The sequence below is a fragment of the Tachypleus tridentatus genome, chromosome 10, assembly GCF_004210375.1.
Source record: "Tachypleus tridentatus isolate NWPU-2018 chromosome 10, ASM421037v1, whole genome shotgun sequence".
In the NCBI taxonomy this organism is placed as follows: Eukaryota; Metazoa; Arthropoda; class Merostomata; order Xiphosura; family Limulidae; genus Tachypleus; species Tachypleus tridentatus.
Window position 1 is genome coordinate 17945413 of NC_134834.1, and position 144179 is coordinate 18089591.

The window sequence follows — 144179 nt, forward strand, 5'->3', positions numbered from 1 at the left end:
ATGTATTATTTGAAGTAAAATCATTGATTATAACCATGGATTCGAGTCAAACTACTCTATTTTAACATTGTTGTACTTTGAAGTGAATGGAACTTTAGATAGATTTATTTTTCTTAACAGTAGGAATAACAAAAATAAATGAAAAATATTTTTATAATTATTAAAATATTCCAGAATAGATGTTTATAAAATAAAATATTTTGTTGTTGATACATGAAACCTTGTGTATTATATTCTTGTAATTTTTGTATTAGCAAGAGAGAAGTTTCTCTGTAACCACGGATCGTATAGCGGAAGAAAGCTAGTTCACTCTTTGTTTTGGAATTTCGCGCGAAGCTACACGAGGGCTATCTGCGCTAGCCGTCCCTAATTTAGCAGTGTAAGACTAGAGGGAAGGCAGCTAGTCATCACCACCCACTGCCAACTCTTGAGTTACTCTTTTACCAACGAATAGTGGGATTGATCGTAACATATAACTCCTTCACGGCTGATCCTTCCCGGCTGAAAGGGCGAGCATGTTTAGTGCGACTCGAACCCGCGACCCTCGGGCTACGAGTAGAACGCCTTAACCCACCTGGCCAGGCCGGACCCCTCTCGTTTTTAATACAATTATGTTCCTAACCCACGGGCATGGTATTTATTTTTTTGCAATGACCCTGGCGTTCTTTCAATTGTTACTCAAGTGCGTACATCGTTTTGCCAATCCTTTCATTTTATGAACCAGGCAGCTCGATATTTTAATTCGAAGAAAGGTTTGAAACCTAGAGACTACATGTAGGATGTGACTTTGAGGTTCTGCAGGCAATGTATCTTTTTCTCTAGGAGAGTGGTAGAAGAAACTTGAATGGTGGAGCGTGAGTGTAAGTTCTATTAGTTTTCTTTTTGTACCAGTTTCGTAATTTCCATGACTATTGTTTGTTGTCATACATATAAAACGTAATTTTCCCCCTTATTTAATACGTTGAAGGCTCGGCATGTCCAGGTGTGTTAAGGCGTTCGACTCGTAATCTGAGGGTTACGGGCTCGAATCCCGTCGCACCAAATATACTTGCCCTTTCAGCCGTGGAGACGTTATAACGTGACGATCAATCCCACTATTCGTTGGTAAAAGAGTAGCCCAAGAGTTGGCGGTGGGTGGTGATGACTAGTTGCCTTTCTTCTAGTCTTACACTGCAAAATTAGGGAGGGCTGGCGCAGATAGCCCTCGTGTACCTTTGTGCGAAATTAAAAAAAAAACACAAAACTAATACGTTGTACCTACGAAATAGACAAGAAGCAAAGTTTGATAAAAATTAACCTTTGTTTAGGTTAACTTCTAATATTTCTATAAATGTCTGTGTCACTGGAAGTTTCCTTTCGACTTCGATAAACCAAATTAACTTAATTGTATTTAAGTTTTTTAGACTACAGCTTTTACACTAAATCTGCGATGGGCCCCAACTGACAGGTTTTTCACTTTGTTAGTTAAAAAAATAAACGAGTGTTTGCGAATCAAACACTCGACAACAAAACCACAAAACAATGCCATCTAGTAATAAATATTTTAAACAATACTTTTAAAATTACACTATTGTTAAAGTTTTTATTAAAAGAATACAATATTCAAAGAACTTGTAGATAAAATGTTATTATTTGTGACTTTGATAGATTAAGTTTACTATACGAAATTTCAACTTTCGAAAGTTAAACACATACGACACTCACAATTATTTACAATTTTTCTGGATATTTACGTAATTATTAGCACTTACAAAAAACAGTTGAAAAATTTGCTTTTTATTGCAATATAGAAATGGACTTTCAAGTTATACAAAACATTTTAATTTTGTGAACTTAAAACCGTATTATTTATATAAACTAAGCTTGGTACGTCGTAAACAGGAAAGTAACGTCAGTTATCATTTTTTGTTATATCATGCAAAAAATTTACCAACTTTAAGTAAGACACTGTATCACCAGTTCTTGTTTTTACAAATTTCAATTACCATGGTAGCAATTGTATTATTTGTTACTAACGAATAATTCGTTATATGAAAATATATTGTAATCTCGTCATTAATAATATTTGCGATAAGTCGGACTTTCGGTCATTCATTATTTAAATGCAATGAAAATTTGTATATTAAAAAACATCTGTAGCATTTCATAAAACTACAAATACTTAAAAAGGTCTAAGAAAAACAAGATGTTTGACATCAAAATGTATTTATTAACACACTTTAGTGATTTTTTTGTTTGATTGGCTTAAACAGTTGAATATTGAGCTACCTGTGCTGTGCCTACTGCAGGAATCAAATCTTGAATTTCAACTATTATACACCAGACGACTATCACGAAACAACTGAGATAGGGGGCAGTTTTGTGGGAAAACAATGTGTTTGTTTGTTTTTTGGAATTTCGCACAAAGCTACTCGAGGGCGATTTGTGCTAGCCGTCCCTAATTTAGCAGTGTAAGACTAGAGGGAAGGCAGCTAGTCATCACCACCCACCGCCAACTCTTGGGCTACTCTTTTACCAACGAATAGTGGGATTGACCGTCACATTATAACGCCCCCACGGCCAAAAGGCCGAGCATAGTTGGTGTAATGGGGATTCGAACTCGCGACCCTCAGATTACGAGTTGACCAGAGACTGTGTTTTAATTAACAACTGATTAAATAGTGCTTAATATAAAATTTTATTCACCAAAAGTTCGTTTGCTTCTTGTTTAATGTATTTGGTTTCGTTTTGAGCAGCTACTCGAGAGCTTTCTGTCCCTAATTAAGCAGTGATAAACAAGAGGGAAGGCAGCCAGTGGAATTGATAGTCACATCATAATGTCCCCAATACCGAAAGGGCGAGCATATTCAGTGACAAGGATTAGAACTCGTAACTCACATGCTACGACTTGAGTACCCTAATCACCAGGCCACGTCACGTGTAACGTATGACAATGTGTTATTACAATATACTTTCTACAGGTGAATTTAAGTTATATCATGATGTAAAAAGTACATTTTTGGAAAAAAATTCTTCCCAATTTAATGTTGTATCATTGTGTCACAAGGTATATCAATTTTTCTGAAAGTTGTTTTATATGTCTGTGTTTTCTTATAGCAAAGCTATATAGGGCTATCTGTTGCGTTCACCAAGGAGAATCGAACTTACCGCTGTCTCAGAGGACATTCTTTTTGCATCTTATTAAGTACAAATAATTAAGTGTCGGCTTTAGAAGTAACGTAACAACATTCCTCAAAATGAATTTGTTGAATATAAATTTTTCATTGAATTTGAAGTACGTATATTAATGCAGAGACAAAAGTAATGAAACTAGTTCACACAGACGAAACAACTCTAGCTCCACCTGTCAGTGGGACAGAGAACTGCAAAAAGGTATGTAATACATAAAAAAATGACGTTAAGTAAACAAAGCTGGCTTATTAGAAAACTCTACAGTCTTGAACTTTCTATCATATGTGCAGTTTGATGTTTATGAATATAAGGTCTTGTTTTCAATGGCGATTTAAAAAAAAATCTTTAGAGGGACAGGTCCCCCTAAAACACTTTTAAGTGAATTGAAAGTGACACCCTGTCTCAAACTTATCAGTGTCGGTATGTAGTTTTTAACTACATAACACATTTGCAAAACATAAGACTAATATGTTTTTACACTCCACTGATAAAATTTTCTGAAATAACAGACTGCTTCCCTTTCCAATCAAAAAGTGTCATTTCGCACCAACAAAAAAGGGTTTATCTTTATTACTTTTCTAAGCAAGAGGTTTTTTTTTCTTGATAAATTACAGTTGTAGTGACTTTGGTTTTAATATTTACTTTTATTTCCTAACAAAAGGGCTGAAGTTATGTGACTGTGTTCAATTAGAGCTTACAGACACACCTACACATTACATAAATGCATACCACACGTCTTTGAAAGACCATTCATACAAATTGTAAATACTTACCATGCTTGAGCCACTAGCTTGCAGAAAAAAAACATTACATTAGTCAGTTGAAAGCTTTATTCTACCTCCCTTAATACTGTTCTTCAGTTAGTTCAATTACTTTAAAATAATCTATTCCTTTTTTAACTTAGCATTTTTTTTAAATAGATGGCACTACAATAATTGTTTTGTCTGCTTGTTTTTATAGGACACACTCTACACACAAGTATTTTAAATTTTTTTTCCCACTGCCTTCACCTATATTCACATAAGTTCTTACATCTTGTTTTTTCAACCTGATGGTATTGTTTCTTGAACCATAAAATATACAGTCACTGATTACATAAATGTTCTTTACATGATGAAAATGCTGACCCTCATCCCCACATTTTTCAATAGAGGTTAGAGCTTAAACTGGAACTATTCTGCAAATTACGGTTAAGAAACTACAATAGTTTATAACACTAATGTTTAATCTGCTGTCCATTCATCTTAAAGTTCGAAACTCTCTTTAGTTTCAGTTTCTTTTTCTGACATGGATTTCTTAATGCCTGCTTTTCCTGAGTTTCTTGAGTAATTAGTTTTGAAGTTGCACTGAGGGCAGCTTTGTAGTTCTCTTTGTACGGTTCCAGATCAGTCTGGCTCACTTTTAGTTCCGATACTTTCTCTTTTCCAGCAGACGTCAGCATCTTTTGAAATTTTCTCACTCCTTTTCTCTGCAACAGTGTTATTGCTATACCTTCTCTGCCAGCTCTTGCAGTGCGTCCCACCCTGTGGATGTACGTCTTAACAAACGTGGGAGGGTCATAAGAAATAACATAGTCTACATTCGCAACATCAATCCCCCGGGCCATGGCATCAGAGCAAACCAAAATATCTATCTTACCACTTGAAAACTGTCTTAAACATTTTTTTCTTTTGACTAAATGTAGACTGGAAGAAAATTCTTGGACTGTTACACCACCTAGACTTTTCAGCAACGTACAAAGGCGATGAGTGCTTTCCACTGAACCAGTAAAACAGAGAACATTTTTGAAACCTTTGTCTTTTAAGAAATACCAAACAACAAGAGGTTTCATTGATAACTCACAAATGGTATAATGTTCCTTAAGTTCTTCTGGTGTGGTATATTTACCAATAAATTTTCCTGTTTTCTCAGACTGGTTTGTAGAGACATCCAGTCCAAGTGTTCTTGTGATTGATGTGAAGAGTTTTGGCTGAAATAGAGTTAGCTGTTGAAGTTTTTCAGGATCTTGAGACAATGTTGCCGAGTAAAGAAGCTTTTGCAGTGGTTCCAAAATATGAGAAAATGTGCAGGCTGTAAGAGGAAAAGATGACAAAGATCTCTTGCTGTTCTTGATTGTGCAGGGACAGTTCCTACTTGTCGTGGAATCCTTAAAAACAGCTTTCTCGACAGCAGCAAGCCAGCCATGAGTAATTTCTTCCATCATACGATCGGCTTCATCAATAATCAGATAGCGAAGACTCTCCAGGGAGAAACCAGGAGTTCTCTGGACATGATCAACAATTCTTCCTGGTGTTGCCACCACAATATCTACTAAACTCATAACATTTCGTACGCCCTGCTTGACTAATGTATTTTGTTCCTCAGTAAATGTTTTCTGTCCCACAGCGAGTCCAACTCGTAGAGATGTTCCTTTGCAATAGGAGTAAAAGACATTGTACACTTGAACGGCAAGGTCACGAACAGGCAAGACTGCCAGAGCCCGCACACGACAAACAACTCGACTTTTCAAAGCTTGAATAATTGGAAGAACAAAAGCAAGGGTTTTTCCACTACCAGTAGGAGCAGATACACAAATATCCTGGGGCCGATAACAGTCCTGTTGGATCGAGTTTCTCAACAACCACGGTATCACCACTTTCTGCACTGGGAAGAAGTGATGTATGCCAGAAAGTTTTAGGTTTTGTTTCAGGAGAGAATCAAGACCAGAAAAGCTATCAACTGTTGTTTCGGTATCTTTTAGATCAACAGTAACAACAGTTGGATTAGCCAGCCAATCAGGTAAAACACGTTGAACTTTTTCTTTCCGTTTCCTCTCAACCTCACCTAGAACGGGGAATGCTTCTGAAGGATTACTCTCATCTTTGATATTAGTCACCTCATTATTTGATTCATCAAGTATGACTGTTGATTCGTCTTGCTGAGGTTCAAAACCTTTTTCATTTTTCTGTTTCTCGTTAGTAATTTTCCGTTTTTTGGGGGTGAAGTATTCGTGTTTATTAATAGGAGATCTTTGGTGTTCATCACAAGTAATTAGATTTTTGGAAGATATTCTTTCTGGTTTACTTTCTTCAATAAAACTTTCTGAAATACGTTTTTCTGACACCTCCTCACCTATACTATTATCCTGCCTCTTTCTTTTCCTTTTTACCTTATCTTTTGCATCATTTGATTTTAAAGCATCTTTTGGCATTTCAAGGAAACCTTTTTGCTCATCTTTTGGTTCGGTTTGTTTTACTTCTGATGAAATATCCAACTCTTGTTCTGTTGAGTTTTGACACGTACTTGAAGATTCTTCGTAATGTTTCTTACGTAATTTGGCTTCAGTCAGAAGTTGAATTAGCAACTGGTCTCTCTTTTCATTAAACTCAGTCGTTCGTTCAGTATCTTCCCCATATCTAAAACACACGACATACAGAAATTATTTTAATGTATTTAACGGCAAATAAAACGTTATTACACGTAAAAAAAACGTTTCATAGTCAGTTAATGTAACTACGTTATTTCACATGCATTCTTCAATACTTGCTATTCTAAAACCTTTCTGTACGTATGTTGAGAGTAACAAGTACACAGAAATACAAACACTATACTTATAATCTAATAAATAATTGGCTGCATGATACCAAATGTTACTTAAGTTATCTATTTGGTGTTCTCCAAAGATCTGTTGATTAATAAAAGTAAATGGAACGTATGTTTCAATTTAGAAACTAGATACGAAATATTTCCACTTGTTGAACTGGAAGCCACACGATTAGACAGTTGAGATAAAAAAATTGTACAATGAGAGTTGGGTTGCCATCAAGAAGAATAATGATGCATTAAATATTGGAAAATAATTTTCGATACACTGACTGGGTTGTAGCCAAATTATGTGAGAAAGATTACCAATGTGATTCATCCTGGTTTTCTTTACCAAACTGTCAGAAATCCAACCAGAAGGAATGCCATTTTAGATTTACTGCTAACCCTAATAAAGATACGATGGAGAGAGAGTAAAGGTTTTGATTTACTGCTAACCCTAATAAAGATACGATGGAGAGAGTTCAAGTAAAGGTTTAGATTTACTGCTAACCCTAATAAAGATACGATGGAGAGAGTTCAAGTAAAGGTTTAGATTTACTGCTAACCCTAATAAAGATACGATGGAGAGAGTTCAAGTAAAGGTTTAGATTTACTGCTAACCCTAATAAAGATACGATGGAGAGAGTTCAAGTAAAGGTTTAGATTTACTGCTAACCCTAATAAAGATACGATGGAGAGAGTTCAAGTAAAGGTTTAGATTTACTGCTAACCCTAATAAAGATACGATGGAGAGAGTTCAAGTAAAGGTTTAGATTTACTGCTAACCCTAATAAAGATAACGATGGAGAGAGTTCAAGTAAAGGTTTAGATTTACTGCTAACCCTAATAAAGATACGATGGAGAGAGTTCAAGTAAAGGTTTAGATTTACTGCTAACCCTAATAAAGATACGATGGAGAGAGTTCAAGTAAAGGTTTAGATTTACTGCTAACCCTAATAAAGATATGATGGAGAGAGTTCAAGTAAAGGAACAGTGGAAGAATGATAACTGCATAATTATGTTAAGGTTTGCCTGAAACATCAAACAAACACAATGAAAATTTGGTTTGTAGTTTTCAAAATTCCGAATGTAAACATTCAAAAATAAAAATTTGAATTCTCTACTGCACAACTGACGTGATGCATTGTGTTTCTCACAATAAACTACAATCCAAAATTAAAAGTGTTCATGTACTTTTCAGAGCTAATTGTAAACGGTTTCTCTGACATCTTGGACTTATTTAAACTAACACACACACACCACCACCACCATCAACATCTGGTTATCGATACTAAATGTTCAGTTATTACTAACTGTAGACAATGTGTACTAATGACTTGCTTATTATGACATAAAACAGTTACAAGGCATGCTCACTGTGTAAGCCAGCCAGAGATTCAGTACTATCTTATACTCAATCTCACCAATCAGAACATGGCACTGTTTAGTAACCATAATAACAAGAGAAAATAGCACAGTAATATTTTTGATAAAACTAAGCAGTCTTTAATGGTTAAAATGAACTTCAGACAAAATTATGTACTATCTCTGGGCTCTTAGAAATAAAAATAAACAAGTTTTTAAAGACCATAAGAATCCCATCACTGACCTCTTCTATGGGATTAAGTAACCTATAAATATTGTCATTTACAAAACTTTCTAATTTTAGAATCCCTGAATGTGACCCATACAGATTCAATCTCTTAACTATAATTTTTTTTTAATGTATTCAACCCTTACAGGATGCACTCATTCATTACATAAAAGTAAACCCACCCATCTTTAAGAAATCTTAAAATGCTGGAAATCAGGTTTTGACACCTGTGGTGGGTAAAACACATAATGCCCATTGTGTAGCTTTGTGCTGAACTTCAAATACCAACAACTTTAAGAAAATCTATCATTATGAAATAACTAACATAAAACATGACAACAATTCCCATCATCAACATTCCACATGTACAATCAAGTTTTAGTAACTCCTATTATACCAGTCGTCTATTTCAACTAAATCCCTTAACTCATGCATTGTCTCTCATTCTCACATAAAAATGATAGGCTTAGCTTATTCATTGGTTATACAGTCATCATTAAAGCCTGTGATTCAAAATAAAATAACAATGTGAAATACTTTATTGACTGTTATTTATAAATACTTGTTTTAAATAACTTCATATTTTAAATACTTATTACACCCATTCTGAGTTGTCACATTCAGTCAAATTATATTCTCTACTAGTACTAAAAATATTACAAGTTTCACAATATAATGCTTGCAAATATTTAATATACTGATGTTATAAACTTATTATTATTATGAAAGTCCCACTCTTGCACATTTTATGTACTATAAAATATCATAATTAGCTTAGCAATAATAACATTTCTATTGCTACTTAATGGTTTGATAATTTAACTACATGTCACATGCAACTACGAATACTTTGATAAATCAATTTCAAAGAAAACTTAACTGAAGCTTTAAATCCTTATTTAAGAATTACACCCGAGAAGCTTAGGTTAAAATAAAACCGAACAGTTGTTTTTAACCTTTTTGTTTATCGTTTAAATCGGCACCTTTTTATGGAGTGGTGCAATTTTCAAATTGCACATAAATAAGTCTTAAGTACGTTTGTTGTTATTATAGGAACTTCTGGTCAGCGGAAAATAAATAACCTATAACAGTACGTTATCCACACTACATCTACTTTATATAGTGCCGTCCAGACCTTTTACCTAATATCACAATTTATATTATCAGGTAATATTTTTATTCTCGTCAAAATATAATTAGGGTTGATGTTAATAACAATACCTGTACTTCCCATTTTTACACACATAAATGAAATAAAGTTAGTCATTGTAACATTTTTAGGTGTATAAATTTGCAAAAATAAACAATACACAAAACATAAATTTTGATTAAGAATCAAACCTTTAAATTTAAAGTGTGAAACTTACCTATTTATAACGAATAACTGATCCATGATAAAGTACTTGCAAAGAATGATACTGGAAAAACGAATGAATTTTCACACCTCGCCAAAAGTAATTCGTTTAGAAAATAGTATTAGCAACGATACCATCAGTAAACCTTCTATGTAGTGCACATGGCTACCGATTGACGAGCGCTACCTTGTGCTAGCTAATTAAATTAAATAAAAAATTAAAAAAATAGTATAAAATTAACAAATATATTTTATTGGTCAGTGATGACGAGAAACCCACTTGTTGAGAAATTTATATGCAAAAACGGCTCGTTTGGGCTGAGAAAACACTTTACATAGAAGAGCGAACAACGTTTCGACCTTCTATGTAAAGTGTTTTCTCAGCCCAAACGAGCCGTTTTTGCATATAAATATTTTATTGGATATTAAAATACTTCTCTAGAAAATTATATATTAAGTATTATAAAATATTGGAGACTCCATGACCTAAAAATCTTTCAAATAAACATTTTGAAGTATCGATGTAATTGTTTTAATAAAAAGCACTGATTTATTTTGAAACATTACAAAGCTTAATTTTTATATGCAAAAACGGCTCGTCTGGGTTGAGAAAATATTTTACATAGAAGAGCGAACAACGTTTCGACCTTCTTCGGTCATCGTCAGGTTCACATCCAGTCTTATTTGTTATTGTCACTTCGTATTACGTATCGACGTGAATTATCTGCTGTTATTATTTTACACCTGCTCAATAACAATTAAATACAAGCTACCTCATTTCAAGTTTCTTTGAAATATTTTTTTATTTTAGATTTGTATATGTTCTCGGAAAACTTAACTTTGGCACTGGAAATTATTTAGATGACTCTTTTATGGATGCTCTTTACCTAACTTACACAAAAGCCAGTGTGCGTCACATCACGCTTGATTTTTCGGAATAGAAAGTAATAAAAGCCCAAATCCATTTATTTGCATAAAATTGTTTGATTACTGTCTGCCCGTTACGATTTTATTGACAGGTAAGGACGCAAGGGGGGCCGTAAGGAGGTGCTATGAAACCATATAAGTGTAGTGATTGTTAGGATAATAAACCTAAAGTAAAAACGTAGTGTGGGATTATATAGAGTAGAGCCAATATAATTTATCACTAAAATAAAAACATCCATTCTTTTTTAAACTTAAACCGTTTCTGAATTAAGTTATTTTAAGATTGGTTCATAGAAAGAATTTACCGACATTTGACTGCACATATCTATCTCTTTATTAATCAAGCTTGATTTTATAAACTTTATTCACTTCAGGTTTGTTAGGTTAGGTTTTTGGAATTTCGCACAAAGCTACTCGAGGGCTATCTGTGCTAGCCGTCCCTAATTTAGCAGTGTAAGACTAGAGGGAAGGCAGCTAGTCATCACCACCCACCGTCAACTCTTGGGCTACTCTTTTACCAACGAATAGTGGGATTGACCGTAACATAATAACGCCCCCACGGCTGGGAGGACGAGCATGTTTTGGCGCGACTCGGGCGCGAACCCGCGACCCTCAGATTACGAAGCGCACGCCTTAACGCGCTAGGCCATGCCAGGCCCTATTCACTTCAGTTAGCTACGAAATGTGAAATTTGGGTATACTATGGAGTGTCATTGGTAGTACCTACCCCGTTATTTTTTACATTTTTTGTTTGTTTAGAGTTAAGCACAAAGTTATACAACAGGTTATCTGTGCTCTGCCAACCAAGGGTATTGGCACCCAGCTTCTAGCGATATGAGTCCACAGACATACCGCTGGGTCACTTGAGTTGGGACTTTTTTTTAACAGTTTATAATCTTGTGATTGAACAAATCGCATCTTGGTATTACAGATTACTGTAGAAAAAACTATTTTTCCCATAGTCGTTTACGTATTGACCCGGCGTGGCCAGGTGGTTAAGGCACTCGACTCGTAATCCGAGGGTCGCGGGTTCGAGTACCTGTCAAATCAAACATGCTCGCCATATAAGCCGTAGAAGCGTTATAATGTTAAGATCAATACCACTATTCGTTGGTAAAAGAGTAGCCTAAGAGTTGGCGGTGGGTGGTGATGACTAGCTGCTTTCCCTCTAGTCTTACACTGCTAAATTTGGGAAGGCTAGCACAGAGAGCCCTCGTGTAGCTTTGCACGAAATTCAAAAACAAAACAAACAAACGTTTACGTATTATTGGTTTTATGACATATATTACAATAAATCTGAATTATTGCACTCATATTTAAAATTGCGAAAAATATTATAATGTATTTATATATATATATATATAATGTCACGTCTTTAGTTTTGATACCCACTCCTTTCAGTACAGTCGTTTATCAAAGGAAGCTGAGCCCTTGACACTTTTTGTTGACGAACGCGAAAGTTGGGCGTTGACCTACCGGTTGCGGAAGTACATGTTTAAGTTGTTGTTGACAGTGCACTGTATAGTAAGTAAGTCTATGTTTTATTTTTAGAGATTTCATTTTAATACTCACAAATCCATATTTCTGATGTGCATATTCACTCAAAAGCCGCAAATACTTGCTTAAAAGTTATTAAATAATCATTTCGTATATCATATAAGTTCCATAACTCGAAATCTATGTTTTCAAAATGTAATGACTAAAGTAAATTAATACTAATTAAATAATTTACTGGTAATACTAGTAGTGTATTACTACATCTACTACTGTTACTAGTATTAGTACTAATTAAAATAGACTTGAAATAATTTTCTTACTGAATACGTTTACTTAGATAATAACATTATACAAAGTTTAATAACGTAATTATTAGCAGAAGTAATAAATTGTGTATAATTCTTGTTAGTATTGTATTGTTATACAATTATTACTTTCACACATATATCTGAACTGTATAGAATTTATTTGTCATACTATGATTTTGTAGTTGTGTTCAAAGAAATGAGCTTTAACTATTTATAGTCAGTTATATATATATATAACAGCTAATATAGTGAAATACAATATAGGATAAAGTTACATATATAATTTATGCATTGCAGTATGAAACCTCTAAGAAGCGGAATAAATTATGTCTATATACGTAGACATACACTTTTATTATGTGAGATGTTGATATTACGCAAAGTTTAGAAAGAACACATTAAAGTGGTTAATATGTTTATGTTTAGCAGGTTGAAAGAAACTGCTGAGATGTGAATATGTTGAGAAATTGAGCAACTTGAAGCTGACTGAATAAAGTAATGTTTGTAATAATTGAACGGTTATCCTGTTCATGTGAATAGAACGAGTTTATGGTATTACATATTGTAAGACTTACTAGTTTGCATCCAGTTAAATAAGCAAATTATTAACCAGTGAACCTTTTTTTAGCAAATAAAGAATAATAGATATTAATTAAGTAGTGGCGTTTTTAATTAATCTTAACATAAGTAACACTGTTTACACTGGAATCTTATAATAAACGTAAGCAATATATTACGTTAAAGCTACACTATTTTCCAGCGCAAAGAAGTCTGACGTAAGAAAAAAACAGTCATCAGTCTGACAATAGTTATGTGGCAAAATTTTAATTATTTGGATAATTGGAATAATCAGAATTTCTAAATTTGATTAGGTTATTATTTCCAAGACAGTAGTAGATTTAATTGTAATCTTGATAAATCATTTTTTCCCAATGATTCTAATTAGTGTAATCATTTAACCGAGTTAATAACCAAGTTAAAGTGAAAATATGATATTTAAATATGTCCTGTTACATATATTGTTGCTAATAAAAGTTTTTCTATGTTTTCATTTGCTTTAAACACTAATTCAAATATCTTTTGGTGTATATTAACTATTGGATGAATGATTTTTACATTAAGACACCAATACAAGGTTCCCCTAGTGATAACATATGGATACTAATTTATTGTGTAGCTGTATAAAGAATGTTAAGTGCTTAGTCATGTGATATATACACATTGTTATTACCTATGTGGCTGAATAAGGATAAAGGTTATGTTATCACTCCTTATAATCAGCAAGATTTCTCAAACAGCTTACTACATATGGCTGACAATTGGTATCAAGTTGGACTGTGGCCTAACGTAGAAGTTAGGGGTGAAGTTCTACTGGTACGCGGTACTGAGTTTGTTTTATATTTACGCATTCTTTTCAAATACAGGTCCATTTCACTAGGATGAATCCCTCTACTTTGTTTTGAGAATTTCACCCCTGTTAGAAGTGATTAATTTTGGAGGGTCAAGGTCACACACACACAAAAAAAAAAAAACAGCATATTTTTTAAGATGGAGACTGATTTTTTTTCACGTTATTTTTGCTCCATAACTTGGTCAAAAGGTGACTGGATTTTGATTAAACTTGTTGGACATAAGTAGAATTTCTCATTTTCATTCCAAAAATGGTTTATGTACATTGATAACGATAAACTTATTTTTTGTATCATTTGGAGCCGAATGTGATCGAAGCTGTATGGCAGAGATATGCACTCTACTGAATGGTCCCTCAAGTTTTACAAGTTACGGTAATAGTTCAACTACAAGTGGTAGAGTGAGTGTTCAGTGACCAGTAGAACTTAATTACAAAGACATATAATGACAATGTCAGATAATTTCACGAGCTTATAGTTAATTTTAAAACATTTTGGTGAACAAATTAGTATCTGCAACCCCCAAAACCCAAAATGTTTAGCTTTGTATTCTAACTCTTTTATTCTATCACTGAAGAATATCAGGTGTGGGGAGATTAACCAAACTCTTAATAGTTTTTATGCCCTATGGATTTTGAGTTGTTGTTTTTTACAAGATATGATGTGCAAACAGTTTCTGGTTGAAAAGATATTTAATCTATAAAAGAGAAATTCGAAAATATTCAACTTGTTTTTTTTTTAAATACAGAAGAAAGGAAAACAGAAAGGTTTTGGCTGTGAGGTTGTAATGGTGGAAAACAATTTTTCATTTACTAACATGTAGTATTACATTAATTTTTCACAAGTTAGAATAATGCTGTAGAATCTTTTAAAACTAATTTCTTGAATATACAACTTTATTAATGGTTTCTGTTTTGGAACTTCACAATTGATTCAGTACCAGTAATAAACGGACGTTTTATTCTGCTGAAGCCTGTTTGTCAAGGCATGTGGGTGTAATTTACATGTATGTGGTAGACATGTTCAGCCAAAACAAAAATAGCTATATGTATATATACATGTTTGAATGGGTGAGCTATTTATTAGTAGTAATAATACGAGGTTACTGTTACGTGTACTGATTTTCATAAATAATGACATATTAACAAGTGATGTAATTTATTCATATTAAACTATTTTAAAACGTACATTATATCTGCTATGCCCAACACAGTTGGCTTTAAATCTTAGTGTGCAGCTGTCACTTTCAGTTTAATTATAGTTGTATAATTTTTCTCTGTACTGCATGTCTGGGATGACTAGAATTGAATGGTATAGACCCATTCTGGAGTCTATACAGAAGTTTATTGTCACTTCATAGAAGACTGGTTTAGTTGATTTGATTTTGTCTGGAGTTACTTACTTGGTTTTTGGTTTTCTTATTATAACAACAACATCTATCTGTTGCAAAAGGTGTGGTTAAAGGTTGAATGAATCAAGATTTTATCTAACTTAGAAAAGCTGATTTACATGGACATGGTCAGATGGTTTAAACTGTTATTAACTAAAAAGCATTGTGGTTTGTTTAAATTGTCAGGGCCTGAATAAACTTCTTGTAAGATATATAATAAAAGAGTTAATGGTGACTTTGTGTTCAGAAGTCTTCTGACAATGGAGGAATTTCTTTTGCTTGGAAGATTGCAATGTTTTCTTTTCTTACCAGTTTATTTGATGAGGGATTTCCTGATAGAGATGGATTATTTAGTTGCATATTCATTGAATTGGTGAAAAGTTAAGCAGTATTTAGAAATTTGACTTGGTTTTTAAAAAAATGCTCACCCTTTCAGCTGTTGGGATATTATAATGTGATGGTCATTCCCACTATTTGTTGGTCAAAGAGAAGCCCAAGAGTTGGTGGTGGGTAGTGATGACTAGCTGCCTTCCCTCTAGTCTTACACTGCTAAATTAGGGAGGTCTTATGTAGCTTTGCATGAAATTCAGAAACAAACAAACAAACCCTGTTTGATAAAAGATTTCAGTGTGATTGTTTCATTTTTCATATATATTGCTATAATTATATACATGAATGAAGTTTAGGTCAAGAAGTAATAACAGTTGTTATTGGCTTATAGTATTTAAATTTTTTCTATTATTTGTACAGCTATTGGAGTACTTTCATATACTTTGTTACTAATAAGCTACTGTTTATTTATTACAGTATATTCTTTGAAGTTCTTGTTGAACATCAGGTAGAGATGGATGCTCAACCTCAGGATATTAAAGTTTTGGATAATGTGGAGGATATACAAATGAGAAGAGAGCAAGTTCTAAACTATTATACAAAGTTAAAATGGGAGACTCAGATTAGACGTGAAAAACTTGAAGATGCCAGACGCTTCCAGTATTTCAAGCGGGATGCAGATGAACTGGAATCCTGGATTATTGAAAAACTACAAGTTGCTTCTGATGAAAATTACAAAGATCCAACAAATCTTCAGGTGCTTAATAATTAATTAATTCAGTAATTAATATTTGTGAGAAATGATATGAAAAAGAAACAATATACAATAATAATTATTACACTGCTTAAAGCTTGATTGTATTAAATCTTCTTATCTGGCTGTCTGTTAAGGTGTTTAAGTTTAATTTATTTCTCAAAGTAAGTTTCTATTCTTGCTTTTGCTGATATGTTATTGGTGGAACCAAAACATAAAACTTTGTTGTGTCATGAGTTAAGACTGATTTTTTTCAGTTTGTTTGTCTTCATATATAATTGTTTATTGAAAGTTTGTAAGTAATTATTTCTTTTTTTCAGTAGCTATCTTACATTATAGAATCTCATTTTAACATGTCATCCATGCTGTATGGGTCTTTCCTTATATTCTGTAGTATGTTTTTAACACAGACATAGAAAAATTTGGTTTTTGAAAACCAGCCTCTTGTAACAAAATGTAATAATGCACTGTATACAGTGTTTTATGTTTATAATATTAGATTTTATTTAGAAAACTTGAAATTCTGCATTTTTTTATTATTATATTTATTGCTTTAAGTAGGTCTACATCATACAGTATGTGTTGCACACCACACTTATTTTGTACCAGCACAGTATTCTACCACCTATTTTATAATAGAGCAGTATTCTACCACCTATTTTATAATAGAGCAGTATTCTACCATCTGTTTTATAACAAAGCAGTATACTACCACCCAATTTATGACAGAGAAGAACAGTACCACCCAATTTATGACAGAGAAGAACAGTACCACCCAATTTATGACAGAGCAGTACAGTACCACCCATTTAATAACTGAGCAGTACAGTACCACCCATTTAATAACTGAGCAGTACACTACCACCTATTTTATAATAGAGCAGTATTCTACCATCTGTTTTATAACAAAGCAATATACTACCATCTGTTTTATGACAGAGCAGTACAGTACCACCCATTTAATAACTGAGCAGTACACTACCACCTATTTTATAATAGAGCAGTATTCTACCATCTGTTTTATAACAAAGCAATATACTACCATCTGTTTTATGACAGAGCAGAACAGTACCACCCAATTTATGACAGAGCAGTACAGTACCACCCATTTAGTAACTGAGCAGTACAGTACCACCCATTTAATAACTGAGCAGTACAGTACCACCCATTTAATAACTGAGCAGTACACTACCACCTATTACTTGACAGTACATCATACCAGTACCTATTTTGTGATGGTATAAAGTATAGGTATCTAGTTAATGTTTTTAATGTTTTGTTTTACAACAATGTCACTTGTGGTATGCTTACAATATGGTTTTCTTCCAAGCAATTAGTCAGGTCAATTAAATGAAGATTCACAGAATACTGAACTGTAGAATATACTGCTTTTCTGAAACTATTCAGGAGAAAGAGTCAGTGTCAATAATTTCATAAGATTATAAATGTTTATTTAAATTACACTGTCACAATACACGCAAGAAACTAAACAAAGTTAAGAGTCACTCTGGTGGTGGATGTTGAAATTAAAACTATGATCAGTAAACTGAACAAATAATTTCTTACTTTAACATAAGCTAAATCATAATACATATTGAAAAGAAGCAAAACCTATCTTACTGTTGAAAAACCAAGTTTAAAACAATCTGATGTTGGAGTTTAAGCAAAACTCTCAGCCCAAACTAATAATTTAAACTTCACAAAGTCTGAGTTAAATTATTAAGAAGACTCTGAAGTCACGTTGAGGTAAAAGGTGAATAGTTTGTCAAAGTTAAAACCAAAATTGAAGGTTAAAGCTGAAGAAAAGTTAACCAAACGTTTGACCTGAGAACACTGTCGTCCAATAATTTCTTACCTTTGTCCATAAATGAATCTTAAATCATCCAAATATTCTATTTTACAGGGCTTTAAATACAAAAACATCATATAAACAAAGCCAAATTTGCACATACAATGCTCCTCACATTTGAGACCTGAGTCTACTGACAGCTGAGCTTTAGATTGTGGCTGATTCTGACCCTGATGTGATTTGCTGAGAGGAAAGATAACTTCCTCTTTCTGGAGTCTCTCTCCAGTGGCACGTCTATGGACTTGTAGTGCTAGAAACTGGGTTTAGATACCCATGATGGGCAGAGCACAGATGACCCTTTGTGTTTAACAACAACAACTCTTTCTAGACATTGTATGCTATCTTTCCCGTGAGAAAGTTGATTAACTGTTAATTTGTGAAACCACATCTTCCCCTTTTTTCTTTTGAAAACAGGGAAAATTTATTGTTATATGAGCAAATCTGGTTATTTAGTTTAAAAACCCTGAAAGAGAACACTAATTTTGAAAACTTGACGTTTTAAGTAAGAGGTAGTAGGCGCATATATTAGTCACATATTATACACTTTATAAGGATTTTTATCCATTTTTGAATACTCAGGAGAAACATGGTTTTGACTCCATTTACGTATTGTACGAGTTGATTTCTCCTATCCTGTAAACAGGTTTGAATGTAATTCATGTGGATCATTGCTGATAAAACTGCAAAGCTTCTTTACTCAAAAGATTATGTTCAGAAACAGTTCTTGAATACCAGACATTGCAGTTAAGTAAAACAAAAATGAATAAACCTTTTGCAAACTGTTAATACTGTGACAACATCTGGTTACGTCATGTGCTGGCTACGTGTAGATTGTAGTGAAGCATTTCTGACCATTTCCTGGTTAACATATTTTAAGTTTTGTTGGATTTGTGTTTAAATGACATTGATATACGTTTAAGAACATAATAAATGTTTTGCTAATCACAAGTAGCAGCCTGGTATGACTAGGAAGTTAAGGCACTTGATGCGTAATCCGATTCGGGTTCGAATCTCGGTCACACCAAACATGCTCGCCCTTTCAGCCGTGGGAGCGTTATAATGTGATGGTCAATCCCACCATTCATTGGTAAAAGAGCAGCCCAAGAGTTGACGGTGGGTGGTGATGTCTAGCTGCCTTCCCTTAGTTTTACACTGCTAAATTAGGGACGGCTAGTGCAGATAGTCCTTGCGTAACTCTGCGTGAAATTCAAAATAAACCAAATCACAAGTAAAACTTTTTTACATTGTTATTGTTCTTTAATTGTTAAATTCAAACTGACACTTGTTGTAGGCAAAGATCCAAAAACACCAAGCTTTTGAAGCAGAAGTGGCTGCTCATGGGAATGCTATTTTAGTGTTGGACTCTAGTGGAATGGAAATGGTAAACAGAAACCACTTTGCTTCTGAAATAATCAAGGTAACCATGATATAGATTTATGAATTTTAAGTTTCAACTTAAAGGGAAATGAAATAAGAATTATATCTTACTGATACTTATGGCTGTAATTTTTTTTTTTTTCATTATATAGTTTTGTATTTATTGTAGTGGTAACTTAGACTTGGTATTGTGTTCTTTTTTTTTAATTTTTTGCAAAGATATAATATTTATTTAATATTTCACCATATTAACAAATGTTAGAAGTTTTTTTGGTGGGTAAAGAATTATGATTAAAGAAATTGTCTTTACAAACTAGCTAGGTTCATCTTGAAGTAGCTAAGCCTTATTGTTTCAGCATTTGTTTTGCTATTGATATTTCTTAGTAATGTTAACCCTTTTCAGACTTGTGGTGTAACTAAAGTCACTTCTTTATAGTCACCAAAATTAATAATGGAGAAAAGAAATTGTTTTGAAACACAAATACTTCAAATACAAAATCTTTGGACTTAAATTAATTTTTTTTTGTACGTTTACCATTAAAATAAAACAATAAACACAATGTGATATAACTGCATGGTATACTGTTATACGACATGCCATTAACCATTGATGTGAAAGCCATGTTTCACACATTTATTAGTAAAATACAATCACAGACCTAATGATATTAAATAATCTGTTGAAAGCAATGCTGTAATCCAATTCACTTTATCTCGTTAAAACTAGTAAAGATGTATATATGATATTTTGCTCACTATATTTATATATTAAAGTTGCCTCTGTAGTCCTTCCATAAATAATTTACAGCTGTTTCAAACAGACTATTTATAACTGTTAAGCTCATTCTGGAAGAAAGATTACTGTAAGATACTGTTAGTTTTAAGTTACAAGTGGGAGTTGTGTTTAACTTAAAAGGAACTGCAAAAGTAGTTATTTCAACAAAATAAACAAACAGGGGGAACTAGTAAATTCATTTCAAGTTGTTGATATGCTTGTGAAATATTGTTACTCATTTCTCTTCTGTCAACAACACCCTTTAGTTCTGTTTGTCCTCATTGTACTGCTTTATGTGCATCATCTAACCCAGAGTTTTCCTCTATCCTTCTTTCCCATGTGATTTGTGAAAGCACCATGGAAATTATACATGTTCTACTTTCCCATTAAAAGCCAGGTTTTTCTTGTTGACTGTTTGTTTTGTAAAGTTCCTGCCTTAACCTGTTGACTGCCAAGTATTTCAGCTGATACAATACAACTCTAATGTTTCTTCATTTTGTAACTTTTTTCGTGATGCCATTTTGGATCGAAAGTGAAACAATTTGTAAGTAGGTAAAATGCATGTATGGTGCTGACATCTAGTGTTAAAGTTAGGTATTATTGAGAACGAATTAACTCGTCAGTGGCACTGTGTTACCAATTGGTTTGGACGAGTTATCTCATCTATGGCACTGAGCAGGTTAATATATTCTAAACGCATTCTGAAGTTAACGTTTGGCTTGATGTTAACACTTTTGTTTCTGCCTAAAATTCTACAACTCCTTGAAATTTTCTGTAAGCTCTGTTCACACAGTTTTCTTCTAGTGTGCAGAAAGTTTCCATTAGCTGTATTGTTTCAAATTGTATTGTGAGCTCTCGTTTATCATTGTATTACAGCTTTTAATGCTGTATCGGCTGTTGACATACCAGTCGGGTCTCAGGATCGCATGGATGCTGGAATGATTGATAATCCATCTTTTTCTTCTCTCATTTTGGTGAAGAAGCCCAGTGTTTGCCTTGGCCTATTCACCATCTTTAACTGGAGCAAAATTTGTCTGCTATTCTTAATGTATCTGGTGGTCTAATTTAATATTTTTAAATATTGATTCAGTTCTTGTTATGCACGTGGCTGCTACGTTACATCAGATGATTAAGTTTTGAATTCTTGTGTTGTCTTACCTTTTCACTCTTGCTGCCACACACATAAATTAACAGAATGCTAATGACATTCATGTTCTTCATATTTCTCATGCAGGTGACCTGTTGGCAGGGTATTCTTTTATAATGTATCATTCTTGAAGTCTAGACCCCTCCTGGGTTGATGTTTGTTTTGATTTTTTTTGTAGGGGCTGCTATCTTTTTGTTTGTTTCTGTGGATGTATAATATTGAATATTACATTCTGTAACACTTACAATAGTTTAATACATACCACTGTTATATTTTATACAGGTTTTTTGATTGGAAGACATTTTGATTTTTTATGGATTGGCAAGAAATATTTGAAAAACAGAAAAGGTACAGTTGCCACTCTTATGGTATTCATGAAAACAGTCCTTATGATAATGTGTTAGATTAAGGACCAAACAGGAAAAAATCCCAAGGTAATAGTTTCACAGTAAATAGGTTTGTTTTGTAAAGATTCTTTCTTATATTTCACAACAATAGAAACGACTGGAAGAGCTACGTGCACTGTGGGAACTGTTGTTATCAAAACTTTCTGAGAAAAGCCTAAAGTTGAATCAAGTTTTACAGTTGGTTCAGTTCCTCAGACAGTCTGATGAAATGATGTTTTGGATCAGTGATAAAGTAAGTCAAACTGTTCTATAAAAACTAACAAACTTAAGTTACAAACTCTTGTATATATTTTGGAAACATCTTTAATAAAATGATCTCTTGATGCTCTACTTACTGTGTTTGTTTTTTTGGTTTGTTTTTTTTTTAGATACTGTTCACTACCAGTGGTATCTACATACCATATTGTTTTTGTTTTGTTTTTCGTTTGGTTGTTAAAATACTCAGTGTAAAGCATTTGTTAAAATCTTTGCATAAAAATTACTTATTTTCTATATAAAATACATTGGGTTCCTACAAGTAATTTGTAAAATGAATTATTGATGGTAGTTGTGTGTGAATTTTTTCAAGCATCTCAGTTTGGTGATACTACAACCAACAAAGCTGTAGTGGCCCCACGTGCTGTTTAGTTTGTTAATGGTTTATAAAAATGGGTTTAAAAAGCCTGTTAGAAGTTCATATTAATTTTAGGGTTAATAAACACCTGGAAGGATATTTAAAGAACTTGTTAACTTTTCCTTTGAAATATTATCTCTTACTGCCTCATCTGATGTTTGATTTTGTTAAGAATGTTTAGATGTATTTATTTGTATAAAAAAAATAATTCTGCGTAAAAATACCTCGTAAAATGCTAGTGAAACCATCGTTATGATCAACCTGTTAATAGTATTTATATGTGCTAATCTGTACGTATGAAATCGAGTCTCGTGCTCTGTGCTGAATCACAGCTGATTATTGTCCTGAGTTCACATTTTTTAAACTGAACACGTGTTACTTGCTAGCACTTCCTCGGGTCGGGCACCCAGAATTTGGGCTGTACGGCACTTCTTAACATTGTAAAATCATCCAAGACTGAGGTAAAACTCTATTTTTAGCATTTTTGGGTTAAACTAACATTCCATACAAAGTTTTGCAAAATAATTCACAGATTTAGTGACACTATTGCAAGTTTATGGCTCACATAGTACACGGTAGTAAACTAAGATGATATATATGCACATGTGGTGTTGTGTTGTTGATTTACCTGCTTGGCCTCTTAGCTGAGATCAAGCATAGTGTGTTGTGTTCTTGGCCTTTTTTTTGTTTTCATAGCAGGTACGAAGGCCTCAACTTTGCTGTTAGTGAGATAATTCTCACCACCCGGATCAATGGTACTCTATGGCTTTTGGTGTAGAACAGAGCGTACTGTAGGTTCTAGCTGAAACTCAAACTTCAGTCAACAGTGCCATCTGTCTGTTTCAAAAAGCTTATTCTTCAATCTTTCTTTCGTTTCTTTTGAATATCAACATCTAACGTAGCAGTGCAAGTACAATGTTCCTCAGAACATATTTCTCAGACAGAACATGATGCACATCATTGGCAAATGAGAATAAGTTTGTGTCATCAGATTCCTTATAAACGTTCTTTCCAATCACAATCACGAAACCATCTGTAATTCCCTGGAATCACATATTACATAGAATCCTTTTACACAGTCATGCAGAATGCAAGCAATCAGTTCTCGTTAAGAGCACTGGAACTTGATGTCATCCATCAAGTTTATTCACTTTGAAAGAATTGCCAAATTGAATAGAGTTCATTTCTGTACCTTGTTGGAGCTTTAAAACAATGCCTTGAACATCTTGCTTTCACACTTAAGATCTTGGACGATGTGGGTCATTTCTTGTGTCACAAAATCTAAGGAGTTTTCGGATGTTCTACTAGACATTTAACCTTCATCACTCTCTAATGGAGCAGCATAATAAGTCCTTTTTTTGCATCTTTAATTTGCTCTGCTGCTATTTCCCATCTTATTTTCATGCCATTTTGACCTCTAGGTCTAAACCGTTGCATTCACGATAACATCGAGGGCACTTTCCACAAATACCACACATGAAGACTTTGCACTTACAGGCACCCATTTTCTTCTTTTCTTGTATGTCAGTAGTATGTTCACACCTGTTTTGTGGCTGGCCATGGATCCATGGCCATCAAGAGCCATTATGGGCCCCAGGGTAGCAAGCATTAAGGCTTTCCCTCTACACCAAGTGGCAAGGCATTACATATAGGTTCTCCTCCTGGGCCCTGAGGCACTGGCTCCCATGATCCCCCCCCCTCTCATTGGGCCTGCATGGATCCAGTTTTAACAAAGAGTGCAGCAATCACCTGATTTTGTCCAATAAAGTTTTGTTAGAAGTGTTAGCCAATAAACATATGATTAGGAATGACTGGAAAAATTGTTTTGCAAAATCCTGAGCACCTGGTTCATGGAAGAACTGTTAAAAATTTTGATTAGTGTTTAGTCACATCCATTATCAGTTCAAAGCAAAATATTATAAAGCAGATACTGAAAAGTTAGTGAAGTATTATTGTATTTTATATGAAAAAAAAACATTTTTATTAAAGAAATTTTATTAAAGTTTTTTTTTTGACAAAAGTATTTGTGAAACAAAAGGTGAAGCAGATTTTCATATCTCTGTAATATATTTCTTTGTTAAACCAAATTTTTAGTATAGTTGAATGCAAACTACGAAATGTGATCATATTGTTTATCTAATCAAATTTTAATGTATATGTTAATATAATTTAATACAAAGTATGAGATGTGATCATATAGTTTGTATAAGGTCAAGAAATATAATTATTTCTGTTTTTGTAGGAAGCTTTTGTTACTACGGAAGAATTTGGTCTGGATCTTGAACACGTCCAACTATTGCAGCGAAAATTTGATGAGTTCCAGAAGGTAACTAAACGTTATGTAATTAGTGGTAAGCAATAAATAATTTTGTAAAACCCAAAAGTAAAATGTGGTGTTTTTAGGGTTAGAAGATTTGGGAAACTAAGTTGAAAAAAAAACCAAATAAAGTAGACAGGAAATGCTTGCTTTTGTTATTCAAATCTTGAAAACCAGAGTTTTATGAATTATGTTTTAGTCTCTAATATCTATTTCCAGAAAGAAGCAGTGTCATTTTAAACCTGAATATATTTAGTAATGTAGATTAGTGCATGTTTATGTCAACAGGACATGGCAAGCCAGGAGTTTCGAGTTAGTGAAGTGAATGAACTCGGGGACAATCTTATCAAGGAAGGTCATTCGGAACATGATGTGATCCAGAAAAAGAAGAAGGTAAGTATAATCTAAAATTAAATCGTTTTGCCTTCAGTTGAATACTAACACATTTTAATTTTGTAACGTATTCCACAACTTGTACAGCTTTAATCTTATAAGAGAGTGTTTTTTAAGCATAATTTTTTTTTTGTAAACTTCCAAAAAAAACTTTAAGGTTGGGGCAAAGGTTATTTCGTGCTTGTTGTTTTCTGCATGTATTGTTTTATTGTGTGTATTCAAATGTTTCTGTTATTTGATGTTAACAATTTGAAATACTAACTAAGCAAAACAAAAGAAACAATCCAAACTCAGATTAAAAAATCGTGAAAATAACAACAACCACCTCAGTTGGGAAAGTCTACTTTTCTTTAAAACTAAATTACTGCCACAGAATTTTTTTTAAATGTTAACCATTGCTTGTGTATATATGTGTGTGTGTGTGTATTTTATATTTAGTTTGACATTACACTCAGTGGAAACTTTGAATCCCATGAATGAAAATCTTCCTGTTTTCCATTGTATTATGAGCTATTTTAATTTTTTTTTACTGTTAGCGTAGCTGGGCCTGGCATGGCCAATTTGTTAGGGCACTTGGCTTCAATCTGAGGGTTGTGGGTACAAATCTGCAGTACACCAAACATGCTTGACCTTTTAGTTTCAGGTTGTTATAATGTGACAGTCAATGGCACTATTTGTTGGTAAAAAACTAGTCCAAGAATTAGTTCTGGGCAGTGATGACTAACTAACTACCTTTTCTCTAGTCTTTTACTGCTAATTTCTGGATGGTTAGTGCAGATAGCCTTTGTATGAAATTCAAAACAAGCCAAACCTTTCAAATATCATCCAACCCAAGAGGATAACAATAGATTATTATGTGAGCTGTTGTTGAACAGGAGAAAACTAACATCAGTGTTCAAAGTCTGAAGGGTTGTATAACACTAGAATGTTCAAAGGTATTTTTCAATTATTGGTCAGTGAAATGTTGTCATTTAATCAGGAATTGCATGATGCATGGCAGAGACTGAAAGCACTGGCACTTCTGCGTCAAGAAAAGTTGTTTGGAGCACATGAAATTCAACGCTTTAACAGGTAATTATCATTAAAAAAAACATAAATAATAATGTACTTCTGATCACAAAGATATCTCTGTTCTTTAGGAAAGTTCTGGTTGTGTTTCAGGAACTTTGTCTGTTATTCCAAAATGTAGAAATGTGGACAGTACATAAAGTATTGATAGACAGTCTTCCATCTGTAAGCTCAGGAATGATTTTAAATAACTCATATATTGCAGCAGTAAATCTGGTTGTAATTAAATTCTGGAATAAACAATGAAATGATTTTAAAAATGTCTAATTTTATGCATACACAGAATGGGATGACTAAATATTAAGTGCATATCACCCTTTTGAAATTGGTTACTGTTTTATGTATCGTAAGTATCTAAGTGTTGAAGGGTGAGTTTTATATAAAGTTCATTATGTTAAATCTAGGAACTTAGTTAATATCTTAATAACATCATGATAAGGGTTAGCGTTTATATTTTTCTATTTTAAATTTTTAAATATATTTAGTCGATATTTTAGTCCTGAGGACGAGACGTAATACAAGATGACCCAAGATACGTCTGTTGTTGTTCCTAAACATTCGTTTTTAGAGTTTCTCAAAATGGTTTTTTTCCAGACTGTTTTGTCTTCTGAATTGAATAACTTTAGACCAAAGTTAAAAAACAACAACTTTGATTTCAAGTTAATCTTGGTATTTGGGATTGATTTACAAAAAGAATCACTGAAATAATGCAATATGGTTTTCTGATGGGCTTTTATTGTCTATAGGAGTTAGTGTGTTTCATACAACCTGTTAAGTTGAAGTTGGTTGCGAAAGGTAACTGTGTGGTCTGTAGGGAATTTCTGTTAATTTATTGTTACTATCATTTAAGATTGAGCTAAAGATTATAATGTCTGTTAAAGTTTGGAGTTTAGAAGCATTAGAAAAGTACATTTGTTCAAATGAAATAAAATTATATTATCTGTTGCTTAAAAATGTACTTAAAATTTTACTATGAATATTTTAACCATTGTAAAGGTATTGTTCATATTAAAAATATAGTATGTCAATGCTTGCTACTCATCAGAGATGCAGATGAAACAATTGCTTGGATCACAGAGAAAGACTTGGTACTCTCTTCTGATGACTACGGTCAGGATCTGGTCAGCGTTCAAACTCTTCAACGAAAACATGAAGGGATTGAGAGAGATTTGGCAGCCTTGGAAGATAAGGTTTGTTCATCAGACTTTTTCATAGAACTTAGAATCTAGTTTCACTGGTTACTGACTTTAATCAACTTAAATTTCTGCACGTTAAAATTTTATGATATTAAAAATAGTTTGTTGTAAGTAAAGTATGCAACTATCCAAATTATATTAGGGCTTTGTGGCTATTTTCAGTTTACTCCAAAGAAGACAAGTCTACCTTTTGAAAGAAATTAGTTTATAGGTTTTTGTTTTTCATTTTGTATTCAGGCTTTCCATATTTTCAATCATTTATCTTTGTCTTATTTGGAGGAATTTGATTTCTCAAGATAAATTGATAATTATTCAATACTTATCTTGTCCAAGGTGGTGACTATTGGGCAAGAAGCTGAACAATTGTGTGCCAATCACGAAGACCATGCAGATCAGATACTATCCAAACACTCGGAAATTGTGTCCAACTGGGAGATGCTCAAGGCTAAGGTATCAGAAAATAATGTATTAATTAACTAAAGATAGAATTGTTGAAGTAATATTTCTATAGATACTTTAAAAGTCGTTTTATCAAAACATTTTTGGAAAAAATGGAGAATATCGTATTTGTTTTATTATGATGTAAAATATGTAGTTGTTGGATATTAACCTTAAAAATTATTTCAGGTAACTTAGCCGATTTTTATTTTAAGAACTAAAATTTCGTTTCACGTGCAGTTTATTAAGTTTTCCTTTTGAAACTGAATGACGTTCTTGTCAGAAAAAAAAATTGTGTTACTCACTTTAATGTAAGGGTTTCAAAATTGGTGATGTTGTGTGATGAATTTGTTATTGAGAAATTTGATTTCAGAAAATAATCTCTACAAAAACACTTATGAAATTTTTATTTCTCCCCCAACCCCCAAATGCAACATTAAAATACTTATACATAGGGTGAAGAACGACGTCAGCGACTGGATGAATCGTATTACTTGCATCATTTTCTGGCAGATTTCAGAGATCTTGTTTCTTGGACTAATGACATGAAAGGTATCATCCTGGCCGATGAACTTGCTAAAGATGTAGCTGGGGCTGAAGTACTACTGGAGAGACACCAAGAACACAGGGTAATTTAAAATATTGGTTTAACTTAGGCCTAAATGCATTTTCTGACACTAGCACCATTAAAATTTACTGATATCTTTTATTTGTTTATTTTATCTTGAAAAATGAGTTAACTAATAGGTTTTTTGGGAAAACATAAAGTATTCACTTTTGTATGCAAAAAATGGCTCGTTTGGGTTGAGAAAATATTTTACATAGAAGAGCGAACAACGTTTGACCTTCTTTGGTCATCGTCAGGTTCACAAAGAAAGAGGTAACTGACCGGAAGCTGACCACATGTTTGAAAGGGGTTGTGTAACTGTGTGTCGAAATGTAGAGGGCGGTATTAGATGTTTGAATATATAATTTTATTTATTATATTAATATAGGTTATAAAGGCGTTCCTTTATATTGGTTTATTTTGGGTTTAAGTTGTTGTATAAGTAAGGCTTCTTTAATTTTGCATTTGTTTATGTTTGTTTCTTTATTTAGTATTTGAGTGTTTTCTATGGTTATGTTGTTATTTCGACACACAGTTACACAACCCCTTTCAAACATGTGGTCAGCTTCCGGTCAGTTACCTCTTTCTTTGTGAACCTGACGATGACCGAAGAAGGTCAAACCTTGTACGCTCTTCTATGTAAAATATTTTCTCAACCCAAACGAGCTGTTTTTTGCATATAAATTTCTCAACAAGTGGGTTTCTCGACATCACTGATTATTCACTTTTGTGTTGATATCAGTATTTGTGTTTTCAGGTAAGAATTTGTGTTTTTTTCTGGAGAAGTTTAATATAATTACTTTGATTTTGCTAAGAATTTATCGCTTGAAATAATTTAGTTGTATCTTTTTATACTAAAAATGGCTATTAATCAGTGTTTAGTACAAAAATTTGTCGATGTTATTTTTAACACTCTGGCTTCCATATGTCCCACTGGTGGGCTGTGATAGTCTTCCAGTGAGACCCACATGACTCACTGGTAAATTGCACTCTGTTTTCTTTGTAAAGGGCCACTTACTGGCTGGGACACAATGGCTGAATAAACAGATGAGAGTGGAACATCAGGACAACATTTCTTTTCTAAGTCCACCTATTGTTTCTTAAGTTCTTTTTATGTTTTATTAACCTGTTTTATATAGTATATAAAAATAGATTAAACAAATAACTTTATTTAGACATAAATGGATCAACAGAAAAAAAAAGAATTTTGTAACAAAATTGTTATTTTGACATAGTGAACTTTTATTGTCTTTCTGTCTGCTTCTTTTGGAGTCATTGTCTTTCTTATTTCACTATTAGACCTTTTCACTGTAAGTCTTCATGATGTGTCATGTGTTGACTCTTCCTGCTGTTGTCCTTGGTGTTACTGCTGCTTAAACATTAACTTAACACACTAATTTATTGATTTTTGAAACTTCTGCTTTTGTATTTTTTTTGTGCACTTTATTGAATAATTCCAAAGCATTTACCACTGCTGCGTTTAGCAAAAACTCAAAAGTAATCTTATGTCACCATCTAATACTCTTCCTAAGTGGCATGAAATAAGTGGAAATTTGAACAGATATGTCTGTTCCTTGTGTTATGATATTGCAATTGAGAACAATTTCTGGTTTTCTGACATCCACATCACTGATTCTCTGTTCAGTTTCTTTGAAACTCAGATCATGCTTTGTCGACAACATAAAAATATTGTGTTTGTCCTGCTGTTTTGCAATCAAAATTCCATCATCTTGTTGGCGACCTACAATTTCTTCCTTCTTTAGTTTTGCATTTGTAATTTCTCATAATGTTCCCACAGGGTGGGTTTGATACTTTATCAGCTGGTTTGCTAAATCGATTGATGTACAGAAATTATCTTTAGCGATTGTTCTCCCTGCATCTAGATAGTCTTTAACAAGATCAAGGACTCTTTGAGTTACGTGGGTGAGTCCATCTAAGGGATGCCCTCACTTTTGCTGTTTATCATTTTTCCAGCAAAAACATTGTTGGTATAGATGTAACCTTTGAGATCACATACCTTATACACTTTCAAACCATATTTATGTGCCTTCCCATGGCTATATTGTCTATACACTAAGCGACCTCGCCATGGCACCACTGTTTCATCTACTGCAATGTATTCACCTGGAACATTAGCTTTTGTAAACTTTTTATCAAGAATCTCAAGTAACCTTCTAATTTTTCCTAAAAGATCTCTTCCAGTTATTTGATTATCTATGAAATGAACAAAACACATCCCTATCTACTACCTAGCAAAACCACTGCCAAGGGAACGGGCTTGGAGAAATCTGAAAATAGGGCTTCAAACCTATTTCTTGACATTATTTGTGGCATGTAAAAATTCCTGTAGAAGAGATCTTTCTGCCAGTAGTAGGTGACTTTTGGATATCTCGCAAGTCTTATGTACATTATAATTCCAAGAAACTTCATTTCATCACAGTTAGTGTCTTTCCACATGCTTACCTTTGTGTTACCAGCTGCCTTAGTTTGGTGATAATTGAGAAATTGTGAGCTATAAGATGACAAATATCATTATTGACCATAATCTCAGATGCATTGAAAGGTGTTACTACAGATGATCTGGAACCTGGAGCAATAAGTAGAAAAGTGTCTTGGATTGAACTGTTCACTGGGCATCATCCATTAGATGGAGTGTGCTGCTAGGCATTACCATTAGTTTCAGCTTCAGTTTCAGACTCTGTATCTTCACATTTGAGGGTTTGTTTCGTTTTTTGAGTCAAAAGTTTCGCTACTGGAAGGTTCATAATTTGAATCTTTGTAATAATTATTTTCAGTATCTGAATTTTCCTCAATTTACAGAGAATCTGATGATGATTTTTTTTTTAGAAGCATAAAAAATATTTACTGGCACATCAGATTGGTTAGAACTTGTATTTCAACATATCTTGTAGAAAAAAATATTAAAATATCTGAAAAAAATAATTATTATACATAGATTTAAATTTTATGTTTCTGAAATTCTAGCATGATCCACGGGTTGGTTGTGTGGGACAATGAGCTAAATGCGTTCTAAGGTCAAAAGTGACCCACCCATGGTTAGTGGATCAAATATGTCCTTTACAATGTCTCTGACCTATACCTAACACGATATAATAAATTTTAGACTCTTCCTAAGAAAAGTAATAATAAAATGACTAGTGGGACCCTGGAAACAAATCTGAAAAATAGGCTTAGGAACCACTGTGTTAAATATGAAAAAACATTTGCTACTTTTTACAAGCATCCATAAGCTCTTATTTATTACAGACAGTGAAATATGTAACAGATAGAAATGGGGTGAAAACTCAGATGATGTTTTTTAGACTATTTTAATTGTGTTCTCAGAGATGAATGTTTTTACTTTTAGGGAGAAATTGAAGCTAGACAAGATAGTTTTTGTTGCACTGTGGATGCTGGTCAGAGGTTACTAGATGAAGATCATTTTGCTATTAATGAAGTTAAAGAGAAAGTAAGAAAGACAATTATCGTTGTGAAATTAAAGTGAAATTTAATTTTTTGTTTCTTAGAATTATGTAAGAAAGATCTTTTATAAACTTGGAAAGTATAATTCCTTTAAAATCGTTTCATTGTGTGATAAAACCCAATGTAAAAAAAAAATTGAAATTAGCTTTCACTTGTCAACATTTTATTAATTTGGATTTCAGTTTTTGTTTCTATTCATTGTGTGACTTGTAAGGCCTCACCTTATCAGCAAGATAAATCTTCTGCAAACAAAAAATACACAAATTGATGTGCAATTTTTTTAAGTAAAGTAAAATAAAACACATTGGACTACAGTATATAATTACAACTTTTTATCTTTCTCCATTACAAAAACAAAGAAACAAATAGTAATTTAATTTTATACTGTTCATGTAACGTCTTTGGTTCCTACGTTTTAATGGATAGGATAAAAAGGTTGTCACTTGTGTTGAATCCTTATAAAGAACAAAACTGATGAATATCTGATTCTACAAGATTGTGAAATAGTAGGATATAAGTACAAATTTATGGTCAGTTAAACAGCTGCAGTTCACCTTGGAGGAGGGTATTTAGAATTGAACTGTGGGCTATAGAACTAGTGCACTGCCTTTGAGGATTTTTTTTACTAGTTTTTTAACAGTATTATAAAAGTAGAACCTTGAACTGAAGTAAAAAAATTATTAATTTTAGATACCACAGACATTGCAATGTGATATTTAAAAAGTGACATTTCTTTTAAATGAGTTTGAAAATAACAATAAAAAGAGTGTTTAGACATATGTTTGTTCTAGAGGCCACAAAAAAAAACCACACTAAAGAATTGCAGATTTCAGTAATATTACCTTCTCTGCTGCATTTTGAATTTAGCTGGCGACTTTGAACTTTGAAAAACAAAGTTTGCAGTCTCTCTGGGAAGAAAGAAGGATTCTCTACGAACAATGTATGGATCTTCAGTTGTTTTATCGTGACACAGAACAAGCAGATACATGGATGGCAAAACAAGAGGTAAGTTAGGGTTAAAACAGTTTTCTCATAATATCTTTGTTTTTGTGATAATATTTATCTGCAAATTGCTTATAAACTCCTTACCAAAAGTTCACAGTGTTACGTACGTAACTGTTTTTCATTTATATTTCACTGATGAGCTGATTGAGGGTGTCTAACTCCATACGACCTGGCATTGTGTTGTACTCTTCTTTCCGTCTTAGGCCTTATAAGCTATAATAGAAAAATGTAACAAGAAAGAAGAAAACAGGTTTTAATACCAATGGTTGTAAAAGTACAGATAGCCCTTTGAATAGCTTTATGCTTCACACATACAATTTTTTAATGAATATTTGAATTTTAGTAAAGAAATTTTTAAATCTAAAAAATTCCGTAAGCTTTCACAATTTTTTAGTATTAGAATGTGTTTTTATTATTTTATTCAAAGTTCCTTCTTCTTAATTAATATGCCAATTATTTTATTTACCCACATTTACTGCATTACGTTTCACACCAAATGTGTACTTATCTATTTATAAACATGTAATCCTTCCTAATTCCCTGGTTTGTGGGATTTCTAACAGTAAGTATGTATCTTCTCCAACTTAATTTGATATACTTTGCAGTTTCTTTTCATATATAGGACTTTTAACATTACTGCATGTTTGTGAGTGTACTAAAGTACTTTGAAGTCATTTGTAGGCTCCATCTACTGGGAAATATTTGTTTAGCAAGACTATACTTCTTTATTTTGTATTTCTTTGTGTAACTAATGACGTGTGACCTCAATTAAAATAATTTCTGTTGTTGTTTTTTTTATTTGTTGTTGTCATAATATGAACTTGTTTGCGTGATGATGTGAACTTTGGTTAATTAATTTTTTTTTTTTTATCTTGAGGCCTTTTTAGCAAATGTAGATCTTGGGGATTCTTTGGATTCTGTAGAAGCCTTGATAAAGAAACATGAGGATTTTGAGAAATCTTTTGCTGCTCAAGAAGAGAAAATCAAAGTAAGAGTTTATCATGATGTTTAATTCTCTGAGAACTCATGTAGATTGATAGTATATTAAAAATATTACAATGCTTTAAACTTTTGATCTGTTTCACAAATTCATATTTGTCTTAATAGTTTTCAAATCCCATAAGAAAGAATTGGCTTGGAAATATATTTATTGTAGAAAAATATATAAACATACAATTAAAATAAAGTAACATCTTTTCATTAAAATGTTTTCCTGAACATGCTTTCTGTTTTGGTAGGCACTGGATGAGTTTGCCACTAAGCTGATTGAAGGGCAACATTATGCTGCTGACGATGTTGCACAGCGATGGGCTGCTGTGAGTCACTTTATTTTGTTCTTTAAGAATTAATATAAATAAACTGTAGTATCTGAAATGTTAAAGTTTAAGTTATGTAATAGGGTTTTCTCTATTTTTATTAATTAGTATGATCTTCTGTGTTTATGTCGACTTCTAGCTACTCGAACGACGTCTGACACTTCAGGAAAAATCAGCTTATCGACGATTGATGCTAGAGGATTCTTTCAGTTTGCAACAGTATGAAAGAGACTGTGATGAAACAAAGGGTTGGATCAGTGAAAAGTTGAAAACTGCTCTGGATGACAGTTACTTGGTAGAGATAATTCTTTTCATTCTGAAAATTGTTAGGTTAGACTACAGGTTGGAAATGGGTAATTGTGTGAGAAAAGGGAGATTTTTAATAAAAATGGATAAATTATGTTTTTTTTTTATTTTGATTGAAAAAACTGTATTACAAATACTATGTTGTAAGTTTTAAGTTTTTTAAGTCATTCATTTGTAGAAATATCGTAGAAATAAAAATGAGATACTCACATATTCCAGTAAGTTTTAATTTTTTGTGAATTAGTTGTTGTAATGCATTATTTTTAAATACCCTACACTAGTTGTGGAACCTCTGAATGCTAAATGGCAGAGCACAGATAGCTCTTTGTGCAACTGTGTGCTCAACAACAAACAAACAGTGTTTTCTTAAGTGTTTCTTTTATAAACAAAAAAAATGTTATGTGTAACCTCATAGGAGATTTCATTTCATGACAGAAAGTAAAGTAACAAAAATTATATGGGTTTTGGACATTATATCAAATGTAAAGAAACTGATCATTGTTCTATACATTGCATTATATAACCTATTTTTTTAGGACCCAAATAATTTGAATGGAAAGGTACAAAAGCATCAAAACTTTCAACAAGAACTAAATGCCAACAAAAGTAGAATTGAAGAAATTACAAGCACAGGACAAGAATTGGTTGATAGTAACCACTATGCCTCAGATCATATTTGGTAAGTGGGGGAAAATTGTAAGTTGTTTTTTTGTGAGACTTGTCTGTAACTGTTACTTATTTTCATTGAATATATGTGACTAAACTTTATAAACAGTTGTGGTTGGTGAAACAAGTTATTAGACATTTTAATATTTTCTTCACATGACTGTGGACGGTATTTCATGGAACATGTTACAGTTTATACGTTAGGACCATGAAATTTGTCCTAAATTACTCACTATCAAATTGTCATCACTAACACAAAACAATTATTAAAGCTTTCAATTTCGTTTGGTTACAGAGCCATCAAATATAAAATCACACCTGTCTTGCCACTCCCACCCTTGTCACATCCTGTCTTTCAGAATTTATTAATAATTCTTTCTTACATTTGATATTGCATGAGTTATAATCAATAGAAAGCTAATATATTTCTCTATTGAATGATGTATGATATTACTTTGTTTTCTGAACAAAGAATTATCAATTTCTCTTTTAGTATAAGCTTGGCTTTCATGGGAAAATATTAACTAGCATATATGAATTTATAATGGCTTTTGTTGTATAGTCAGAAAGACAGAACATTTGTGATAGTTATATAATATTGTCTGCTTTTTGCATATTATTATTATTCATTGTTTTTTAATGCATTATCAATTAATTATATTACTACAACCATTAGTATAAAAGAAATAGTAGGGTTAAGTGTCATCCAAAAAAGAAGAAATCTACATAAGTATTTCTTGTTTTTCATTGCATTTTTTATTCATTATTATAAAAGTAACTAAAATGTAAAAATAAGAATCTCTTGGAGTTAGTTAGTTAGGTTAGGTAAAACTATAATATTAAAAAATGTTCATGAAGCAAGCATGTGAGCAGCTTGGAGTAATTTCTGAGTAATGAAATTCAGTGGCATAACATGAGCCCCATGTTTCTCAAGTAATTTAGAACCTATAATAATTAGTGCAAATAGTAGATAGACGTGGTTCACAGGGCAATAAAACAATCAAATGTTGGTATAAAATAGGTTTATACTATTATGAGTTTAAAGCTACTTAGGCTAAACAAATATGGTTTCATGTTACAATTTGAAATCATTCTAGAAGGAAGAAAAGAGTAATTTAGATTTATTTCTTTTTTTGTGGTTACAAGGTTGGTCAAATTGACCAATTTTGTACTGAGTTAAAATAATAGATAAAATATAAAGTTTTACTGAAAACAAGCATTTGAAATGTATTTAGGAAGTTTTAAGGATTGTGCAAATTAAATCTGAGATTCATGGAACACGGGAAAACATTTTAATCCCAACAAGAAAATCAGTTTGCACTCAGACCAACAGAGAAACAGGCTCAATACATGCACAAACAATTTTTGTGTACAAAAGATTTGTGATGTTTCCTTTCCCAAAAGTCTATCAAATTTTGTTAAGATAGTGTACTAAAAGTCATAATATACATACTTAACAAATGCAGATATTTATACTGATTGGATATTTTAGACTGAGCTCATTGCAAAAGGGTTAAACTGAAGATATTAGGTAACTGGAAATATTCTGCAATACATGTTTAATGAAGTATTAAGTACAGTTAGTTTGTCAAATAATGGATAATAGTCTTAAGTAATTTCAAGATATTGAGACTAAGTTGAAATGATGTTTTTAAAAGTATAAAATCTTTTTGTAGTTGGATAAAGCAAAACACTGGTATAGGTTTAATAATGATTGTGTCATGATAAGAGAACAAACAGTTTATGTGATGGAAAACCACTGTGAAGTGATTGACCGTACCTGATGTTTATGTGTGTTATAGTAAAAGAATGAACGAAATAATTGACCTCTGGGAGTCCTTGAAAGATGCAACTTCAAAGAAGGGAACCAAATTAGATGAAGCTTCTGCCCAGCTACAATTTAACCGTGGAGTTGAAGATATGGAGATATGGTTATTTGAAATTGAAGGCCAGCTGATGTCTGAAGACTGTGGAAAGGTGTATATTTAAACTGATTTTTATCCTTTTGATTGAATATTTAAGGCATAGTTTCTAAGTGTTTTGAAGTAGGTTAATGTGGTTACAATTGTGTATTTTAATCAACTTTAGACACATCAGTTAGTTGATGAGTGTACTGGTAACCATATCCTGTGAACCCTGTGTAACTACCTTGATTTAAATGTTCAACTAAAATAAATGACTATCTAGAGCCAAATACTGGATTTTGTTACCATAGGGGACCACACCACAGATAAGCCTTTGTGTAACTACCTTGATTTAAATGTTCAACTAAAATAAATTACTTTCTAGAGCCAAATACTGGATTTTGTTACCATAGGGACCACACCACAGATAAGCTTTTGTGTAACTACCTTGATTTAAATGTTCAACTAAAATAAATGACTTTCTAGAGCCAAATACTGGATTTTGTTACCATAGGGGACCACACCACAGATAAGCTTTTGTGTAACTACCTTGATTTAAATGTTCAACTAAAATAAATGACTTTCTAGAGCCAAATACTGGATTTTGTTACCATAGGGGACCACACCACAGATAAGCCTTTGTGTAACTACCTTGATTTAAATGTTCAACTAAAATAAATGACTTTCTAGAGCCAAATACTGGATTTTGTTACCATAGGGGACCACACCACAGATAAGCTTTTGTGTAACTACCTTGATTTAAATGTTCAACTAAAATAAATGACTTTCTAGAGCCAAATACTGGATTTTGTTACCATAGGGGACCACACCACAGATAAGCTTTTGTGTAACTACCTTGATTTAAATGTTCAACTAAAATAAATGACTTTCTAGAGCCAAATACTGGATTTTGTTACCATAGGGGACCACACCACAGATAAGCTTTTGTGTAACTACCTTGATTTAAATGTTCAACTAAAATAAATGACTTTCTAGAGCCAAATACTGGATTTTGTTACCATAGGGGACCACACCACAGATAAGCCTTTGTGTAACTACCTTGATTTAAATGTTCAACTAAAATAAATGACTTTCTAGAGCCAAATACTGGATTTTGTTACCATAGGGGACCACACCACAGATAAGCCTTTGTGTAACTACCTTGATTTAAATGTTCAACTAAAATAAATGACTATCTAGAGCCAAATACTGGATTTTGTTACCATAGGGGACCACACCACAGATAAGCCTTTGTGTAACTACCTTGATTTAAATGTTCAACTAAAATAAATGACTATCTAGAGCCAAATACTGGATTTTGTTACCATAGGGGACCACACCACAGATAAGCCTTTGTGTAACTACCTTGATTTAAATGTTCAACTAAAATAAATGACTTTCTAGAGCCAAATACTGGATTTTGTTACCATAGGGGACCACACCACAGATAAGCCTTTGTGTAACTACCTTGATTTAAATGTTCAACTAAAATAAATGACTTTCTAGAGCCAAATACTGGATTTTGTTACCACAGGGGACCACACCACAGATAAGCCTTTGTGTAACTACCTTGATTTAAATGTTCAACTAAAATAAATGACTTTCTAGAGCCAAATACTGGATTTTGTTACCATAGGGGACCACACCACAGATAAGCCTTTGTGTAACTACCTTGATTTAAATGTTCAACTAAAATAAATGACTTTCTAGAGCCAAATACTGGATTTTGTTACCATAGGGGACCACACCACAGATAAGCCTTTGTGTAACTACCTTGATTTAAATGTTCAACTAAAATAAATGACTTTCTAGAGCCAAATACTGGATTTTGTTACCATAGGGGACCACACCACAGATAAGCCTTTGTGTAACTACCTTGATTTAAATGTTCAACTAAAATAAATGACTATCTAGAGCCAAATACTGGATTTTGTTACCATAGGGGACCACACCACAGATAAGCCTTTGTGTAACTACCTTGATTTAAATGTTCAACTAAAATAAATGACTATCTAGAGCCAAATACTGGATTTTGTTACCATAGGGGACCACACCACAGATAAGCCTTTGTGTAACTACCTTGATTTAAATGTTCAACTAAAATAAATGACTTTCTAGAGCCAAATACTGGATTTTGTTACCATAGGGGACCACACCACAGATAAGCCTTTGTGTAACTACCTTGATTTAAATGTTCAACTAAAATAAATGACTTTCTAGAGCCAAATACTGGATTTTGTTACCATAGGGGACCACACCACAGATAAGCCTTTGTGTAACTACCTTGATTTAAATGTTCAACTAAAATAAATGACTTTCTAGAGCCAAATACTGGATTTTGTTACCATAGGGGACCACACCACAGATAAGCCTTTGTGTAACTACCTTGATTTAAATGTTCAACTAAAATAAATGACTTTCTAGAGCCAAATACTGGATTTTGTTACCATAGGGGACCACACCACAGATAAGCCTTTGTGTAACTACCTTGATTTAAATGTTCAACTAAAATAAATGACTTTCTAGAGCCAAATACTGGATTTTGTTACCATAGGGGACCACACCACAGATAAGCCTTTGTGTAACTACCTTGATTTAAATGTTCAACTAAAATAAATGACTTTCTAGAGCCAAATACTGGATTTTGTTACCATAGGGGACCACACCACAGATAAGCCTTTGTGTAACTACCTTGATTTAAATGTTCAACTAAAATAAATGACTATCTAGAGCCAAATACTGGATTTTGTTACCATAGGGGACCACACCACAGATAAGTTTTTGTGTAACTACCTTGATTTAAATGTTCAACTAAAATAAATGACTTTCTAGAGCCAAATACTGGATTTTGTTACCATAGGGACCACACCACAGATAAGCCTTTGTGTAACTACCTTGATTTAAATGTTCAACTAAAATAAATGACTTTCTAGAGCCAAATACTGGATTTTGTTACCATAGGGGACCACACCACAGATAAGCCTTTGTGTAACTACCTTGATTTAAATGTTCAACTAAAATAAATGACTTTCTAGAGCCAAATACTGGATTTTGTTACCATAGGGGACCACACCACAGATAAGCCTTTGTGTAACTACCTTGATTTAAATGTTCAACTAAAATAAATGACTTTCTAGAGCCAAATACTGGATTTTGTTACCATAGGGGACCACACCACAGATAAGCCTTTGTGTAACTACCTTGATTTAAATGTTCAACTAAAATAAATGACTATCTAGAGCCAAATACTGGATTTTGTTACCATAGGGGACCACACCACAGATAAGCCTTTGTGTAACTACCTTTATTTAAATGTTCAACTAAAATAAATGACTATCTAGAGCCAAATACTGGATTTTGTTACCATAGGGGACCACACCACAGATAAGCTTTTGTGTAACTACCTTTATTTAAATGTTCAACTAAAATAAATGACTATCTAGAGCCAAATACTGGATTTTGTTACCATAGGGGACCACACCACAGATAAGCCTTTGTGTAACTACCTTGATTTAAATGTTCAACTAAATTAAATGACTATCCAGAGCCAGAAACTGGAATTTGTTACCATAGGGGGCCACACCACAGATAAGCCTTTGAGCTTAACAACAGATAAAATGTTCTTCGAAATGCTTTGTTACATTGTTAGAAATAAATTGTGCATCAGATTTTTTTCTATTTAATAGATATGATTATATAAAACTTTTTAAAAGTAATTTTTGCTCATATATACATACAACGTTATCAAGTATACAGTTTTCCTAAGTGCAAAGGAAACTGTTTCTGTTATAAATTACCTCTTGTTATTTCTGTACATAGAATTAAACAACTTTGATAATTTGTATTTTAAGATGCAATTTTTTGCTTTATATTATCAGTGTAATGTGTCAGTTGTTACTGTTATATAATCACCACAGTACTAATGATTATTGGTAACTAATGTTTGTAGTTTTCTTTTCAGGATCTTAATAGTGTGCAAAACCTGCTAAAGAAACAAAGCCTGCTGGAAGCTGACGTGGCCTCTCATCAGGTTTGTGGGTCAATAAACTATTTAGAGTAATTACTTTGTTAGTGTTTTTAAAATTGTTATTAAACTACTTTGGATTTTGGGTTGACAGCAAAATTATCCTTCAGTTCATCAGTTAGTGTTAAAATGTTTTCAAATATCTAAAAAGTTTGCATGATTCCTTCTCATTCTTATCTCTGCATATTTTTGTGGAAGGGATGCAGGTCAGAATGTTTGAGCCTCTGTATGCTGTGGGAGTGTTAAAATTGTGACAGTCAGAGTGTTTGAGCTTCTGTATGCTGTTGGAGTGTTATAATTGTGACAGAATGTTTGAACCTCTGTATGCTGTGGGAGTGTTATAATTGTGACAGTCAGAATGTTTGAGCCTCTGTATGCTGTGGGAGTGTTATAATTGTGACAGTCAGAATGTTTGAGCCTCTGTATGCTGTGGGAGTGTTATAATTGTGACAGTCAGAATGTTTGAGCCTCTGTATGCTGTGGGAGTGTTATAATTGTGTCAGTCAGAATGTTTGAACCTCTGTATGCTGTGAAAGTGTTATAACTGTGACAGTTGCCTTTGCCATGCGATTAAGAACATTCATATATGTAGCAGGTACTGCTGTCTGGTTGCTCTTCTTCTGTACTTTATTCTCAGGGTATTTGACCTGGTCTGGCTTGTTTGGCCCACATGGGGCACAAGCGTGCTTTTCAAGTTGAAAATACCAAAAATGTTCAAACATTATCATATACTTTATGAGAATGTACGTTTTCTATAACAAATTGTTTGTTTAATCAAAATGGTTACTGATACAAAGGTAATTTCTGAATTGTAATACATGATAATTTTTATTTCTTATGAAGGATCGAATAGATAATATTATCATTCAAGCAGACAATTTTGTTGAAAGAGGGCATTTTGACAGTGAATCAATGAAAGCAAAGCAGGTGGCTCTAGTTGAAAGATACAATGCTGTTCATCAGCCCATGATTCCCTGAGAGCTCAGCAGTTTTTCAGAGACTTGGAAGATGAAGAAACGAACCAATACGTTATAACGCCTTAATGATTCCCTGAGAGCTCAGCAGTTTTTCAGAGACTTGGAAGATGAAGAAACTTGGATAAGAGAGAAGGAACCAATAGCTGCTTCAACCAACAGAGGTTATAACTTTTGGATTACGTAAACTTTTGTGTTACATTTTAGACAAACTGTGCTGCACGTAATAGGCAGCAGAAAGTTCTGATTTTGTTTCCAGGTGTACTGAAACACAGTGTAACTGACTGAGAAATGCTGAAGTCTATAGAAAAGTTATTAAAAGCAAATGGAGCATTATTTTGTCTTTTATCTGATTTCATTTAGCTGTATGAACATTTTGTGGACTGTTTTTTTTTTCTTGATAAATTCAAGAATATTAACCCTAAAGCAAAAATTATTTTCTACAAAAGTGGTTCAGCTCTGTTTGTGTTTTAGTGAGATATTTGATCAATAAGCAGAATGGTGTAGACATAAAAATACTTGATGTATATTCACATTGTATATTGACTTATATTGGTTGAGGTGCTACAGTACAGTTGTATTTTGGGCATGCATGTGGGTTGGTGTGTCAGCATGATGAATAAGATGAATTTTTAAAGTAAAGTTTACCAGTTGTGTCCAAACAGTTAGTTTCAATCACTTATTGTTTGTTTCGAATTTTGTGTAAAGGTACATGAGGGCTATCTGTGCTGTCTATCCCTACTTTAGCAGTGTAAGACTAGAGGGAAGGCAGCTAGTCATCACCACCCACTGCCAACTTTTGGGCTACTCTTTTACCAACAAATAGTGGGATTGATCGTCACGTCACAATACCCCAACGGCTGAAAGGGCGAAGCACATTTAGTGTTATGCAGATTCGAACCCGAGACCCTCAGATTACGAGTCGAATGCCTTAACCACCTAGCCATGCTGGGCTATTCAATAACAGATATTGCAATTTAATTACTAAAATATAATATAATGCCAGTTGCAAATGGTTAGATATTACAAATTAGTCTTGACAAAAAAAGAAAAAAAAGGTAAAACTGGTTGAAAACACTTAAAGTGTTTTATTTTTATGAATAGTTCAGTTGATGTCAAATACTTTGTTTTACTTGTAGGTCGAGATTTGATCGGTGTACAGAACCTCTTGAAGAAACATCAAGCAGTACTTGCAGAAATTAACAATCATGAACACAGGATTGACAATGTTTGTCAGACTGGAGAGGATATGTGTAATGAAGGTATAGAAATATTGGTATTTAATTACAATTCCAGCTTTGAAGCGGACTTTACAGGAGTCTTCGTCATCAATGATATTTGTGTTCTTGTTCCTCACTCTGAATATTATTTCTTTTTATTTGTTTCTAAACTACAGCCATAAACAGATTCTACATTATGAAAATTATATCTTGATACGAGAGATGTATGCATGTATCTTTTGTGACAAGTGAACAAAAGGGGAACATGATATACATTTTCCTATGAACCCTGAACTGAGTATTTGTAGAAATGTTTGTTAATTTCTTTTTACTTGTACTTTGAGTTAGTTTTTTTTTTTTTTTACAAGTGTATTTCTCGTTTATTAAAGAAGTGCAGATATACTTATTATAATTTACATTTTGGTTCGTGTTTAAAAGTAAGTTTTGAACTTTTTTTTTGTTTTAAATATATCTTCAGTCTGGGTATAAGTATACTACATATTTCTCCTTTTTTCAAGGCTTGATTTTTTCTGCTGTTCTATTATTGTGCATTAGAAAAGGAAATTGCTGACCTTTGTGAGATTTTAAGAACATATTTACTTAAATAATCAAGTTCTGTTCAAGAGAACCATTTCTTATACCGTTTACTTCATAGTAAGTAATACTCGACTGAAGTGTCCTTGTCCTTCAGGATCATTTTTTTAAAATTTTTATTAGATTTACATTAGTGTGGAAGAGTTTGATTTTGGGTATGGAAATCTAGAAATCCTTAGTTGAGGTTTTGGCCACAATGGAAGCTATACAGTAAAGTTCGATGTACAAACTAAAAAAAATGTACATATATGTAGTGATTTATAGCCTAATACTACTGATAACTATATTATGCTAATGTGGGCAAATTTGGAAGGAAAGATTTGTTTGTGAATGCTCAGAGATGTCTTTATTAGTGGCAAGATTTTCTTCTTTTCCTTGTATGTTTGTAATTGTCTCCAATACAAGATGCTTAGAGTACACATCAAATTTATTTTTGTATTTCAAAAGTTCAGTATTAGTGTTGTTATAGTACTATTGGCTGTTGCTGTATGCAGTTTTCAGGAAACACTATTGTTTTGAAGTGCATCACTGTTTATATCGCACTTATTATTTCAGGTCATTTTGCATCACCGTTTATATCGCACTTTTATTTCAGGTCATTTTGCATCACCGTTTATATCGCACTTATTATTTCAGGTCATTTTGCATCACCGTTTATATCGCACTTATTATTTCAGGTCCTTTTGCATCACCGTTTATATCGCACTTATTATTTCAGGTCATTTTGCATCACCGTTTATATCGCACTTATTATTTCAGGTCATTTTGCATCACCGTTTATATCGCACTTATTATTTCAGGTCATTTTGCATCACCGTTTATATCGCACTTATTATTTCAGGTCATTTTGCATCACCGCTTATATCGCTTATATTTATTATTTCAGGTCCTTTTGCATCACCGCTTATATCGCACTTATTATTTCAGGTCCTTTTGCATCACCGTTTATATCGCACTTATTATTTCAGGTCATTTTGCATCACCGTTTATATCGCACTTTTTATTTCAGGTCATTTTGCATCACCGTTTATATCGCACTTATTATTTCAGGTCATTTTGCTGCTGTCGATATTTGTAAGAAGGTAGACTTACTCAGAGAAAAGTGGGTGCAGTTGAAGGTTTGTAACAGTTCGGTGTTTCTAGTTTTGTTTCTGACATTCTAATTTATAATCTGTCTTCCATGGGATTCTACATATACAATAATAATAATTCTTTTTTCCCCATAAAATATAAGAAAAATTATTTGTGCAGGTACTGAGTAAATATTTTAATGTGTTTTCTAAATGTTTTCAAATTTGATTTGATTTCAATTAAGTATTCTTTGTTATAGTGCTTTTTATGTGTGTTATTTGTTTGTTTTTTCTAACTGTTTCTACCTGTATGCTAAAATTATTTATTTGAATTCTTCATAGGCTGTGCAAAAAAACGAGTGATATTATTCTTAATTAGTTGAAGTTCTAAAACTTAAAATTACAGGAGAAAGCCCACCAGCGTAAAGAGGACCTCGACAAATCTCTTCAGGCGCATCAGTACTTTGCTGATGCCAATGAGGCTGAATCATGGATGAAAGAAAAAGAGGCAATTATTGGAAGTCAAGATTTTGGGAAAGAAGAAGATTCAGCTGAGGTAAAATAAAAGTTTCATGATGTTCAGAAGAAGATTTAGAAAAGTCAAGAAAAAATCACTATACTTAGATTTCAGTGATATCGGCCAAAACCTTATCTAATAAAAGTTCTAAACATTATATATATAAGAAATATATTTGGCATTAATCTTGAGTGACCTGTAGCTAATTTACCCTTTTACTGATCCACGTATTGTACAATGTTTAAGTTTTTCCTATCACTGTTTGATCAACAGATGTCACTGCTGATGCACACGTGTGTATATATAATGCAAGGTTTCCCAAAACATTTTGAGTTGTCAACCCCTTGATAATCATATAAAGTTCTCATCAACCCCCAAATTATTAGTATAAATTATAAATGGAACTTTTTAAAACGTGTGCTTTCCGTTAATGGATGAATTTATACACAGTGGAAGATTTGACGGTAAAAGAGTAAATATCAGTTGCTTGTTGTTGTTACTAGGTGGCTCATTTTGTAGGCTTGTTGTTATTAGGTGGCTCATTTTGTAGGCTTGTTGTTGTTACTAGGTGGCTCATTTTGTAGGCTTGCTGTTGTTACTAGGTGGCTCATTTTGTAGGCCAACCTTATCATAGGGGCAATTTTCGACCCCCTATCGACCTCTGGGTCTTTATTCAACCCGTTTTTAGTCTTATCAACCACTTTTGGAACCATAATATTGCAAAAAACGTATATATTTTTAATATTATGCATTTGTACTAGTTTTAGTTATTCATGTCAGAGTGCTAATTGTAATATTTGTACAGTATAATTATGTTACTCATGACCAATGCTATACTAGTGAATGAGGTAGGAACATAATATATTATCTGGAAAAACAAACACACAAGTCCTGTTCACCTTCCCACCTCACTGAAGTGGACCAAGCTGACCCCCTGGTCTTTCCTCATCTGGAACATCACTAGCCTTACATAGAAGTCATTATATGTTTTTGTTGTTGTTGTTTTTTTTGCATGATTGCATAAGATAAGTAAAAGTTTTAAAATTTTTTGTTGTTATACATCGCATGTGGAGTTTTTTATCTCTGCCTAATCGGTGAATGGGTTAAACAAGAGGGTTTAAATAGAAGGTTGAAAGAAGCTGATACATTATGTTATAATAAGGAATAATATTAGAATGTTATAATTCCTAGACAATAATAGTGTAATGCCTAGATTAAATAGTTTGATGGTATAGTTTGTGCTTCGATTGTTTCAAACTGTCATATTTAGGAGTAATTCTAATGATTTGGTTGAATCTGAGGTGATGATGGTATATTGATTTAGGCATTGTTGAAGAAACATGATGCTCTCATGGCTGACCTCGAAGCTTTCGGCAACACCATCTTGTCCCTAACAGATCAGGCTCAATCTTGTCAAGTAAGTGTTTGAATGTCTTTGAAGAATAAAACTAAAAAATATAATGGAAATAAGCATTTTATCTTTATCTTTGGAAATATGCAATGTTATAGCCTATATCCTAGCAAAGAAATTAAATGAAAATCTACATTTCATCTTTCAATGATCTTCATTCTGCTAATATAATTCATGAAGTTTAGTTGTTGTTTTTTGTAAGCTATTATCCTTATTTATAGAAAAGGTAGTTTAATTGGAATAACAATTCAGTTTATTTCACACTCATCACAAATAGATTTGTTTGAAAGGTTTACTTATCTTGTAATAAATGATAAGAATTATTAATATTAGGTTAGGAGATTTTTATTAGTTTTAAATTCACTTAAAAAGCAACAGTGTGTAATAATCATAAAGTGTAATGACACAAAACGTATATATTAAACACTTTAAACAATACTTCTGACAGAATAAAGTTAAAGAAATTTTATTCTAAAGCACCAAGAAACGCCAGTGATTAACCAAGCTGGAAAAGAGTTTGTTATGGCTCTGTATGACTACATGGAGAAGAACCCCCGTGAAGTATCTGTGAAGAAAGGAGATGTCCTCACTTTACTTAACAGTAACAATAAGGTTTGTGAATGACATTTTGTTAATGTGAGAAAAATGTAATTTAATGAAAATTTTAAGCCTAATTTCTTTGACATCATAGATACCATGCATTATCTTAGGACAGAATTTTAAGCCTAATTTCGTTGATATCATAGATACCATGCATTATCTTAGGACAGAATTTTAAACCTAATTTCGTTGATATCATAGATACCATGCATTATCTTAGGACAGAATTTTAAGCCTAATTTCGTTGATATCATAGATACCATGCATTATCTTAGGACAGAATTTTAAGCCTAATTTCGTTGATATCATAGATACCATGCATTATCTTAGGACAGAATTTTAAGCCTAATTTCGTTGATATCATAGATACCATGCATTATTTTAGGACAGATTAATTTAGGTGTTTTGTACTTTTTTTTTGTACTATTATAAGAGTTAACTTGGATAGCAACATTTCTAAAATAGGACAATAAATATGTGTTGTGTTTTTTAATTACTTAAAATGTATGTTATTGTGTTTTATAAATATGCCTACACCCAGGGCCAGATTATTTATTAGGTACAATAGGCAGAGTGCCTATGAAAACTACGTGTCCATGAAAATTTTCCTTAAAAGTTAATCTTTGGTTTAATTTCTATGCTGGTAAAGCCTACGAACAGAAGGTGACTAGGTCCTAACACTGTCTTAATCCAGCACTGCCTACACCTACAAATACATTCACCGTCACTCGTCAGTGTGTAAAGTTCTTTAAACTGTAATGTTGTTAAAAAGGGATAATGTTTATATAGCAACGTAAATGGTTCCAACAGTATTCTGCTCTGGAAATTAATTGAAAACAATGTTGATATCAATAGTCCTTTCTTTGATTTAGGCAGTAAAACTTTTAAGGTAAAGCAGAACATTTGTTATTTAAAGTGTTCATTTGTTGGAAATTTTTCGTGTAATTTTGTACAATGTAGGACTGGTGGAAAGTAGAAGTTAATGACCGCCAAGGATTTGTTCCAGCTGCTTACGTTAAAAAAATGGAAGCTGGTCTGTCTTCCAGTCAACAGCATTGGGCAGATTCCAACAGCATCTTGGCTCGCCAGTCTCAGATTGAGGCTCAGTACGAGAACCTTTTGTCGTTAGGCTGGGAGCGCAGTAAAAAACTGGAAGAGACCTGTAAAGCTTATCAGTTAGTCCGAGAAGCTGCAGAATTAGGGCAATGGATCAAAGATAAGGTGTGGAAAACTTTGATTTTAGTTTTAGTGTTATTTATGGAATAACTTTCAGGTGTGACATATGTTTAAGTCCTACGAAATTCCTTCTTGTATGTGAGGTTAATGCATAATTCAGAAAAAATTTGGCACTTGATTAATATATTAAAAGACCACAGCAATAATGAAAGTAAACTTATGTGATTTAGTATTTTTTAAAATGTGCTCTTAGTGCATTAAGAGTTGTAATAATGGATCTAGAATGAGTAATATAATAGCCAATTTCTGTGCTTTTTGTTTATACAAAGGTTGTTGCATGTATACTGTAAAAATCGACATTTTTAATTATTTGTTAGTATTTGATTAGTAGAAATATCACAATTATTTTGTTTGTTTTTTTATCTGTAGTGTAGTATATGTACTTAAAATCCATACAGAGTAATAAATGATAAAATAAAAATGTCTTGCTAAAAGATAAGATGTTTTAATTTTATAAGGAGGATATTAGTATTATGTATTGCTACTTTGTTTTTTAGGAACAAGTTGCTCAAGTTCAGGAAGTTGGAGAAGACCTCGAACAAGTAGAAGTCCTTCAAAAAAAATTTGATGATTTCCAGTCAGATTTGAAAGCAAACGAAATTCGTTTGGCAGAGATGAATGAAATAGCTACTCAGCTGATAAGTTTAGGTCAGACTGACGCTGCTGATAAAATCCAATTTCAAGTAGATGTGAGTGTTTATTGGCATAGTTTAGAAAGTTTAAAATGTATGTTGAGAATGAGAGAAATCTGAACTAAAAACAATTTATTCGTATTTGAAGAGTTAAGACTCCTGTTAGATGTTTGCATGTGTTTGTTGGGGTCAGTTGCTAATGAGAATGTAATTGTTATCTGGCTATTTCTATACCAGAGATTATATTAGATTTACTATTTAATATTTCAGGACTTGAACCAGCAATGGCAAAACCTTCAGCTGTTGACATCTGAGCGAAGCACTCAGCTTGGATCAGCTCACGAAGTCCAGAGGTTTCAACGTGATGTTGAAGAAACTAAAGACTGGATTCAAGAAAAAGACGAGGCCTTAAACACGGATGATTACGGTCGTGACTTGCGCAGCGTACAGACCCTACAGAGGAAGCACGAAGGACTGGAGCGTGACTTAGCAGCTTTGGACGACAGGGTAAAATTGTTTTTTTATTCCTGTGGAATATTAAGATTCTTGTTTAGGCACTTTTTATATCAGATGTTGAACTTCAGAGTACAGTTCTTAACAGATATGTAGCTTGAAATAACTTAATCTTCAAGCAGAACTTGTTTTGATGTGAGGTATTTAAAATAAAGAGAAGGGAGTATACAGTGCTAGGAAGTGTATGTAATTTAAAAGCCTAAAAAGATTTTGTCTTCAGAACAAAATTTAAAATGAAACAGGAATGAAATTGATTCAATAAGAAAGGTTTGTATTTAGTTTTCTTTCTGTTTTTTTGTAATTTTTTGATTTTGCTGGCTTGTTTATTTGATTATATGTATTGAGAATTATTTTCATGTCTTTAACTTTGTTTTAATGAAAAGGCCCGTATGAGTTTTTAAGCTTAAGAAATGTAAGTGTACCTTTTCATTATTGTTTGCTTTTTAAATGTTTTACTTGACTTGTGTGATTCTGTTACAAAAAAGTGGAAAAGAGGTCTTTAGAAATTCTGATTTTCTTTAACATTTTAATCAGTTTTTAACAGCTTTGTTATTAGAAACTACTAAAGCATAGCTCGTGAAAAACCTAATTTGAAAACTCCATGTTGTAAATTTTTAGTACATGCAACAAGTTTCAATTAACCTTTGTATATGTATAGAACTTCTGATTTATTGCAGAGGTATGGAAACCTAAACTTTAGTAAAATGGACTTTTTTTTTTTCAAACCACGTGGAATTTCTAAGTGATCAAGAATAGTGTTGAGCAGGTTGTTTTCTAAATGGGTCAAGACAAAATTTAGCTGAAGAAAATTTAAAAAAAATTTTTAACAGGTTAAAGTAACTGTTAAAAGACCATTGCTACTTATTATGCTATCTGACATAGGTTAAACAACTAGACGAAACGGCCAGCCGACTGATACAAACCCACCCTGAATCAGCAGATGCCATAGATACTAAACAAAGAGAGATAAACGAAGAATGGACACAACTTACTGCTAAGGCTAATGCACGTAAAGAGAAATTATTGGACTCCTATGATTTACAGAGGTTCTTGGCAGATCACAGGTGAACTTAATAGATTTCATTTTTTAAAATTAATTTGTATTGATTTGTAATTCTTGGAAACTGTTATATTCCAGTTTTCTAATTTGAAAAGTAGGACTGTATTTTCTTGAGGATAAACCTGAGTTAAGAAATATAAATACATGTTGTGGTGAATTCAAAGCATTTCACATAAAAATATTTAATAGTTTTCTCTGCATTGTCTATTAGAGACCTGATTTCATGGATAACAACTATGACGAGTCTTGTGTCATCAGATGAATTAGCAAATGACGTCACTGGAGCAGAAGCCTTGCTCGAGCGTCATCAGGTTTGTAGATTAGTACTTGTGTTCATACTAATGTTACTGGAATACGTGTCAAATATCTTTATTTTTGTGTGATAAAAGCTGTTTCAGAAACTAGACTCAACATTTTCACATATTTAACTTGAAACTCATTAATTAATATTATATTTTTATTTTTCCTCGTAAGTCATGTTACTAACAGTGATAGCTAAGTCCTTTAGAAATCTGTGATTTAACACAGTTAAACAAATGGTCTATTAATTTTCATAATATTTAAACGCACATTGTTTATAGTTATAATGTCTATACAAGTAGGGCCCGGCATGGCCAAGCGTGTTAAGGCGTTCGACTCGAAATCCGAGGGTTGCGGGTTTGAATTCCAGCCGTACCAAACATGCTCGCCCTTTCAGCCGTGGAGGCATTATAATGTGATGGTCAATCCCACTATTTGTTGGTAAAAGAGTAGCCCAAGAGTTGGCGGTGAGTGATGATGACTAGCTGCCTTTCCTCTAGTCTTAAACTGCTAAATTAGGGATGGCTAGCGCAGATAGCCCTCGTGTAGCTTTGCGCAAAATTCAAAAAATAAACTATACAAGTAGTGTTTTATCTGTAATTCTGTGTATAAAATTTATATTTCAGATAATGTAGTGTAGTTACAAAATTTGGTGATAACTATCTTTTTAATAGGATTTTGTTTTTATTCATTTCTAAAATATGTGTTTGATACTTTTCTTAAGTCCTAGGCCTACATGAGGTCCTGATAAGTAAACTGGGTAAAAATAGTTGGAGCTGTGATTGGTTCTTGTATTAATAAGATAACACTCTAGGACAAGTAAGTGCAAAACGTGTAGGAAGTAAAAAAAGTGTCTTCTTGACAAGAGTACCTTGATCTTATATATGTGGTGTTGTAGCCAGGGGGTAAGGGGGCCCACCTTTTGAAATTAAAAATGTGGATCAATTTCATCTTTTTAATTTATTGACCCCTTCCCTCTTAAAATGTTATACCCCCTGAGTATAAAAATCTGGCTGTGCCACTTTGTACAAAGTCATTAGCTGTAGTAACATAATAGCTTTACTTGATGTACCATATGCAAAATTAGCAGTAGTGTACAATAACTGTTTGGTAAATATTTAAATATGGTTTGTGAGCTTGATATTTGTACATTGCATTGAACTTTTATACTGTTTTAAATTCACATAGGAACACAGAACAGAAATAGATGCTCGTACTGGGACCTTTCAAGCTTTCGAAACCTTTGGACACAACCTATTGAAAGGTGGTCATTACGCTAGTGTGGAAATCCAGGAAATACTTGAAACAGTGCAAGAAGCTTATAAAGCAATGGAAGAGTAAGTCTCACTGCTTTTAAGGAAGTAGGTGTTTTATGTAGATAAATTAGTGAATATTTGTATCCAGTGAAGATGTAAAAATTCAAGAGAGATAAAAATAGCAAAACGTTAAAATTGTACTCACAACTGTCAACACTTAGTATGTGTGGTTTTTGTTTAATATTGGTGTTAATTTTCTTATTTGATCTGAGGCTCAGCATGGCCAGGTGATTAAGGTGCTCGATTCCTAAAGCGAAGTTCTTGGGTTCGAATCCCTGTCACACCAAACATGCTTGCCCTTTCAGTTGTGGGATCATTATAATGTGATGGTCAATCCAACTATTTGTTGTTAAAAGAGTAGCTCAAGAGTTAGCGGTAGGTGGTGATGACTTGCTGCCTTCCTTCTAATCTTACACTGCTAAATTAGGGACGGCTAGTGCAGATAGCCCTCGTGTAGTTTTGCGCGAAATTCAAAAAATGAACAAACATTCTTTGGTCTGTTTCGTAATTCATCCCTTGTACAAAACTTAAGTGTTTGCAAACCAACAGAACCTTCTTTATTTTCGTTATAAATTTCCATGTTGTCACTAACTACAAAGATGACATTTCATGTGGAAAGTTGGATTTTATTATCATTCTGCTGAGGAAGTAATGTATCAAAATACTTCTTGTATATCCACTAAATGTTAATATAACTAAATTGTTTCCTAATAACCAATGAATTCTTTATAAACAGTTTTTGTTATTAAAACTTTAATTCTGCTTAACTGCCATATAGTACAAGTAATTAGCATTTTATTTAATTATCTTGTAACAAACCGAGGCCATCGTATGCTGCTATATGCTATTCTTACTGAGTTATTGCTGCTTTAAGGTGAGGTTTTTATTTTATAAGTTTTTAAGTCTGTATTTTAGCAGTATACAGTATTAAGTAGATATTGTTTTAAGGCTTTTGTACTTTTCTGCACGTGCATTATTTGGTAATTATGGTTGAAAAATTAAATATTAGTACATTTTTATTTCTCACTTTTTCCTTAATTGTTTTCATGGTTGATCTAGAGAGTATAGAAATCTGGCATTAATAATTTTCTGTAAGGCATTAACTTTGTTAATTGGGTAATGATTTAAAATTCTTGTGCTTGGCAGTGCATGGTATGCTCGACGTGTGAAGTTAGATCAGTGTCTAGAACTTCAACTTTTCTATCGAGACTGTGAACAAGCCGAGAACTGGATGGCTAGCCGAGAGGCATTTCTTAGTTCAGATGATATGGGAGGTAACAATGTAGAAGCCCTCATAAAGAAACATGAGGATTTTGACAAAGCTATTCAAGCCCAGGAAGAGAAAATTTTGGCCTTGGCCCACATGGCTGATCAGCTTATTGCAGGTGACCACTATGACACTAATGCTGTCAGTGGTAAAAAGGAACAAGTACTGGAGAGGTGAGTGTGAGGTTTCTGGAAATGTCTTGTAATGGGAATTGGATCCCAGAATACATTAATATAGGAAAGTATCAGGGGATTCTGCTCCTGGCTCATGTAGTGACCATTAAAATTAAGAACTGAACATCATGTTTTGTTTTGTTTCATTTATATGTCAGGCTACCCCGTTTTTCTGATGTGAAACCAGCCATTAATGTTTCTAAAAGTTTTCGTACTTTCGTTTATGATTCTTCAAGCAAATGTTTACCCTGAATATTGGTACCATATAAGTTCCAACTGATATTGTAGTCTGTTATTTTGAAATTCCATTTGGGGTAGCACGAATCTGCTATCCATGTACACCAATAATACTCAAGTTGGAAGAGTGAGGTAAAGATCCTAAGTAAAAGATCAATCATGGTTGTGGGGAGTTTGAGGGTAATAGACAATTTATTTAGTATATTCAAAAAAAGGCTTAATATGATAAAAGGCAGTTGAGTATAAAAGTTCTTACATTTTATAATCGGTTTAAAATTTTGAAGAGTGACTCTGTTAAATTTAACAACACAAGCATCTTCCACTTCAAAACTTTCCAAGAAACCTTTAAAATGATAAGAAATAACCTAAAACTTTGAGTGTGCATACACTAAATCATTGTTTAGCCAGGAAGAACTGTTGTAAAAGTGACAAAAGTCTGGTATACGTTTTTTATCAGAAGTGGAATATTGTCATTATTGTATTGTTAGAAAATATTAATTTTGCTTTGAGAAATATTTAATAAAACTTTCTTCAATGTTACCTTTTACGGAGTTTCTGTTCCCCCAGTGACACAGGAGTAGATTCGCAGACTTGTAATGCTCGAAATAGGATTTTGATACCTGTGATGAGCAGAGCACATATAGCCCATTGTGTAGCTTTGTGTTTAACTTCAAACAAATAGGGCTTCTCTAACAACAGCTTACAATAAAAGGATACATTTCTAAACTTAGATGTACTGAATTTTTTGCAATAATGTGAATTTATTTTATAAATAATTTTTGGCACATTGTACTGTAGTATCTGGGTGAATAAAAGGGGAAAAAATGAAGATATTTAGGCTAGTTTTGGTAACACAGTTACCCTAATCAGAGTTAATTATGGTAGCTGTTTTATAGCAACTGCTCTTTAAGTAACTGATAAAGCTTTGTTTCATTGGTCCAAATATCTTCATTCCTTACCATTTTATTTACCTACATGAATTTGTTTAATGATCTTAGAATGCTTTAAAATTATAGTTAAATTATTCTATCAAAAAAGGTCAATTTTGTTTTTATACATATATGTACACAATATGTTATTCCTTTCAAAAATTGGTTCATGGTTTTACCTAAAGGTAGGATATACAAAAATACCAAAGGTCAAAACAAATTGTATATATTAAACCATGGTTTCAAATAGTTACAACGTTTGAACTTAAATGCTAAAATGTTTAAACATTTGTTTGTTTGTTGGAGTGTCTAATGCATGTTTATAATGTAGATCACTATACTGAAGTAATCTAACTGTCCTGTGTTAAGAGTTTTTAGTAGTTGTGTTTATATCATAATATTGCAGGTGGCACCACCTGAAGGAAGCTTTGATAGACAAGAGGTCTAAACTTGGAGAGTCTCAGACATTGCAGCAGTTCAGTAGAGAGGCAGATGAGATTGAGAATTGGATTGGAGAGAAGCTCCAGATGGTGATGGACGAATCTTACAAAGATCCTGCAAACATCCAGGTAAATTTATACCTTCTTTTCTAGTTGATGCTAATTGTCGTATTACTTCTAATTACACTGTTGTATTTATTCTTTTATAATAGTTTTATATTTTTACTGTTTTTGCCTTAGGCAATATTTTAAAAATTACCAATGCATTGAGTAAAATTCAATCTATATTCAGATGTATATAAGAGAGCCATGATGTATAATTTATCCACAGACCAAACACCAGAAACATCAGGCATTTGAAGCCGAACTTGCAGCTAATGCAGAGAGAATTCAGACTGTCCTGGGAATTGGACAAAACTTGATAGACAAACATCGGTGCGCTGGCTCAGAAAATGCGGTTAGAGCTCGACTTATTTTCATTGCTGATCAGTGGGAGTATCTAACTGAGAAGTCTTTAGAAAAAAGTATGAAGCTTAAAGAAGCTAACAAACAAAGGACGTTCAATGCTGCTTTCAAAGATATTGATTTTTGGTTGGGAGAGGTAACATAAATTATGTATATTCAAAGTTTTCCAACTTTTACTTGAGTAATCACATGTGTATTAGAATTATTTCATTCACTCGTAAAAGTCTTTAAAATAAACCAATAACCTTCAATACTGCTGTCAAAAATATTGGGTGTTTAATGAGGGAGGTAATAAAAATATGTTTGAAGTATTCCTAGCTTTATTTATATATTTATATCACTATTAATGCTATATCCTGAATTTGTAGAAGATTGTAATACTTGAGTCAAGTGTTTTTTAAAGGCACTCACTTCTTGGAAGATGATTCACATAAGAGTAATATAATTATTATAATTTTATTTCCGTAGCCTGGAATTTTAATATTAAAATTCATATTATTTACATACAATATATGGAAAATCTCTGAAGCAAACATTTTAACTTATATGTTAGGATAAAACATTTTGTGTTGTTGTATTGTGTTATATTAATGGTGAACAGATGGCTGTCTCCAGTGTTTTTTAAAAGAAATAATTGAAATTCAAATTAACGGTAGGAGTTGACAGATTATTTCATGTTTCTTTTCGTAACATTGGCGATTTATTCTTGTAAGGTTGAATCCTTGTTGAAGTCTGAAGATTCAGGGAAAGACTTGGCATCAGTGCAGAACCTAATTAAAAAACATCAACTTGTAGAGGCTGATATTAATGCCCACGAGGATCGAATTAGAGACATGAACAATCTAGCAGATGGCTTGATAGAGTCGGAACAGTTTGATGCAGCATCTGTGCAAGAAAAGCGCAGTTCCATAAATGAACGATACGAGCGGGTTAAGAGTCTTGCGGCTCATCGTCGTTCAAGACTGAATGAAGCCAACACGCTCCACCAGTTCTTTAGAGATATTGCTGATGAGGAATCATGGATTAAGTGAGTATAATTTGTTTTGTTTTTATCTGGGTTAAAGTAGTTGTTAAGACTAAATGGTTAGAGCCCTTGACTTGCAATCTTTAAGTCATGGGATCAGATCCCTAACACTGAATACGCTCGCTTTTGGGCCGTGCCATGGGGGCATTAAAAGGTGATAGCAATTCCCATTATTTGTTGGGAAAAAAAGAGTTGTCTCAGAACTGATGGTGAGTGGTGTTTACTAGCTTTCTTCCCACAAGTCTATATTACTGCACAATTTGGGACAGTTAGTGAAGATGACCCTGAAGTAGGTTTGTCCAAAATTCAACGAAAAACAAGTAACTGTTAAAGATAATAGTTTGTTTGTCTTTAGGTTACTTCATTCTTCCCAGATGTAACTTGAAAGATCATAATTTGTTGCTTTTACGAGTTTTGGAATTAAAAGAACAAAACTTTATTTTCTGTTCTTTACATATGCAGTAGTCGTAGCAATTATAGTAAAATTATTTTAAGACCTATTTTTTTTAAAAAAAAGTGTTTCTAATACAAAATGTCGAGATAAAACTTTGAAGGATTATCTAACAATGAATCAGCTGTAGAATTTTGTTGTTATGTTATTGACAGTTACATTGATTTTGAATTATTTGACTTAGTTCTCGTGACATAACTACTTACCAAGTTTCACTGAGTAGATCCTAGTTTTATTAAGTATCTATACAACTTCTTCAACATGTAGGGTTCTATAAGTAACATAACTCAGAATAGCTGCAGGTTTACAGTGATATATTGAGCAGTACTTTTTTAATTCAAGGGATGTGCTGTATGATAAGCAATATTATAAGACTAGTTACCCTTTAGAGAGAAGAAACTATTGGTCAGTTCAGATGATTATGGTCGAGACTTGACTGGAGTTCAAAACTTGAGGAAAAAACACAAACGACTGGAAGCTGAACTGGCATCCCATGAACCAGCTATTGAGGGTGTCCAAGATGCTGGTCACAAACTTATGAAAGAGTCAAACCTTGGTGTACCAGAAACTCAACAAAGGCTAAAAGCTCTAGAACTGGCTTGGCATGAATTAAAACAGGTACATTCGTTAGAAAAAACAGTTTTACTTCCAGTAGATTTTAATTTAAAGTTTTAATGTAACTTCTACTTTGGAGAAACATATCCAGTATAATAACCTTTGTATTTTTTTATTGAATTAGCTACGATACATCAATAAAGTCTGTAATACTCTTGAATATATATAAATCTCTCACAAGTTTGTATAAAATATTACATTTTATTACAATTCCCATTGCAAGTTTTATTATAAATCTTGTGATATAAACATGTAAATTTGTGAACAGAGAATCATTCTTGTTTTTCCAACATTTTTGTTAATGTTAAAATGTATTTTAATAATCGTTTTGATGCCTTTGTTGTTTAAAGTACATTTTCAAGCTGTTTGATTGTGAATGCGCACAACACTTTCACACAGATTTCTAAAGATCGGGGTCACAAGGTCGATGAGTCACTTGCATATCAACAGTTTTTAGCAAAGGTTGAAGAAGAGGAAGATTGGATTTCAGAGAAACAACAGTTGTTGTATGTGGAAAATTATGGTGACACTATGGCTGCAGTTCAGGTGTGTGTCATTTTTAGGAAACTATAATATGAAATTAACATCAGATTTTTTGTTTATATAAAACATCTGGGCCCCCTGCAGTAAAGTGGTATGACTGCAGACTTACACCACAAGAAAATATGTTTTGACACTTTTGCATCATGTATCCTTGTTTAAATACAGCATTTTTTTTTCCACAGTTAAGAATTTCATTGTTACCTTTGAACTTATGCAATTAACTCTTACAAATGTTCTGTTAAAATATTTAAAAATAGAAAGGCTGTTCTTTATAAATTCATTTCATAATATTGATGTTTGTGTACTTTAGAGCTACTTTTAGTTATGAGCAGTCCTATCAAATGCGTAATTAGTTTTGTAATTTTTGGAGATATGATGTAATTTTCCTGGAAAAGTGCAATTCGTTGCTTAAAACCATAGAATGTTATTCATAAAATACTTTTTGAATGACATGCCATTCGTGAGACAAATTACTAGTTATTAACTCATTAACTATATCAAGTTTTAAATCTGTAAATAAGTTTTGTTTTATTTTTTTTTCCAGTAAACTTTTTAACATTTTTCCCCCTGGTGGTCAAAACAAAATTTGATCCAAGATCTTTATTACCTTTAGTGTTGTAGCACAATAAATTTTTTTTATAAACTTATTACAAAATATTTATTTTGAAAGTAAAATCCATTTCCTTAGGGACTACTCAAGAAACACGAAGCTTTTGAATCTGATTTTGCTGTACATTACAAGCGTTGTATGGACATAGCCCAGGCTGGCGAACAGCTGGTGGCTGTGGGAAGTCACCACTCTGTCTGCATTGATGTTCATCTTCAGGAACTGCAGAACCGCTTGAAGTCATTGGAAAACAGTGCAACAAATTGCAAGAACAAACTGAAGGACAATTCTGTCTATTTGCAGTTCATGTGGAAGGCTGATGTTGTGGAAAGTTGGATTGGTATGTGAACTTTATTTTTTCTTCTTACTGTTTAAATTTTTGTTAATAAGAAAGAACTTTTCTCACTTATTTCTTATTGGTTTAATAAATCGTTTTTAATTGCATAAAGACCACTACCAAAACGTAAAGTATTACACTAATTTAAATGTGGATTTGTGTGAAAAGTTGTTAATAAGGTTGTAGAAAATAACAGTCCTAAAGTTCGTTTATTTTTTGATATACAGCTTCAGAGAGTTATTACAGGTTTGGTTGTAAGTAAAATAGATTATCTTCTGTATGCATGATTACAGATAGAAAAGTTTAAATCCTAAGTGTTTAAGCATATTAATTGTGTGTCTGGCAGCTCTTTGTCATATACTATATGTCTTCGTTTTATTATTAACTATTTAATAAGTAACATTTTTAAGTATAGATGTACATCTCTTTCAGGTTTTATGGCTATTTGTGTAACATTCATTTAAATATTAAGTGTCACAGCACCGAATAGTTAGGATGGACTATTTTTTGGATAACTTCCAAGACTTAAATGCACTGTTTTATTTTTTTTAGCTGATAAAGAAGTCCGTGTAAAATCAGAGGATTACGGACGTGATCTGTGTTCTGTTCAAACACTTCTGACAAAGCAGGTGAAAACAAGTTGTCCCACTAGTTCCCTTTCTAATGTACTTTCAAGTCTGTTTTTAATTGTTAGTTTCTGTATGTTATGGTAATAGTAACACAAACTATTAAACTTTTCTTCAGGATTACATGGATTTTATCACTGGATTTAATTTTATGTTTATATAGGACTATTACTTAAAGACAGGTGTTTATTACAAGATTTAATTTTAGTTGTAGATTTGGTAATAATAACTGCTTTCTAACATCAACATTTTAATTTTTTATAGTTTTTAATACTGACCTTTTATCTGATACATGTGGAGATGTCATTTCCCAAACAAAGTGCAATAAAGTTATTTGTAACCTTTTTAAATAGTCTCTTGGTGTAAGTTATTGTATATTTTTCACTAAAGAGTATATATTTTTTTATTTATTGTTTTTCCAGTTAAGATATAAGAACTAAAAGTACCCATGAGGATCAAGTAATGATAAATTAACTCAAATTACGAGTATGCAGTGTAGTAAAATGTTATGTAAGATTGAGCATTAGGCTTAAGAACAGTTATTCAAAATATTTAGAAACTGATGAAATGTTAATATAATATTAAAAATTATTAGTTAGACTAACAGGGTTTGAGGCAAAGTACTTAGTTTTGTGTGGCATGCATTAGTGTTAGCTGTGAGTTTGTATTATTTGCATCAATCTTTTATCACCCTAGTGAAGGTCACTATGGATATTTTTTTATTCAAGTTTGATTACTTTTCAAATATCAGTTTTTACACAACAATAAAAACAAACAGCATCTAGGCATTTAAAAAAAGTTTTTTTGTTTTCTTTTGGCTCTGTACAAATAGGAAACATTTGATACTGGTTTGTTGGCTTTTGAACAAGAGGGAATTCGAAACATTGCTCAGCTCAAGGACCAGCTGATTGGTTCAGGGCATGAACAGTCTCCCGCAATCCTGAAACGTCACAGTAATGTGATGGAACGGTTAGTTCACCTTTAGCAAAGCCTCCCTTTTAACACTAATTAAAATATTTGGAACAGGTTTTGATACAGCTGTATACATCATATAAGGTGAACTTTTTACTGAAAGTTTAATATCTTTGATCTTGAATATTTACAGTTGTTGCAACTGTTTATTAAACCACGTTTTTCGCATGTATGGATAATTATTTCAAATTAAAGCGATATTGATTGTGAATTGTTTTAAATTGAGGAATAAACTGAATTTTAACCATATCTGTAGAAGATAAATCTTTGTTTTATTGACTGTGTATTAAACAAATATAATTCCACAGCTTTAAAACAAACAAAGTTTTCAGTTTAATTTTGATTATGTTTTCACAAGTGTCTTGAACTGGTTATTTCTTATTGTTAATAAATTCAACTGCTACATTACTATTACCCAATTTTAGTTGGAACCACCTCTTGGGAGCTTCAAAAGCACAAAAACACCATTTGCTGAAAATGCAAGAACAGTTTAAACAGGTAATGATTACTCTAGAGCTTTATTTCTCCAAACAAATCTATTAATACAATAATTATTTTTATTTTATTGGCCAGTAAGTAGATTTGAAATTCCATTTTCCTTCTAAACCCAAGAATAATATTCCTGTTTCACACTTTCAACCTTTCAGCACTTTGCACGTTGTATTAGTCAGTTAAATTTTAAAATTATCTGTGGTTTTCTTTTGTACTTATTGCTATCTAAGTTGTAGTGTTGCAGTTTTTATTATTATATTTTGTTTATTAGCAAGATTAGAAAAATGGTTCTTAGAAAATTATTTTTATTTAACAATTTTCATCAACAGTTACAGCCATGTATGCAGCAGGTCTACCACAATTAGAGAGACCTAATAATCTCACTAGGTGAAGGTAAATCAAGGTCTACCACAATTAGAGAGACCTAATAATCTCACTAGGTGAAGGTAAATCAAGGTCTACCACAATTAGAGAGACCTAATAATCTCACTAAGTCAAGGTAAATCAAGGTCTACCACAATTAGAGAGACCTAATAATCTCACTAGGTAAAGGTAAATCAAGGTCTACCACAATTAGAGAGACCTAATAATCTCACTAAGTAAAGGTAAATCAAGGTCTACCACAATTAGAGAGACCTAATAATCTCACTAGGTAAAGGTAAATCAATGTCTACCACAATTAGAGAGACCTAATAATCTCACTAGGTAAAGGTAAATCAATGTCTACCACAATTAGAGAGACCTAATAATCTCACTAGGTAAAGGTAAATCAATGTCTACCACAATTAGAGAGACCTAATAATCTCACTAGGTAAAGGTAAATCAAGGTCTACCACAGTTAGAGAGACCTAATAATCTCACTAAGTAAAGGTAAATCAAGGTCTACCACAATTAGAGAGACCTAATAATCTCACTAAGTAAAGGTAAATCAAGGTCTACCACAGTTAGAGAGACCTAATAATCTCACTAAGTAAAGGTAAATCAAGGTCTACCACAGTTAGAGAGACCTAATAATCTCACTAAGTAAAGGTAAATCAATGTCTACCACAATTAGAGAGACCTAATAATCTCACTAAGTAAAGGTAAATCAAGGTCTACCACAATTAGAGAGACCCAATAATCTCACTAACCACAGTTAGAGAGACCCAATAATCTCACTAAGTAAAGGTAAATCAAGGTCTACCACAGTTAGAGAGACCTAATAATCTCACTAGGTAAAGGTAAATCAATGTCTACCACAATTAGAGAGACCTAATAATCTCACTAGGTAAAGGTAAATCAATGTCTACCACAATTAGAGAGACCTAATAATCTCACTAAGTAAAGGTAAATCAAGGTCTACCACAGTTAGAGAGATCTAATAATCTCACTAAGTAAAGGTAAATCAAGGTCTACCACAATTAGAGAGACCTAATAATCTCACTAAGTAAAGGTAAATCAAGGTCTACCACAGTTAGAGAGACCTAATAATCTCACTAAGTAAAGGTAAATCAAGGTCTACCACAGTTAGAGAGACCTAATAATCTCACTAAGTAAAGGTAAATCAAGGTCTACCACAGTTAGAGAGACCTAATAATCTCACTAGGTAAAGGTAAATCGAAAAGTGCGATCGAACATCTTTTCTTACGCTTTCGTTGAACTGATACATAATAAGAAAAAAATTCTAAAAGTTTTTTCAATAACTTTTGTGTTAAACCCTTTCAGATTGAGGAACTCTTTCTTACGTTTGCTAAGAAAGCATCGTCGTTCAACAGCTGGTTTGAAAACGCAGAGGAAGATCTAACAGATCCTGTTCGCTGCAACTCGATTGAGGAAATACAGGTAAAAAATTTCACTAGTGAAATTACCACCTTTTAAAGTTGAATTTGATACTCCGATTTCGTTTTGATAAATCATTTATGCTTGTGAATGTGAACAAAGTTTAAACACTGGTGAATTAAATACAACTTAGTGATATCATCTGTGAATGAATCATTGAATGGGAGTACAAAGTGTTTGATTGGCCCATTTATCTGAAAAATAAAATTGATAGGTAGTTCTTTTTAAGTTTGTACTTTTGTGTTTTTTTAATCAAACACCTTCCTGGTCAGGTTGGCTACTTGGGGTTAAAGACTGTCCAACATCAAAATAGCTCAATATATCAGAAGACCTTAGTAAGAAATACACTTAATAAAAGTAACATTATATAATTTCTTGGTTTCTACGTTATGTATACGTAAAAATAGCTCATTTGAGTTGAGAAAATTTTTACGCAGAGGAGTGAGCAACTTTGGTCATTGTCAGGTTCACAAATAAAGGAAGAGATAACTAACCGAAGCTGACCACATGTTTGAAAGGGGTTGTGTAACTGAGTTTTGGAATTTAGAGGGCGGTGTTAGATGTTTGAATATATAATTTTATATTATTTATTTTATTATTATTATTTATTACATTATTTTTAATATAGGTATAAAGGTGTTCCTTTGTATTGGTTTATTTTGGGCTTGAGTTGTTGTATAAGTAAGGCGTCTTTAATTTTGCATTTGTTTGTTTTATTCTTTATTTAGTATTTGAGTGTTTTTATGGTCATGTTGTGTTTATTTGACTTGCAATGTTCGAAAACGTGTGAAGGTGACTTTTTATGTTCTTTGAATCTGGTTTCCATTTTTCTACTTGTTTCTCCATTATATAAGTTGTGGCAATAATCATGTTGTATTTTATAAATTATGTTGGTGTGGTGTTTGTCAGTGTAGTTTTTACATAGTATAGAACTTAGTTTTGTGCCTGGTTTTTGAATAAATTTGGTATTAACTGGAATGCCATATTTTGTTACTAGATTTTGCCAAATGTTGGTTATTTTTCTGCTGACGTCAGGAATATATGGTATACAGCAGTATATGGTTTCGTGATTTTTTGATTCGTGAGATATATTTTTTTTTGTTGGTTGATTTTGCTTTCTGTCTAGATGTGTGCGTATAATGTTTTCTATGGTTTGTGGAGGAAACTTTTCTCAACCCAAATGAACCGTTTTTACATTTTATATTTTTCTCTACAAGTGGGTTTTCTCAACATCACTGATTTCACTGAATAAGGACTTTAGAAATTCAGTTACTAATTTTATTTTTGGTGCCAAGTAAGTACTGTGGCAATAATAGGTTTAATGAAGTCCTCCTCTAGACATAGACCAATGGGTTGATAGTACTATCTAACTGATGGAATAGATTAAGCCTAGTCAGTCAGACTTTCGTAAAAAGATTTTTCAAGGCATCTTTTTAAATTGGGAGAGTAGGCATGTAAGAAAAATATTCTCTTAAGATCCTGAAATTTATCTCTATATTAATATGTTCTCATAAATGATAATATACAAATAAAGTCACAAAACGGTAAAAAGTTTGGTATTTTATGAAGCTAAGAACATACGTAATATCATTTAGCCACTTTGCAATGCTGCCAGATGGGCTTCAGGCCTATCCATTGCCAAGGTCATTAAGACTATCAACATGTTGAAACTCCTCAGTATTACTGAGGATGTGAGTGGTTCGAATAACTAAGTGTGCAGCATTTGATTGGTGGTTCTACCAAAAGTGGTCAAAGAAAACATGACAAGTGCCTTAATATGCAGTTACTAAAATCATGGTTGCCAAAATAACTATTCAATTTTCTTCCTAACCCCACAAATATGTTATACACTGTCTTGCTTTAAAACCACCATAAAGCTCAAGGATTGCAAATTATCTAAAGAAAGACGTTTTCTTGCAGGAAATTGTTTTCTTTCATTGATTTGTTTAGGCTTTACAAGAAGCTCACAGCCAATTCCAAGCATCACTGAGCACAGCTCGGGCAGATTTTGAAACTTTGGCTCAGCTTGACAAACAGATAAAAAAATTCAACGTTGGACCTAATCCATACACTTGGTTCACCATGAAGACACTTGAAGATACTTGGAACAATTTACAGAAAATCATAAAGGTATAATGATATTATATTACTTTTTGAAACATTATCTTATTGGTGTGGCTATGCAGTGTGAACTATTTTTATTTTGAAGTTTTGCTTCAAACAGAAGCTGTTAGAGGTTTGTAGTTCTTAAACTTTTTATTTTGTTCATGGTAACGTCTGACATTCTTTCTGAAGAGAGACTGCACATAAAACAGCTGCCATATGGTTATTAGGGATTTGCTTGGTAATATTTTTGGCATGTTTAGAATTATAAAGTGAGGTTTCTTTCTGCATATGACTTAATGTAAAATATCATATGTATATCTTGAACTTTAAGAACAATAACAACAACGAGTCCATAAATTCTTTATATTAAAGAATTTTTAATTTGTAACATACATGTAAAACAAGGAACCTTTAGCTTTAAAATGGATAAATTTAATGAATATCTGAAGTCTGGTTTTTCCCATGATCCACAAAAATAATTCTATCAAATTTTCTACTATTAACCTGTCTAGGAATTTGAGAAATGTTTTGCTGTCTGCTATTTTAATAGTTGAGCATGTTTCATAACATTGCTTGCGATTAGGAGGTAGACAAGTTACTAACCAATCGTATGAACATCAATATATGATTTTTATTATACTATTACTCTCCCCGGTAATTCATTAAAAGGGCCCGAGTTAGTGTTTGAAAGTCATGAGATTGAACAGCATGGTATCATACCGGCTTAGAGGATACAAAGAAAACCATTCGGAGCTTAATGTGTACATTTCGATAAGTTTGAATAAATTAGTTTTACATATTACTGCACTGTTACATTATTAGTTGAACTAATGCCACAAAGAAGTACACATGGTTAAACTTAGTGAAGTACATCACACGTCAGTTTATTCTTTGACTCTGTTTAAGTCAAACCTAACGTGTCTAATATTCTATTACTGTTATTCCCAATAATTCTGTTGCTTCAGATAATTAAAACATTTATTATTATATTTAAATAAATGCAGTAAAATTCACCCGAATCCCATTAAAGACTGGAATAAAGAAACCTGGAAACTTATCTCCCTTCATTAAGTGAAAACTTTATCACCAAAAGGATTATGGGAGATATTTTCAAACTATTTAACTTGCCTATAACTAGAAACAGTTTTAGGGCATAATTTGTATGGTTATAATTATGTTGGTTAGCATGTCAAAAATGCAACTTTGTTGCAATATGCAAGGTCCAATAAAAGAAAAAAATGTCCTAAAACTGTCTCTAGTTATTGGCAAGTTAAATACTTTGAAAATATTTCCCATAATCCTTTTGGTGATAAAGTTTTCATAAATGTATTTGTTTGTAGGACCGAGATAGTGAACTGTCTAAGGAAATGCTGCGGCAGGAAGAAAATGACCAGCTTCGGAAAGAATTTGCCAGATATGCAAATGCTTTCCATGGAGTGTTAACAGACATAAGGTAAAAACGATACATATTTAATGAAATATAAAATATGGATTTAAACAATGAAACTATTTGGTGTATATTTTTATATATTTTATGAAGTTCACAATTTTCATTCTTTGAGTAGACAACATTTCTATATACTTTCTTAGTGCGAGATGTTTTATTAGGTTGTCACACAACAATTGTTTAAATATATACTTTATACCATAATTTCTGTTTATTTGAGACTTTTTTTTTTCTCACACTGATTGTCGTAGAAAAATTTTAAATTATTGCCAAAATTTCCTTGTCAAGTTATTGAGTAACGTTTTGGTGATGACAGTTGTTCTTGGTAAAGTGCTTAGTATTTAATTCTGCCTGTATTGTGCAATTAGATTAACTCTTGAGAATATTTGGCTTGAGGTACTCTCTGGGCATTACAACCAATATTCCATTGTGTCCAAACTTTTCTGGAGTAATTTTGATAGCTCAGAAATTGATTGATCACGGATATAACCCAATGTTCTGGTAATTACTGGAACGTAGCATGGAAATTATTTCAAATTAACAAAAAAGGTTTCTCTGCTTCATTCTTAACATTCTAAATATAGTTGAAAATTTGATACCTGTAAATCTCACCAGATGGCCAAAAAAAAACCAAATTACTTTTGGTATTTTAAAGACATCTTTAAGGGCCCTAATGATATTTTTCCTATTAAAAACCAGTGCATTAATACCTGATGCTTTCGTTGTTGTAATTTTAACAGTGTTCTCTTCACGTGTTCAGAAATAATCGTATAGGATAACAGCAGTGATTATCAAATATTTATTATTATTTTCCCCTTCTTCCTCAAAGGATTTATTGGTTTTAGTTTAGTTTGTGTTATTATTATTTTTTGCAATAGTTTTCTCTTACTGAATATTTTAAAGATCCCCATAATGCTTTCCATACTCACACAGTGGGCCTCATATTTATGAACCTACTGACAAATAAATTAATATGTAATATTGAAATTGTATTATTTTTAAGTAACTTGGAGAAACACATTTTAAAGGGACATTGATAACTTAAATCATTACTGATTTAATTACTTGACACTGAACTGAAAAACAATCTACTCAGTCAGAATTCAGATACCTTATATGAAAGGTCTCCTGTTCGTATGCTAGATTAATAACTGGATTTTTTGTAGTCTGTTACAATACAGTTATGTTTTGTTTTCCAATGCCAATGAATGTCTTTTGATTTTACCTTTGCATTTCATAGTTCACCAATTCTGTATTTTGTCAGACATGTCTTGAGATGCATTTATTTCAAATTGTGAAACTGAATTATTTCAGTTTGGTTATTTTAATCGGTAGAAAACTCTCTCTCATCAAACATTTCTTTTCTTTTCAGGAGTTTTTAGTATGTAATTCTGTGAGAAGCCCTTTGATTAAGTCTTTATCTGAGAAACAGTGATTTATTATTACTTTTTTACCTTGTGTATTTCACCGAACGTCCTGCTGTTTCATCACCCTGCCACCAGCACTTCTACCAATTCTTCCTTGGCACCATCATCATTTTGTACTGAACACAAAAACTGCACTCAGAATGTGGTTACTTGATGGGTTAATATATTTTTGTTTTTATTTTGTGGTCTGAATTGAATTAATTTATATTTCGTATACCTGTGCCTCTTACATTATCCTGTGTAAGCATAAATTATATCTATTACAAAGAACCAAAATCAATAGGATTTGTTTTCTAATAATTATTAACTAATTATTGATAAACAGTATAATGTTCAAGGTGCTAACATAGCACCATGCTATGTGAGGTTAAAAGTAACAAGACTGCATGTGTTGATGGCTGTTTCATACTGATAAGCATGAGTTATGGGGTTTCCTGCATGATGCTTGCTTCTAACCACAACACTGGGTCTCTTACCTCCCAGAACTTTTTTGTTACAAAAACATTTTTGTTACCATAATCTTGAATTTTTTTTTGCCTGTGAGAACTTTTCCTACAAATCCATTCCTATTTTTTCCTTGTTGATTTATTTTTAAATTAATTTCTTTAAACCTTTATCTTGGACTTTGTTGATGGCAAAACTTTATCTCGAATGTCTGCAGGTGAATTATGCAAGATCGAGTCTACAGAATATTTCTAAAGCTTGAGCACGTAAATCTGTACTGTCAACCAATAGGAAATAACAAAGAATTGGCTTAGTTTGGAATCTTCCATCAAATTTTTTTTTCCACATATATTGTTCTTTTCAATTCCTTTTATGTAGTAAGGATTTGAAGATAAGAATGTAGCTGGATTTTAAACAATTAAAATTATGAACCTTAATAGTGTATGAATTGTAGGCATTCTAACTGAAAAGTTTACTTGAAATATATTTGTGTAGAAGTGACTTGAATACAGTATATTTATAGGTATTGTGTTATTATATACCTTTTTGTATGATGTAGACACTAATCTCTGTTATGAGGCCGTGGATTTGCTTTTTTTTTGTACGGTTGTTAAATTAGAGGTTGTACTGAATACACAAGTGTTTAAAGCATTGTGTAATAATGTTAGTTCTCCTGAAAGAGACTGTTTCTTGTTTGTAAGTCTAGGAATTTTTTACATGTTAGTTCTCCTGAAAGAGGCTGTTTCTTGTTTGTAAGACATGAATGTTTTTACCTGTGTCTAGGAATTATTTACAGACAAATTCTTCTCGAGTTTTGATATTGTTAGTCAATCATAACTTCAAACCTTCATGAGAAATCAGTATTTAATGTTATGCCAAAAACTGAAGAAGCAATTGGGGAGAAAAGGCTTAATATTTATGATAGAATAATACCAGACTGCATATGTTTTTCTGCTTTACTTATACAGAAAAGGCTTAATATTTATGATAGAATAATACCAGACTGCAGATGTTTTTCTGCTTTACTTATACAGAAAAGGCTTAATATTTATGATAGAATAATACCAGACTGCAGATGTTTTTCTGCTTTACTTATACAGAAAAGGCTTAATATTTATGATAGAATAATACCAGACTGCAGATGTTTTTCTGCTTTACTTATACAGAAAAGGCTTAATATTTATGATAGAATAATACCATAAATTTGGTATTAAACTTGGACATTTCTTGCGCAACATTTTTAAGCTTACTGCTTCCATTCATGTAACTTGTCTTGTATGTATGTGCGTCCCAGGTATGCACTGTTCAAGACATATTTGGGCTAAATATTGGGCCTTCTCCAACAATCAGACTTTATTTCTTTGGGGACAGTATAGAGGGAAATCTCTTTTACAAATAAAACTCTAGTTATCTCTTTTGTCTTTAAAGTTTATTATGGCTGAACAATAATATACATATAGCTGTATAAGTAAAGCAGTAACTGTCAGAGAAACGTCATGATTCACCTCTAAACATCTGTAAAAGACATTATTTTGCTGAAGATAGGTGGTAGTCTCATGACTTTGTCACGTGATGTGGTACATACTGTAGGTATTTTGGCACAAGTAAACAAGAGGTAGTTAAAATGAATTTTAAAATAATATCTGTAGTCTAGTGTGATTTTCGTCATAAATGTTAGAAATCTATATTTGCATTAATAACTGTACAGTGCAGTGTACTTGTTACAATCTTTACTTGATTGGTGTGCAGATCGTCAATGATGGAAGGTTCGGGGACACTGGAAACCCAGCTGGAAGCAACTCGGGTAAGAAAACAAGAATGTACTTTTGCAAAATGAAAACTGATACACTTTTACACAAGAGCTGCTAAATGTATGTAGTTAATACTGTTTAACAGTTCTGTTAAGTTTTGTGAGAAACTAGGGAAACTCTGAATGTATAAAGGTGGGATATTCAGTGCTACTTGTAAACCAATGTTGAGATGCAAGAGACAATTATTGTATTAAATTTCATATTAATGAATGTACAGTTGCAAGATTATCATTTTTTGTTGTTAAAATTACCACAAAGAATGTTTTTATTGGGTCACATAAAGTAGGGTTTAAAATGTTGTAGAAGTAGTTACATTTGATCAGATAATTTGATAAAATACAAGAGTCAGCCACTATGAAATTGAATAATTGGAATACCTTCTGGTAGAACTGGGTTAGTGTAGGATGAGTTTTCTTTCTCAGCTGTTACATTTTGAAGTGTAATTTTGTCTTCACAGTTTTTTTTCTCCTCAAATTCAAGAGTAAAGCTGCTGAAGTGCAAACAAAACGAGAAGACCTGAAGAAAACAGAAGATCTGGGGGCTCGACTGGAGAAGCACCTAATTCTCGACAATCGCTACACTGAACACAGTACTGTAGGCTTAGCTCAGCAGTGGGACCAGTTAAACCAGCTGGGTATGAGAATGCAGCATAACATTGAACAACAAATACAGGCACGGTAAGTTTTAGACAAACTTCTGCCTACCGTAACAACCGTAAATGGACACCTACGGAATCAGTTACACCAGGTGGGGATGAGAAGACAACATAAACCTAAAGAGCAGATACAGTCATTGGTGAAAGAAACCATTACATACAATACACAGCCTAAACTTGGCTCTCTACCAACTGTTTTTGTTTTTTATATTTTAGTTTAAAAAGCCCTTCACAGTTAGATTCATATACTATTGTGTATGAAAGGTTTGTTCCCAGGTAGCAACAGCCTATGATAAAGACTTATGAACCATTGTTATTATGGGTTGTGGCTACCTGTAATGAAATGTCCTCATACGTTACAGACTCGTGTTGTAAACCACTAATTACACATTGTATTGTGTTTACTCAACACAGTTAACTTCATGTCAGACTTGTGTTTTGTAAAGTGACCAGAGCTAACCAAGCATTTCGAGGTCAATGGTTTAAAAAGAAGTAATTAAGATACCTGATGACCAGTTGACACCATGGGTTGTAGACGTTAATATAAGAATTTAGCTACTGTAAAAGGTGCTGTTATTGTAATTTTGAATTAATTTATTGGGGTTAGTAGATTTCTCAGTGATCGTTAATTTCTTCAATTTTCCTTATATAAATCAATCTAAGAATCACTGTTGATATTTAACAATGGGATTGTTTATGTAGTACCAGAGTTTGTTGTAATCATTTGTCGCGGGTATGCATCCCCGTCGCGCCAAACATGCTCGCCCTCCCAGCTGTGGGGGCGTATAATGTGACGGTCAATCCCGCTATTTGTTGGTAAAAGAGTAGCCCAAGAGGCAGTGGTGAGTGGTGATGACTAGCTGCCTTCCCTCTAGTCTTACACTGCTAAATTAGGGACGGCTAGCACAGATAGCCCTCGAGTAGCTTTGTGTGAAATTCCAAAACAAACAAACAAACAAGAGTTTGTTAGACTATCTGTATCTGGCCAACAAGTCTTGGTTAAAAGCATCAAAACTAGTCATAATGCATGAAAGTTTCATTCGTTACTTATTTTCTATCAGGATTATAGATATTGGATGCTTGCTATTTAAAGTGTAAATCATCCTTTAGGTTCAAAGTCAAATGTACTGATAACACTGCTTACATGAAACTATTCATCAGTTCCCATATTTAACGAGAAGATTGATTTAGATACCATAATTGACATTTATGTATTCTAAAGACAGCTCGTATGGGTATTAAAGCTTTAATTAATATAAAGTACAGAACAACATTTTACCATTTGATTCTTGTCAACACTAAAACAGTTAGATGTTGAGGTTAGGCTAAACTTGTCAACACTAAAAGGGTTAGACGTTGCAGTGAGTCCACCATATACAAGAATATTCTATTTGACCACTTCCTCAAGCTGTCAGGAAAATGTGGCAGTTCAGAGGTGGTCACTTTGTTTAAAACACACCCATCTAACCCTGATAAATTATTTCCAAAAGACCAGCAAATGGTTTGTTGCTTAATAACAAACAAAAGGCAATTACTAAATATCATACTGTGGATGTCTAATATGTATTCTGTGTATTTGTTTTATCAGTATTGTTTCTCTGTTATGAGAACCCTGTAAACAATAAAGTTCACCCCCACCCACCCCCATAAATTCTGGTAATAGTGACATCATTTTTGTTTCTTTTGATCACTTTCACATAAATATTCAAGTTTTAAACTTAAAACAACATATAATGAATTGTTACATTGAATTCCATTGTAATCTTTACCCTTAAACCACCTTATATTTCTATCTAGTGCCTTCTGGGTAATATTTTTCAATTTGTTGACTGATCTACAAATGCCATAAGTGTCTCAACCTAAAATAAAATATCACAATAAACCAGTTTCCAACAGTGTTAAAGCATGTACAAGAATAGCTTCTTCGTGAGAGTCAGTTATTTAAAAACTATCAATAATTTATATTTATTTTCTTTATGAAAGAATATTACATAACATTCAGATACAGACCAATTAATTTAACCTATTATTGTAGTCTGATGTAATACAACGAACATACACCATATGTAGATTACAAACTTTTAAAATGTTTACTTTGTAGCAACCAGAGTGGTGTGTCTGAAGATGCTTTGAAGGAATTTAGCATGATGTTCAAGTAAGTATTGGTTGGATATTAAATACTGATAAAAGAAAGCTGTCTGCTTAGATAAGAACTAAACATTTAACCAGCAATAAGCTAATTGAATATTCTGTTTTACTGATACAGATTAGAATGTTTTGTTTCATCAACTGTTGTTAAAAGTGTTTCCAGATGTGAAGCTAGTGATATCTTGCAGGGATCAGCCAGTTCTGAATCCATCTATTAGGCTCAAAATTCTGGGTAATTATTACTGTAAAAATTAGTGTCATTTAGAATAACCATTCCCAAGTATTGAAACATTGTGTATGGTCAGTGACTAGACTTTAATATGATGATGGATGGGGGGTCGTGTCTAACAACTGATTTTATCATCTCTGTTGTGATTCGTCAGTCAAATTACATAAAAGTCTGTTTTTGTTTGTCATGGATTTTTCTACATTTGGCTAAGAAATTCCTGTGAGATATATTAAAAAGCACTGTAAGTTATATTTAACTATTTTTGTATTTATGCAAAGGAATTATAGTTGTAAGTTATGTGGAAAAAACACATCAAAAAACAACACAAAATGAAGACAGTTTATTAACTCAGGCACTTTGACAAGGAGAAGTCTGGGCAACTTAATCACCAGGAGTTCAAGAGCTGCCTGAGAGCTCTGGGTTACGACCTCCCCATGATGGAAGAGGGTGGACTAGACCTGGAATTTGAGACCATCCTAGACGTTGTTGACCCCAACCGAGATGGTTATGTTTCTCTGCAGGAATATATGGCCTTCATGCTCTCAAGAGAGACAGAAAATGTTCACTCAAGTGAGGATATAGAGAATGCTTTCAGGGCTATCACTTCAGGAGAACGCTTTTATGTCACAGCCGATGAACTGTATGCCGTAAGTGTTCAGGATCTCCGTAATATCGGGAGGTGTTAGTAATGAAAAAAAGACATTATTCTGCTTAGTTGGTTTTATTAATAAACCAGTTTTATCCACTAATATTATGAAGGAGTAAAACATGATAACCTTTCTCTGACCCTAAACAATGGTCATGTTTAACCCTGACAAAATATACAACTCTGTTGTTTTTCATTTATCATAGACTTTTTAAAGTTGGGAAACATCTTGTTAGAACCAACATTACATATGCTAACAAATTCCCTTGAGATATGATAATTGTACACACTGTTAGAAAATACTAATGGATATGTGGATTAGTGAAAAATTGTTATACATGAAAAACAGGTTTTTTTTTTTTTATGTTATGATTTAATTTGTTTGAACATCTGTCTTTAACTGCCACTGAAAAACAACTTGACATTTCTGGAGTCAAAGTCTGACAAGTTAACTTGTCTTCACATTGACTACAACTTCTATTTCCTCTTCCCGCAATTTTTCAGGGAATTCTAACCTGCACAACCAATTCTGTTAACTTATTAGGAAAGCAAATAAGAACATGCTATAATATGTCAGCTATACTTCGTCTGTCATCTCCCATGTAATTGAGACATCGTGCCAGGTTGGCTCGTGACAGCATATTCTTAAAACATGCACTGCGTCCACCTTGTGGTATGAATTTCAATTAAATAAGCATAATTATCTGAACCCTTGTGGGCTGTAGACCCCTGTTGTTTGGAGAGGGGTTAATAGCATTGAACAATTACTATGTATGTCTGAGCTTGCAGAGAAACCTTAGCTGACAAATATTACAATCACTATTTTACAAAAAATTAAAATGTCTTGTTAGTATCTTCCAAGATATACATTTTACTATAATTATTTCCAGAACCTAACCAAGGAAATGGCAGACTACTGTGTGTCACGAATGAAGCCTTTTAAGGACCCCAAAACTGGACGCACAGTTCCAGGAGCTTATGACTACATCGAATTCACACGGACTATTTTCCAGAATTAAAACTTTTAACGTGACCAGTTGTGTTTTCCGATATGATTATTTTTATGTATACGGTGCTAAAGATACACTTTCATGTACTACTTTATATTATAAAGACAAAATTTAGAAATTTCATAATATTGGAAATTTACTATCACAGGAGCATCTCAGTCTCAGTTTCATTTGATAATACTTTATAGTAGATAAATATTTTAAGGCTTGTTGTCATGAGTACAGAGATTTACAGCTTTTATACCATGAACAAATAAGTTCTTTTCTCTTCTATACTGTTAAGAATTCTGTATTAGTTTTTTTTGGTAATGTGGAACAAAGTAAAGTTTTTTTCATATTTATTATTGTTCTGAACTGTCGTTATTATTCTTCAACTTGTTACTATGACACTATCAGACAATAACTGATGTTTATAATGGTTTATTTCTATTGTAACATCGGCCTATAGCTGATGTTTGTGATGTAATAATAGGCCTATGTGGTTTGGTTGTTTAAAATATAGGTCTCAAGAAAGTTAATATCTCTTAATGTACATAATACATTTTTGGTGGGCGAGAAAAGAAATGTAAACAGTAATGGTGTAGAACCGGCGTTGTAGTGATATCTTGATTAAAAACACGTAGCCTAACACTCGTTCAATCCAAATATGGAAAATGGCCGAAACGACGGAACCTTTTGGCACGAACGTTATTTTGTCAATCTACATTACACGACTTACTACAGCATAGAGAGCTATAATAAAAAAAAAACCCACAATTTTCAAATTAACTTACGTTCTAAATCATGCGAAGTTTGGGAGACGTGGTCCTTTCTTTATAAGGTACGAACTGCGAAATGACCCAAGTTTGAGAAAGGTGGAGTGACGTAATTGTACACTACCATGACAACCTAAATCTAACTAATCAAGTCATTTGAGACAAAATGCCAGTTAGTCAAGAGAAAGCTACCATTTTGAAATTACTCAGTAATTAGTACTTTGTTAAGAGCATTGTGTACCAAAACGATTCATCCGAAAATGAAGAGGTAGGGGAAAATACTTTCCAGTTCAGTAATTAACCTGAATAAACAACAGGGCTCTTTAGCCTAATACGAAAGAGTAACGCGTATTCTATCGCCATCTACTGCACTCGCAAAATAAAGTGTGTACAAAAACTGGATAGCGTGAAGTCTAGGTCTCAAAGATGTAGTGTTAATATCTATTAACTAATATTTTGCGCACGAACACCATCTGGTGACGAAAAATTCGATATTGTTTATTTTATACTGATTGTTTTTATTTATGTTAACAGGTACAGGGTCAGAGCTATTAAAAATATTAAATATGATCAAATAGTCCTCACAACAGATGAACTATTATTTCGAAAAGAACACTACAATTCCTTGTCTGGTTATATGATGAAGAGGCACTTCTAGACCTAATTTGTGTAAAATCTGTACAGATTAATATTGAAATCGTCAGACAATAATGTATGGCGGTTGTAATCGCTTGTGTTGATGAAAACTTAACGGTTTTAACACCGTTGCTAAAGAACATCTTAAACAACGGCTCTGACAGCAAACGACGAATATTTTTAAAATTTTCATGTCATAGCAGTTGTGGTAAAGGACTAGTATTCTTACACTACTGGAAGTAAATGTTTGTTTTAAATTACGCATAAAGCTACACGAGGGATAGCTGTCCCTAATTTAGTAGTGAAAGACTAGAGGAAAAGACAGCTAGTCATCACCACCTACCAACAACTCCTGGGGTACCGTTTTATCAACTATTAGTGGAATTAATCGACACATTATAACAATATCCCCACCGTTGAGAAGGACGAGCATGTTTGGTGGTACAAGAACTCGATCTCGCGCCCCTCAGCTTACGAGTCAATCGCCTTAACCACGTAAAGGCCGAATATTATTCCAAAATTTTCAGGTTATACTAATAGGGGTAAAGGTATTCCAAAGGGCGTAGTTTTCGGGCCCCAATTTTTAACATTTTCGTAATTAAGCTACTTGACGCCATCCGTAATTTTGAACTACGGTTTGTTTTGGTTTGTATTTCGCGCAAAGCTACACGAGGGCTATCTGCGCCAGCCATCCATAATTTAGCAGTGTAAGACTAGAGGGAAGGCAACTAGTCATTATCACCCACCGCCAACTTTGGGCTACTTCTTTTGCTAACGAATAGTGGGATTGAACGTCACAGCCCTCACGGCCGAAAGAGCGAGCATGTTTGGTGTGACGGGGATCCGAATCTGCGACCCTCAGATTACGAGTTGACCACCTGACCACGCCAGGCCTTGAACTACGAACCAGATGGAAGGCAGCTAGTGAGTAGCCTCCTAAAAGGTGGCATCACTCTTATGGTGCACCCGTTTCTTGAAAATACGGGAAATATATTGTTGACATCAAACATACTTGCTAAATCCCAAATCCACAGCTTTTCCTCGGGTCCAGTTTCCCATACAATAAACTAACAAGTTGTATCGCATAATATCACTATTAATGTGACGTCACACCTAAGGTCCACCTAGAATTTTACATTACCGTAATTAAATTGGCGGGTGGTGACGACTAGCTACCTCCCCTCTAATCTTATACTGCTAAATTAGGGACCGCTATCGTAGATAGCCCTCGTGCAGCTTTGCGCAAAATTAAAAAAACAAACAAACGAAACCAAATTGGCCCGAAAGCTAGAACAGTTGTGTAAAGTTACTTCAAGTAGCACTGACGTAATAATTAGTAGAGAAATAATTTAAACATGATGCAAAAGAATGACCACTATATATTCGAAAGATTTGATTAAATTATAAACAACATGAATTTTCGATCCACTTGAAACTACAGCTTCGGTCAGGCAGCAACACAAGACGGAACATTATCAGACACGTGTTTACTTTCGTCATCCCAACAGGAAGTGGGGGAGTTTTTTTCAGCCTTGAAGGAACCTAGAGCAACAGGATATAGCACGTGATGTTTTTCACTAGGAGGGGTCGTTAGGGTTAGTTAATCTAAGTCTCAAAGATAACATCAGAATAACGAAAAGAGCACATGATATTCTACATTAAAAGAGGTTGTTAGGGTTAGGTAATGTGAGATGAGTGACGTCATTTTTAATCCCTAATGGCTAAAGTGTAAAGCGTCACATGGTCAGCTGTGAAAATGACAATGAACAAAAGCTCATAATACATCTGAGAACGGCTGGTATGGTATGGGAGAACAATGTTTCGACCTTTCTCGGTCATCTTCAGGTTAAGAAAGAGAGTGTGTTTGAATGTGACAGTTGACAGACACACGTCTTAGGGATGAGACAATAAACGTAGGGGGCGCTGCAGGAGGATGTTAGGTTATTAATTAGTAGAGGTATAAAGGTGCTATGGTCCTGACACAGTTCGTAATTTTCATGATAAACATATAGAGTGCCCCCCGCTAGTACAGCGGTATGTCTACGGATTCACAACGCTAAAATCAGGGGTTCGATTCCCATCGGTGGGCTTAGCAGATAGCCCGATGTGGCTTTGCTATAAGAAAACACAAACATATTGAGATTTCGTTGTAAATTACGCGCATATTTAAAGCAACGGGCTATGAAGATGACCTAGGAAGGTCAAAACGTTATTTTCTGCTTATCAATAAAAATGTTAATAACCATACCAGCCGTTTTGAAAGACATTTTTTTTCAAGCGGGTTTCTCGTCATCAAAAATAAATAAGTCAAGTTACATAATATAAATAACATCGCTAGCTGAATACAGCACAATTCTCGTTATAACACGAGAAGGTCGCATATGCCTCTCCTCCTATTGTTTGCAAATGAAACGTTATTTTGGCGCTAGTCAGCCGGCCCTAGTCACATGCTATATCGGTTCCCGTGAAAACACTTCCTCATGATTTTCGCAAGATCACGCATGCGTCGCGTAAATCTCACCCTTTGGAATATTGTTCATGAGGGTGGTATCTTCGAGGACCTTTGGTTCTTGTGATAATTCCGAAGCGACAACGCTGGTTTCACCGTATTCATGTATTTATTTAATTGGGGCTTATAAATTCTGTTGGGTTTAACTGTAAGCGAATTTTCTACTCATTTGATTACAGTTTACAACACGGTACTGAGTGGTTCTGGCTTAGCACGCGCTGAACTTTTCACCAGTTTTAACGATACGAGAACAAAGCAACGAATTTTGGCTTTGTTCGTCGTTGGTCACAGAGCTACACAATGAGCTGTCTGGGCTCATTTCGAGACTGTTTGATTCATGTTTCTGTTGAATACGTGACGTTTCGACTACCCTATTCACGTTATGACGAGAAAACCCATTTGTAGAGAAAAATATATATATGTAAAAATGGTTGGTATGGATAGAGAAAACACTGTGTAGAGGAGCGAACAACGTTTCGACCTTCTTCGGTAATCGTCAGGTTCACAAAGAAAGAAATAGGTAACTGACTGATAGCTGACCACGTGTTTGAAGACGGTTGTGTAATTGAGTGTAGGAATGTAGAGGGTGTGCTTAGATGTTTGATTATAAAACTAAGGTCTATACTATGTAAAAACTACAATGACAAACACCACACAAACATTATTTATAAAATACGATGTGATAACTGTCACGACTTCTATATTAGAGAAATAAGTAGAAAAATGGAAACCAGATTCAAAGAACACAAAAAGTCACCTTCACACGTTTTCGAACACTGCAAATCAAATAAACACAACGTAACCATAGAAAACACTCAAATACTAAATAAAGAAACAAACATAAACAAACGCAACATTTAAGAAGCCTTACTTATACAACAACTCAAGCCCAGAATAAACCAATGAAAGGAATACCTTTATACCTATATTAATAAATATAATCAAACATCTAAGCACGCCCTCTACATTCCTAAACTCAGTTAAACAACCCCCTTCAAACACGTGGTCAGCTATCAGTCAGTTATCTCTTTCTTTCGTTGTGAACCTGACGATGACCGAAGAAGGTCGAAACGTTGTTCGCTCCTCTACAGAGTTTTCTCTACCCATACCAGCTGTTTTTACATATATATTTAACCTATTTACGGTTGTCACTGAAAATGAAAACGTTTAGCACTTTAAGTTTAAAACGCATTTACATTCGAAATCCAATTAATTTCGAGTAACATAAAATGCAAAAGTGTAAAAGGATTAATAAATAACGTTAAGTTGAATATTTTAAAGCATAAGTTAAAACATTAACTCACATAGGTTATGGCAAATTAGCATACAAAGAAATCAAATTCATCAATCGAGTAATCAAAACACGTGATGAATATGGCATTATCGTGAGGAACAGATAGATGAGACTAATATTTTATGGTCAAATCGTCTATAAAAAATCTCGGCTTTAGCACAGTCTTGAACCATGGATTCTACATATTGTGTTTTACTGAGCCGTAAGGTGTATGAATAAATATACATATATCATTTTAAAAATTACATAAATCGTATTCTTAAAACAAGGTCTTGTATTTTGTTGTATTTTACGATTCTGGTGATAACAGGTTTCTTTCAATAATTGTATATTTTATTTGTAATGCGATCACTGATGAGGGTTTTTAGTACAACATCAAACAGTCATTGGTTCGCTTTCATTGCTTGAAAACAAAGGCATTGCTCGAAACGGTTAGAAGATCATCTGCATTTTGATATATACATTTATGGCCCAGAAAAAACCCCAAAAAACATCGTTATGAAATAACATCGCTAATACCACTCGATTAATTGTTATGTAAATTAGGACAAGAACGCATGTCTTCTGAAATGCAAATGATTGGTCGTTCAGTGGTATTCCCACGGCTGACTATCCGGTAGATGTAGTTTCACATCTTTATAGTTCATGAGAGATCACATTAGTATGGAATGTGGTCACAGCGAACAACAGGGTTAAACCTGGAACTTTCTACATTGCTGTTGCTAAGGTCCTGAGTTATTCATGACCACACTTTTCATCGCTCAGCATCTTTGGTATATGAATTAATTTGATGAACGCTGATGCGATTATGAAGAAAAACCCTTATGCCAGTTCTAATGTCTGGAGTCACTTGACGGGAGGCCCGGCATGGCTGAAGTGGTTAAAGCGCTCGATTCGTAATCTGAGGGTCGCGGGTTCGAATTCTCGTCGCGCCAAACATGCTCGCCCTGGGGCGTTATAATATAACGATCAACCCCACTTGGTTGGTAAAAGAGTAGCCCAAGAGTCGGCGGTGGATGGTGATGACTAGCTGCCTTCCCTCTAGTCTTACACTGCTAAATTAGGGACGGCTAGCGCAGATAGCCCTCGAGTAGCTTTGCGCGAAGTTCAAAAACAAACAAACACTTGACGGGTGATGCAGTTTCCAAAAACGTCCATACAAGCCTGATAAGCCTAAAACCACTTAATTCAGCCAGTTTCTCGTTCTTCGAATGATCCGTTAATTAATTTAGCATTAGTCTGAAATGAAAGTCAATTATGATGGCATGTAGTACCACAAAGGGCCATAGCATATATGTAAAATATATGTGGTAGTAGTACCTTTCTACATATAGAGAGCGATAAGTTCAACAATGTTTATTCCAAATCACGCCATACTTCCATTAACAAACACATATAGAAGTACAAAGGGCAGTAGGATATGGACCCTCACCACATGTGGCATTAGAGGTACCACTATTCTGGATATAGAGGGAGACAAGTTCAACAGTGTTCACACCACACTTTATGAGTCACGTTCCTTTATGAAAACGAGGCTAATTAAGTTCCAGATTCTCCCCGTATCAGTATAATCCCGTCACTTGGCTGCACAGTGAACATTGACTCTTGTATGAAAACAATAGTTTTTCAAGTTTTTTTTCTGTTTGACTGGACGTGATTTTGGCACCGTTTTTTTTTTTTTTTTTTTTTTGGGGTCAGGCGTGGGGTGAGTTTGTGGGGTACGTTTGTAAGTATCGACATGTTGTTACAGCTGTTGTTACTAAAGTTTTATTTAGTCTCAAGGCTTGTACTTTAAAACAACATTAATTTAGAATAATATTTTCACGATCCAAGTCAGTAAAAAAATTTCGGTTTGTTACCAGTTACGTCTTTATTATCGTTCAGTTCTATTTAAACGTTTTAAGTCTGGTTTTTAAGTTTTGATTCTTTCGTAAGCCTACTTATACATGTTATTTTGTGCTGTTAGCCCACGAAATGGATTTACGACCAGCACAAGTTTTTTTTGTTTTGTTTTTCCTACGTGTTCCAGCAGCTGTATCATTAGTTTGAAAGAAGTTCCACGTTGCGTTGACGACACTTGATGCGGAACCTATTTGCAACGACTGGTTGTGATTGGCTAACTCTTCACATGAATAAAACACCTACGTTTCTTCTGTTATTCATCTCTAAGTGACCTTTGAGAAACAATCATATCCCCCCCCCCACGTGGCTCAGCGGTAAGCGTGCAGATTTATAACGCTAAAAACTGGGTTTCGATACTCGTGGTTGAAACAGCACAAGTAACTCAGTATGCAGCTTTGTACTTAACAACAAAAAAACAAACTGGCCACGATCGTATGAGACCATTCTTATATCGTAGGCTGAATGACCAATAGTTTGCATTTTAAGTCATGTAACTAATCAACCGATGGCCAATAACATAATAATGAACTGAGAGGGCGTGGCTTACGTGTTTCGATGATCTTTTAATCGGTTGAAGCAGAGTTCATGAACTCTTACATGTATATTTCCCATTAATACCGCCCAAAGAAATCTGTTTCAGAACAAATACCAATTCGGGGGCTGTCTTCCCTTAAGGAAATGTAGCCTCAAAAGAAACAAAACATGGAGTCCCGTCCATATTTTGGGCTAACGTTCCATTGATGGTAATATTCATGTCAAATATGAACCAACATGAATTACGTTATACTTACCATGGTTTGTTTTTGAATTTTGCGCAAAGCTTCTCGAGGGCCGTCTACGCTAGCCGTCCCTAATTTAGCAATGTAAGACTAGAAAGAAGGCAGCTAGTCATCACCATCCACCGCCAACTCTTGGGCTACTATTTTACCAATGAGTTATGGGACTTACTGTAACATTATAACGCCCCACGGCTGAAAAGGCGAGCATGTTTGGTGTGACATGGATTCGAACCCGCTACCCTCAGATTACGAATCACCTGGCAATGCATATTAATTTCACATCAATGTTCTTCCCTTTTCTTCAGTTTGTTTGTGTTTTTGTGAACGAACATAATAATAATAAAAAAAAAATCATTGTGGTAAACGAAATATTGGGTCGTCCAATATTTAAATAAATGTTGGAATTCTCACGATGACATTTGGAAACTGAATATTGAGTAATTTATCGTTAGTTGATTGGTTTGATCTAACGTTTGTCGCTTACAAGGTGTCTTAATTGTCTGCTGTTTCAACTCTACTCAGAGTAAGTTTCGTAACCCTCAAGGCAGCATGGACAAGAAGGGCTTTCGTCTGATTTTCCTCTACGACTTCAAACTTGGACGACAAGCTACGGAAACTACACGAAACATCAACCAGGCATTCGGCCATAGATCTGTTACTAAACGTACAGTTCAGCGTCGGTTCCAAAGGTTTCGACAGTGCGATTGGAAAGACGAAAAAGCTGGATAAGTGCGTTCCGCATGAGCTGACTGAAGATCAATAACATCGGCGTTATGAGACCTGTCAAGGATGACGCTCCAAAATTTTGAACAATTGGGAATCGAGGTTCTGCTTTACCCGCCTTACACCCCAGACCTTTCCCATACAGATTTTCATTTCCTCAAGAACTTAGACAACTTTTTGAATAATAAACGCTTTCAAAACCAAGCAGCTGCAGAGGAAGCTTTCAGGGAGTTCATTGACCGTAAAAACTCCGATTTCCACATTGGGGGCATAAACAGCGTCGTTACACGTTGACAACAACGTGTTGATACAAACTGTGTTTACTTTGATTTAATCATGTTTTACAACACAGGTTTGTACTTTTCCAAACTTTGTAGTTCATGAACATTTATTTCTGCACAACCTAATAATAATTTGATCTAAATAAAAGGTATTTTTTTCCTTCCCGATTTCTAGCTAATCCTTACGTGATAGAACAAATAAAATAAAACCTGCGTAGTTGAATTGTGGAAAATCCATTATTAAAAGCCACGTTCAGAAAGTTTAAAATCGTGGGCCTATGCGACCTTGGTAATTTTGCCACAAACACAAATGGATAGATATCTGTTGAAAACGTCCAACTTGTGTTTTATTATTTTTACCTTCATATTACGTTTCTGATCTTAATACTTAAATAGATTACTTGTAAAGTTTACTTGTAGTATTAAGACTATTGTTAAGGCTACGTTTACTTGTAGTATTAAGACTATTGTTAAGGCTACATTTACTTGTAGTATTAAGACTATTGTTAAGGCTACGTTCACTTGTAGTATTAAGACTATTGTTAAGGCTACGTTCACTTGTCGTATTAAGACTATTGTTAAGGCGACGTTCACTTGTCGTATTAAGACTATTGTTAAGGCGACGTTTACTTGTCGTATTAAGACTATTGTTAAGGCGACGTTCACTTGTCGTATTAAGACTATTGTTAAGGCGACGTTTACTTGTCGTATTAAGACTATTGTTAAGGCGACGTTTACTTGTAGTATTAAGACTATTGTTAAGGCTTGTAGTATTAAGACGTTAACTTGTCGTATTAAGACTATTGTTAAGGCGACGTTTACTTGTCGTATTAAGACTATTGTTAAGGCGACGTTTACTTGTCGTATTAAGACTATTGTTAAGGCTACGTTTACTTGTAGTATTAAGACTATTGTTAAGGCTACGTTTACTTGTAGTATTAAGACTATTGTTAAGGCTACGTTTACTTGTAGTATTAAGACTATTGTTAAGGCTACGTTTACTTGTAGTATTAAGACTATTGTTTACGTTTACTTGTAGACTATTGTTAAGGCTTGTAGTATTAAGACTATTGTTACGTTTAACTTGTAGTATTAAGACTATTGTTAAGGCTACGTTTACTAGTATTAAGACTATTGTTAAGGCTACGTTTACTTGTAGTATTAAGACTATTGTTAAGGCTTTACTTGTAGTATTAAGTATTAAGACTATTGTTAAGGCTACGTTTAATTGTAGTATTAAGACTATTTTAAGGCTATGTTTACTTGTAGTATAAGACTATTGTTAAGGCTATGTTTACTTGTAGTATTAAGACTATTGTTAAGGCACGTTTACTTGTCGTATGAAGACTATTTTTAAGGCTACGTTTACTTGTCGTATGACTATTGTTAAGGCTACGTTTACTTGTAGTATTAAGACTATTGTTAAGGCTACGTTTACTTGTAGTATTAAGACTATTGTTAAGGCTACGTTTACTTGTAGTATTAAGACTATTGTTAAGGCTACGTTTACTTGTAGCATTAAGACTATTGTTAAGGCTACGTTTACTTGTTAAGACTATTAAGTATTAAGACTATTGTTAAGGCTACGTTTACTTGTATTGTTAAGTATTAAGACTATTGCTTACTTGTAGTATTAAGACTATTGTTAAGGCTAAGTTTACTTGTAGTATTAAGACTATTGTTAAGGCTGTGCTTACTTGTCGTATTGAGACTATTGTTAAGGCTGTGCTTACTTGTCGTATTAAGACTATTGTTAAGGCTACGTTTAATTGTAGTATTAGACTACACTATTGTTAAGGCTATGTTTACTTGTAGTATTAAGACTATTGTTAAGGCTACGTTTACTTGTGTTTACGTTTACTTGTAGTATTAAGACTATTGTTAAGGCTTGTAGTATTAAGACGTTTACTTGTAGTATTAAGACTATTGTTAAGGCTACGTTTACTTGTAGTATTAAGACTATTGTTAAGGCTACGTTTACTTGTAGTATTAAGACTATTGTTAAGGCTACGCTTACTTGTAGTATTAAGACTATTGTTAAGGCTACGCTTACTTGTAGTATTAAGACTATTGTTAAGTATTAAGACTATTGGCTACGTATGAAGACTATTTTTACTTGTAGTATTAAGACTATTGTTAAGGCTACGCTTACTTGTAGTATTAAGACTATTGTTAAGGCTACGTTAAGACTAAGACTATTGTTAAGGCTATGTTTACTTGTAGTATTAAGACTATTGTTAAGGCTATGTTTACTTGTAGTATTAAGACTTGTTAAGGCTACGTTTACTTGTAGTATTAAGACTATTGTTAAGGCTACGTTTACTTGTAGTATTAAGAAGTATTAAGACTTGTTAAGGCTGTGTTTACTTGTAGTATTAAGACTATTGTTAAGGCTACGTTTACTTGTCGTATTAAGACTATTGTTAAGGCTACGTTTACTTGTAGTATTAAAACTATTGTTAAGGCTACGTTTACTTGTCGTATTAAGACTATTGTTAAGGCTATGTTTACTTGTAGCATTAAGACTATTGTTAAGGCTACGTTTACTTGTAGTATTAAGACTATTTTTAAGGCGATGTTTACTTGTAGTATTAAGACTATTTTTAAGGCTATGTTTGCTATTTGTAAATATTTTATGAGAGAATATGTTATTCAGAAAGAGGGAATCCTTGCTACGACTGTCTCAGACCTAACTCCTCTTATCGTTCAATTTTTTTTTCAACCTTCCTGTTGAATTGAATCACGCAGCAAGCATAGCACCACGGGTCGGGATGGTAAAAAAATACAAGTAACTGAGGGTAAACCATTCACTTCTGTTACAAGAGCGCGCCAACGTGCCCGACTTCTCGAGAAAGCCAGATATAGGATTGCGATTTACCAAGTTCATTTACACGACAGCCACAATAACCAATCACATGAAACACGACTACAAACCCTGCTTTAACGAACTTCGCTTTGGCCTTCATCGTTGAGTGTTCGTGCACTTTTATCACACGGGAAGTATTAATTGTGGCCATCCAACCGAGACGCATTGTTCAAATTATCTCTCACGTGATCAGAACATTTCTGAAAAGTTTTTTTTAAGATGTTTGTTTTGTTTTTGAATTTCGCGCAAAGCTACTCGAGGGCTATCTGCGCTAGCCGCTCCTAACTTAGCAGTGTAAGACTAGAGGAAAGGCAGCTAGTCATCACCACCCACCGCCAACTCTTGGGCTACTCTTTTTACCAACGAATAGTGGGATTGACTGTCACATTATAACGCTCCCACGGTTGAAAGGGCAAGCATGTTTGGTGTGACGGGGATTCGAACACGCGACCCCAGGATTACGAGTGGAGGGCTTTAACCACCTGGCCATGCCGCGGCCACGAATCGCAGAACACACGAGGAATAATTCAGATGCACGTACATGTTGTCACGGAAAGTGAATTTCGCTGGTTTCGTAAAAAAACAACAACAACCAAAACAACAAAGCGTCAATAAAACAAACATTTAATATTACTAATTTATGTAATCATCCTGACGGTATTTTTAAATTGCAAGGGCGTAATTTAATCTAACCTCTAGAATCGCCCAAATCTCTGTCACAGTCGCGTCCTGTCGCCGACCGGCATGGCTGTGTGATTAAAGCACTCGACTCGTAATCCAAAGGTCGCGGGTTCGAATTACCGAAACACCAAAGATGCTCGTCTTTGTAGCCGTGGGGGCATTATAATGTCACGACTAGTGCCACTAGTCGTTGGTAAAAGAGTAGCCCAGGAGTTGGCGGTGGGTGGTGATGACTAGCTGCTTTCCCTTTAGTCTTACACTGCTAAATTAGGGACAGCTAGTGCAGAGAGCCCTCGTGTAGCTTTGCGCGAAATTCAAAAACAAAGAAACAAACAAAACGGATCAGTTGCCCACAGTTAAAACTTCAGAGAAGGCGGGAGATCCGGATACAAGACTGATTATATCGTCTAGTTTGCCAGGAAACCAGAGCAGATCACTCGCAAACAGCATCTGTGTTCCAAATGAACCATCTGCTTCTGGGAGCCATTACACAAAACATACGTGGAAAGCTTTCGCCGACATCCTTATTATCACCCACCATTCCTCGCGTGCGCGCGTGCACATCTGTACGATAACATACAGCCAGTTCTGTTCTCTTTTGTGAGATATTCACAAGTGCTGCTGTCTGGACACTACTACACTTCAAGAAGCAAATGTAAACTTAAGAACGAATAGAGTAAGAAAATATCCACAAAGGTAAGATTTCTCCAGGAGTTTAAAAAACATAATCGTAAAAGAACACAATTTTAAAAAACATTAAACTGTAAATCTCTTTAACTAGTGTATTTTTTGTGTGGTACTAATACCAGATTTAGGTTCAGTCTTGTGAATTTTACGTAGAAATTCTGAGATCCTTCAGAGTATTAATCGAGGTATATCTTGGTTCCCACCCTCATGATATTGTAGTTTGCTTTAGTCTGCAGAAAAGTGGTAGATAACATGACGTAATCACATTCTGCGAAACCTACGGGGGCGGAAATGTAAGTATTGTAACAAACGAAAAAAAAATACAATTTTAGGGCGCAGATCAACAAATAAAAATATAAATGTTGGTTGATGCGCAGTAAGATGCTCAGAAATGAGATTCTTTGATTGACTTGTACGCATCAGCATAATATACAGTACTATATTTAAATATACTCTCTATACTAAAATAACCATTAGGCGGCCTTGAGATATGTGGGCGGAAATATGAGTTCGTTCCATAAACTATAGCAAGTTTCGTAGAAACTGGAAGGCTTACGAATGGTACAATTAAAAGTTTATTTACCAAGAGTTTGGTTTGTGTTGCCACATTTCGAAACAATTGACTACTTTTTGTTTGATACACGACTTATAATTGGAACTGTTTTGTTATTTACGTAACTACAACCTTGAGTAGAACTTACGAACTGATATTTGTTCTTAGCACTGTCAGTTCATTGTTTCATTAGTTCTGAATAGTTTATTTAACGTTAGTACAGATGTGTAAAAGTTTCTTCGTGTGCATATCATGAATATGTGGAAAATGCATCTTTTATGGCATAAGTCACTGTATTCATATGTATTTAAATATTTTTACTGTGATATAAATTAATTATATTCATATGTATTATAATATTTTTACTGTGATATAAGTCACTGTATTCGTATGTATTAAAATATTTTTACTGTGATATAAGTCACTGTATTCATATGTATTTAAATATTTTTACTGTGATATAAGTCACTGTATTCATATGTATTTAAATATTTTACTGTGTATTAAAATTTTTTTACTGTGATATAAGTCACTGTATTCATATGTATTAAAATATTTTTACTGTGATATAAGACACTGTATTCGTATGTATTAAAATATTTTTACTGTGATATAAGTCACTGTATTCGTATGTATTAAAATATTTTTACTGTGATATAAGTCACTGTATTCGTATGTATTAAAATATTTTTACTTTAATATAAGTCACTGTATTCATATGTATTAAAAGATTTTTACTTTGATATAAGCCACTGTATTCATATGTATTAAAAGATTTTACTTTCATATAAGCCACTGTATTCATATGTATAAAAGATTTTTACTTTGATATAAGCCACTGTATTCATATGTATTAAAATATTTTCACTTTCATATAAATTCTTACTGTATTTATATGTATTAAAATATTTTCATTTTATATAAATTCTAACTGCATTATATTTGTAAAAATATGTTCAGACACGGGTCGACGTAAATTAGAGTATTATAATTTGTGGACACGTAACTGAATTTATGCCTGTAGATAAAGAACAAACTCCACACTTTAAACATATGTAACCAGGTGATTTTCTCAAGCACTTTGTTCTTTTCGCCATAACTGCAGTATGTAGAACTGTAGAAAATAAAACAGTGGCAGACAATGAACAGTCATAAAGACCCGTTTCATGAGATTCATCTACAAGTAGATTTCTGGGTTTTTAAACCCAGTATAACATTTTGTGTTCCTTGGTCCTCAGCTCGGCATGATCAGGTAGTTAGAGTGCTCGACTAGCAGGTTGAGAGTCGCGGGTTCGAATCCCCCACTCACCAAATATGCTCGCCTTTTCATCTGCGGGGAAGTCATAATGTTACGGCCAATCCCATCATTCGTTGGTAAAAAGAGTAGCCCAAGAGCTGGAGTTGGGTGGTGATGACCAGCTACTTTCCCTCTAGTCTTACACTACTAAGTTAGGGAAAGCTAGCGCAAACAGGTCTCGTGTAGTTTTGCGTGAAATTTTAAAGAAATAAACCAATATTTGGCCAACGTGCGGTAGGTATGGAAGTATCTGATGTTAATAGAAGGATTTCATTCGTATATTGTGGGCCCGGCATGGCAAAGCGTGTTAAGGCGTTCAACTCGTAGTCCGAAGGTCGCGGGTTCTAATCCCGGTCGCACCAAACATGCTCGCCCTTTCAGCCGTGGGGGCGTTATAATGTGACGGTCAATCCCACTATTCGTTGGTGAAAGAGTAGCGCAAAAGTTAGCGGTGGGTGGCGATGACTAGCTGCCTTCCCTCTAGTCTTACACTGCCAAATTAGGGACGGCTAGCACAGATAGCCCTCGAGTAGCTTTGCGCGAAATTCAAAAAACAAACAATCGTATATTATGGATATTTATGAGTCACGAGGGGGTAGATTAGTGTTTATAAAATGTTGAATCGATATAATGAGATGTCATAAATATTAATAAGAAGTGACGGGTGAAAACCAGCAAGGTTCCTACAAGACAAGGGCGTTAAGGGAAAAACAACGATTTGGTAATCTTAATTCTTAGGTTAGGGCGTAACAGTACTGTATCAAGGGCAAACTTTAAAACAACTGTGGAAATGCGGCTACAATGAGAGAAACCAACGTGGCTTTTATACAGTTCCACGTGCTTGCTTTCAGTCAACATGGTTATTACATAAACCATTACGACTTGAATAAATAAACAAGAACAGGTGATCATTTTTGTCACTGGACATTGAAAGTAAACGCAATGCTATATTTCAGGTCGGTGACACTCAATCTGTCCTTTTCTATTTATTTAAAGTGAATCTTAAAACTCTTTAGTTTTATATATATATATATATAAAACAATATCATTATTAGTATTGTGTTTTATTTTCAAAAGTATTTAATGGGAGAATCGCCCCAAAAAACAGTCACATCATACCCCAAATGATCCATGATTATTTAATATGGCCAGGTGGTTAAGCCGCTCGACTCGTAATCTGAGAGTCGTGGGTTCGAACCCTTGACATACCAAACCTGCTTGTCGTTTTAGCCTTGGGGGCGTTATAATGTGATGGTCAATTCCCGCTATTCGTTGGTAAAAGAGTAGCCCAAAAGTTTGCGGAAGGTGGTGATGAACAGTTGCCTTCCCTCTAGTTTTACTCTGCTAAATTAGGGACGGCTACAACAGGAAGGCGTCGTGTAGCTTCGTGCGAAATTCAAAACAAATAAAAAAATACTAAAGTTATAAAGTTGATCGCGAATATATAATTTTTTATTCCTCGGCTCGTTGTGACCAGGCATATGGTACAGTCGTTAGCGTGCTGGACTGTAGATCTAAGGTCTAGTCGTTCGTGCCTTGTTATCGCCAAAAAGAGTTTAATAAATGAAAAGTTGCACTGAGTGCGTTGTAAGAGTCACATCACTTATTCGGTCTGACAAGAGTTGTCGGAGGATTGCATTCCTTCTAGTTTCTCACTTCAGAGTTAGGAACTTCAGCGTAGATGATTCCTTTTTGGTTTGTGCGACATCCAACAATGAAAAATTGTTATATAAGCTTTAAATGCAAGCGAAGATCCCTCTCAGAGTCATTTGAATATTTTGTACGGACTGCTCTTCTAAAGTTATCTGGAAATACAAATATAAATGAGGCTCTACAGTCATTATCTTTCATCAGTTGAGTGCAGCTTTGAACCGAGTAATTGCTGTATTTCTGCATGCGAAACCAGCTTTAAAACGGATTCTGATGGATCTTTTACAATTTCGTTAGACAGTCACTCAGAGACTGTAGGTACAGGTTTTATCACAATTCACTAACGTTCGCCACAAATCGTCACGCAATATAGCTTGGCTTGGCTTGATTGTCTGTTTTGAATTTCGCGCAAAGCTACATGAGGGCTATCTGCGCTAGCCGTCCCTAATTTAGCAGTGTAAGACTAGAGGGAAGGCAACTAGTCATCACCACCCACCCCCAACTCTTGGGCTACTCTTTTACCAACAAATAGTGGGATTGACCATCACATTATAACATTCCCACAGCTGAAAGGGCGAGCATGTTTGGTGCGACAGGGATTCGAACCCGTGACCCTTGGATTACGAGTCGAACGCCATAACCCACCTGGCCATGTCTGGCCGGCTTGGCTTGAATTGTGCACAAAACGTTAGGAGAACCATCTGCGCTAGCCTTCCCTAATTCACCGATGAAAGACTAGTGGTTAGGCAGATAGTCAACACCACTCACCACCAACTCTCGAGCTACTACTCTTATATCAGTGAATAGTGGGGTCGACTGACTGTCACATTATAACGCACCCTACAGCTGAAAGGGCAAGCACGTTTGGTGGGACGGAGATTCGAACCCGCTACCCCCAGATTTAAGTCAAGCGTCTCCTAAGCACTAGACACTAAGCACCAGAACAAAAAAGTACTGTAGTGCACGTTGCCTGAGTAACTGGTGTAAAGGAAAAAAAAAAATATTCCGTAAAATCTAGAGGAAGTGCTGACCCCACCCCTAATTTAGAACTATTGAAGGGGGAAGGGGGCAACAAGTTATTCTTTTTAAGACATTTTAAACAAAGGGTTGGTTCTCTGTAAGCAACGCTAAAGGGCTCAAGCCGCACATATATTAACAGTCATGGGCATAACGATTGGATAAAGGAACACAAATATATAGAAAACCTTTAACTGTCAATCGGAAATTACTAAGTGGTTTCTTGTTATTATGAAGAAAGGGCAAGGTTCAGAGAAACACACACACACAACAATTCTGACTCATTAAGAATAATTAACTTTTCAGTATCCCCAATTAGTCTAAATCGCGAATATTTAAACTTTTTATGTGACTGGTGAGACATTTTTCTTTTAACCTAACAGATGGCTAATTCTGAAACAAGAGCCAAAGGAGATGCTATTCACGGGATTCCACGTGACAGCCAATCCAAAGGTTCCTCTGAGACAAAGAGCTGGTACGAAAAGATATTACGACAAACTCTTTTCCCCATATTACTGATGACACTGATACCAAACACCGTGGTATGTATTGTTTACCTTGTTGTTGAAAGAGGTAGCAATGCTGTGACAAATCTGTCGGGAGACTTTCCTACGTTCTGGAGAGATGCTTGGACTTTGGCTGGTGTTGGAGATGTAGAGGTCTGGGCAGTCGTGTTGGGCTTAGCAGCATGGGCTGGATTGTCGTTACTCTTTCTTGGGGGGAGAAGATACTTAGGTCCTCCGACATCCAACGGTTTTTGTCCAGAATACGTAAATTCGGGTTTTAAATATTATTTGCTGTCCTTGTTGGTTTTTGTGACCTTGTTGAGCTATCGCCATGTGTTAGGTGATTTCTCTGAAATCACGTCCGCTTGGTACTGGTATAAGAAAATGGTTCCATTTACAGGGGCACTGGTATTATTTGGATTCCTCGTGTGTATAGTTTTGCTAGTAAAAGGTCTAATATCCCCTTCTCCTGGGGAATTCGGTTCCTCTGGTAATCCCGTGTTTGATTTTTACTGGGGCCTTGAACTTTATCCCCGCCTGGGTCGCTGGTTTGACCTGAAGATGTGGACGAACTGTAGGTTTGGTATGTTGCTATGGCAACTAGAAGTTCTTCTCTTCTGGAAAGCTCAGGTAGAACACAGTGGATGGAACTGGGCCATGGCTGTAACCAGTATTCTTCAGACCGTCTATATAGCTAAGTTCTTTTGGTGGGAAGATGGTTACATGAAAACAATAGACATCATCGTTGACCATGCAGGTGAGTAATATCTAATCTTTTATTTATTTTCATGTTAATGTAAACAAGTTTCCATCTTGGTGTCCTACAAGTTTAACTTGGATTGCCTTGAGGATGCAAAGGAAGTCGGGAAGAAATAGACAAAGTGAAGACTAAACTGCTCCAAGGTTTGAGGGAAGAAGTTGAGGTGGGAATGGAGAAAATGAAACAGAAGTAGTCAGAAAGCTTAACTAACACACCTTTAAGGTAAGAAGCTCCTCAAAATCAGTAGAGTCCGACAAAGATGGAGCTTAGCAGCATTTGAAGTCTGAGAAATTCTTCATCAAACCAAGCTTGATGTGAAGAGGAGGAAGAAGCACCTTCTTCATGTCAACCAGAGGATTCTCCTTGACGCTTTTCCTCTCGACCCCAGTCTTTCTGCTTGTACAAGCTCGACTATCCCAGAGACAGAGAAAGGTGTTTCCTTTAGTATGCACCAATTGTTTAACTTGATTGATTGAGAGCTACGCTTAACTGCCAAAATCCGTCTTGATATATAGCTATATATATATATATAATGTAAAAACGACTAAAAAAGAAGACATAGCGATATGCATAAGTTTAACTGTACAAAAGGTGTATTATTACTTGATAATTCAGCAAAATTAGGTTAAAACAATTTTGTGCTTTCAATTTCTTTTGTGTATGACTTTTGGTATGATGGCCTGAAGATGTTGAATTTATGCTGCTTTTCAATAAAATCAGATCTGGCATGGCCTGGTGGTTAAAGGCACTCGACTCACAATCTGAGGGTCGCGGGTTCGAATACCCGTTGCACCAAACATATTCGCTTTGTCAGCCGTGGGTGCGTTATAATGTGACGGTCAATCCCACTATTCGTTGGTAAAAGAGTAGCCCAAGAGTCGGCGGTAGGTGGTGATGACTAACTGTCTTTAATTAGGGACGGCTAGCGCAGATAACCCTCGTGTAGCTTTGCGCGAAATTCAAAACAAAGTCCAGAACGAAATAACTCAAAATTGAAGTGTTCTTATAACGTGCCACGTAACAGTTTTTGTTTGTTTTATTTATAATACCAGATTATACTTAATAATAGAGTATTAACACTCACCGAATTTCACTCATAATTTTCTTACTTCATGTAAAAAAGTTTGAAGATTTGTTGTATTTTTATGTTTTTCACATAAACTTTTCTTTAATGAATGAAACACATTTAAAGAGTATCTATTTCAAGCTTATTTTAATATTAAATAATTCAAGTTAAGGAGTTTGTATTTACTGTTCATGAGTATAGGGTTCGAATCCCGTCACTGAACATGTTCGTCCTTTTACATGTGAGACGTTATAACGTGTTGGTTAATCCCACTATACAGTTAAGGTACTCCAAGAGGTGAATGTTGTTTATCAGCTACCTTACCTCTAACATATTATTTCAAAATTAAGGGCGACTAGTGCAGATAGCTCTCGTGTAGCCTTTTGTGAAATTCAAACACAAACGAAATCGGTTTATTGTTTTCTTCAACAGTGGACAAGTACCAACAGATTGGAAATTAGCTAATGTCACTCCCATCTTCAACAGAGGTAATAGACGTTATTCCAAAAATTATCGGTGTATTAGTCTTAAATCAGTTGTGGGGAAAGTTATGGAAAGTCTGATAAAAGATATTCTGCAAAATAATATCATAAAGTTTAGAATTGTATCAGATGGTGAACATGGTTTTAATAAGGGGAAATCGTTCCTCACAAACCTTTTAACATGATTTGAAAATGTTACTACTTATGTAGAAGAGGACAAATGTGTAGGTTTGTTACATATGGATTTTCAAAAGCATTTAACTAAATACCACATAAAAGGCTTATAAATAAACTTACATTTATAGGTGTGGTTAACTTATTGGATAGAAGAGTGGCTTGATGGTAGAAAGTAGCAGGTTGTTATTAATGGAGTTCAATCAAACTGGACAAATGTTACAAGTGATGTACCTCAAAAGTCTTAGGACCATTGCTTATTTTGATTTACATAAACAACATACATGAAAGATTGGTCAATAACTACTTAAATCTTCTGATGATATTAAGGTGTTGATGACTGTGAGAGGATGCTGCTACTTTAAAAGGATTTATATCATTTATTGAGTTGGACAAATAAAAGGTAGCTGGGTTTTAATTATAATAAATACAATATAATGCATGTGGACCATCGTAATTTGAATTACAAGTTGGATGGGAATAACTGTAACAGTGTCATGAAAGAAAATGATCTTGGTATAATGACTGATCAGTTTCTGAAGCCATCCAAGCAATGTGCTGCTGTTGGTGGTAAGGCAAAAGGGATTTTAGGTTATATCAACAGAAATACTGAACACAGCACTAAAGAGGTTGTAATTTCATTGTATAGGTCACTGGTTAGGCCATATTTGGAATATTGTGTTCGATTTTGGGCTCCTTAGCTTAGTAAAGACATTGGATTGTTAGAAAGGGTTCAGAAGAGGGTAACTAGGAGGGTACCTTAGATAGAGGGGTTGTTTTATGAGGAGATATTAACATCCTTAAAAAAAACAATTGTTAGAGGGAATTTAATTGAAACATCTAACATTGTAAAAGAAACTGAAACATAAACAGTGAGAATTATAGAACCAGGGGACACAAATATAGATTTGGGCAAGGTAGAAGTCATCTTCAACTGAAAGAATTTTATTTTTCAAACAGGATGGTTGGTCTATGGAATGAATGGGTTGTCTTCAGATGTTGTGGAGGCAGGAAATAAGAGAGTTTAAAGATAGCTCGACAGATACATGAATGAAAATGGCTTGCTTCAAATGTTTTTAATTTAGCTATTTAAATGTTTTAGTTTAGCTTTGAGGATGGGACAACCAACATGGACCAAGAGATCCATTGTTGTCCCTAAACATTATGTTACATTAATCAGTACTAAACAAGATTAAAAAAATAATTTAACCATTGTAATTGAACTTTTCTAACTTTAAAGGGAGACTGGATTACATGGCTACTTACAATGAGAAAGGGATATGAGGTATGTTTGTTGTTATTAAGTACAAAGCCCAATGAGCTATCCATAAAGGTTTGATAAAGTGCACAGCACATCTTCAAACTGTGAAGCTGATAATGTCCAATATTAATTATTTTTGTTTGTACTCTTACATTACTAATAACTTTATTCATACTTTGAGTTTGGTTTGCATTTCACGCAAGCTACACTAGGGCTATCCGCGCTAGCCGTCCATAGTTTAGCAATAAACTACCTGCCGCAAACTCTTAGGCCACTTTTGTACCAACGAACAGTAGGAATAACCATCACTTAATAACGCTCCAACGCCTGAAAGCGAGAACATGTTTGCTGGGACAGGGACTCAAACTTGGAACCATCAGATGGCAAGTCAAGCGCCCTAATCACCTATTTTTACTTTCAGTAGGATACTCGTGCATTATGGACAATTTTTCATTTTGATGTTTTTAGTTTGGAGGTTTACACTGAACCATTATTTCATTTTGATGTTTTAAATTCAACTGTCTCTCTGTACTGTATCTTTTTTTTTTTGGGGTAATAATATTCCAGAGTTTTATTTTAAGTAGACGTTTTTGTAAAATTATTCTAAGTTGATCTTATGCTATTTTTGAAATAACCAAAAGCCCAGATCATTGATCGGTATTTAGGAATTTGTTTATTTTGAATTTTGCGCAAAGCTAGTCAAGGGCCATCTGCGCTAGTCGTCTCTAATTTTGGAGTGTAAGACTAGAGAGAAGGCAGCTAGTCATCACCACCCACCGCCAACTCTTGTTGGGATTAACCGTTACGTTATAACATACCACAGTTAAAATGACGGGCATGTTAAGTGTGACAGGGATTCGAACCCGCGACTCTCAGATTATGAGTCGAGTACCTTAACCACCTGGCGATGCCGAGGCTCGGTATTCAGGAAGTTTATATGTTAATTAATTAACAACATTTACGTTCCAAATAACTCATTTTTTTCCCATTTTATTTCCAAACAGGTTTCTATATCTGCTGGGGATGTATAGTTTTCGTGCCCACGTTTTATACTCTAACAAGCATGTACATGGTGGAAAATGCGCCCTCTATTAACGTGGAACTGGCCGCGGCCATATTTGTCACAGGTCTCATAATGGTGGGTTTAAACTACTGGGCTGATTACCAAAGAAAAATTGCTCGGGAAACAGACGGAAAGTGTTACACGTGGGGAAAGCCAGCGAGGTTGGTGCGAGCCACCTACGTGGACTCCCAGGGGAAACCCCAAAGGAGTCTGCTCTTAGCCTCTGGCTTTTGGGGCTTAAGTCGACACATCAATTACGTGTTTGAACTTCTTGCTGCACTCTGGTGGGAACTTCCTGCAACATTTGACAGTTTGCTTCCCTACGCCTACTTCCTCTTTCTTCTAGTCTTGTTAATTCATCGGAGTTCTCGTGACGAAGACAAATGTCGTCGGAAGTATGGGCGTTTTTGGGAAGCATACTGTCACATATCAAGATATCAGCTTTTACCGGGAATATTCTAATCAACGTATACGTTCACTGACAGATTCGCTGCCGTTACCAACAGGTGTCGTGATTTTCATCAAACTGACGTCACTGACGGATTCACCATAGAACTGAAAAAGCTTCAAACATGATTGGTTCACGGTTTTACAACCAAGAGTCATCCAAGTCCATAGTTCAACTTCAAGTTACCTGACAGATCCTGTTTCATCGCAGCTTTTGCACACAGTGATTGGTTCACGATTTTACAACCAAGAGTCATCCGCAAACCGTCCGAGGTTCAACCTAAAGTCTTAAGTTACCTGACAGATCCTGTTTCATCGCAGGCTTTTGCACACAGTGATTGGTTCACGATTTTACAACCAAGAGTCATCCGAGAATCGTCCGAGGTTCAACCTAAAGATTTAAATTACGTAACAGATCCTGTTTTGTTGTAATTTATATGTATTTGTTTATTCGACTGTAACAACAATCTTTGCTTCTTATCCTTAAGACCTAAGTTTCCATTATTAATATACTGAAAGATAACTTTCTAATCAGCTTTCTTCACCATTTGACGAGCGATTCTGATGTAGACTCGGTTAAAATACTTATTGTTACATACTGACTTAAATTTATTATTTAACGTTTACGTACGTGGTTCATCAGATCTCCAATGCAGAATTTAACAATAGCGGGAAAACCAAAGACAATTACACACGAACAATCGTTTAATCGTTAATATTTGATCAACAGTAATACAACGAACTGGTTCGTGTAATTATTATACAAGTTTATTTATTATATACAAAAATATTTACGTAATCGTTATTTTTGTTTCTCTGTTTATAAAGGTCACGCCCTAAGTAACTTTTAAAACGTGTGTTTCTTCAACGGTTTGTGACCGTAAATGATTTCTCAGGCCCGGCATTGCCAGTTGGTTAAGTCACTCGATTCGTAACCCGAGAGTGGTGGGTTCGAATCACCGTCGCAGCAAAGATATTCGTCCTTTCAGCCGTAGAGGGCGTTATAATGTTACGGTCAATCCCACTATTCGTTGGTAAAAAAAGTAGCCCAAGAGTTGGCGGTGGGTGGTGATGACTAGCTGCCTTCACTCTTATCTTACTCTGCTAAATTATGGACGGCTAGCGCAGATAGCCCTCATGTAGCTTTGCGCGAAATTCAAAATAACGATTTCTTAAACAAGATATTAAGTTACAGACGTTTATAAAGACAGATAAAAATACTAATTTTAGATATTGTCTTAAACACATGACGAATATTATCAAATTATTTGATCTTTCTATTGCAAAAAGTGTCAGTTTGTATGCCAAACAAAAAAGTTTATGGTATTAGAGTTGAATCTTCAGCGTGTTCCACCAATTTGAGGTTTTGTGGTGGACGACTTTTTGGCTTCTATCCTGAGGAAGGCCAGGTGGTTAGCTTACTTACCAGAAGATTCTAGGTTCGATTCCGCGATATGCAACAGAATATGCTCTACACTTCCAGCTTTGATTGAATTATATATACTCTGTCAATTCAAAAACATATTACAGCAAATACTTGTTTATTAGTTACCTAGACTGCGTTTTTATTCAACTTATGGCGTGATGGTGGGCAAAACAAAATGCGAGGCCTATGTAAGATTTTTTGGCCGCGTGTTTTTAACGCGTACGGTATTTATTAGATATCACGACTTTATCAATATACACCAACAAAATACAACAACGTAACAGTCAACAGTAACTAACATTAGCTTTAGGATCGCAACTCTATCATTCGGAACAGATCTTTATGTTAAAGAACCAATAAGATTCTTTAAAATATATAGTGGCGGTTTTCCTTCATAAAAAAACGTGTTAAAAACGTTACTTATAGTAACGCCATGGAATTTGGATTAAAAGCTTCTTGTCATCTCCAGTATGCAATAGTATCAAGCATCATTATTTGCGCTCTCTCGTGACGTTAAACGCTCTTTAATTAGGAGAATTTCATAAACTTAAGCAAATTTGAGTTTAAAAGTTGACAAAGAATAATAACCGTTCACCTGTGTGATTCTTTTAAAAACTTTAGCTATAAACTACTAATTAGTTTTCCTGGCCTAACCAATACTAGTGTATTTGCATATGCTTCAAACCCATAGTTTTGCTGCTGTTAATCGGCCGTCATTACTACAAACTTTAAAAAGAAGAAGACCCACCTTGCTCTTAAGTGAAACTGTAGCGAAACGTTTAGACCAATAGCTTACGTGACTTTTTGTGTAGGTGTGTGCTAAAATTATGGTTCAAATTGAATGGTTTTGGTTGAATAACTTTGCACGTGCCTTTTATTTAGACCAAATTTAATACTTAATTGTGGGTTGTGAAGATATCTCAGTGTACCAAGTTTGAAAAAAAAATTACGAATGTTAAATGCATTTTTTTGTAAAATGTGAAGAGGAAAAAAAAACGAAACTCAATCAAAACTGGATATTTTATATTTGGTGCAAATATTAACGGATATTTTGAAATTTGATATGTGAAGCAAGCAAGGGCCCACTTGAATACACTGAATATATGTAATAGTTTGGATTACCACACTTCGAGATAGAGAAAGTGGAAAATTGCTAAACTCCTATAACACAGTGTGTCCTGTAGGTTGTTTTGGCCGCACAACACACTACTGCGTGTTTTGATCCCTCTATTTGATTAAAGTAGCACTCTGGGCACCATATGTTACCAGTTGCTTGTTCTCCCTACAGTGAACAGTTCTACTTTAGAAACTAGCTGTTTAGCCATTAAGACTCTAGAAAATGCATTATTTGACATATTATTTCTACTGCTTTGTCATTGAACAACACCAGGTGTCACTCTAAACATTTAACGTAATTCTTATTACATGTTTCACTAAAGTTCTATCAAGTTAGATACCCTGACAGGCATAGCTTGTGAGTGGAACACATGACAAGACACGGGTTCAGGTGTTACACATGGACAGTTAGATACAGGTTAGCTGTAGTACACATACAATAAGACAGTTTATGTGTTATACACATACCATTCTCTGATTCAGTCATTTCTTTAAGTGTAACACATTGCTCTTATAGTCAGTGTCAGATTTGCTCAACAGTTAGCAACAGAAAGATAATTTATAGCAAAACATCTTACTGGTTGATAAATAAGCTAATGGCCATTTAAGCACCTTTAATTTCAATAACTTATCGCAATTGTTTTTGTATGTTAAATCCAAATATTCACTGTATAATTAGGCTCTTTTCTAATCATAATTTACATATGGTTTATTTTCTAACATATTCCATGTTTTTTGTATTTTCATTATTGCATACCGTATTTCTCCAATACACTAGTATCCCAAACCTTAAGTATGGGTTTAGTTACCGTACTGAAATATTCCAATTATGTATGCGATTTTTTGCAAGTTGTTTCCGAAACTCTGATTACGAAAATAAAATTTATTTATATAATTTTTTTACGTTTTCTAAGTTGTTGTAATTTACTCTATGCCAAAGATCGCCAACTGTGATTTGATGAGAAAAAATAAAATATTTACAATGAATTTTTCATGATCTACATCCTCATTGGTTAAGATGATGTTGGTTTGGTTTAGGTTTTGTTTCTTAGTTCTTAATACACACTTTTTAGTAAAGAAAAAAAAATATTTCAATGACAACAGAGGACAGCGTGTCCAGAAAGCCTGTATGTATTTTAGATTTCTCATTACCAAATCATCAACAGTTCAAGTTGTTACTGAGTTGAAGTTCAAGAAAGATTAAAACTAAGTGGTGTTTACTGTGAATAATTAAGTGTTCAAAGGATTGTTAGGCTTACATAATCTGTAAATTGTGAATGTGCTAAATGTTGGGCATTACATTTATGTGTTGCTCACAAAACCAAACATTATACAAGATCAAAATTCCTTGTGGTCTTGAAGATAATTACTTTGAGAGGTGGGTCAGGTTAGCAAGCCTAAATAGTGAATCCAATAATTGCGGCTCGAGTGTTGTTGACAATCAAACTACTACAATGTGGGAGTTGTGAGAACATTTTAAAAGTCGGCTCTCTCTGTTTGGTCATGCAAGAGTAGTGAATGTTATTGGCTAGCTCTCTTCCCTCTATCGGTTCAAAGTTAGGGATGGTGCTGAGAGAAGAAAGTAGAGGCGTTTTTTTGTAGTGAAACCTTCCAAACGTTATTCAGAGTGAATTTATTGGATTCGATTTTCTCTCAAAGCTATACGAGGACTATCTGCACGAGAAGGAAGACAGCTAGTCATCACTACCAATGCCACTTTTGGGCTACTCTTTTACCAATGAATGCTGGGGATTGACCGTCACATTATAATGCCCCCATAGCTGAAAGGATGAACATATTTGGTGGGAAACAGATTCAAACCTGCAACTCTTAAGTTTGCGAGTCAAGCACTCCAAACACGTGGCCATGCCAGGTCTTTCAAAGTGAACTTAAAAGGTTATAGGACATTGTCCATTAGAAAAGTTTAAATAAAATTAGGTTTTGAAATGGAAACCTTATTTAGAAAACATTTATTGTATAAAGATTGTGTTAACCCAACATTTTAAATAAAACTTAACAGTATTATAAAAAACAGATCAAAGTTTATGATGAATCCACATGAGATAAAACTACGAGTAAAGACTGGTGGTGAACAATTAAAATAACAACAAAAATTATTGTTGTTTCAAAGCATTATTATTACAACAAATAATTTACATTAATTAATATTGTAACATCAACTATCACAGGTCAATGACATTATTTATATTACAGCAGTAATACAGACCGTCACCAGTCAACAACGGTACTTGTAACAATAACACTGGGCCCGGCATGGCCTAGCGCGTTAAGGCGTACGCTTCGTAATCTGAGGGTCGCGTGTTCGCGCCCGAGTCGCGCCAAACATGCTCGCCCTCCCAGCCGTGGGGGCGTTATAATGTTACGGTCAATCCCACTATTCGTTGGTAAAAAGAGTAGCCCAAGAGTTGGCGGTGGGTGGTGATGACCAGCTGCCTTCCCTCTAGTCTTACACTGCTAAATTAGGGACGGCTAGCACAGATAGCCCTCGAGTAGCTTTGTGCGAAATTCCAAAAAAACAAAACAAACAAACAAAACAATAACACTATTATCGACTAACGACAAGTGATGATATAACAAAGCATCTCCAACTGTCTACTACGTCATTGAAGACCTAAAGGGAAGGTGGAAGACACCTGATGCGTGTACATTCAAAACCTCAACCTGTTCTAATGTCATATGAATAATTATAGTAAGAAATCTTTACAATTAGTTTCTTGGATTTAATAATTATGAAATTAGTTTTAACAAAAAATAGGAACCACTGTTATATGAAGTGTTTCAAACAAAAAATGCCACGATACAAACTACACAGACAAGTAAACTGATATTAGTTGGATTGATTTTAAAGCGATGTTCAATCTCTACTTTGGTTGGCATTGTAAAATGTTTTCTCCATTTAACTGTTCAGGTTTTATTCATCTATGAAAATACAAGAATTAAAATCACAATTACAAATCTAACCCCTCCTTTGGAAGCTCTATATACTTATTTGTGGACCAAACATGGGGATAACATTATACACATATATGATCGTATTTTTAATTATTATTTCTTAATTTTTTAGAGCGACACCTACTTCATTTTAAAATTTACTATTTTTAAATAACCTTTGTTTACTTTTTGACGTTATGCTTTTTAAAATATATATTTTACCTTTAAAAACTGTCACGTGCCTGACAGTCGTTATGTGGCGCCATCCATTGGGTTGAAACGATATTTATGTACGCGCATGATATATTTACCATTTATATTATACCTGTGTGTGAGTGTGTGTGTGGATTTTTATCAGAATATCAAAAGTGGATACCCACAGATTGGTCAAATTGTTTTGAATATTTCACAGTGTTACACAAGGGATATCTGCACTAGCTATCCCTAATCTATAAGTGCCAGACTAGAAGGAAGACAGCTAATCAACACCATCTACCGTCAAATTACTGGACTTTTCTTTTACCAAAGAATAAGAGATCGACCAAGGAATTATAACTCCCCACAGCTGAAAGGGCAAATATCGTAAACACTAGATCATGTCAGGTCCTTCAAAGGACTGAATAAACAAGTGTAAAATTCAGGTCATATCTTTGAAAAAAATTCGGATAATGTTTTGATTATCATCTTGATGTGTCAGTGGGATCGACCCTAACATTATAATGCCTCCATTGCTGAAAAGGTGAACATGATTGGGGAGGGGTTTCGATCCTACCGACTACAAGAAAAGAACCCTTATCACAAGGCCTCACCTCTCATATTCAAGTGAAAAAGTAAAAAGAAAAAACAAAACAACAACAAATAGTCTATTAATTACTGAACGTCACTTTATCTTGCGATCTAAGTATGTAATTACGTAATATCATTATACTCTTGTACTTCTGAAGACGATATCCCACAACTCATAGACGTTTATGGCATGTGTATTTTTTATTCAAAAAACAAGCAACCAGAAATAAAATTTTCATAACTTAAAAATATTCATTAAACTTCGTCATAAATAACACTAATCATCCATACTCAAACCGTATCTTTCGTGTACTTCCTTGATTGTCACGCCATCTAACGAGGCTAAAATATATGAATAATGTTTTTCACAAAAATATTGTACAGCAACTATTAAACATCTTTTGTTGTAAATTAATTTTTGAGTCAAATTTACTGCTGTTAAACGGAATTTGATAATTATTAACAAGTAAATCTCATCTTGGTCTTATTAACAAGTAAAGTTTGTGTGACGTAATATACTGCTTTAGTTTGATACCACAATATCAAATTATTAATAAATATTTGAACTAGTAACTTTAAAATGAACCCTTTCACCGGTCCATGTGATGTTTAAGTTTTTACCAACGCCGTTTAATATTCTCCCTAATCTTTGACTGTACCACCCACCCATCGATTTCAACCCAGACGCTTACACACAGGAGAGATAAATGTATGTATAGTGTAAATATTACGCCTTTATACAGTAGTTTCAAATTTATAAAGGTTAAGTGTAACAGTCACTTTATTCACGACCAACACTTTGTTCGTGCACGAGATAAGAAAGATATGCAATACCACATCTAAAATGCACACACAAGTCCTGCTTGTTAGTTTTATGCTACGGTCAGCGGTCAGCGAGAGTCGTCTCAGACGCAACAAGCTTCCACCCCACTCCTCGCACCACCAGGCCTACACAAAGGTCATTATAATGATTTCATATATTAAACAAACAGTCTTTTTGTTTTTTACTTATAGTGAGGTATGGTTTTCTACCTTACCTGAACAGTGAAAGGGTTAAAAAAGTTTTACAAAACCGAGTTTGATTTCAAATATGAAAAGAGAGAAATATAAAAAAACGTAAGGTAGTGGGAAGAACTATCGAGTTGCATGGGTGATACATATAGTCTAGAGGGGTCACAAACTATGAGTAATTGTAACTAAATTGTTAATCACGTAAACTACTACAAAAGTTGTAAAATACATTAGTATTTGCCCTAAATAAAGTAGCACATTGTTTCTATACCACTATAAGTTTAAAGTTGCACACATGTGAAATATTCTTCCAAATGTTCTGTATTGTTTTCAACATTTCAGCCAAGCTATTTGGTTTGCATTTCCACATTAATTCATTTGTCTTCTAACTATTTGTTCCATGCTGGGTCAATAGGTCTAGTTCCTAATGAATCGACATTGGAGAACCTGTTTGTACCTACCAGCAGTTGGGGTGACATCAATTTTGTGTAGATCTCAAATAACACTGTCTGAAATGCAGTCTACAGTTTCACTGGTGTCCTAGTTTGTTCTATATTGACTGTGATACAGTTTCCTCTCTAACAAACAAACAACTAATGTTATACAATTCTACTTTGAATTCATCTGTAAAAAGTACCTTCATGTGGCTTTATTTATTTCCTTGTTTGAAGCCTGATTTCCATTTTAGCCATTTTATTGAGTCATTACTCCAAAGTAGTTTTTGAGCAGTTACATATACATAAGAGGCCACTTCACTCTAATATACATTATACTTTTCTAGATCTGGCAAGATCTCTATTGGGTTATTGTGTATCATGCATAAAACTTGCATCCTGAGTAATCCAATATATTGTTTTCAAATTTTGTTCTTTCTACCTAGACAGTCTTTTCCATTAATACAAAATTTTAACGTACTCTATACGAGTTTTCACACAGCTTCTATAGAAACATGAAAATTTGCCCCAATCCGTTGAACTGAAAATCCTTCATCATATAATATGTTGATTCCTACACACTCATGTAAAATTTTTATGCTGGGAGCCATCAGTGCATTCACCACACTACTGCTGGGAATAGTAAAGCTGTCTGTACTTATATAAACATTACGCCAATATAGCAGTTTTTAATTAGTTGGATGAAAGCTAATCAGAGTATAATTTACAAACATGTGATTGCGATATTTTAAACAAGCATTCAACATAAAAAAAAACCAATAAAACTATAGAAGGCAACAGAAACTCACCAAGTCGACCTAATACGCATTGAGCTGCATCTTTAATTTCATTGTATTCATGAAGCTTGTCAATGTGCCATTGTAACTCCTCTACTTTAAATCCCCTAAATGAATCAGAGATTAAGATGATCATAAGTAATTTAAAACTTCAATATTTGGTGAATTTTTCTATCAATATCAATTTCAAAATATGAACTGTTTAAGTAAAAAAATTATATACCAAAAATTAATGGTGCAATTTCTTGTATCATATTTATAACTTTGAAGTCAATATATTAATTACAGCTTATCCTAACAACAGAAATTAGAAAAGATTTTAAATATCAATACCTGTCAAAAGACAACAAATTTAACCCTAAAATTATTATTCCAGTGTGGGTTCACCTGAGCCCTACCTGTTTTTTAAAACCATTTTTTTTAAAGCTGTTCATACATAAAATTACTTGTGGGTCCACAATTTTCCTGGTTAGAGTCCCTAGTAACCATGGGCACCAATAGGAAGCAGGAAGAGGGGAACATTTGCCTCCCCTTACATTTCATAGAAAATTGCAGGTATTGTGATGTAAACTTAATGTTAGTTTTTATTAAAACTGTAAAGTTGGGTTTATTTTTAAACACACAAACACATTTTTTAGTCTATTGAGTTACACCGTAAACGCTGAATCTTTATACACTTGTTGGCATCCTTGTTAATAAAGCACGAGACATAAAAATCCCACTAACTACCACGAGGTCACTGATGTACCTTGCATATAAAATGAGTGATTTTATTCAATTTTGTTCAGTAACTTCTTTACAGTGTATTGTTAAAGACAAATAGTATTACAGTTACTATATATAATGTAATATGCGACAACTATCTGTAATGAATGACAGAATTCAATCACCAATTTACAGGTTAAATAACTCCACTGAATGTTAAACCTTATTGTTTATTATCATATTTCTCGTATTTTGACTAACTGTTGGCTTCTAAATGTCCAAGATATGTGACATCCTCTAACAAACAGGGCCAGTTTTAACCTGTTCAGTGCCGTAGACAAGATAACTCGTCCAAGCCGATCAGTAACACAGTGCCACGGACGACTTAATTCGTTCTCAATAATACCTAACTTCAACGCTAGATGTCAGCACCATGCATGCATTTGACCTACTTACAAACTGTTTCACTTTCGATCCAAAATGGCGACACGAAAAAAGTTACAAAATGAAGAAGCATTAGAGTTGTGTTGTAGCAGCTGAAATACTTGGCAGTCAACAGGTTAACAACGATCCAAATTTTATGAAATATTGTAGAAAATCAACAAACACTGAAGACGACTTCAGAAAACATTATTATTGTAATGTTCTACAGAAACAAAATAAACTTTGATGGTTTAAATGTCTATTTATTAATTACCTGGTTTACAAACCAAGTACTTGTATCAGATTTCACAAAAGTGCAACACATCCAAATCTTGCATGTATCTTTAGAGTACCATTAGTTTGTTGCAACCTGGATGTAAGAAGTACACGTCTTGTTCTTGATGTACACATCACTTAAACAATTATAGAAAACTTTTTACATCAAAATCTTACATTCCTATTGAATTACACTTTGATCTGTAATACCTTAACTGCACATTAGTTTAATGAAACACAGTAACTGACTCCAAACAAAACTGGTGGATTACACATCTAAAAGTGAGACTTGATTTGTGATGATAAGAAACCCACTTGAATGGCTGGTATTGGTATTAAAACTTTAATTAAAATAAAATACAGAAAAATGTTTTGACCTTCTTAGGTCAAACATCTCCTTTATTAACCCATACTTTAAATTAAATCTTAAAACTAAAGGATCCCATACTTTAAAGAAAACTTTAAAACCATAGGATACAACACTTAAAAATGAATTTTTTTAAAAACATCACGTGCCTTAAAGTGCATTATGTACATTATCCAGTGCCACTAAATATTTTTTATAATGTTTAATCTTTCAAAGAAATAAATCTACATCAAAGGAATATTCCAACAATTGTATTTACATTTAAAATTCAGCATAAATTCCAATTACAAAAAACATTCATTCCAGTCACAAGTTAACAGAACATATTAAAATTGTACCTGAAAGAGATGAACAATATATGCAGACCACAATGAAAAGAATTTTTCTTCTTAAATTAGTGAAACTTACTGTGACTGAAGTAATTCTATTTCCAGGTCAATTTCCTGATTTCTCTTTTCCAACAACGAAATCCGTTCTTTCACTTCCTCGGCAGTGAGAACTGAAGTTTGTTTGGGACTCTCGTTATTTGATTTCATAACCTGAGCAATAAAAGTTGAATCATCTTAGCCAATTCACGCTCTGTCTCATTTCACTTGGACAGACATGTATAGGTCTGTTAATGCATAAATCACGTCTTATGAAAAACAGGAAATATAGTAATAAAACAAATATTATTTCTTGTAATTGTGCCCAAGTTCATGACATTACAAAGTATATTCACAGTTTAATTCTTTATGCCCAGAAACATTCATTCTTCATTTCATACTAAATGTAGCAGTAGAGGGCGCTTGGAAGTTGTAGACTGGAAAAGATGCTTAGAATAGAAATAAACTCGGGATAAAAATGTGAGACTGAACTTCTTGTAAAAATTACACTTATGCTGTTAAAGTAACAAACATACTAAACTATCAATTAAAATAATATAATTTTAAAAAATGGTCATCTCCTCATTAGGGTCACTGAGTCAATTGTTTTCTAACATAGAAGAGCTTTTTGACTGGTTACAAATTTATGCCCCTGAAATGTTTACAAGGAAGTCGTTTAAACAAGTTATACAATATTAAATTGAAAATCTTAAGTTTTAGATTAGAGGTTAAAATACTATAATTATAAAGTTATGAATAAGATTTCTGTTTGATTTTGTAAAACTTTGTTTAACATTAATATTTTTTTAATCATGAAAATTGTTTTAGTATATGTATAAACATGGATGACTAATTCATACTTTTGATGGTGGAGTGTTATAAAGTTGTTAACAAGTGTATAAACAGGGATGACTAATTCATACTTTTGATGGTGGAGTGTTATAAAGTTGTTAACAAGTGTATAAACAGGGATGACTAATTCATACTTTTGATGGTGGAGTGTTATAAAGTTGTTAACAAGTGTATAAACAGGATGACTAATTCATACTTTTGATGGTGGAGTGTTATAAAGTTGTTAACAAGTGTATAAACATGGATGACTAATTCATACTTTTGATGGTGGAGTGTTATAAAGTTGTTAACAAGTGTATAAACAGGATGACTAATTCACACTTTTGATGGTGGAGTGTTATAAAGTTGTTAACAAGTGTATAAACAGGATGACTAATTCACACTTTTGATGGTGGAGTGTTATAAAGTTGTTAACAAGTGTATAAACAGGATGACTAATTCATACTTTTGATGGTGGAGTGTTATAAAGTTGTTAACAAGTGTATAAACATGGATGACTAATTCATACTTTTGATGGTGGAGTGTTATAAAGTTGTTCAACAAGTGTATAAAAACAAGTGTATGGATGACTAATTCATACTTTTGATGGTGGAGTGTTATAAAGTTGTTAACAAGTGTATAAACAGGATGACTAATTCATACTTTTGATGGTGGAGTGTTATAAAGTTGTTAACAAGTGTATAAACAGGGATGACTAATTCATACTTTTGATGGTGGAGTGTTATAAAGTTGTTAACAAGTGTATAAACAGGGATGACTAATTCATACTTTTGATGGTGGAGTGTTATAAAGTTGTTAACAAGTGTATAAACATGGATGACTAATTCATACTTTTGATGGTGGAGTGTTATAAAGTTGTTAACAAGTGTATAAACATGGATGACTAATTCATACTTTTGATGGTGGAGTGTTATAAAGTTGTTAACAAGTGTATAAACATGGATGACTAATTCATACTTTTGATGGTGGAGTGTTATAAAGTTGTTAACAAGTGTATAAACAGGATGACTAATTCATACTTTTGATGGTGGAGTGTTATAAAGTTGTTAACAAGTGTATAAACAGGATGACTAATTCATACTTTTGATGGTGGAGTGTTATAAAGTTGTTAACAAGTGTATAAACATGGATGACTAATTCATACTTTTGATGGTGGAGTGTTATAAAGTTGTTAACAAGTGTATAAACAGGGATGACTAATTCATACTTTTGATGGTGGAGTGTTATAAAGTTGTTAACAAGTGTATAAACATGGATGACTAATTCATACTTTTGATGGTGGAGTGTTATAAAGTTGTTAACAAGTGTATAAACAGGATGACTAATTCATACTTTTGATGGTGGAGTGTTATAAAGTTGTTAACAAGTGTATAAACATGGATGACTAATTCATACTTTTGATGGTGGAGTGTTATAAAGTTGTTAACAAGTGTATAAACATGGATGACTAATTCATACTTTTGATGGTGGAGTGTTATAAAGTTGTTAACAAGTGTATAAACATGGATGACTAATTCATACTTTTGATGGTGGAGTGTTATAAAGTTGTTAACAAGTGTATAAACAGGGATGACTAATTCATACTTTTGATGGTGGAGTGTTATAAAGTTGTTAACAAGTGTATAAACAGGGATGACTAATTCATACTTTTGATGGTGGAGTGTTATAAAGTTGTTAACAAGTGTATAAACAAGATGACTAATTCACTAATTCATACTTTTGATGGTGGAGTGTTATAAAGTTGTTAACAAGTGTATAAACAGGATGACTAATTCATACTTTTGATGGTGGAGTGTTATAAAGTTGTTAACAAGTGTATAAACAGGATGACTAATTCACACATTTGATGGTGGAGTGTTATAAAGTTGTTAACAAGTGTATAAACAGGATGACTAATTCATACTTTTGATGGTGGAGTGTTATAAAGTTGTTAACAAGTGTATAAACAGGATGACTAATTCATACTTTTGATGGTGGAGTGTTATAAAGTTGTTAACAAGTGTATAAACAGGTATAAACAGGGATGACTAATTCATACTTTTGATGGTGGAGTGTTATAAAGTTGTTAACAAGTGTATAAACATGGATGACTAATTCATACTTTTGATGGTGGAGTGTTATAAAGTTGTTAACAAGTGTATAAACAGGGATGACTAATTCACACTTTTGATGGTGGAGTGTTATAAAGTTGTTAACAAGTGTATAAACAGGGATGACTAATTCACACTTTTGATGGTGGAGTGTTATAAAGTTGTTAACAAGTGTATAAACAGGGATGACTAATTCATACTTTTGATGGTGGAGTGTTATAAAGTTGTTAACAAGTGTATAAACATGGATGACTAATTCATACTTTTGATGGTGGAGTGTTATAAAGTTGTTAACAAGTGTATAAACATGGATGACTAATTCATACTTTTGATGGTGGAGTGTTATAAAGTTGTTAACAAGTGTATAAACAGGATGACTAATTCATACTTTTGATGGTGGAGTGTTATAAAGTTGTTAACAAGTGTATAAACAGGATGACTAATTCACACTTTTGATGGTGGAGTGTTATAAAGTTGTTAACAAGTGTATAAACATGGATGACTAATTCATACTTTTGATGGTGGAGTGTTATAAAGTTGTTAACAAGTGTATAAACATGGATGACTAATTCATACTTTTGATGGTGGAGTGTTATAAAGTTGTTAACAAGTGTATAAACATGGATGACTAATTCATACTTTTGATGGTGGAGTGTTATAAAGTTGTTAACAAGTGTATAAACATGGATGACTAATTCATACTTTTGATGGTGGAGTGTTATAAAGTTGTTAACAAGTGTATAAACAGGGATGACTAATTCATACTTTTGATGGTGGAGTGTTATAAAGTTGTTAACAAGTGTATAAACATGGATGACTAATTCATACTTTTGATGGTGGAGTGTTATAAAGTTGTTAACAAGTGTATAAACAGGGATGACTAATTCATACTTTTGATGGTGGAGTGTTATAAAGTTGTTAACAAGTGTATAAACATGGATGACTAATTCATACTTTTGATGGTGGAGTGTTATAAAGTTGTTAACAAGTGTATAAACAGGGATGACTAATTCATACTTTTGATGGTGGAGTGTTATAAAGTTGTTAACAAGTGTATAAACATGGATGACTAATTCATACTTTTGATGGTGGAGTGTTATAAAGTTGTTAACAAGTGTATAAACAGGGATGACTAATTCATACTTTTGATGGTGGAGTGTTATAAAGTTGTTAACAAGTGTATAAACAGGGATGACTAATTCATACTTTTGATGGTGGAGTGTTATAAAGTTGTTAACAAGTGTATAAACATGGATGACTAATTCATACTTTTGATGGTGGAGTGTTATAAAGTTGTTAACAAGTGTATAAACATGGATGACTAATTCATACTTTTGATGGTGGAGTGTTATAAAGTTGTTAACAAGTGTATAAACATGGATGACTAATTCATACTTTTGATGGTGGAGTGTTATAAAGTTGTTAACAAGTGTATAAACATGGATGACTAATTCATACTTTTGATGGTGGAGTGTTATAAAGTTGTTAACAAGTGTATAAACAGGGATGACTAATTCATACTTTTGATGGTGGAGTGTTATAAAGTTGTTAACAAGTGTATAAACAGGGATGACTAATTCATACTTTTGATGGTGGAGTGTTATAAAGTTGTTAACAAGTGTATAAACATGGATGACTAATTCATACTTTTGATGGTGGAGTGTTATAAAGTTGTTAACAAGTGTATAAACAGGGATGACTAATTCATACTTTTGATGGTGGAGTGTTATAAAGTTGTTAACAAGTGTATAAACGTGGATGTCTTATTCATACTTTTGATGGTGGAGTGTTATAAAGTTGTTAACAAGTGTATAAACAGGGATGACTAATTCATACTTTTGATGGTGGAGTGTTATAAAGTTGTTAACAAGTGTATAAACAGGGATGACTAATTCATACTTTTGATGGTGGAGTGTTATAAAGTTGTTAACAAGTGTATAAACATGGATGACTAATTCATACTTTTGATGGTGGAGTGTTATAAAGTTGTTAACAAGTGTATAAACAGGGATGACTAATTCATACTTTTGATGGTGGAGTGTTATAAAGTTGTTAACAAGTGTATAAACAGGATGACTAATTCACACTTTTGATGGTGGAGTGTTACAAAGTTGTGAACAAGTGTATAAACATGGATGACTAATTCATACTTTTGATGGTGGAGTGTTATAAAGTTGTTAACAAGTGTATAAACATGGATGACTAATTCATACTTTTGATGGTGGAGTGTTATAAAGTTGTTAACAAGTGTATAAACAGGGATGACTAATTCATACTTTTGATGGTGGAGTGTTATAAAGTTGTTAACAAGTGTATAAACATGGATGACTAATTCATACTTTTGATGGTGGAGTGTTATAAAGTTGTTAACAAGTGTATAAACATGGATGACTAATTCATACTTTTGATGGTGGAGTGTTATAAAGTTGTTAACAAGTGTATAAACATGGATGACTAATTCATACTTTTGATGGTGGAGTGTTATAAAGTTGTTAACAAGTGTATAAACAGGGATGACTAATTCATACTTTTGATGGTGGAGTGTTATAAAGTTGTTAACAAGTGTATAAACAGGGATGACTAATTCATACTTTTGATGGTGGAGTGTTATAAAGTTGTTAACAAGTGTATAAACATGGATGACTAATTCATACTTTTGATGGTGGAGTGTTATAAAGTTGTTAACAAGTGTATAAACAGGGATGACTAATTCACACTTTTGATGGTGGAGTGTTATAAAGTTGTTAACAAGTGTATAAACAGGGATGACTAATTCATACTTTTGATGGTGGAGTGTTATAAAGTTGTTAACAAGTGTATAAACAGGGATGACTAATTCATACTTTTGATGGTGGAGTGTTATAAAGTTGTTAACAAGTGTATAAACATGGATGACTAATTCATACTTTTGATGGTGGAGTGTTATAAAGTTGTTAACAAGTGTATAAACAGGATGACTAATTACATACTTTTGATGGTGGAGTGTTATAAAGTTGTTAACAAGTGTATAAACATGGATGACTAATTCACTAACATACTTTTGATGGTGGAGTGTTATAAAGTTGTTAACAAGTGTATAAACAGGGATGACTAATTCATACTTTTGATGGTGGAGTGTTATAAAGTTGTTAACAAGTGTATAAACAGGGATGACTAATTCATACTTTTGATGGTGGAGTGTTATAAAGTTGTTAACAAGTGTATAAACATGGATGACTAATTCATACTTTTGATGGTGGAGTGTTATAAAGTTGTTAACAAGTGTATAAACATGGATGACTAATTCATACTTTTGATGGTGGAGTGTTATAAAGTTGTTAACAAGTGTATAAACAGGGATGACTAATTCATACTTTTGATGGTGGAGTGTTATAAAGTTGTTAACAAGTGTATAAACAGTGGATGACTAATTCATACTTTTGATGGTGGAGTGTTATAAAGTTGTTAACAAGTGTATAAACATGGATGACTAATTCATACTTTTGATGGTGGAGTGTTATAAAGTTGTTAACAAGTGTATAAACAGGGATGACTAATTCATACTTTTGATGGTGGAGTGTTATAAAGTTGTTAACAAGTGTATAAACAGGGATGACTAATTCATACTTTTGATGGTGGAGTGTTATAAAGTTGTTAACAAGTGTATAAACAGGGATGACTAATTCATACTTTTGATGGTGGAGTGTTATAAAGTTGTTAACAAGTGTATAAACATGGATGACTAATTCATACTTTTGATGGTGGAGTGTTATAAAGTTGTTAACAAGTGTATAAACAGGATGACTAATTCACACTTTTGATGGTGGAGTGTTATAAAGTTGTTAACAAGTGTATAAACATGGATGACTAATTCATACTTTTGATGGTGGAGTGTTATAAAGTTGTTAACAAGTGTATAAACAGGGATGACTAATTCATACTTTTGATGGTGGAGTGTTATAAAGTTGTTAACAAGTGTATAAACATGGATGACTAATTCATACTTTTGATGGTGGAGTGTTATAAAGTTGTTAACAAGTGTATAAACAGGATGACTAATTCATACTTTTGATGGTGGAGTGTTATAAAGTTGTTAACAAGTGTATAAACATGGATGACTAATTCATACTTTTGATGGTGGAGTGTTATAAAGTTGTTAACAAGTGTATAAACATGGATGACTAATTCATACTTTTGATGGTGGAGTGTTATAAAGTTGTTAACAAGTGTATAAACATGGATGACTAATTCATACTTTTGATGGTGGAGTGTTATAAAGTTGTTAACAAGTGTATAAACATGGATGACTAATTCATACTTTTGATGGTGGAGTGTTATAAAGTTGTTAACAAGTGTATAAACATGGATGACTAATTCATACTTTTGATGGTGGAGTGTTATAAAGTTGTTAACAAGTGTATAAACATGGATGACTAATTCATACTTTTGATGGTGGAGTGTTATAAAGTTGTTAACAAGTGTATAAACAGGGATGACTAATTCATACTTTTGATGGTGGAGTGTTATAAAGTTGTTAACAAGTGTATAAACAGGGATGACTAATTCATACTTTTGATGGTGGAGTGTTATAAAGTTGTTAACAAGTGTATAAACATGGATGACTAATTCATACTTTTGATGGTGGAGTGTTATAAAGTTGTTAACAAGTGTATAAACAGGGATGACTAATTCATACTTTTGATGGTGGAGTGTTATAAAGTTGTTAACAAGTGTATAAACATGGATGACTAATTCATACTTTTGATGGTGGAGTGTTATAAAGTTGTTAACAAGTGTATAAACAGGGATGACTAATTCATACTTTTGATGGTGGAGTGTTATAAAGTTGTTAACAAGTGTATAAACAGGATGACTAATTCATACTTTTGATGGTGGAGTGTTATAAAGTTGTTAACAAGTGTATAAACAGGATGACTAATTCATACTTTTGATGGTGGAGTGTTATAAAGTTGTTAACAAGTGTATAAACAGGATGACTAATTCATACTTTTGATGGTGGAGTGTTATAAAGTTGTTAACAAGTGTATAAACAGGATGACTAATTCATACTTTTGATGGTGGAGTGTTATAAAGTTGTTAACAAGTGTATAAACATGGATGACTAATTCATACTTTTGATGGTGGAGTGTTATAAAGTTGTTAACAAGTGTATAAACATGGATGACTAATTCATACTTTTGATGGTGGAGTGTTATAAAGTTGTTAACAAGTGTATAAACATGGATGACTAATTCATACTTTTGATGGTGGAGTGTTATAAAGTTGTTAACAAGTGTATAAACATGGATGACTAATTCATACTTTTGATGGTGGAGTGTTATAAAGTTGTTAACAAGTGTATAAACAGGGATGACTAATTCATACTTTTGATGGTGGAGTGTTATAAAGTTGTTAACAAGTGTATAAACAGGGATGACTAATTCATACTTTTGATGGTGGAGTGTTATAAAGTTGTTAACAAGTGTATAAACATGGATGACTAATTCATACTTTTGATGGTGGAGTGTTATAAAGTTGTTAACAAGTGTATAAACATGGATGACTAATTCATACTTTTGATGGTGGAGTGTTATAAAGTTGTTAACAAGTGTATAAACAGGGATGACTAATTCATACTTTTGATGGTGGAGTGTTATAAAGTTGTTAACAAGTGTATAAACAGGGATGACTAATTCATACTTTTGATGGTGGAGTGTTATAAAGTTGTTAACAAGTGTATAAACATGGATGACTAATTCATACTTTTGATGGTGGAGTGTTATAAAGTTGTTAACAAGTGTATAAACAGGGATGACTAATTCATACTTTTGATGGTGGAGTGTTATAAAGTTGTTAACAAGTGTATAAACAGGGATGACTAATTCATACTTTTGATGGTGGAGTGTTATAAAGTTGTTAACAAGTGTATAAACAGTGGGATGACTAATTCATACTTTTGATGGTGGAGTGTTATAAAGTTGTTAACAAGTGTATAAACATGGATGACTAATTCATACTTTTGATGGTGGAGTGTTATAAAGTTGTTAACAAGTGTATAAACATGGATGACTAATTCATACTTTTGATGGTGGAGTGTTATAAAGTTGTTAACAAGTGTATAAACAGGATGACTAATTCATACTTTTGATGGTGGAGTGTTATAAAGTTGTTAACAAGTGTATAAACAGGATGACTAATTCATACTTTTGATGGTGGAGTGTTATAAAGTTGTTAACAAGTGTATAAACAGGGATGACTAATTCATACTTTTGATGGTGGAGTGTTATAAAGTTGTTAACAAGTGTATAAACATGGATGACTAATTCATACTTTTGATGGTGGAGTGTTATAAAGTTGTTAACAAGTGTATAAACAGGATGACTAATTCATACTTTTGATGGTGGAGTGTTATATAAAGTTGTGACTAATTCAACAAGTGTATAAACATGGATGACTAATTCATACTTTTGATGGTGGAGTGTTATAAAGTTGTTAACAAGTGTATAAACATGGATGACTAATTCATACTTTTGATGGTGGAGTGTTATAAAGTTGTTAACAAGTGTATAAACATGGATGACTAATTCATACTTTTGATGGTGGAGTGTTATAAAGTTGTTAACAAGTGTATAAACAGGGATGACTAATTCATACTTTTGATGGTGGAGTGTTATAAAGTTGTTAACAAGTGTATAAACATGGATGACTAATTCATACTTTTGATGGTGGAGTGTTATAAAGTTGTTAACAAGTGTATAAACAGGGATGACTAATTCATACTTTTGATGGTGGAGTGTTATAAAGTTGTTAACAAGTGTATAAACATGGATGACTAATTCATACTTTTGATGGTGGAGTGTTATAAAGTTGTTAACAAGTGTATAAACAGGGATGACTAATTCATACTTTTGATGGTGGAGTGTTATAAAGTTGTTAACAAGTGTATAAACAGGGATGACTAATTCATACTTTTGATGGTGGAGTGTTATAAAGTTGTTAACAAGTGTATAAACAGGGATGACTAATTCATACTTTTGATGGTGGAGTGTTATAAAGTTGTTAACAAGTGTGGATGACTAATTCATACTTTTGATGGTGGAGTGTTATAAAGTTGTTAACAAGTGTATAAACATGGATGACTAATTCATACTTTTGATGGTGGAGTGTTATAAAGTTGTTAACAAGTGTATAAACAGGGATGACTAATTCATACTTTTGATGGTGGAGTGTTATAAAGTTGTTAACAAGTGTATAAACAGGGATGACTAATTCATACTTTTGATTTGATGGTAACAAGTGTATAAACAGGGATGACTAATTCATACTTTTGATGGTGGAGTGTTATAAAGTTGTTAACAAGTGTATAAACATGGATGACTAATTCATACTTTTGATGGTGGAGTGTTATAAAGTTGTTAACAAGTGTATAAACAGGGATGACTAATTCATACTTTTGATGGTGGAGTGTTATAAAGTTGTTAACAAGTGTATAAACATGGATGACTAATTCATACTTTTGATGGTGGAGTGTTATAAAGTTGTTAACAAGTGTATAAACAGGGATGACTAATTCATACTTTTGATGGTGGAGTGTTATAAAGTTGTTAACAAGTGTATAAACAGGGATGACTAATTCATACTTTTGATGGTGGAGTGTTATAAAGTTGTTAACAAGTGTATAAACATGGATGACTAATTCATACTTTTGATGGTGGAGTGTTATAAAGTTGTTAACAAGTGTATAAACAGGGATGACTAATTCATACTTTTGATGGTGGAGTGTTATAAAGTTGTTAACAAGTGTATAAACAGGATGACTAATTCATACTTTTGATGGTGGAGTGTTATAAAGTTGTTAACAAGTGTATAAACATGGATGACTAATTCATACTTTTGATGGTGGAGTGTTATAAAGTTGTTAACAAGTGTATAAACATGGATGACTAATTCATACTTTTGATGGTGGAGTGTTATAAAGTTGTTAACAAGTGTATAAACATGGATGACTAATTCATACTTTTGATGGTGGAGTGTTATAAAGTTGTTAACAAGTGTATAAACATGGATGACTAATTCATACTTTTGATGGTGGAGTGTTATAAAGTTGTTAACAAGTGTATAAACAGGGATGACTAATTCATACTTTTGATGGTGGAGTGTTATAAAGTTGTTAACAAGTGTATAAACAGGGATGACTAATTCATACTTTTGATGGTGGAGTGTTATAAAGTTGTTAACAAGTGTATAAACAGGGATGACTAATTCATACTTTTGATGGTGGAGTGTTATAAAGTTGTTAACAAGTGTATAAACATGGTGGATGACTAATTCATGACTAATTTTTGATGGTGGAGTGTTATAAAGTTGTTAACAAGTGTATAAACAGGGATGACTAATTCATACTTTTGATGGTGGAGTGTTATAAAGTTGTTAACAAGTGTATAAACAGGGATGACTAATTCATACTTTTGATGGTGGAGTGTTATAAAGTTGTTAACAAGTGTATAAACAGGGATGACTAATTCATACTTTTGATGGTGGAGTGTTATAAAGTTGTTAACAAGTGTATAAACATGGATGACTAATTCATACTTTTGATGGTGGAGTGTTATAAAGTTGTTAACAAGTGTATAAACAGGATGACTAATTCATACTTTTGATGGTGGAGTGTTATAAAGTTGTTAACAAGTGTATAAACAGGATGACTAATTCATACTTTTGATGGTGGAGTGTTATAAAGTTGTTAACAAGTGTATAAACAGGGATGACTAATTCATACTTTTGATGGTGGAGTGTTATAAAGGGATGACTGTTAACAAGTGTATAAACATGGATGACTAATTCATACTTTTGATGGTGGAGTGTTATAAAGTTGTTAACAAGTGTATAAACAGGATGACTAATTCATACTTTTGATGGTGGAGTGTTATAAAGTTGTTAACAAGTGTATAAACATGGATGACTAATTCATACTTTTGATGGTGGAGTGTTATAAAGTTGTTAACAAGTGTATAAACATGGATGACTAATTCATACTTTTGATGGTGGAGTGTTATAAAGTTGTTAACAAGTGTATAAACATGGATGACTAATTCATACTTTTGATGGTGGAGTGTTATAAAGTTGTTAACAAGTGTATAAACAGGATGACTAATTCATACTTTTGATGGTGGAGTGTTATAAAGTTGTTAACAAGTGTATAAACATGGATGACTAATTCATACTTTTGATGGTGGAGTGTTATAAAGTTGTTAACAAGTGTATAAACAGGGATGACTAATTCATACTTTTGATGGTGGAGTGTTATAAAGTTGTTAACAAGTGTATAAACAGGGATGACTAATTCATACTTTTGATGGTGGAGTGTTATAAAGTTGTTAACAAGTGTATAAACAGGGATGACTAATTCATACTTTTGATGGTGGAGTGTTATAAAGTTGTTAACAAGTGTATAAACAGGGATGACTAATTCATACTTTTGATGGTGGAGTGTTATAAAGTTGTTAACAAGTGTATAAACATGGATGACTAATTCATACTTTTGATGGTGGAGTGTTATAAAGTTGTTAACAAGTGTATAAACAGGATGACTAATTCATACTTTTGATGGTGGAGTGTTATAAAGTTGTTAACAAGTGTATAAACAGGATGACTAATTCATACTTTTGATGGTGGAGTGTTATAAAGTTGTTAACAAGTGTATAAACAGGATGACTAATTCATACTTTTGATGGTGGAGTGTTATAAAGTTGTTAACAAGTGTATAAACAGGGATGACTAATTCATACTTTTGATGGTGGAGTGTTATAAAGTTGTTAACAAGTGTATAAACATGGATGACTAATTCATACTTTTGATGGTGGAGTGTTATAAAGTTGTTAACAAGTGTATAAACAGGATGACTAATTCATACTTTTGATGGTGGAGTGTTATAAAGTTGTTAACAAGTGTATAAACATGGATGACTAATTCATACTTTTGATGGTGGAGTGTTATAAAGTTGTTAACAAGTGTATAAACATGGATGACTAATTCATACTTTTGATGGTGGAGTGTTATAAAGTTGTTAACAAGTGTATAAACATGGATGACTAATTCATACTTTTGATGGTGGAGTGTTATAAAGTTGTTAACAAGTGTATAAACAGGGATGACTAATTCATACTTTTGATGGTGGAGTGTTATAAAGTTGTTAACAAGTGTATAAACAGGGATGACTAATTCATACTTTTGATGGTGGAGTGTTATAAAGTTGTTAACAAGTGTATAAACAGGGATGACTAATTCATACTTTTGATGGTGGAGTGTTATAAAGTTGTTAACAAGTGTATAAACATGGATGACTAATTCATACTTTTGATGGTGGAGTGTTATAAAGTTGTTAACAAGTGTATAAACAGGGATGACTAATTCATACTTTTGATGGTGGAGTGTTATAAAGTTGTTAACAAGTGTATAAACATGGATGACTAATTCATACTTTTGATGGTGGAGTGTTATAAAGTTGTTAACAAGTGTATAAACAGGGATGACTAATTCATACTTTTGATGGTGGAGTGTTATAAAGTTGTTAACAAGTGTATAAACAGGGATGACTAATTCATACTTTTGATGGTGGAGTGTTATAAAGTTGTTAACAAGTGTATAAACAGGATGACTAATTCATACTTTTGATGGTGGAGTGTTATAAAGTTGTTAACAAGTGTATAAACAGGATGACTAATTCATACTTTTGATGGTGGAGTGTTATAAAGTTGTTAACAAGTGTATAAACAGGATGACTAATTCATACTTTTGATGGTGGAGTGTTATAAAGTTGTTAACAAGTGTATAAACATGGATGACTAATTCATACTTTTGATGGTGGAGTGTTATAAAGTTGTTAACAAGTGTATAAACATGGATGACTAATTCATACTTTTGATGGTGGAGTGTTATAAAGTTGTTAACAAGTGTATAAACATGGATGACTAATTCATACTTTTGATGGTGGAGTGTTATAAAGTTGTTAACAAGTGTATAAACATGGATGACTAATTCATACTTTTGATGGTGGAGTGTTATAAAGTTGTTAACAAGTGTATAAACAGGGATGACTAATTCATACTTTTGATGGTGGAGTGTTATAAAGTTGTTAACAAGTGTATAAACATGGATGACTAATTCATACTTTTGATGGTGGAGTGTTATAAAGTTGTTAACAAGTGTATAAACATGGATGACTAATTCATACTTTTGATGGTGGAGTGTTATAAAGTTGTTAACAAGTGTATAAACAGGGATGACTAATTCATACTTTTGATGGTGGAGTGTTATAAAGTTGTTAACAAGTGTATAAACAGGGATGACTAATTCATACTTTTGATGGTGGAGTGTTATAAAGTTGTTAACAAGTGTATAAACATGGATGACTAATTCATACTTTTGATGGTGGAGTGTTATAAAGTTGTTAACAAGTGTATAAACAGGGATGACTAATTCATACTTTTGATGGTGGAGTGTTATAAAGTTGTTAACAAGTGTATAAACAGGATGACTAATTCATACTTTTGATGGTGGAGTGTTATAAAGTTGTTAACAAGTGTATAAACAGGATGACTAATTCATACTTTTGATGGTGGAGTGTTATAAAGTTGTTAACAAGTGTATAAACATGGATGACTAATTCATACTTTTGATGGTGGAGTGTTATAAAGTTGTTAACAAGTGTATAAACATGGATGACTAATTCATACTTTTGATGGTGGAGTGTTATAAAGTTGTTAACAAGTGTATAAACAGGGATGACTAATTCATACTTTTGATGGTGGAGTGTTATAAAGTTGTTAACAAGTGTATAAACAGGGATGACTAATTCATACTTTTGATGGTGGAGTGTTATAAAGTTGTTAACAAGTGTATAAACAGGGATGACTAATTCATACTTTTGATGGTGGAGTGTTATAAAGTTGTTAACAAGTGTATAAACAGGGATGACTAATTCATACTTTTGATGGTGGAGTGTTATAAAGTTGTTAACAAGTGTATAAACAGGGATGACTAATTCATACTTTTGATGGTGGAGTGTTATAAAGTTGTTAACAAGTGTATAAACATGGATGACTAATTCATACTTTTGATGGTGGAGTGTTATAAAGTTGTTAACAAGTGTATAAACAGTGTATGGATGACTAATTCATACTTTTGATGGTGGAGTGTTATAAAGTTGTTAACAAGTGTATAAACAGGGATGACTAATTCATACTTTTGATGGTGGAGTGTTATAAAGTTGTTAACAAGTGTATAAACAGGGATGACTAATTCATACTTTTGATGGTGGAGTGTTATAAAGTTGTTAACAAGTGTATAAACATGGATGACTAATTCATACTTTTGATGGTGGAGTGTTATAAAGTTGTTAACAAGTGTATAAACAGGATGACTAATTCATACTTTTGATGGTGGAGTGTTATAAAGTTGTTAACAAGTGTGGATGACTAATTCAACTTTTGATGGTGAAATGTTATAAAGTTGTGAACAAGTGTATAAACAGGGATGACTAATTCATACTTTTGATGGTGGAGTGTTATAAAGTTGTTAACAAGTGTATAAACAGGGATGACTAATTCATACTTTTGATGGTGGAGTGTTATAAAGTTAACAAGTTAACTTTTGAAGTGTATAAACATGGATGACTAATTCATACTTTTGATGGTGGAGTGTTATAAAGTTGTTAACAAGTGTATAAACATGGATGACTAATTCATACTTTTGATGGTGGAGTGTTATAAAGTTGTTAACAAGTGTATAAACATGGATGACTAATTCATACTTTTGATGGTGGAGTGTTATAAAGTTGTTAACAAGTGTATAAACATGGATGACTAATTCATACTTTTGATGGTGGAGTGTTATAAAGTTGTTAACAAGTGTATAAACATGGATGACTAATTCATACTTTTGATGGTGGAGTGTTATAAAGTTGTTAACAAGTGTATAAACATGGATGACTAATTCATACTTTTGATGGTGGAGTGTTATAAAGTTGTTAACAAGTGTATAAACAGGGATGACTAATTCATACTTTTGATGGTGGAGTGTTATAAAGTTGTTAACAAGTGTATAAACATGGATGACTAATTCATACTTTTGATGGTGGAGTGTTATAAAGTTGTTAACAAGTGTATAAACAGGGATGACTAATTCATACTTTTGATGGTGGAGTGTTATAAAGTTGTTAACAAGTGTATAAACATGGATGACTAATTCATACTTTTGATGGTGGAGTGTTATAAAGTTGTTAACAAGTGTATAAACAGGGATGACTAATTCATACTTTTGATGGTGGAGTGTTATAAAGTTGTTAACAAGTGTATAAACAGGGATGACTAATTCATACTTTTGATGGTGGAGTGTTATAAAGTTGTTAACAAGTGTATAAACAGGGATGACTAATTCATACTTTTTTGATGGTGGAGTGTTATAAAGTTGTTAACAAGTGTATAAACAGGATGACTAATTCATACTTTTGATGGTGGAGTGTTATAAAGTTGTTAACAAGTGTATAAACAGGATGACTAATTCATACTTTTGATGGTGGAGTGTTATAAAGTTGTTAACAAGTGTATAAACATGGATGACTAATTCATACTTTTGATGGTGGAGTGTTATAAAGTTGTTAACAAGTGTATAAACATGGATGACTAATTCATACTTTTGATGGTGGAGTGTTATAAAGTTGTTAACAAGTGTATAAACATGGATGACTAATTCATACTTTTGATGGTGGAGTGTTATAAAGTTGTTAACAAGTGTATAAACATGGATGACTAATTCATACTTTTGATGGTGGAGTGTTATAAAGTTGTTAACAAGTGTATAAACAGGGATGACTAATTCATACTTTTGATGGTGGAGTGTTATAAAGTTGTTAACAAGTGTATAAACAGGGATGACTAATTCATACTTTTGATGGTGGAGTGTTATAAAGTTGTTAACAAGTGTATAAACATGGATGACTAATTCATACTTTTGATGGTGGAGTGTTATAAAGTTGTTAACAAGTGTATAAACATGGATGACTAATTCATACTTTTGATGGTGGAGTGTTATAAAGTTGTTAACAAGTGTATAAACAGGGATGACTAATTCATACTTTTGATGGTGGAGTGTTATAAAGTTGTTAACAAGTGTATAAACATGGATGACTAATTCATACTTTTGATGGTGGAGTGTTATAAAGTTGTTAACAAGTGTATAAACATGGATGACTAATTCATACTTTTGATGGTGGAGTGTTATAAAGTTGTTAACAAGTGTATAAACAGGATGACTAATTCATACTTTTGATGGTGGAGTGTTATAAAGTTGTTAACAAGTGTATAAACAGGATGACTAATTCATACTTTTGATGGTGGAGTGTTATAAAGTTGTTAACAAGTGTATAAACATGGATGACTAATTCATACTTTTGATGGTGGAGTGTTATAAAGTTGTTAACAAGTGTATAAACAGGGATGACTAATATCACTAACATACTTTTGATGGTGGAGTGTTATAAAGTTGTTAACAAGTGTATAAACATGGATGACTAATTCATACTTTTGATGGTGGAGTGTTATAAAGTTGTTAACAAGTGTATAAACAGGGATGACTAATTCATACTTTTGATGGTGGAGTGTTATAAAGTTGTTAACAAGTGTATAAACAGGGATGACTAATTCATACTTTTGATGGTGGAGTGTTATAAAGTTGTTAACAAGTGTATAAACAGGGATGACTAATTCATACTTTTGATGGTGGAGTGTTATAAAGTTGTTAACAAGTGTATAAACATGGATGACTAATTCATACTTTTGATGGTGGAGTGTTATAAAGTTGTTAACAAGTGTATAAACAGGGATGACTAATTCATACTTTTGATGGTGGAGTGTTATAAAGTTGTTAACAAGTGTATAAACAGGATGACTAATTCATACTTTTGATGGTGGAGTGTTATAAAGTTGTTAACAAGTGTATAAACAGGGATGACTAATTCATACTTTTGATGGTGGAGTGTTATAAAGTTGTTAACAAGTGTATAAACAGGATGACTAATTCATACTTTTGATGGTGGAGTGTTATAAAGTTGTTAACAAGTGTATAAACAGGATGACTAATTCATACTTTTGATGGTGGAGTGTTATAAAGTTGTTAACAAGTGTATAAACAGGATGACTAATTCATACTTTTGATGGTGGAGTGTTATAAAGTTGTTAACAAGTGTATAAACATGGATGACTAATTCATACTTTTGATGGTGGAGTGTTATAAAGTTGTTAACAAGTGTATAAACAGGATGACTAATTCATACTTTTGATGGTGGAGTGTTATAAAGTTGTTAACAAGTGTATAAACATGGATGACTAATTCATACTTTTGATGGTGGAGTGTTATAAAGTTGTTAACAAGTGTATAAACATGGATGACTAATTCATACTTTTGATGGTGGAGTGTTATAAAGTTGTTAACAAGTGTATAAACATGGATGACTAATTCATACTTTTGATGGTGGAGTGTTATAAAGTTGTTAACAAGTGTATAAACATGGTGGATGACTAATTCATTCACACTTTTGATGGTGGAGTGTTATAAAGTTGTTAACAAGTGTATAAACATGGATGACTAATTCATACTTTTGATGGTGGAGTGTTATAAAGTTGTTAACAAGTGTATAAACATGGATGACTAATTCATACTTTTGATGGTGGAGTGTTATAAAGTTGTTAACAAGTGTATAAACATGGATGACTAATTCATACTTTTGATGGTTGTTATGGTGGTATAAACATGGATGACTAATTATACTTTTGATGGTGGAGTTATAAAGTTAACAAGTGTATAAACAGGATGACTAATTCATACTTTTGATGGTGGAGTGTTATAAAGTTGTTAACAAGTGTATAAACAGGATGACTAATTCATACTTTTGATGGTGGAGTGTTATAAAGTTGTTAACAAGTGTATGGATGACTAATTCACTTTTTTTGATGGTGGAGTGTTATAAAGTTGTTAACAAGTGTATAAACAGGATGACTAATTCATACTTTTGATGGTGGAGTGTTATAAAGTTGTTAACAAGTGTATAAACAGGGATGACTAATTCATACTTTTGATGGTGGAGTGTTATAAAGTTGTTAACAAGTGTATAAACAGGATGACTAATTCATACTTTTGATGGTGGAGTGTTATAAAGTTGTTAACAAGTGTATAAACAGGATGACTAATTCATACTTTTGATGGTGGAGTGTTATAAAGTTGTTAACAAGTGTATAAACAGGATGACTAATTCATACTTTTGATGGTGGAGTGTTATAAAGTTGTTAACAAGTGTATAAACAGGATGACTAATTCACACTTTTGATGGTGGAGTGTTATAAAGTTGTTAACAAGTGTATAAACAGTGGATGACTTATTCATACTTTTGATGGTGGAGTGTTATAAAGTTGTTAACAAGTGTATAAACAGGGATGACTAATTCATACTTTTGATGGTGGAGTGTTATAAAGTTGTTAACAAGTGTATAAACATGGATGACTAATTCATACTTTTGATGGTGGAGTGTTATAAAGTTGTTAACAAGTGTATAAACAGGATGACTAATTCATACTTTTGATGGTGGAGTGTTATAAAGTTGTTAACAAGTGTATAAACATGGATGACTAATTCATACTTTTGATGGTGGAGTGTTATAAAGTTGTTAACAAGTGTATAAACATGGATGACTAATTCATACTTTTGATGGTGGAGTGTTATAAAGTTGTTAACAAGTGTATAAACATGGATGACTAATTCATACTTTTGATGGTGGAGTGTTATAAAGTTGTTAACAAGTGTATAAACAGGGATGACTAATTCATACTTTTGATGGTGGAGTGTTATAAAGTTGTTAACAAGTGTATAAACAGGGATGACTAATTCATACTTTTGATGGTGGAGTGTTATAAAGTTGTTAACAAGTGTATAAACAGGGATGACTAATTCATACTTTTGATGGTGGAGTGTTATAAAGTTGTTAACAAGTGTATAAACATGGATGACTAATTCATACTTTTGATGGTGGAGTGTTATAAAGTTGTTAACAAGTGTATAAACAGGGATGACTAATTCATACTTTTGATGGTGGAGTGTTATAAAGTTGTTAACAAGTGTATAAACATGGATGACTAATTCATACTTTTGATGGTGGAGTGTTATAAAGTTGTTAACAAGTGTATAAACAGGGATGACTAATTCATACTTTTGATGGTGGAGTGTTATAAAGTTGTTAACAAGTGTATAAACAGGGATGACTAATTCATACTTTTGATGGTGGAGTGTTATAAAGTTGTTAACAAGTGTATAAACAGGATGACTAATTCATACTTTTGATGGTGGAGTGTTATAAAGTTGTTAACAAGTGTATAAACAGGATGACTAATTCATACTTTTGATGGTGGAGTGTTATAAAGTTGTTAACAAGTGTATAAACAGGATGACTAATTCATACTTTTGATGGTGGAGTGTTATAAAGTTGTTAACAAGTGTATAAACATGGATGACTAATTCATACTTTTGATGGTGGAGTGTTATAAAGTTGTTAACAAGTGTATAAACATGGATGACTAATTCATACTTTTGATGGTGGAGTGTTATAAAGTTGTTAACAAGTGTATAAACATGGATGACTAATTCATACTTTTGATGGTGGAGTGTTATAAAGTTGTTAACAAGTGTATAAACATGGATGACTAATTCATACTTTTGATGGTGGAGTGTTATAAAGTTGTTAACAAGTGTATAAACAGGGATGACTAATTCATACTTTTGATGGTGGAGTGTTATAAAGTTGTTAACAAGTGTATAAACAGGGATGACTAATTCATACTTTTGATGGTGGAGTGTTATAAAGTTGTTAACAAGTGTATAAACATGGATGACTAATTCATACTTTTGATGGTGGAGTGTTATAAAGTTGTTAACAAGTGTATAAACATGGATGACTAATTCATACTTTTGATGGTGGAGTGTTATAAAGTTGTTAACAAGTGTATAAACAGGGATGACTAATTCATACTTTTGATGGTGGAGTGTTATAAAGTTGTTAACAAGTGTATAAACAGGGATGACTAATTCATACTTTTGATGGTGGAGTGTTATAAAGTTGTTAACAAGTGTATAAACAGGATGACTAATTCATACTTTTGATGGTGGAGTGTTATAAAGTTGTTAACAAGTGTATAAACAGGATGACTAATTCATACTTTTGATGGTGGAGTGTTATAAAGTTGTTAACAAGTGTATAAACAGGATGACTAATTCATACTTTTGATGGTGGAGTGTTATAAAGTTGTTAACAAGTGTATAAACATGGATGACTAATTCATACTTTTGATGGTGGAGTGTTATAAAGTTGTTAACAAGTGTATAAACATGGATGACTAATTCATACTTTTGATGGTGGAGTGTTATAAAGTTGTTAACAAGTGTATAAACATGGATGACTAATTCATACTTTTGATGGTGGAGTGTTATAAAGTTGTTAACAAGTGTATAAACAGGGATGACTAATTCATACTTTTGATGGTGGAGTGTTATAAAGTTGTTAACAAGTGTATAAACAGGGATGACTAATTCATACTTTTGATGGTGGAGTGTTATAAAGTTGTTAACAAGTGTATAAACAGGGATGACTAATTCATACTTTTGATGGTGGAGTGTTATAAAGTTGTTAACAAGTGTATAAACATGGATGACTAATTCATACTTTTGATGGTGGAGTGTTATAAAGTTGTTAACAAGTGTATAAACATGGATGACTAATTCATACTTTTGATGGTGGAGTGTTATAAAGTTGTTAACAAGTGTATAAACAGGGATGACTAATTCATACTTTTGATGGTGGAGTGTTATAAAGTTGTTAACAAGTGTATAAACAGGATGACTAATTCATACTTTTGATGGTGGAGTGTTATAAAGTTGTTAACAAGTGTATAAACAGGGATGACTAATTCATACTTTTGATGGTGGAGTGTTATAAAGTTGTTAACAAGTGTATAAACAGGATGACTAATTCATACTTTTGATGGTGGAGTGTTATAAAGTTGTTAACAAGTGTATAAACAGGATGACTAATTCATACTTTTGATGGTGGAGTGTTATAAAGTTGTTAACAAGTGTATAAACATGGATGACTAATTCATACTTTTGATGGTGGAGTGTTATAAAGTTGTTAACAAGTGTATAAACAGGGATGACTAATTCATACTTTTGATGGTGGAGTGTTATAAAGTTGTTAACAAGTGTATAAACATGGATGACTAATTCATACTTTTGATGGTGGAGTGTTATAAAGTTGTTAACAAGTGTATAAACAGGATGACTAATTCATACTTTTGATGGTGGAGTGTTATAAAGTTGTTAACAAGTGTATAAACATGGATGACTAATTCACACTTTTGATGGTGGAGTGTTATAAAATAAACATGGATGTTAACTTTTGAAGTGTATAAACATGGATGACTAATTCACACTTTTGATGGTGGAGTGTTATAAAGTTGTTAACAAGTGTATAAACATGGATGACTAATTCATACTTTTGATGGTGGAGTGTTATAAAGTTGTTAACAAGTGTATAAACATGGATGACTAATTCATACTTTTGATGGTGGAGTGTTATAAAGTTGTTAACAAGTGTATAAACAGGGATGACTAATTCATACTTTTGATGGTGGAGTGTTATAAAGTTGTTAACAAGTGTATAAACAGGGATGACTAATTCATACTTTTGATGGTGGAGTGTTATAAAGTTGTTAACAAGTGTATAAACATGGATGACTAATTCATACTTTTGATGGTGGAGTGTTATAAAGTTGTTAACAAGTGTATAAACAGGATGACTAATTCATACTTTTGATGGTGGAGTGTTATAAAGTTGTTAACAAGTGTATAAACAGGATGACTAATTCATACTTTTTTGATGGTGGAGATGTTATAAAGTTATAAAGTTAACAAGTGTATAAACAGGATGACTAATTCATACTTTTTTGATGGTGGAGTGTTATAAAGTTGTTAACAAGTGTATAAACAGGATGACTAATTCATACTTTTGATGGTGGAGTGTTATAAAGTTGTTAACAAGTGTATAAACAGGATGACTAATTCACACTTTTGATGGTGGAGTGTTATAAAGTTGTTAACAAGGTATGTATAAACATGGATGACTAATTCATACTTTTGATGGTGGAGTGTTATAAAGTTGTTAACAAGTGTATAAACATGGATACTAATTCAACTTTTGATGGTGGAGTGTTATAAAGTTGTTAACAAGTGTATAAACATGGATGACTAATTCATACTTTTGATGGTGGAGTGTTATAAAGTTGTTAACAAGTGTATAAACAGGGATGACTAATTCATACTTTTGATGGTGGAGTGTTATAAAGTTGTTAACAAGTGTATAAACAGGGATGACTAATTCATACTTTTGATGGTGGAGTGTTATAAAGTTGTTAACAAGTGTATAAACAGGATGACTAATTCATACTTTTGATGGTGGAGTGTTATAAAGTTGTTAACAAGTGTATAAACAGGGATGACTAATTCATACTTTTGATGGTGGAGTGTTATAAAGTTGTTAACAAGTGTATAAACAGGGATGACTAATTCATACTTTTGATGGTGGAGTGTTATAAAGTTGTTAACAAGTGTATAAACATGGATGACTAATTCATACTTTTGATGGTGGAGTGTTATAAAGTTGTTAACAAGTGTATAAACAGGGATGACTAATTCATACTTTTGATGGTGGAGTGTTATAAAGTTGTTAACAAGTGTATAAACATGGATGACTAATTCATACTTTTGATGGTGGAGTGTTATAAAGTTGTTAACAAGTGTATAAACAGGATGACTAATTCATACTTTTGATGGTGGAGTGTTATAAAGTTGTTAACAAGTGTATAAACAGGGATGACTAATTCATACTTTTGATGGTGGAGTGTTATAAAGTTGTTAACAAGTGTATAAACAGGGATGACTAATTCATACTTTTGATGGTGGAGTGTTATAAAGTTGTTAACAAGTGTATAAACATGGATGACTAATTCATACTTTTGATGGTGGAGTGTTATAAAGTTGTTAACAAGTGTATAAACAGGGATGACTAATTCATACTTTTGATGGTGGAGTGTTATAAAGTTGTTAACAAGTGTATAAACAGGGATGACTAATTCATACTTTTGATGGTGGAGTGTTATAAAGTTGTTAACAAGTGTATAAACAGGGATGACTAATTCATACTTTTGATGGTGGAGTGTTATAAAGTTGTTAACAAGTGTATAAACAGGGATGACTAATTCATACTTTTGATGGTGGAGTGTTATAAAGTTGTTAACAAGTGTATAAACAGGGATGACTAATTCATACTTTTGAAGTTGTTAACAAGTGTATAAACATGGATGACTAATTCATACTTTTGATGGTGGAGTGTTATAAAGTTGTTAACAAGTGTATAAACATGGATGACTAATTCACACTTTTGATGGTGGAGTGTTATAAAGTTGTTAACAAGTGTATAAACACACTTTTGATGGTGGAGTGTTATAAAGTTGTTAACAAGTGTATAAACAGGGATGACTAATTCATACTTTTGATGGTGGAGTGTTATAAAGTTGTTAACAAGTGTATAAACAGGGATGACTAATTCATACTTTTGATGGTGGAGTGTTATAAAGTTGTTAACAAGTGTATAAACAGGATGACTAATTCATACTTTTGATGGTGGAGTGTTATAAAGTTGTTAACAAGTGTATAAACAGGATGACTAATTCATACTTTTGATGGTGGAGTGTTATAAAGTTGTTAACAAGTGTATAAACAGGATGACTAATTCATACTTTTGATGGTGGAGTGTTATAAAGTTGTTAACAAGTGTATAAACAGGATGACTAATTCATACTTTTGATGGTGGAGTGTTATAAAGTTGTTAACAAGTGTATAAACAGGATGACTAATTCATACTTTTGATGGTGGAGTGTTATAAAGTTGTTAACAAGTGTATAAACAGGATGACTAATTCATACTTTTGATGGTGGAGTGTTATAAAGTTGTTAACAAGTGTATAAACAGGATGACTAATTCATACTTTTGATGGTGGAGTGTTATAAAGTTGTTAACAAGTGTATAAACATGGATGACTAATTCATACTTTTGATGGTGGAGTGTTATAAAGTTGTTAACAAGTGTATAAACATGGATGACTAATTCATACTTTTGATGGTGGAGTGTTATAAAGTTGTTAACAAGTGTATAAACAGGGATGACTAATTCATACTTTTGATGGTGGAGTGTTATAAAGTTGTTAACAAGTGTATAAACAGGGATGACTAATTCATACTTTTGATGGTGGAGTGTTATAAAGTTGTTAACAAGTGTATAAACATGGATGACTAATTCATACTTTTGATGGTGGAGTGTTATAAAGTTGTTAACAAGTGTATAAACATGGATGACTAATTCATACTTTTGATGGTGGAGTGTTATAAAGTTGTTAACAAGTGTATAAACATGGATGACTAATTCATACTTTTGATGGTGGAGTGTTATAAAGTTGTTAACAAGTGTATAAACATGGATGACTAATTCATACTTTTGATGGTGGAGTGTTATAAAGTTGTTAACAAGTGTATAAACAGGGATGACTAATTCATACTTTTGATGGTGGAGTGTTATAAAGTTGTTAACAAGTGTATAAACAGGGATGACTAATTCATACTTTTGATGGTGGAGTGTTATAAAGTTGTTAACAAGTGTATAAACAGGGATGACTAATTCATACTTTTGATGGTGGAGTGTTATAAAGTTGTTAACAAGTGTATAAACAGGGATGACTAATTCATACTTTTGATGGTGGAGTGTTATAAAGTTGTTAACAAGTGTATAAACATGGTGTATAAACATGGATGACTAATTCATACTTTTGATGGTGGAGTGTTATAAAGTTGTTAACAAGTGTATGGATGACTAATTCATACTTTTGATGGTGGAGTGTTATAAAGTTGTTAACAAGTGTATAAACAGGATGACTAATTCATACTTTTGATGGTGGAGTGTTATAAAGTTGTTAACAAGTATAAACAGGATGACTAATTCAACTTTTGATGGTGGAGTGTTATAAAGTTGTTAACAAGTGTATAAACAGGATGACTAATTCATACTTTTGATGGTGGAGTGTTATAAAGTTGTTAACAAGTGTATAAACAGGATGACTAATTCATACTTTTGATGGTGGAGTGTTATAAAGTTGTTAACAAGTGTATAAACATGGATGACTAATTCATACTTTTGATGGTGGAGTGTTATAAAGTTGTTTGATGGTGACTAATTCATACTTTTGATGGTGGAGTGTTATAAAGTTGTTAACAAGTGTATAAACATGGATGACTAATTCATACTTTTGATGGTGGAGTGTTATAAAGTTGTTAACAAGTGTATAAACAGGATGACTAATTCATACTTTTGATGGTGGAGTGTTATAAAGTTGTTAACAAGTGTATAAACATGGATGACTAATTCATACTTTTGATGGTGGAGTGTTATAAAGTTGTTAACAAGTGTATAAACATGGATGACTAATTCATACTTTTGATGGTGGAGTGTTATAAAGTTGTTAACAAGTGTATAAACATGGATGACTAATTCATACTTTTGATGGTGGAGTGTTATAAAGTTGTTAACAAGTGTATAAACAGGGATGACTAATTCATACTTTTGATGGTGGAGTGTTATAAAGTTGTTAACAAGTGTATAAACATGGATGACTAATTCATACTTTTGATGGTGGAGTGTTATAAAGTTGTTAACAAGTGTATAAACAGGGATGACTAATTCATACTTTTGATGGTGGAGTGTTATAAAGTTGTTAACAAGTGTATAAACATGGATGACTAATTCATACTTTTGATGGTGGAGTGTTATAAAGTTGTTAACAAGTGTATAAACATGGATGACTAATTCATACTTTTGATGGTGGAGTGTTATAAAGTTGTTAACAAGTGTATAAACATGGATGACTAATTCATACTTTTGATGGTGGAGTGTTATAAAGTTGTTAACAAGTGTATAAACATGGATGACTAATTCATACTTTTGATGGTGGAGTGTTATAAAGTTGTTAACAAGTGTATAAACAGGGATGACTAATTCATACTTTTGATGGTGGAGTGTTATAAAGTTGTTAACAAGTGTATAAACAGGGATGACTAATTCATACTTTTGATGGTGGAGTGTTATAAAGTTGTTAACAAGTGTATAAACATGGATGACTAATTCATACTTTTGATGGTGGAGTGTTATAAAGTTGTTAACAAGTGTATAAACATGGATGACTAATTCATACTTTTGATGGTGGAGTGTTATAAAGTTGTTAACAAGTGTATAAACATGGATGACTAATTCATACTTTTGATGGTGGAGTGTTATAAAGTTGTTAACAAGTGTATAAACATGGATGACTAATTCATACTTTTGATGGTGGAGTGTTATAAAGTTGTTAACAAGTGTATAAACAGGGATGACTAATTCATACTTTTGATGGTGGAGTGTTATAAAGTTGTTAACAAGTGTATAAACAGGGATGACTAATTCATACTTTTGATGGTGGAGTGTTATAAAGTTGTTAACAAGTGTATAAACAGGGATGACTAATTCATACTTTTGATGGTGGAGTGTTATAAAGTTGTTAACAAGTGTATAAACAGGGATGACTAATTCATACTTTTGATGGTGGAGTGTTATAAAGTTGTTAACAAGTGTATAAACATGGATGACTAATTCATACTTTTGATGGTGGAGTGTTATAAAGTTGTTAACAAGTGTATAAACATGGATGACTAATTCATACTTTTGATGGTGGAGTGTTATAAAGTTGTTAACAAGTGTATAAACAGGGATGACTAATTCATACTTTTGATGGTGGAGTGTTATAAAGTTGTTAACAAGTGTATAAACATGGATGACTAATTCATACTTTTGATGGTGGAGTGTTATAAAGTTGTTAACAAGTGTATGGATGACTAATTCATACTTTTGATGGTGGAGTGTTATAAAGTTGTTAACAAGTGTATAAACATGGATGACTAATTCATACTTTTGATGGTGGAGTGTTATAAAGTTGTTAACAAGTGTATAAACATGGATGACTAATTCATACTTTTGATGGTGGAGTGTTATAAAGTTGTTAACAAGTGTATAAACAGGATGACTAATTCATACTTTTGATGGTGGAGTGTTATAAAGTTGTTAACAAGTGTATAAACAGGATGACTAATTCATACTTTTGATGGTGGAGTGTTATAAAGTTGTTAACAAGTGTATAAACAGGATGACTAATTCATACTTTTGATGGTGGAGTGTTATAAAGTTGTTAACAAGTGTATAAACAGGATGACTAATTCACACTTTTGATGGTGGAGTGTTATAAAGTTGTTTGATGGACTAATTCATACTTTTGATGGTGGAGTGTTATAAAGTTGTTAACAAGTGTATAAACAGGATGACTAATTCATACTTTTGATGGTGGAGTGTTATAAAGTTGTTAACAAGTGTATAAACAGGATGACTAATTCATACTTTTGATGGTGGAGTGTTATAAAGTTGTTAACAAGTGTATAAACAGGGATGACTAATTCAACAAGTGTATAAACAGGGATGACTAATTCATACTTTTGATGGTGGAGTGTTATAAACAAGTGTATAATGGATGACTAATTCATACTTTTGATGGTGGAGTGTTATAAAGTTGTTAACAAGTGTATAAACAGGGATGACTAATTCATACTTTTGATGGTGGAGTGTTATAAAGTTGTTAACAAGTGTATAAACAGGGATGACTAATTCATACTTTTGATGGTGGAGTGTTATAAAGTTGTTAACAAGTGTATAAACAGGGATGACTAATTCATACTTTTGATGGTGGAGTGTTATAAAGTTGTTAACAAGTGTATAAACATGGATGACTAATTCATACTTTTGATGGTGGAGTGTTATAAAGTTGTTAACAAGTGTATAAACATGGATGACTAATTCATACTTTTGATGGTGGAGTGTTATAAAGTTGTTAACAAGTGTATAAACAGGGATGACTAATTCATACTTTTGATGGTGGAGTGTTATAAAGTTGTTAACAAGTGTATAAACAGGGATGACTAATTCATACTTTTGATGGTGGAGTGTTATAAAGTTGTTAACAAGTGTATAAACATGGATGACTAATTCATACTTTTGATGGTGGAGTGTTATAAAGTTGTTAACAAGTGTATAAACATGGATGACTAATTCATACTTTTGATGGTGGAGTGTTATAAAGTTGTTAACAAGTGTATAAACAGGATGACTAATTCATACTTTTGATGGTGGAGTGTTATAAAGTTGTTAACAAGTGTATAAACAGGATGACTAATTCATACTTTTGATGGTGGAGTGTTATAAAGTTGTTAACAAGTGTATAAACATGGATGACTAATTCATACTTTTGATGGTGGAGTGTTATAAAGTTGTTAACAAGTGTATAAACATGGATGACTAATTCATACTTTTGATGGTGGAGTGTTATAAAGTTGTTAACAAGTGTATAAACATGGATGACTAATTCATACTTTTGATGGTGGAGTGTTATAAAGTTGTTAACAAGTGTATAAACATGGATGACTAATTCATACTTTTGATGGTGGAGTGTTATAAAGTTGTTAACAAGTGTATAAACATGGATGACTAATTCATACTTTTGATGGTGGAGTGTTATAAAGTTGTTAACAAGTGTATAAACATGGATGACTAATTCATACTTTTGATGGTGGAGTGTTATAAAGTTGTTAACAAGTGTATAAACAGGGATGACTAATTCATACTTTTGATGGTGGAGTGTTATAAAGTTGTTAACAAGTGTATAAACAGGGATGACTAATTCATACTTTTGATGGTGGAGTGTTATAAAGTTGTTAACAAGTGTATAAACAGGATGACTAATTCATACTTTTGATGGTGGAGTGTTATAAAGTTGTTAACAAGTGTATAAACAGGATGACTAATTCATACTTTTGATGGTGGAGTGTTATAAAGTTGTTAACAAGTGTATAAACAGGGATGACTAATTCATACTTTTGATGGTGGAGTGTTATAAAGTTGTTAACAAGTGTATAAACAGGATGACTAATTCATACTTTTGATGGTGGAGTGTTATAAAGTTGTTAACAAGTGTATAAACAGGATGACTAATTCATACTTTTGATGGTGGAGTGTTATAAAGTTGTTAACAAGTGTATAAACAGGATGACTAATTCACTTTTGATGGTGGAGTGTTATAAAGTTGTTAACAAGTGTATGGATGACTAATTCATACTTTTGATGGTGGAGTGTTATAAAGTTGTTAACAAGTGTATAAACAGGGATGACTAATTCATACTTTTGATGGTGGAGTGTTATAAAGTTGTTAACAAGTGTATAAACAGGGATGACTAATTCATACTTTTGATGGTGGAGTGTTATAAAGTTGTTAACAAGTGTATAAACATGGATGACTAATTCATACTTTTGATGGTGGAGTGTTATAAAGTTGTTAACAAGTGTATAAACATGGATGACTAATTCATACTTTTGATGGTGGAGTGTTATAAAGTTGTTAACAAGTGTATAAACAGGGATGACTAATTCATACTTTTGATGGTGGAGTGTTATAAAGTTGTTAACAAGTGTATAAACAGGGATGACTAATTCATACTTTTGATGGTGGAGTGTTATAAAGTTGTTAACAAGTGTATAAACAGGGATGACTAATTCATACTTTTGATGGTGGAGTGTTATAAAGTTGTTAACAAGTGTATAAACATGGATGACTAATTCATACTTTTGATGGTGGAGTGTTATAAAGTTGTTAACAAGTGTATAAACAGGATGACTAATTCATACTTTTGATGGTGGAGTGTTATAAAGTTGTTAACAAGTGTATAAACAGGATGACTAATTCATACTTTTGATGGTGGAGTGTTATAAAGTTGTTAACAAGTGTATAAACAGGATGACTAATTCATACTTTTGATGGTGGAGTGTTATAAAGTTGTTAACAAGTGTATAAACAGGATGACTAATTCATACTTTTGATGGTGGAGTGTTATAAAGTTGTTAACAAGTGTATAAACAGGATGACTAATTCATACTTTTGATGGTGGAGTGTTATAAAGTTGTTAACAAGTGTATAAACATGGATGACTAATTCATACTTTTGATGGTGGAGTGTTATAAAGTTGTTAACAAGTGTATAAACATGGATGACTAATTCATACTTTTGATGGTGGAGTGTTATAAAGTTGTTAACAAGTGTATAAACAGGGATGACTAATTCATACTTTTGATGGTGGAGTGTTATAAAGTTGTTAACAAGTGTATAAACAGGGATGACTAATTCATACTTTTGATGGTGGAGTGTTATAAAGTTGTTAACAAGTGTATAAACAGGATGACTAATTCATACTTTTGATGGTGGAGTGTTATAAAGTTGTTAACAAGTGTATAAACAGGGATGACTAATTCATACTTTTGATGGTGGAGTGTTATAAAGTTGTTAACAAGTGTATAAACAGGGATGACTAATTCATACTTTTGATGGTGGAGTGTTATAAAGTTGTTAACAAGTGTATAAACAGGGATGACTAATTCATACTTTTGATGGTGGAGTGTTATAAAGTTGTTAACAAGTGTATAAACATGGATGACTAATTCATACTTTTGATGGTGGAGTGTTATAAAGTTGTTAACAAGTGTATAAACATGGATGACTAATTCATACTTTTGATGGTGGAGTGTTATAAAGTTGTTAACAAGTGTATAAACAGGGATGACTAATTCATACTTTTGATGGTGGAGTGTTATAAAGTTGTTAACAAGTGTATAAACATGGATGACTAATTCATACTTTTGATGGTGGAGTGTTATAAAGTTGTTAACAAGTGTATAAACAGGATGACTAATTCATACTTTTGATGGTGGAGTGTTATAAAGTTGTTAACAAGTGTATAAACAGGGATGACTAATTCATACTTTTGATGGTGGAGTGTTATAAAGTTGTTAACAAGTGTATAAACATGGATGACTAATTCATACTTTTGATGGTGGAGTGTTATAAAGTTGTTAACAAGTGTATAAACAGGATGACTAATTCATACTTTTGATGGTGGAGTGTTATAAAGTTGTTAACAAGTGTATAAACAGGATGACTAATTCATACTTTTGATGGTGGAGTGTTATAAAGTTGTTAACAAGTGTATAAACAGGATGACTAATTCATACTTTTGATGGTGGAGTGTTATAAAGTTGTTAACAAGTGTATAAACAGGATGACTAATTCATACTTTTGATGGTGGAGTGTTATAAAGTTGTTAACAAGTGTATAAACAGGATGACTAATTCATACTTTTGATGGTGGAGTGTTATAAAGTTGTTAACAAGTGTATAAACAGGATGACTAATTCATACTTTTGATGGTGGAGTGTTATAAAGTTGTTAACAAGTGTATAAACATGGATGACTAATTCATACTTTTGATGGTGGAGTGTTATAAAGTTGTTAACAAGTGTATAAACAGGGATGACTAATTCATACTTTTGATGGTGGAGTGTTATAAAGTTGTTAACAAGTGTATAAACATGGATGACTAATTCATACTTTTGATGGTGGAGTGTTATAAAGTTGTTAACAAGTGTATAAACATGGATGACTAATTCATACTTTTGATGGTGGAGTGTTATAAAGTTGTTAACAAGTGTATAAACATGGATGACTAATTCATACTTTTGATGGTGGAGTGTTATAAAGTTGTTAACAAGTGTATAAACATGGATGACTAATTCATACTTTTGATGGTGGAGTGTTATAAAGTTGTTAACAAGTGTATAAACAGGGATGACTAATTCATACTTTTGATGGTGGAGTGTTATAAATGTTGTTAACAAGTGTATAAACAGGGATGACTAATTCATACTTTTGATGGTGGAGTGTTATAAAGTTGTTAACAAGTGTATAAACATGGATGACTAATTCATACTTTTGATGGTGGAGTGTTATAAAGTTGTTAACAAGTGTATAAACAGGGATGACTAATTCATACTTTTGATGGTGGAGTGTTATAAAGTTGTTAACAAGTGTATAAACAGGATGACTAATTCATACTTTTGATGGTGGAGTGTTATAAAGTTGTTAACAAGTGTATAAACAGGATGACTAATTCACACTTTTGATGGTGGAGTGTTATAAAGTTGTTAACAAGTGTATAAACAGGATGACTAATTCATACTTTTGATGGTGGAGTGTTATAAAGTTGTTAACAAGTGTATAAACAGGATGACTAATTCACACTTTTGATGGTGGAGTGTTATAAAGTTGTTAACAAGTGTATAAACATGGGATGACTAATTCATACTTTTGATGGTGGAGTGTTATAAAGTTGTTAACAAGTGTATAAACAGGATGACTAATTCATACTTTTGATGGTGGAGTGTTATAAAGTTGTTAACAAGTGTATAAACAGGATGACTAATTCACACTTTTGATGGTGGAGTGTTATAAAGTTGTTAACAAGTGTATAAACAGGATGACTAATTCACACTTTTGATGGTGGAGTGTTATAAAGTTATTAACAAGTGTATAAACATGGATGACTAATTCATACTTTTGATGGTGGAGTTTAACAAGTGTATAAACATGGGTGGAGGGATGACTAATTCATACTTTTGATGGTGGAGTGTTATAAAGTTGTTAACAAGTGTATAAACAGGATGACTAATTCATACTTTTGATGGTGGAGTGTTATAAAGTTGTTAACAAGTGTATAAACAGGGATGACTAATTCATACTTTTGATGGTGGAGTGTTATAAAGTTGTTAACAAGTGTATAAACAGGGATGACTAATTCATACTTTTGATGGTGGAGTGTTATAAAGTTGTTAACAAGTGTATAAACATGGATGACTAATTCATACTTTTGATGGTGGAGTGTTATAAAGTTGTTAACAAGTGTATAAACAGGGATGACTAATTCATACTTTTGATGGTGGAGTGTTATAAAGTTGTTAACAAGTGTATAAACATGGATGACTAATTCATACTTTTGATGGTGGAGTGTTATAAAGTTGTTAACAAGTGTATAAACATGGATGACTAATTCATACTTTTGATGGTGGAGTGTTATAAAGTTGTTAACAAGTGTATAAACATGGATGACTAATTCATACTTTTGATGGTGGAGTGTTATAAAGTTGTTAACAAGTGTATAAACATGGATGACTAATTCACACTTTTGATGGTGGAGTGTTATAAAGTTGTTAACAAGTGTATAAACAGGATGACTAATTCATACTTTTGATGGTGGAGTGTTATAAAGTTGTTAACAAGTGTATAAACAGGGATGACTAATTCATACTTTTGATGGTGGAGTGTTATAAAGTTGTTAACAAGTGTATAAACAGGATGACTAATTCATACTTTTGATGGTGGAGTGTTATAAAGTTGTTAACAAGTGTATAAACATGGATGACTAATTCACACTTTTGATGGTGGAGTGTTATAAAGTTGTTAACAAGTGTATAAACAGGATGACTAATTCATACTTTTGATG

At 33.1% G+C, this 144179-nt stretch overlaps 4 protein-coding genes and 1 pseudogene across 11 annotated transcripts in view; 3 read left to right on the forward strand and 2 right to left on the reverse strand.

Moving 5' to 3' along the window:
* The window catches only part of LOC143228818 (uncharacterized), a 3106-nt gene extending 2887 nt beyond the window's left edge, over positions 1-219 (forward strand). Inside the window, exon 2 of the mRNA XM_076460188.1 lies at positions 1-219. This exon is cut by the window's left edge and continues 1194 nt beyond it. The gene's annotated coding sequence lies outside the window, so the exon portion shown is untranslated.
* A 3770-nt stretch (positions 220-3989) lies between these two features.
* Dbp73D (putative ATP-dependent RNA helicase Dbp73D) lies at positions 3990-9858 on the reverse strand. The gene is made up of 2 exons (XM_076460189.1): positions 9697-9858; positions 3990-6566 (listed from the first exon to the last, which is right to left on the reverse strand). The coding sequence occupies exons 1-2, from the start codon at positions 9720-9722 to the stop codon at positions 4388-4390; spliced, it is 2205 nt and encodes a 734-aa protein (XP_076316304.1). The 5' UTR covers positions 9723-9858; the 3' UTR covers positions 3990-4387.
* A 4285-nt stretch (positions 9859-14143) lies between these two features.
* Positions 14144-75892, forward strand: LOC143228820 (spectrin alpha chain-like; annotated as a pseudogene). The gene is made up of 48 exons (XR_013015464.1): positions 14144-14199; positions 16022-16301; positions 19439-19564; positions 21945-22085; positions 24709-24792; positions 25072-25176; positions 26156-26247; positions 27290-27434; positions 27774-27890; positions 28334-28507; positions 31853-31954; positions 32836-32973; positions 33851-33961; positions 34212-34289; positions 34429-34584; positions 35132-35274; positions 37064-37238; positions 41127-41195; positions 42033-42327; positions 43303-43425; positions 45028-45095; positions 45454-45603; positions 46889-46981; positions 47453-47587; positions 48536-48796; positions 49309-49500; positions 49714-49950; positions 50839-51020; positions 51228-51327; positions 52505-52653; positions 53779-54072; positions 55645-55807; positions 56010-56279; positions 56857-57170; positions 58008-58236; positions 58633-58779; positions 59465-59723; positions 60273-60349; positions 61179-61315; positions 61744-61816; positions 63515-63631; positions 65579-65758; positions 67075-67187; positions 70802-70856; positions 71344-71540; positions 73620-73673; positions 74248-74542; positions 75432-75892. The product of XR_013015464.1 is annotated as a spectrin alpha chain-like (transcript).
* LOC143228822 (DNA repair protein SWI5 homolog) lies at positions 32910-109840 on the reverse strand. Of its 7 annotated transcripts, XM_076460191.1 has the most exons (4): positions 109642-109840; positions 107475-107569; positions 54851-54929; positions 32910-33186 (listed from the first exon to the last, which is right to left on the reverse strand). In XM_076460191.1, exons 1-4 carry the CDS (start codon positions 109767-109769, stop codon positions 33180-33182), a joined length of 309 nt encoding a protein of 102 aa, XP_076316306.1. In that variant the 5' UTR covers positions 109770-109840; the 3' UTR covers positions 32910-33179. The 7 variants fall into 7 exon arrangements, with proteins under 7 accessions (XP_076316306.1, XP_076316312.1, XP_076316310.1 ...); XM_076460197.1 differs by lacking the exon at positions 54851-54929; XM_076460195.1 differs by lacking the exons at positions 32910-33186; positions 54851-54929 and adding an exon at positions 70262-71635.
* On the forward strand, positions 87711-103513 carry LOC143228821 (uncharacterized). The gene is made up of 3 exons (XM_076460190.1): positions 87711-88673; positions 93565-94444; positions 98435-103513. Exons 2-3 carry the CDS (start codon positions 93565-93567, stop codon positions 98953-98955), a joined length of 1401 nt encoding a protein of 466 aa, XP_076316305.1. The 5' UTR covers positions 87711-88673; the 3' UTR covers positions 98956-103513.
* Positions 109841-144179: the final 34339 nt, after the last annotated feature.

Bases quoted from the DNA above. Each gene is read 5' to 3' on its own strand.
- LOC143228822 (XM_076460191.1), bottom strand. From the start codon at position 109,769: ATGAAATCAAATAACGAGAGTCCCAAACAAACTTCAGTTCTCACTGCC. The intron at 107,570-109,641 runs GTAAGTTTCACT...TGATTCATTTAG, and splicing joins ATAGAATTACTTCAGTCACA to GGGATTTAAAGTAGAGGAGT. The intron at 54,930-107,474 runs GTGAGTTTCTGT...TGCTCATCACAG, and splicing joins ATGCGTATTAGGTCGACTTG to GTATCAAAATCCTATTTCGA.
- Dbp73D (XM_076460189.1), bottom strand. From the start codon at position 9,722: ATGGATCAGTTATTCGTTATAAATAG. The intron at 6,567-9,696 runs GTAAGTTTCACA...CGTGTGTTTTAG, and splicing joins CAGTTATTCGTTATAAATAG to ATATGGGGAAGATACTGAAC.
- LOC143228821 (XM_076460190.1), top strand. From the start codon at position 93,565: ATGGCTAATTCTGAAACAAGAGCCAAAGGAGATGCTATTCACGGGATT. The intron at 94,445-98,434 runs GTGAGTAATATC...ATTTCCAAACAG, and splicing joins CATCATCGTTGACCATGCAG to GTTTCTATATCTGCTGGGGA.